This window comes from Ochotona curzoniae, unplaced genomic scaffold (assembly GCF_017591425.1).
Source record: "Ochotona curzoniae isolate NIBS_2020 unplaced genomic scaffold, NIBS_Ocur_1.0 contig_1302, whole genome shotgun sequence".
In the NCBI taxonomy this organism is placed as follows: domain Eukaryota; kingdom Metazoa; phylum Chordata; class Mammalia; order Lagomorpha; family Ochotonidae; genus Ochotona; species Ochotona curzoniae.
In genome coordinates, this window is record NW_024465035.1 from 5,598,320 (window position 1) to 5,711,941 (window position 113,622).

The 113,622-nt window shown below is 51.3% G+C and overlaps 3 protein-coding genes across 7 annotated transcripts; 1 reads left to right on the forward strand and 2 right to left on the reverse strand.

The window, feature by feature from the left end:
- Window positions 1–22,588: 22,588 nt before the first annotated feature.
- METTL6 (methyltransferase like 6) lies at window positions 22,589–35,460 on the reverse strand. Of its 2 annotated transcripts, XM_040963171.1 has the most exons (6): window positions 35,325–35,460; window positions 34,426–34,959; window positions 32,597–32,731; window positions 31,722–31,892; window positions 23,945–24,086; window positions 22,589–23,670 (listed from the first exon to the last, which is right to left on the reverse strand). In XM_040963171.1, the coding sequence occupies exons 2-6, from the start codon at window positions 34,648–34,650 to the stop codon at window positions 23,477–23,479; spliced, it is 867 nt and encodes a 288-aa protein (XP_040819105.1). In that variant the 5' UTR covers window positions 34,651–34,959; window positions 35,325–35,460; the 3' UTR covers window positions 22,589–23,476. The 2 variants fall into 2 exon arrangements, with proteins under 2 accessions (XP_040819105.1, XP_040819114.1); XM_040963180.1 differs by lacking the exons at window positions 22,589–23,670; window positions 23,945–24,086 and adding an exon at window positions 30,946–30,982.
- On the forward strand, window positions 35,443–45,870 carry EAF1 (ELL associated factor 1). Of its 3 annotated transcripts, none has more exons than XM_040963150.1 (7): window positions 35,603–35,794; window positions 36,943–37,037; window positions 39,044–39,180; window positions 40,155–40,204; window positions 40,286–40,372; window positions 41,976–42,206; window positions 43,581–45,870. In XM_040963150.1, the coding sequence occupies exons 1-7, from the start codon at window positions 35,692–35,694 to the stop codon at window positions 43,625–43,627; spliced, it is 750 nt and encodes a 249-aa protein (XP_040819084.1). In that variant the 5' UTR covers window positions 35,603–35,691; the 3' UTR covers window positions 43,628–45,870. The 3 variants fall into 3 exon arrangements, with proteins under 3 accessions (XP_040819076.1, XP_040819084.1, XP_040819093.1); XM_040963159.1 differs by having other exon boundaries at window positions 40,304–40,372; XM_040963142.1 differs by having other exon boundaries at window positions 35,443–35,794; window positions 40,155–40,372.
- A 6,071-nt stretch (window positions 45,871–51,941) lies between these two features.
- On the reverse strand, window positions 51,942–99,966 carry COLQ (collagen like tail subunit of asymmetric acetylcholinesterase). 2 transcript variants are annotated; one of them, XM_040963194.1, is made up of 17 exons: window positions 99,808–99,966; window positions 77,540–77,652; window positions 76,049–76,150; window positions 74,086–74,130; window positions 73,722–73,748; window positions 71,736–71,807; window positions 69,530–69,592; window positions 69,058–69,084; window positions 68,432–68,476; window positions 68,217–68,252; window positions 64,592–64,672; window positions 59,853–59,958; window positions 56,446–56,585; window positions 55,788–55,907; window positions 54,765–54,885; window positions 53,533–53,635; window positions 51,942–52,057 (listed from the first exon to the last, which is right to left on the reverse strand). In XM_040963194.1, the coding sequence occupies exons 1-17, from the start codon at window positions 99,911–99,913 to the stop codon at window positions 51,988–51,990; spliced, it is 1,377 nt and encodes a 458-aa protein (XP_040819128.1). In that variant the 5' UTR covers window positions 99,914–99,966; the 3' UTR covers window positions 51,942–51,987. The 2 variants fall into 2 exon arrangements, with proteins under 2 accessions (XP_040819128.1, XP_040819137.1); XM_040963203.1 differs by lacking the exon at window positions 76,049–76,150 and having other exon boundaries at window positions 51,955–52,057; window positions 99,808–99,913.
- Between the last annotated feature and the right edge of the window lie 13,656 nt (window positions 99,967–113,622).

Consider the following 113,622-nt stretch of genomic DNA (forward strand, 5'->3'; position numbering starts at 1 on the left):
ACTAGAAGGTTCCTGAGAACCGGGTTCTGAACGCGCACGGGGGGCTTTGAAAAAGGAGCGCGTGGCCGCACCACGTGGGGATCCATTGTCCTCAGATTCCGCTACCCAGTCTGAGGTCGTCCTGAACTGGCTGTGCGCTTCTACCTGGATAGGCAAGGAGCTAGAAGCCAGTCCGTTGGATGCCCCCCGGGGCTGGACCCACCCCGGCGTCGGGTTTGAGTGCCAGTGTGGTGGCCTACCCAACCATGACGATTGGGACCATCACAAAAGGCCCCTTTGGAAGGACCACTGTGATGTGGGGAGGGCAAGGTCAGATGCCCTTGGAGAGCTGGGGGGAGCACATTGCCAATGGCCGATGTCCAGATCTTCACCACAACTGCAGGTTGAATACACTTTGAACAGAGAAGTTGTTAAGGAGGTTGAGTGCAAACTTGCTTAAATAAACAGCGTCTTTCTGGCCGACTGTGGTCAAAGCCACCTGGACAACCTACTTGGGATGGTTGCATCCAAAGCAGAGCAAGGTAGCACATGCTAGCACAGTGGTGCGCTCTGCAAAGATGGGGGCTGGTCCCTGGAAGTGATGCAGGTGTGTTCCATGGTGTGCTTCTGAAAAGCTTACACCTGCTGGGTCCTCTGGAAGGGCCAGGTGAGTCGGAGGTTCTGGGAGATGTTTTGAAACACCGAAGGGCCGAATTGCTCTTGGCTTTCCAGTAATAGCAGAAGGTGGAGGCAAGATGGCCACAGTCACTCAGAGGCATGAGATACACCTGTCACAGAGGACATTCAGCCCACCTGTGAACAGCTGAGACAGGCGTGGAGAAAGACCCGGAGAGCTCCTGACTCCTGGCTTTGGATTGGCTCAGCTCTGGCCGGTGCAGCCATTTAGGGAGTGAGCCAGCAGATGGAAGAACTTTCTGTTTCTCCTCTCCATAACTCTGATCTGCTGTTCCAACAAAAGCAAATCTTAAAAATAAATTTTAAAACGAAATGAAATTAAAATGTTAGTGATGGTTACCATGGGCACGGGAGATAGGTGGAGTTTACTCAAGGACAGGCGCGTCATTTTGATGTCACCCTGGAATGTGGCACGCCCCGAGACAGCTGGACTGTGTCCAGGCCAATAGTGGACAAAGGCCAACACCCCTTGATGTATCAGAACCCAAGCAGGGCTGGTATCAGCACCCACGTCAGCAGGAGTATAAATCCTTGTTCTCATTATCTCGTTCACTCTTTCCTACCTGCAGCTTCTTCCTCTCCTGCCCGTTCCTCCCGCTGCCGAGGAACGGACTTCTCTTTGCATAATAAAGGCTGTTTGTACTCTGTCGGTGTGGTCCGCGGATCTAACAGTACAGACCATACAACATAGCACAAATGGGGTGAACTCAAACAACACATCTTCTAGTTCCCTGGGGTCTGTGTCATGGCTGAGGGCTCTGCTGGGGTCTCACAGACAGAGTCAGCACTGGCTGAAGAGCTGCTTGCACCCTCACAAGGGGTGCTGCTAGAATACAGTCCGTTGTGGTTGTAGGACTAAGGTCCCCACATCCTTGCTCTCAGCCGGGGCACCCTCAGCTCCCGGAAGCCACTTGCATCTTCAGAGCCAGCAACAGAGAATCCCGCGTGTGTTGGCTTCCTCTACATTTCAGTCTGCTGCTCTGCAAGAACCCAGACCCTCCTCAGGGTCCCCTGATCAGCTCAGGCCCACCTAACCTAGTTTCCCCTTAAAGTCAGCTGAGCCTTGGATGTAGCCCAGTCCCAGGAGTGACTATGTCATCGTGTTTACAGATGCTCAAAACAACACACGAGTCTGTACACAGGAGGCAGGAAATGGGTTACTTTGCTAATCCTGCCTTTCACACATACTAAAAAGTTGTCTTCGATAACAAAACGCTAGAGACAATATTGCTTATACACCAGAGATGCGTTTCACAGCCCTGGCAGCGGGGATGAGAGCAGGGTGCCCATGAGGCCAGCTGCTGCAGAGAACACCCAGTGTTCGCAGACGCCTACCCGGCTTCTCAGTTGTCCTCCTGCGATGGGAGATCTAGAGTTTCCTGGGAACTCTTTTAGAAGACCAGCAAGGTCATTCATGAGGGTTCCACCCTCCTGACCTGACCAAGATCCACCTCCTAGTACCATGACACAGAGAGTCAGGATTTCAGCACATAACCGAAGCAATCCCTGTGAGTGGCTCGCAAGGAAAATGAAGGCTTTACTAATGACCTCCTGGCGTGCTGCTCAGGCACAGCGGTGCTGACCGTAGGGGCTGGAGACCCTCAAAGTCTCTGCGATCTTAGTGCATGAGATCAAAGACGACTTTATGCAGACAGGATTGGCCTGATTCCTTTTTCCTCCACCCTCTTCCCCAGGAGATGACTGCATTCCGGGTGTTTTTAACAAAGGCTTCAGAGCCTCGCTGGCAGGATTCTGGCAGGATTCTGGCAGGATTCTGGGCTGGGTCTACTTTCAGTTCACAGCTAAGGTGAGGCTGGCTGAGGAAAAACAGCAACGGAAACCCTGTATGATCACTCCCCCCGCCCCTTTTCCCACACAAGTTTATATGGAACGGTACCAGGAGCTCCAAGATAACACTTCGTTCTAGCTATGGCTGGCGAAGGGTTGGTTGGGGCTTTGGGGGATCTACATGTTTCTGTAAGAGTGGAATTGAGTCAGAGTTGCTACAGGTACGAGGGACAGCCAACTTCCGGCCACATTTCCCGTTCCCCCTGTGCCTCCTCTGCAGCCTTGACCTTCAGCTCCCTGTGTTTCCCCTGCAGCTTTTGTTTTGGCTGGAAAGCCTCGTCCTCTGTGCCCATCACCCTGGGCTGCTTCGGGGCTGCTTCTTGCCACCTTCATGGCCAGGACGTGGTACCCACCGTATCCCATATGGGTGCAAGTTCAGGTCTTTGCTGCTCTAGCTCTGATCCAGCGCCCTGCTTGTGGCCTGGAAAAGCAGTGGAGGATGGATGGCTCAAGCATTTGAGCGCTTACATCCATGTGGGAGACCAGAGAAAGCTGCTGGCTCCTGGCTGTAGATTGGCTTAGCTCCAGCTGTTGCAGCCATTTGGGGAGTGAGCCAGCAGATGGAAGATACTTCTCTTTCTCTGTCTCTCCTTCTGTCTGCGTAACTTTACTTTTCAAACAAAAGGAAATAACTACATATATAATATGCATGTGGCATATATATTATTTATAATTATATATGGCACATATATATAAATATGGCATCCCTGTGGGGCCAGCATTATGGTGCAGCAGCTGCAGCCAGCGGCTCATATGGGCTCTGGTTCAAGTCCTAGCTGCTCCCCTTCCAGTCCAGCTCCCTGCTAATGGAGCAGAATCCCAAGAATCTCCTTGTGCAGACTCAAAGCTCCCTGCTCTTGGCTTTGCCCTCGTCCAGCCATTGTGACCATTTGGGGAGTAAATCAGTGAATGGAAGGCCTCTCTCCCTCTCCTCTCTCTCTCTAGCTCTACTTTTCAAACAGAAACAAATCTTAAAAGAATATTATCAGTGTTAAGCCCGGCACGGTGGCTCAGTGGCTAAAGTCCTCACCCTGAACATGCCAGGATCACACATGGGCACTGGTTCATGTCTCAGCAGCCCCACTTCCCATCCAGCTCCCTGCTTGTGGACTGGGAAACCCCTCCGCCCTCTGTCTCTACCTTTCAAATAAACTGAAAAGAAATCAATATATGGTTTAAACCTTAAGGACTGCCTTGCTCAGAGTGGGTACTCTCTAACGGGTTTATTTCCTCTGTGAAGTGTGTGTAGGCTGGGACCCTGGCACTGTCCTGCTCGCCTCTGAAAACAGCAGGTTGGCATCTGTAGAGCAGGAGGGCAAAGGTGTTGCCCTACCCAGGCCTCCACAATGAGCCGGCTGCCTCGCAGGATGAGGAACCCATCAACTCCATTTCCGGAGCCTGCCTCCTCACTGCTGGCCCAGCCTGGTCCTCCCAGAATCATTGCACAGCTGAGAGCCCTGCCCTTGTACAGCCCACCCCATTGGAGTCGTGGAAAGAAACGGGGACACTCCAGCCATGTTCAAGGCATGTCCCTCTTCTGTCCTCAGGGGAGCAGAGATGACCACCAGCTGAGTCTAAACACGCTCATTGGCCTTTTGGTGTATGTAAGTGAAAGGCTGAGAGGGGTGAGGAGTTAGGGTGATGGCAAGGATGACAGTGTTAATTATGGGGTGTGGCATCTTCAACTGGGCCAGATGGGAAGTGTGAGCAGGAGGGAGGCGGAGCACCTGTTAACACAGCTCGAGGGAGCTGTATAAACCCCAGAGTCCAGGGCTGGCGCGACAGGAATGAGTCCGAGTTTTGATGCTGGACGTGGGGGAAGAAGAGCCCGCGGTGAATCCAGACTTGGGGTGACGCAGAGACAGCATGCAGCTGCACCCCACGCAAGTGTGGGTGCATGGGGGCACATCCTGATTTTTAAGGAGGAAACTCTGAAATCTTAACCGGCCCCTGCATGTAAAATAAATTAAAATAAATAAACATAGTACAATTTTAACAAAGTTATTGGATTCTCCAGGTGTTCCTCTTACCCTTGATATTTAAGTCCTCACAGAAGTATCTTTTTGGTCTGTATCCTAACAGATTTTTCTCTTGTCTCATGCTGCCATGTCAATGGCTTTGCAAATGACTAAGTCAGTTCTTGAAAACCACATTCCTAATCTTCTTTGCAACCTTGCTTGTCGGCAAGACTGGCGGTGTTCCTTCGCCGTCAACCTCTGCATTGTGTGTATCGTACTGTGCTGCTGTAGCCTGGTAATCGCAGCGTGCGGGAGCTGGGTTTTAAAAGGAAGGCACGTGTGGTCAGTGTCTTAGTGACACATTTCGTGTCATGATGACTTCAGCTGCCTATGGGAACACAATCCGTTCACCAAATTCATTCCTCTTCGCTGCTGGTGGCTAACAGCCTTTCTGCTCCTTCCGTTAGGCGACGTGCGGCTTTGTGACTAAGTGGACAGCCTGCGCTGTCCCCTAGAATTTCCTTCCTGTTGCTCTTCCGGATCCTGTTGCGAACAAGGCCCCGGAGAAGGGCAAACCGTAGGATGGAGCGGCAGGGGTGGCAGGGGTCCTGGGGGGTGTCTAGACAACAGCACCCTGCCCACTTGAATAGCTGACTCCCACAAACAGTCCCACCGTGCTGAGTCATACGAGGTTTACTTTATTTTCCATGGGCACTTGGTTTATCCTAAATAGCATACTGCTCTAATGAACATTCCAGAATGGGATCATGGATACCCAGTAACAAGGATCTGCTTAGCTAGTATCCTGTGGCTTCCTGTTGACAAGACGGAACTGCTGGTTGACGGGACCAGCCAACCGAAGGCTCGGAGCCTTGCGCCAGCTCGCCCGTGCCGTCGCGCTCCATCCGCAGCTCTGTCCTGAGGACTTCGGTGAATGCAAAGCAGGTGTGCTTCTCAAGTGTGCAAAAGCCACGATGCTGGAAGTGGTACCCAGGACTGCACCATCAACGACCCACAGTGCTTGGACTTACATTATGCTGTTGTATCCTGGCAGCGATAAAGAGAATGGTGGACAAAGACAAGGACCCAATGTATCGGGGCAGAAGCTTAACTTTCAAAGCGCACCGATGGGGCTGATGCTGTGGTACAGTGCATTAAGCTGCCACTATAATCCCACATCCACTGGGATGTCACTTTATGTCTTGGCTGTTTCACTTTCAATCCAGGTCTGTGCTCATGTGCATGGGAAGGAGGCACAAGATGACCCGAGTGTATGGGTCCCTGAATCCATGTGGAAAATCCAGATGGAGTTCCAGGCTCCTCCTCAGGTTAACCCAGTCCCATTGTGGCCCTCTGGGGAGTGAAACAGCAAACGGAAAATTCTTCTCTTTCTTTCTCTCTTTCTCGCCGCCCCCACAACTTTGTAATTCCTTGAGGTAAACAAATAAAAGCTTTTTTTTTTTCAAAAAATAAATATATAAAAGAGAGTGCTGAGTGGACGACATGACCATGGCAACATTCACTGGGGCTAATTTGGTTTGAAATAAACAAAAATAGGATGGAGAAGACATGACTTATTGCAGCACATTTTTAAAAAGTGAGACATTTGGGTCTGGTGCAGTAGCCTAGTGGTCAAGTGCTAACCTTGCATGTGCCAGTATCCCATATAGATGCTGCTTTGTATCCCAGCTGCTCAACTTCCCATTAAGCTCCCTGCTTGTGGCCTGGGAAAGCAGTAGAGGACGGCTCAAAGCCTTGGGACCCTGCACCCATGTGGGAGACTCAGAGGAGGCTCCTGGTTCCTGGCTTCAATCTGGCTTAGCTCTGGCCATTGTGGCCACTTGGGGGAGTGAACCAGTGGACAGAAGATCTTTCTCTCTGTATATCTGTATTTCCAATAAAAATAAATAATTTTTAAAAAGCCATTTCAGGATGCCTTTCTACATGTATTGTGTCTAGAACGAAAGGGTGATAGCCTCACAGTTTTATTTATTTCAAATATTTATCTATTTTTATTGGAAAGGCAGATTCACACATGGAGGAAGAGGCAGAGAGATCTTCCATCAGCTTGTACTGATGATCCTTTTGCCAAGCTATGCTTTTGGGAGCTGGATGGGAAGCAGGGCTGCCGGGATTAGAACCGGTGCCCATATGGGATCCCAGCGCGTGCAAGGCGAGGACCCTAACCACCATGCTACTGCACCGGGCCCAGGAAGAGTCCTGAAAGGACCCAGCTTAGTGAGGAAGACATGAGACAGGTGGAAAATCAAGCCTCTTGCACCCGACAGCTTAAGTTTGCGAATGAGAAGGAGAAGTTCTCTAAGGAAATCAAGTGTTCCAATAAACACACAAATGTTGAGAAAGTAAGACAGTCCTATTGCTGCCACCGAGGAAGTCTGGACGGTGATGAGCCGAGCACCATGCTGGGCCCACTCCGCAGCGAGCCCTAACTCTGCAGTTCTACGATGACAGAGTCAGGAAGCTTCCCAAGGGGAACCTGAAGCTACTGAGCTTGAAGTGCGAGGTGTGAGGAGAGCAGCCTTCTCCACAACGTAGAAGCCCAAGGTGAGGCAGCAAGCGCTGAGCAAGAAGCCATAGCAAATCATGCAGACACGCCAAGGCAGGCGGTGCAGGCGACTACACCGAACAGCAGAACGGCAAGGCAGACACAGCAGCCCCAGACTGAAGATGTGAAGCAGGAACTGGTAGCTGGAAAGCAGTCTGTGCCACGCTTCACAAGGCAGGCTCCAGTCTCCTGCGAGGGCTTAGCGCTTCTGGTGACTTTAAGAAGCCAACACTCGATTGCCATTCTGCAAATCCTAGTGCTGGGCATCTGGCACAGTAGTTATGATGCTGCCTGGGAGCCTTTCATCCTGTATCAGTGTACCCGGGTTCAAATCCGAGCTCTGCCCTGATTCTACCATCCTACTAGTGCAGGCCTGGAAGGGCAGCAGTGACGGCCCCAGAGCTGGGGACCCTGCCACCACGGCTTAAGCTCTTGGATCACCCAGCTGTTGTGACGACTGTGATAAATATCAGCAGGTGAGAGATCTTGCTCAGGGTATCCATCTTCCTATCTGTCCCTCCACCTTTCAAATAAATAACTTATACAGATTTATTTTTCTTTGAAAGGCGGAGTTACACAGAGAGGAGATGGGGGTGAGGGGAAGGAGAGAGAGAAATCCTCCATCCACTGATTTGTTCCCCAAATGACTGCTGCAGCAGCTGGAGCTGAGCTGATCTGAAGCCAGGAGCCAGGAGCTTTCTCTGGGTCTCCCATGTGGATGCAGGGGCCCCAAACTTGAGCCATCCCTGCTGCTTCCTCGGGCCATATTTCAGAGCTGGATTGGAAGTGGAACAGCCAAGACTAGACCTGGCTCCGACATGGAATGCTGGCATTGGAGGCAGAAACTTAGACCACTACACCACAGCACTAGCACCTACATAATTTTTTTTTTTTAACATTTAGTCTAAATTCATCCTGATGGCACTCTATAAATGAAACAACACATGTGTTGCCAATATGGGTTTACTGAACATTTTCTGTCCAAAGTTGAGACCTATTCTACAAAACAACATTCCTTTCAAAGAGACAGAATGCTAGACTCCCGTGGAAACACTTTAATGGATGTGGACTTGCTTTTCAGGAGTTATGAGAGAAAGTACTTTCTCTCTCTCTCTCTCTCTCTCTCTCTCTCTCTCTCTCGCTCTCGGCAAAATTTGCAAGGCAGAGTTACAGAGAAAGAGGAACAGACAGACACAGATGGAAGTTCCATCCGTTAGTTCACTCCCCAGATGGCTACAACAACCAGCACTGAGTCAAGAGCTTCGTCCCTATCGCCACAGCAGCCATGGGTTGGCCATCCTAAGGCCAGGAGCCTAGAACTCCCACGGGTGGCAGGGACCAAGTACTTGGGCCACCTTCACTGCGTTCCCAGACGCATTAGCACGGAGCTGGACTGGGAAGTGAAGCTCTAGACCCTTTGCCAGGTGCCTAAACGGGATTCCGGCATTGCAGACCACGGCTTCACACGCTCTGCCAAGACTGGCCACAGAAAGTGGTTTCTTGAACTGGAACCTGAACCCAGTGAAGAGATTGTGAATGTTGGTGAAATGACAAGGCAGGCATGTTTGGAGTGTTATTGGAACATATCTGATAAAGTAATAGCAAGATTTTCCCAAGGAATGTTCCCAAGGACTGTTCCCAAGGAAGTTCTATCAAATAGCAATCCATGGGGCCTGGTGGCTGAAGTCCTTGCCTGGCATGCACCAGATCCCATATGGGCACTTGTTTGTGTCCCAGAGACTCCACTTCCCATTTAGCTCCTTGCTTGTGGCCTGGGAAAGCAGCCAAGGATGGTCCAGAGCCATGGGACCCTGCACCCACACGGGAGACCCAGAGGAGGCTACTGGCGCCTGACTTTGGATCAGCTCAGCTACAGCTGTTCTGGCTGCTTGGGGAGTGAATCAACAGACAGAAGATCTTTCTCTGTGCCTCTCCTCCTCTCTGTAAATCTGCCTTTCCAATAAAAACAAATAAATCTTTTAAAAAATATATTCCCAAGTCAATTTGTCTTTTAATTTCTTTTCTATGAACTTTCTGAAGTTGCCTCATACTTTCCTTTGAATTGTTGAAGTTACATCTGATGATTCAGGCCGACCATCGCTTCAGTACGATGTCCATGACAGATTAGGGAAGTTAGTAAGTGCTAATTTCTGCCTCATGCAAATTCACAAACAAAAGAGAGAAATGAAATGGCTGCTGGCTGAGAGCGAGGATGCTGGGGTCCAGAAGTTTCCTCTTTCTTCAAAAGAACAGTGCTCCCCACAGACCCTGTGCTAAGCCCTAAGCCCTCCCCCACCGAGGTCAGTTTCAGCTGGGGCAACGGAAAGAAACATTTGTCATAACTACATTGTATTTGCCCAATTTTTCCTCTTTCCAAAGATCTTCCCAGAATGCCTCTGTTTTAAACTGCAGTAATATACAGATTACCCAAAAAAATGCCATCTGAACAATATTTTTAAAAAGATTTATTTTTAAGTTACAGAGCAAGCAAGCATGCGAGCACCAGAGAGATCTTTCACCTGCTGGTTCACTCTTCAGATGGCCAAGGCTAGGCCAAACCAAAGTCAGGAACCAGGACCTTCATTTAAAGTCTCCCAGGTGGGTGATGGGGGCCCTAGGACTTTGGCCATCCTCTCCTGCTTCTTCTAAGCCATTTGCCGGGAGCTGGAATGGAAGTGGAGTAACCAGGATTCAAACTGGTACCCACATGGGGTGCTGATAACACAAGTGGTGGTTTTATCCACTGCACCACAGCACCAGCCCTGCCATCTGAGCATTTTAACTGTACAGTTTAATAATGCTGAGTATATTCACAGGGTTGTATAACCAATCACCAGGTCCATTTCCTTGTGCGCACCTGAATCCTACTCGTTAAACACCAACACCCCCAGACACCAACAACCACCCTCCACTTTATATCTTACAAAGTTGATTCTCTCAATTTCCAACAGTCATACAGGATGTGTTCTGTAACTGACATATTATTCCCAAATTTCATTGATGTTGTACTATATGTCAGAGTTTCCTCCTGTTTAAGACTGAATAATGCAACAATGCATTCTATACTATCCTACTTTCTTCATGGGGTAAAACCTTTAAAAAAAAAAAAAAAACAGGGAGCTCAGCAGCTCAATGTAGTCCATACGTTCCTTGTGACCCATAGGTTCAGAGTTCCAAGAAATTGAGGGTCACAAATTCCTACTAATAAACTACTCCATGCTCATGGCTACATTATGTTGTCATCAGTCCTGGTTATTCCAGAAAAACAAATTTTTAAAACTATAGCACCTTTAGTGGTACTCATACCTACAGCTGTTCTGTTTCCACCTAACTCCAAAGACAGCCATCATTTACAGTGTTGTTTGGAAGTGGCCAAGAAAACCACTCTGGGGTTAGTGTTGCGGCATAGCAGTGTGCCAATTTGAGTCTCCGCTGCTGTATCTCTGACTTAGCTTCCTGCTAATGTGCTGGGAAAGCAACAGAGGGTGGTTCAAGTGCTCGGGTCCCTGAATCTGATGTAGTCAGTCTGGTCTCACCAGGTGGAAGCTGCAAAGTCCACCACCCTATGTAACCCTAAGACCCCCATCCCCAGGAAGTACTTTCTCTTCTCACCTGTGACCTGGACACAGTATAGTGTAACCACTCCCCTTCTAGGCTCCTAAGAATCAGAAAGTGGGATGCTCACCTTGCCCTCGTCCTGGGATGCAGTGCATGGAAGGTAGATCTCTCTCTCTCTCTCTCTCTCTCTCTCCTTTCCCTTTCTGGCCCACCCTAACTCTTAACATGGCTCATGTTTACCTGTGACTTCCTCACTTTTTTTTTAAAGATTTATTTTTATTATTATTTTTTTTATTGGAAAGGCGGATATACAGAGAGGAGAGACAGAGAGGAAGATCTTCCGTCCGATGATTCACTCCCCAAGTGAGCGCAACGGGCCAATACTATGCCGATCCGAAGCCAGGAGCCTCTTCCGGGTCTCCCACGCGGGTGCAGGGTCCCAAAGCTTTGGGCCGTCCTTGACTGCCTTCCCGGGCCACAGGCAGGGAGCTGGAAGGGAAATGGGGCTGCCGGGATTAGAACCGACACCCATATGGGATCCTGGGCGTGCAAGGCGAGGACTTTTAACCACTGCGCCACCGCGCCGGGCCCTTCCTCACTTTTTAAAACAAGCATCACCACTTTGTAAGATGTATTAGTACCTGTGCTTAAAATGCTTTTAAAAGTAAGAGGCAAAAGAACCTAGGAAATAAATATTAGGCCCAAACCTAGCCCATAACACACGCATCTGGGAGAGCGAGGGGAAGCTCTGGGCTCCTGCTAGCCCAACTCCGGTCATTATAGCCGTTTGCAGAATGGACCCGCGGGTCAGATTCTCTCCTGTCCCTCTGTAACTCTGCCTATCAGGTGATGAACAGAAAAGGTCACTCTGGCAGCAGAAACCCCAACATGGATGGCCTGCGGGCATCCTCCACATGACTTCATTTACTGAAGGGACATAAGAAGTCCTAAACTGAAAGTCTGGGAGACATCACTGCTGGGGTGACAAATGATGGGGGAATGGCAAATGCACCAATGTCTCATAAAATTTTCTAGGCTTCTTTGGTTTAGAAAAGATAGAATTGGGCCTGGCGTGGTAACCTAGTGGCTAAAGTCCTCACCTGGCACATACTGGGATCCCATTATGGGTACCAGTTCTAATCCCAGTGGCTCCATTTCCTATCCAGCTCCCTGGTTGTGGCCTGGGAAAGTAGTTGAGGATGGCCTAAAACCTTGGGACCCTGCTCCTGCGTGGGAGACCTGGAAGAGACTCCTGGCTCCTGGCTTTGGATCAGCTCAGTTCCAGCCACTGTGGCCACTTGGGGAGTGAACCAGTAGATGGAAGATCTCTCTGTATCTCCTTCTTTTTGTAAATTTGCCTTTCTGATAAAAATAAATAAATCTTCAAATAGGTCAAAACTAGAGACGTCATGACAGCCTTGTGGTCTGTAAACGTCCCCTTCCACGCTGGTAAGCATGGTTGCCAAGAAGCACCTGCTGTTTGGCAGCCCACAACTTGCCCGTGACCCCAAGGAGATTCCTAATGGCTCATCAGGAAGTCAGATGGAGTGCGAAAGAAACCCTGTCTATGACTTCAAGAAGAAAAAGAAAGTGCGCAGCCAGAGACAGACAACTGGAGCTTTGCGAACACTTCCCCGCCGTGAGGCCTGCAAAGCCACAGACCAGCAGTTTCACTTCTGCTGGGTGTGCACACAGGCTCTTCCTTCCACGCTTTCTTACAGAAGCTCATGCAAGCAAACTTCTGAGATTTGCTGCCAAATACAAACGTGTGAGCCAAAGAATAGGTGAATTTTTGAAATTAGGACAAATTCATGCTGTGAAGGAGTATCAAGGATTGCTTTGTGTCAATATGCTTTTTGTTGATGAGAACTTTTAGTTTTACAGGGCACACATGCAAAACGAGACATTGCAGGTGAAGCTGCGGGCGCCCTGTCCCGTAAGAGTCCCCCTTCCTCCACTTCCAATCCATCTTCCCACTAACGCGCATCTGGGAAACAGGCTGAAGCCCTACAATGTAAACACGTGGCCAGGCCCAGCTCCTTTCCCTCAGCCCCGAGTGTCCGTGTCTGTCTTCCACAGCACAAAGTGCCCCGCCTGCCCTTTATCAGAAGGGATTCATGAAAGTCAAAGAAAGCCTTCCAGGTTCTAACCACACTGAGTCTCCTGTCTGTAGATAAGACCTTAATGGCCGTCCCTTGCTGGGAAATCCTGGAGGAAATGTAACTATTCAGGTAACCACTCAGAAACCTTGCACACACACACCTCCCAGCCCCAAGTTTCTGTCTATAAAAATGCTTCACCTGGGTCCTGCACAGTAGCCTAGCAGCTACAGTCCTTGCTGTGTATGCGATAGGATCCCATATGGGTGTTGGTTATAATCCTGGTGGCCCTGCTTCCCACCCAGCTCCCTGCTTGTGACCTGGGAAAGCAGTGGAGGACGGCCCAAAGCCTTGGGACCATGCACCTGCTTGGGAGACTCAGAGGAGGCTCCTAGCTTCTGGCTTTGGATTGGCACAGCTCTAGCTGTTGTGGCCACTTGGGGAGTGAATCATTGGATGGAAGATCTTCCTCTCTGCCTCTTTTCCTCTCTGTATACCTGCCTTTCCAATAAAAATAAAATAAATCTTTTTAAAAAATCTTCACTCATGACTACTTGGGGAGCCTGGGAATTCAGCAATATCTGCCTGGCTCTTTGCTCTGCACTTTGCAATAAATATCTACTTTCTTCCAGTACCCGGATGTCAGTGATTGGCTTTCTGTGTGTCAGGTGAGCTGATCCATTTTGGGGGTTCTACAACAATGCCTCTAACCAGTTTGGGGTGTTGTTTGGTAATAGTAGCAGGTAATGGCTCAAGAAACACTTATATAAAAAAAATTCTTTGACAGAAAATTTTGTCTTTAATTCTTATTTCTTTTCACTTTGTTTCAGAGGCAGAGAGACAAAAATCTCTCTCCTCAAATGCCTGCAGCAGCCTGGGTCGAGTCAGGCTGAAGCGAGGAGCCAGTAATTCCATCCGGATCTCCTACACGGGTGGCGAGAACCGGAAGTGCTTAAGCCAGCCCCTGCTGCCACCCAGGGAGCACATTAGCCGGAAGCTGGCTTGGAAGCAGAACTTTCTACTGCTTTTTCCAGTTCCGCTAGCAGTGAGCTGGCTCAGAAGTGGAGCAGCCAGGACACTCAAACGGGATCCTAGCAGAATGGCAGTTCCACAAGCTAAACCTTAAGGTTGGCTGTCAATGTCAGCCAGCATCTGAGACGGCTGGGGAGGAGCCGCCTGGCTAATCTGCAGGAGGTGGCTCTTTAAGAAACCACTTTAGAGGCAGAATGACAGAGCAAGGAGGAGAGATTAGAGAACAAGGGAGAGAGCTGTTGTTTCTATGGTTTACTCCCTAAACGCCCACAGCAGCCCTGGCTGGGGCAGGGCCAAGCACTCCATCTAGATCTTTCCTGTGGTAGCATGAATGCTGGCACCACATGAGCCATCACTGGCATCCCCCAGTGTCTGCACTAGCAGGAAGCTGGAGCCTGGAACCAGAGCCTGGAATCTGATTCAGACACTGATGTGGCACCCAAATGTCTTCAATGCTAGGCTGGGTACCCACCTCAAAACCTCTGAGTGCTGGGACCTGGAGGTAGAGTGTGCGATTGGGAAAGGCTCGTGTGTTGAGACAGACACTGCTGTTCTCTGGGAAGCTGAACTGAGGTTACAGAGACAGAATGAAGAAAGGGATGGGCCGCATTAATTTCTGGAACCAAGGGTGGAGTCCTAGGCGAAGGCTTCTGCCCACCCCCCTTCCTGACCATTATGTGGGAGCCAGCCATGGAACAGCACCCCCAGTAACCCCAGAGTGCCTCCTGATAACCCCTAAGGGCGGATGTATCTGTATGGGAGGAAGAGAGGTGGAAATGAATTGGAGATCAGCCCAGGACTCAGCCCAGCAAGGACATCCGCACTTCCAGGGCCGACTTAAACCCAGGGAAGGAGAGAGTAAAACAAAGGCCGATGAGCAAAGCGGATTTCCAAGACCAATCAACAGCAACCAAGACATCAATCATCCCCTTCCTTCCGGATGATTTTATGTTTTTTTTTTTAAAGATTTATTTACATTTATTGGAAAGGCAGATAAGATTTATCAAGGCAAGGAGAGTTAGAGAGAAAGATCTTCCATCTGTTGGAAGATCTGTTGGTTCACACTCCAAATGACAGCAACGGCTAAAGCTGAGCTGATCAGAAGCCAGGAACCAGGAGCCTCCTCCAAGTTTCCCACACTGGTGCTGTAAGGCATGACTCCAACAGCGACCCCATCCTGGACTCCGGGTCACCTTGAATGCCTTTGAATGCCTGCTTACTCAATACTATCTTAAATTTTCTACATCTCGGCCCCCTAAGGCCTGCTTGCCTAAGTAAACATAGAGACCTTCAGGTTTCAACAGCACTACTCCACTAATCCCCTGAGGCATTTATCCCTGCTGGCCCCCTACAGCTGCACCTGCCAATCCCTGACCTCAGGTTCCCCCACACTCCACCCCAGGCTGTAAAGGATGCCTCATCCCTTTGTTCTCTCTTTCTCTGCTCTCACTCTTTCCCTGCCCCACAGCTCTTCCCAATGAAATAAAGACCTCTCAAGGAGTGGCTCACCTGCTGTGTCTGGCATCTTAGGTTTGTGGCAATAAAAGCTAACAGGTGTAGAGTCCCAAGGCTTTCCCAGGTCACAAGCAGGGAGCTGAGTGGAAGTTGAGCAGCTGGGACATGGAAACTGATACCATATGGGATCCTGGTGCAAGGCGAGGATTTGGACACTGGAGAGCATGAAAACCACGACAGGGACAGGGGTGGCTAGACAGAAAGGCACTCGCCAGTGTGTGTGTGGACTGGATAGTAGGGTTGGTTGGGTTGAACTAGGCTTCAATACCTATTGACATGTACGAGAGCTAAATGGGATGTGGGAGAGACTGAACAAGTCTGTGGTACATACTGGCAAGCATGGGAACCAGGGTAGGGGGCAGGCCTGGAGGGGGTTATGGGGAGTCGCCCCATCTAGGCTGCAGCTCCCACTGGTTTGCCTGAGGGCCATGTACGAAGTGAGCAGGATCGGGCTGGACTACAACACCCATCTGTTCACGTGCAAGACAGGGCTAGAAGCAGAACTGACCCAGCAATTGAAACGACCAGCATGTGCATAAGCTGATTGTGGCGACCGATTGTGCCGGACCTTGTACTGGCAAGCACACACAAGAATCAGGTCTGGGGTCACCTCAGATGAAGTTTCTTTGGAGATCCCTCCAACTGAACTGCTGATCTCAGAACCCCAACCATAAAGGGACTATGTCAGCAAGTAGATTCTGAATAGATTTCATCGTGATTGGAACGGCGAGATTGGCGGCAATTCAGAACTATCGAACTATCAAGACTGCTTGAGCAGGACCCTCAGAGTGCGCCTCGCATCAGGGACCTGCGATGGGTGGGACGCTGGGTGGGGCTTTTCCCTTTGTTTCTCCCCTGACCCCAGGCACAGGGGGAAAAATGATGATATTAGTGTGGAAACAATGGTAACTTCCATGTGTCGTTTTCATCACCTAGTATAACGCTTTCAGGGCTCATCCTTACCAGTCTCAACTTTTTTTCGGCCTACTTTGAGAGGAAAACAAAAATGAAATGACTTCTGGGATGTTTGGGGAGATTCCTCACTGACTTGATCTGAGTCTCGGAAGTTTCCATGATGACTGAAAACCCCTAGTTTCATGTCACGCTGGATTTATTTATAAGGATACCAAGCGTCTCTGTTTTCTCATGGTTTTAAGAGAAACTGGGTGGTATTGAGAAAAGAGACACAGGGAAGCAGTTTGGGGCAACCTCCCAATCAGACAGGAATTAGAACAGGGACCATTTCTTTCCTCATTTTGCCTTCTGGCTTGTGTCTATAAACTTACCTAATGTAGACGTTGTTTTGCTCTTAGATACCAACATGCTGTTACGCCTTTCCTTTTCCTCGCCATCAGGTACTTTTTTTTAAATTTTATTTTTTGAAGAACTGAAGATTGAACATCAATAGTCAGGCCCAGCATGTTGGCTCTGCATGGTTGGATGGTTTCAGGACAGCCATCCCTGGGTAACCCCATAAACCTGACCTACAAGCCTCCCTCCATCTGCAGCACCTTTCCAAGCACTGGTTTCCTGGGTTTCCCACCTCTTCTCGTCATCCGAGCGCCTACCCGTCACTGCCCCACCTGAGGTCTGGAGTCTCAGCACGCCCTTTGAGGCAGTGTCACCTGAACCTGCTCAAGGCATCCTCCGTTCGGATCTCTTCTGGATGTTCATGGCTTCCTCCTTCACCCCGCAGGAAAGTGATGTTATCAAGAAACCACTGAGTACAGGAAGCCAGAGGGGACCACGAAGGAGGCTGGTGGAGCATTCTGAACGTCCCTGTAGTGCTTGGCTGCCCGCATTCTGATCACTGCCTCTGCCACACAGCAGGAAGCCAGGAGCCCACCTGGGAGTGCCACCAAACTGCCCTTTGCCCTCTGTTGCCTGTGGCCACTCCCACTGCAGACGTCAGGGTGCCTGTCCAGGCTGCTGCCCCGTCCTCCTGCCTTCTAACCAACCTCTCACAAGTGCTTGCCATTGGCTGCACTTTCTGGCAAGAAACGCAGCTGGCAGGGAAGCTTGGGAAGTGCGGCTTCCGGGTTCCCAGCTCCACAGGTAGAGGAGTGTGTGGAGAGGGGTGTGGCCTCCAACATCCTGATACAGTGACCTGGAGGAAGTGGCGCGGCAAGAACTGGCACCAGACATTCCCCAAGAGCAGCCAGAGGCCCTGGGGTTTGGGGCCATCAGCAGCCCTGCTCTCTGGCATTGCTGAGCAAGCCACCTAGTCCAGAGGGAGTCCTCTGCTGGCCTCGGGGACGCTGGAAGACCCTGGGCTCCCTGGAAAAGCCACCGACCTCCACCTCTCCCTCCCCAGGACAAAGGGCTCCATTAGTCGGCTCAGTGCCCGCCATCATCAACAAACGCTGCTCACCATGACCTTGAACAGACACGGTTCTCACCCGGCCCTGGAGGCTGGCAGTCCTGGAGCAGGGCAGCTCTTTCCCCAAGGTCTCCCTGCCTGTCCTCACACCCACTCAGAACCCTCACACAACCTCCCCCCACACGCCCCATCCGGATCTTTGTCTACACTTCACCCTGTGAACCGTTGGGGCCGGCCTCAGTCACAGGGCACTGAATCCCCCCAGGACCAGCATGGTGCCTGGGCGTCCTCAACACGTGTGCTATATGTGAGTGCAAGCACAGACTGTCCAGTGTAAGTTCCCACGAGGGGCAGAGGTGTGGGAGGGTTAGCCCTTTCCTGACCATGTGTCAGCTTCTTAGAGTTGCAAATATCCCCTTGGTGTTTGTTCTGAACAGAACTGTAGCTCCACCCACCCCCCATACCCAGATCTCTAAGCTGTAAGTGCTGGAGCCTTACACACGGTACTTACCACACTGCTGATAGCATGAGTTAAAGACTATCAAATGTTGGGGCCCGGCATGGTGAACCAACAGGCTAATTCTTCACCTTACAGTGCTGGCAGCCCATATGGCCACAGGTTCTAGTCCTGGCTGCTCCACTTCTGATCCGGTTCCCTGCTTATGGCCTGGGAAAGTAGCGAAGGGTGGCTCAAGCTGAATCAGAAGAAACTCCTCGATCCTGGCTTTGGATGAGCTCAGCTCTGGCACTACGTCCATTTGGGGAGTGAACCAGCAGATAGAAGATCTCTCTCCTCCTCTCTCTGTCTGTTTCTCCCTGTAAATCTGCCTTTCAAAGAAAAAAAAGGTAAATCTTAAAAAAATATATAGACTATCAAACCTTGAACTTGAAATGCTTTGAGGCGCTTGCCTACCATGGACCCAAATGTAAAGACTTTCTGAGCATGGGCCTCCAATGATTTGTACACATCATTTTCCCAAAACATTGTCCAGCACAAACTCAGAACTCCTGGGGTCTAAGAGTGACCATTAACAAGGCTGTGCAGGGAACAAATGACAGCAGATGTGCCGAGACGTCAGCTGAAGTGGACTATGAGGCAGGCCACTTGCTCTGAGAGGCAACTTTGTTGATATCTTCAAGGAACAGGAAACTACAAAAAGCAATGTAGGCTATTTGAAAAACAGCTAAATAGGGCCCAGTGCCAAGGCATAATAGATTACATTTCTCCCTGAGGTGCCAGCATCTTGTATAAGCCCCAGCTGCTCCATCTCCAATTCAACTCCCTGTTAATAAGCCTGGAAAAGCAGCAGCAAAGACCTCGGTGCCTGGGCCTCTACACCCCTGTGGGAGACTTGGAAGATGCTCTTGGCTCCTGGGTTTTGATTGGCTCAGCTCTGGCCATTGTAGCCAATGTGGGAGTGAACCAGCAGATAGAACATCTCTTTGTGTAAGTCTGCCTTCCAACTAAAGATAAATAAATCTTTAAAAAGAGAGAGCTCAATAGGAAAACACGATAACCCAAATATGTGTGCCTGCACACATACACACACCCACTTCAATGGAGAGATTTAACAGCAAATGAAAGCCAAGGAGGGAAGCGAGGAAGTGGAAGGCAGGACTGGAGACTGGATCTCAGGAGAGGAACACACAGGGCCAGGGAGAGGACATCAGACACTCAGAAGGAGGGGCAGCGGCGGCAGCAAAGGCGAACGGCTAAAAATGTGACGCGGACAGCGCTGACCACGGGCGAGAGGCCACTTGACAGGAACAGGAGTACCCACTGTTCTTGCCCTGCCGGTGGGCTTCCCCGACAACCCCGTCAGGAACCCGGGAGTCCACATCAAAGGGCAGACCTCCCTCCTCCAGTCCCATCCCTGGCTGTGATGTTTCCTTTACGGGTGTCTTTTTAAATTTTCATTTTCACTATTTTTAGAATATCCTTGTCCTGTTTGAGAAAATGAAAGATCCGGTGTTTATTTTGGACTTTACACGCGCATGCACACACACATGCAGTCACAATTTCTTAGACCAAAGTACAGAATTCCATGATATAGAACATGGTGTATTTGCTGCTGTCCAAAGTGTCAGCACCTGGGAACAATATGCCTGGAGCCCGGGTGGCTGGCTTGTCCCCTGTGGATGGGCAGGGCGTGCCCGGTGCCCAGGCCCCTGGAATCTAGCTCTGCTTGCCGTGCTGGTCGCCCTGACAAGGGCCCGTCTACCCGAAGGCTGCCTTCATCCAGAGGGGCTGCGGTAAGTGACAGGAAGGCCACAGCGGTGAACGGGGGCTTCAGGGGTGTTTGGGGCAGCGGTTAATTTGCTACGTGGGATGCCAGTATGCCGTGTTGGAGTGCACGTTTGAGTTCTGCCTACTCCACTTCCTGTCAAGTTTCCCACTAATGCGCACACACTTGGATGCAGCGAGCCTGTGAGAGCAGCTGATCCGTGCTTCCATGTCCAGGGCCAGGCCCCAGGCCACAGCACGTGACTCCTCTGCCGTGTAGGTGTGGACAGTCTTTCCACATGATTGGCAGCTGCCACACACAGGTCTTCAGCAGCCTAACTTCTTCCTCTTTCTTGCGGTAGTGTCCTGAGTGCTTGTGTTTTGGGGCTGGCTGCTGCCCTCCTGCCTAGGCCCCCACTGCCTTCCCCCAACCCTCTTCTCCAGCCACAGTGCCCCGGACCCGACTGGGACCTAGAGGACACCACAGAATGCCACACATTGGAGAAGCGCAGAAAGGATACAGGAAATGATATAGAATCTTAATAGGCCATTTGATTTCAGTGACAGAACCCTAACTTTATATGAAATATTTGCTCCCCAACAGAAAACAGGATCCCACAGAACACCTTCGTGGTTTCCCTGATGTGTTTCACAGGTTTCTCGTCCTTGGTTGACAGGCGTGCAGCAGGAACCAAACGCTATGGAAGACTCTAGGAACAACGTGTGAGGCCGACAGGGAGGGGAGCAGCAGCCCACATCTCCAACCAACAGTGCAAACAAGTCCATGCACCAGTTAGGAGTAAGGGTGGGGCGAGCGGGATGTTATCTACGCACAGGGAAGCGACTGGGAGTCCTCTGGCTGTTCTCGTGTTTGCGCCTGGCGCCTCCAGCCAGCTCTACAGTCCTCTGATGATGCGTTGCACACTGCGGTTGAAACCACACACGCGCCCCCTCAGCAGGCCAAGTGAGCTGAAGCCTTGGTAAAATCACACTGGGCTTCTTATTCAAGGAGGTGAAAATGGCTTCTATGAGTCAGGCTGACCTAGAATACACATTTGTACCAAGTACTGCCCTCCCTTCTCCATGACAGTAACATTGCGCAACTCCGGGAAATCCGAAGGCCAACAGGACTACTTGGCCTTTAGCTCCCTCTTGTGGTGGTAGATGGAAGCCCCAGGCCCTGGCGGGGTGAATGACGGCGTTCTCCAACAGGTGCTGGCTTGTGGCCGTTTCTACTCTGTACATCATGGAATCATGAGATGGTATTCTTGAGGGACACGACGTAGCGCCCGACTGACACAGTAAGCAAAGCTCTCCCACGTGTATGATCCTGTTTCACTTGGCAGCAACTTCAAGTCCCATGGGCTGGAATCCTTGTAGCTTAAATGCATGAAGGCAGGTTCAGAGTGGGCACTTGGGATTAACTTAAACCTAGACATTCACACTCCACTTTTTCATTAGTGTTTTTATACAGATCGTGTACAGGAACTCATATTACTATGCCATCTTTATAATACTGACATGTAACAAATACCTCCAAAGAAGTTTGCAATAATGGAGGCCGGGGAAACACAAATTATTATATAGCATATGTTATCCACTATATGCTTAAAAATATGAATAGGCAGGACCCAGTGCGGTAGCCTAGCAGCTAGTCTTTGCCTTGCATGCACTGGGATCCCATATGGGTACCAATTCTAATCCCATCACCCTGCTTCCCATCCAGGTCCCTGCTTGTGGCCTGGGAAAGCGGTCGCCAAAGCCTTGGGACCCTGCTTTCGTGTGGGAGACCTGGAAGAGCCTTAACGCTCCTGGCTTCAGATTGGCTCAGTTCAGGATGAGTCTCCTTGGGGGGTGAACCAGCAGATGGAAGATCTTTCTGTCTCTTTTCTGTGTAAACCTGACTTTATAATAAAAATAAAACTTTAAAAAATATGCACAGAGGGCCCAGCGCAGTGGCGCAAGTGGTTAAAGTCCTCGCCTTGCACGCCCGGGATCCCATATGGGCGCTGGTTCTATCCCGGCAGCCCCACTTCCCTTCCAGCTCCCTGCTTGTGGCCTGGGAAAGCAGTCGAGGACGGCCCAAAGCTCTGGGAACCTGCACCCGCGTGGGAGACCCGGAAGAGGCTCCTGGCTTCGGATCGGCATAGCATCGGCTGTTGCGCTCACTTGGGGAGTGACTCATCGGACGGAAGATCTTCCTCTCTGTCTCTCCTCTCTGTATATCCGCCTTTCCAATAAAAAATAATAAAAATAAATCTTTTAAAAAATATATGCACAGATAGAAATAGTGTATAACACCTAGACCTCTACTCCCTAGGACTTCCGTTGGGCTTCTTCCTGACTGCAGCCGAGAGTTCCACCCAAGTTATTAGTCATTAGAGTTTTGTTACTAAAGTGACCATGACCTTGCTTTTCAGGCTCCCAGACTCCAAGCATGAAAAAACATACCTTTGCTTTTCAAGAAAAAAAAAATTACTTTTAAATAAAATGTGAAGTGATGGAAGAGTGAGTGAGCCTGGCACAGCCGCCTTTCAGCCCCCAGAAAACCCGACTAACAGGCACTACAGACCTGCTCCCCCGGGACCCGAGGCCAGAGGGCAGACACGTCACCAAGTCCGCTCTGAGCGCCCCTGCCTGCCCCTCTTCTCCCAGGAGCCAGGGGGTTTAGCGTGACTGTGAAGACATGCTAGGGCTAGGAGCCAGCACACACCACTGAGCTGTCCGCTCTCCGGGCGCGGCTGGGGGTGAGGCCGCCAGCTTGCTGTGCATACAGTCCCATCACGTGCTCACCCACAAGCTTTCTGCAGGAAGGGACACCTAGAAGCGCTCAGGACCACCTCCTGTGAGCTGACGCAAAGAACCTAGCTTTCATTTCATATGAGTTTAGTACCTGAGAAACAAGTAAGCAAGCCGGCGCAGGGACCTGCCCAGGGTCCCTCACACAAGCTCGTGACCTTGAGCCTCATCACTTCTGCTTAGCCACTGCTGTCTCATTTCCCCACAGGCGCCGGGGCAGCCCATTCAAATGCCCCTCCCAAGTGAAAAAATCAACCAACCAGCCAACCAGCCTTCAGAACCAGACATCGGCTGTATTCGCAGAGAAAGCTGGTCTGCTGGGCGGAGTGGGGGTAGGGGACAGTGTGGTCAGCACCCAGCCCACAGAGGGTGGAACTGGGCAAGGAGCCTGTGTGGGTTCTGCCACAGAGAGACCCAGAGACAAACGGGCTGTGCGCAGCACTCCCGGGAGGGGCTCTCCCAGAGCTCCAGGGCAGACTCAGCTAAAGAGCCAGTCGCCTTTCAGGCTAAGCGTGCACAGCGGCCTGTTCTGATCTCGGCCTCACTTTCTGCAGGGTCTTGTGCCTCGAGGCATACTTACAGTCACATCATGACAAGAATTTCCTTAAGTGTTCCCGGGTTCTTGTGACTTCCTCTGTGGAGTGCTACAGTCAAACCTGCCATAATTTACCAAGGCTAAATTACCACACAACCATCTCTTCACTTTTCAGGCCCTGCAGTTCTGCTTGCACTTCCATCTCTCTCACACACACACACACACTCACGATTCTTTTGAATATAAAAATGATCTATGTTCATTTAATACAAAATAATACAAGCTCATTTAAAATTGAAATACATGAAAGTAGACACAGTAAAGAGTGGCAGGTGGTTGACCCGCTCCTATGGGGCGGCGCGGCCCTTGCGGCCCAGGCCTGCAGCAGCAGGGTCTGGGCTCTCCGGAGACTTGCGGAATTTGCTCTGAAGAAAGACTCTTGGCACACACAGGCCTTCTTTCTTATTCACCGTCTCTCGAAGCACATACTCGTTCAGCACTTCTTCGTAACCCGTGTCTGTGAAGAGCTGGGCTAGGAACTCTGTACGACAAAGCGGGGCAGGGGGTGAGGGGCTTGATGACCCCCGCGGGCCTGGCCTGGCAGCACCGAGGGGGTACACAGCTGCGACTCTTTTTGGTAATGAAAACAGATGCCAAGATATAATGACTTTATTTTGGAAACAGGTCCCTACAGGTATGTAAGATTACATCCGCATGGACACCAGCAACGGAAGCATCTCACCGGAAGAGTGTGACGACAATGCAGCGAGTCCCCAGGGCCCAGACACTTCATGGCTACACTACAGCCGTCTTACCTTTGGTAAAAAAGTACGATCTGGTTCCGTCTTGTCGGACATAGAAGTTTTCTCCGAGTTTGCTGCCAGCTTTAAACCTAAGCATGGCGTGATCGTACAGCCCATAGTCACGAAATAAGACACTTCTGCCTGGCTTTAAAACCTGGGGAACAAAAGTAGGTTGCACGTAACAATGGGGAATAGGGCCAAGTAAAACAACCTTAGGGGTTGTCAGGAGTGACAAAACTTGTGATTACGGATGAGACCAGACTGAAACACGCACACGGTGACGCAGAAAGGGCCTGACGGCTGAAAGGATGGAGACCCTTAACCCTGCAGACACAAGCTGAGAACCTCCAAGAACCGTGCAACGTGCAGGGTCACACGGAATGAAGACTCTGCAAGGCAGTTACCCCTGAGGAAGGCACATCCTCCCTTCATTAGCCATCACCTTGCACTCAACCTGTACCTAACCAGGTCTTTGGGAGCGTCCGTGCTCGCTTCGGCTGTCGCAGATTCAGGCTGGTTACGCTGTTCTAAATCTCAGCCGTAGTCCCGCTGCGACACGCCACAGTGCAGCTCCCCCCTAGACTAGCAGCGGCCTGCATGATCCCACCGAGTTCCCCCAATTCTGGGAGGGTGTGATTATCTTCACCTTGATCAGGAATCTCACTTACCAAGGGTAAGTGATCTACTCCAAGATCACTGAGCTCGCTAGGTCTCCTGCTGTGGCATCTGAGCCTTGTTGGTCATGGGGCGCAGGTGGGGCAGAGCGGAGGAGGGATGCCCCTCAGCAGTCTTACCCCACCGGGTGGGAATTCCTACTATGAAGTGGGACCCCTGAGCCAGGGGGCACTAATTTAGGGAATGGGGTCAAGTGTCAGGAGCAGGTTAGGGGTCCTCTGGGAAAACCTGAGACCAAGTGTCAGAGCTAGCAGCTGCCTCAAAGCTGGGAGGCAAGGCCAGCAGGGCATGGCCTAGCAAAGCAACAGCCCCATGCTTCTCCAAAGGAGAAGTGTTCCCCGCCGTGACACTTGCTTCTTACTTTTCATGGTACTTGGTGAGGAATTCATATATTCATTCTGAAGTACAAATCTCATTTCTCAATGGCTCCTTCTACCAGCAAGAACAAGACAACTGAAACACGGTAACTCTGGTCAGTTCTCGTCCACATCCTTGGCTACGTCTGCTCCTCAAGGTCAGAGGTTGTACACTGGCAGCATTCCCGAGGCTCTCCAAGTGGGAGACAGAGCTATGGTTTCTTTTCTTCTTCTTTTTTATTTTATTTTTATTGCAAAGTCAGATATAGAGAGAGGAGAGACAGACAGGAAGATCTTCCGTCCGATGATTCACTCCCCAAGTGACCGCAACGGCTGGTGCTACGCCAACCTGAAGCAAAGAGCCAGGAACTTCCTCTAGGTCTCCCATGCGGGTGCAGGGTCCCAAGGCTTTGGCCCATCCTCTGCTGCTTTCCCAGACCACAGGCAGGGAGCTGGATGGGAAGCGGGGCCGCTAGGATTAGAACCAGCACTCATATGGGATCCTGGCGTGTTCCAGGTGAGGACTTTACCTGCTAGGCCACCACAACGGACCCAGAGCTATGGTTTCTTTCTTCTGAATCAAACAGCTGTTTTCTGCTGAGGATCCAGAACAGCCATCAGACCACAGTGCTTTAGGCCTCTGCTTGGAACCAACCACCATAGTACAACTTCTGGTCTTCAGGTAGGGTCACTTTTTTAAAGACACTTGCTTTTTTGGAGAAAATCTTTTCTGATACGTGACACTCCCAGGGGGGAGGGAACTCCACAGGGGCCCCGAGTGGATCAGATCTTATCATTCTGCTCCAGCACAACAACTAAATGACCTGTAAGATGCTTATCTTAAATAGAACATAGGTAACCCGTCCTAACACACTTTTTGTCACCTTTAGAAAAAGCGTTTAATGCGCTCTCAATTTTTCTAAATATAATTTGATATACTTCGGCTTTCTAAATAGAACAGGAAGTACTGATGCCAGATTTCCCAGGGTCTTAGTAAATTTTTACAATACTAGCATGTACATTTTTTTTTCTTTTAAAGATTTATTTATTTCCATTGGAAAGGCAGATTTACAGGGAGAAGGAGAGACAGAGAGGAAGATCTTCAGTCCACTGATTCGCTCCCCAACTGGCCACAAGAGCCGGAGCTAAGCCAATCTGAAGCCAGGAGCCAGGAGCCTCTTCCTCTAGGTCTCCCATGCAGGTGCAGGGTCCCAAGGCTTTGGGCCGTCCTCTCCTGCTTTCCCAGACCACAAGCAGGGAGCTGGATGGGAAGGGGAGCAGCTGGGACACAAACCAACACCCATTTGGGATCCTGGTGTGTGCAAGGTGAGGATTTAACCACTGAGCCATTGCACCAGGCCCTATTCTTTGTTTTAATTAATTTATTTGAGAGCAGAGATATCCCACCTGCTGGTTTGCTCCCAAACTGGGGACTCAATCTAGGTCTCTTAGGGTGGCAATAACCCACTTCCCCGGGCCAGCGCTGTGACCGTTCACTAGCAGGAAGCTGGGGTCAGCAGCTGGAGCCAGAACTCAGGTTCAGGACCTCCAAGGCAAGGTGTGCTCGCTCCGCCTGCTGGGCTAAATGTCACTCCCAGCACGCACTACTGTCGTCAGTGAAACTCGAGTCTGACAAACATCCTTGCCTTGGTCAGAAATGTTAAAGGCTGAAATGAGAATAAGTAAGCAGGGACAACTGTGAAATACTGAGCTCACGAGAGACTGCGTCCTGGGAAGGACAGGCTTCAGGGACAATGGGAAGGACACTCACTCGGGAATTTGGAACTCCTGATTCAAGTCTTAGTTCTCCCGTGAATTCCCTGAAGGCCCTGAGCAGGTCACGCATCCCTCGGAACATGCTTTCTCACCTGTGTAATAACGAGCACACCAAAGCCTCTCTCGACCATGAACCTGCAAAGCTAAGAAGGCACGTCTCAATGCCGCGTTCTTCCATTCCCACACCAACTCTGAGAAATGGGTAGCTTAGGTACTGACAACGGCCCACCTGACAACGATAAGCGAGGCTCAGAGTAAGGCTGACCTCCTTGCCCGACGAGGTCTCAAGGCCAGTGAGAGGCAGAGGAAGACCAAAAGTCAGGTCTTGAGGTGGGACACCTAGTTTATTTTTACTTTACCATCTTATCCCCAAAATGAGGGAATTCAACTTTAAGGCTACCTTGCAATTCAAAATTCTGGCATTTGGAACTTATCTCTGGTGAGAACATTCTGGAGCAGTCAGGCCTATCTCACAGCCGTTTTCTCCTAAGCTTGTTCACAGCAGGCTTCAGGGCTACCTACTGTACCTACTGTACGGGCCTCTCCAGTCACTCCCTGCCGAGGCACCTGCGTCCCCATCAACGGATCAGTCACCACGAAGGAGAGCAGGCAACGGAGCCACTGCTGCAGACTTCTGCCGGAGAGGGAGAGGGGCAGCGGCGCTAAGACAACACTTGCCACTGAAGAAAGGTGGCTGAGGATAGCCCGAGTCAACTGCTTTTCTTTTTTAGCATAACATTTGATATTTATTAAAAATCTAATAACTTATTGCAAGCTTCCAGTGTGTAAAGTTCAGGAGCGCCTCTATGATGACACGGGCGAGAACAGTGGTTGCCTGGGGTGACTGGGTGCAAGCGAGCACTGGGAAACCTGTGGAAGATGCTAGAGGCATGTGAGGCTGGGCACATCTCACAGTGTGCAGACACGTGGGCGCCTGACTCAGGCCTGGGGCACTCACCCCACGTAAAGCAGACCTCAAGAAAGCACGAAAAGGCAGATAACACAGGTGAGCCGGGAGCCACAAGTCAAGCCTGCTGCTACACTGAGAACTAGGAGAGTATCAACCAGGTTCCCGCATCAGCTGGTGTGCACCAGGCCCCTGCCTGCCCCAACTCAGGAATCCCCGATCTAGAGGCCACAGACCTAGACAGTCGAAAGCGAGTGTGGGTGACACAGATGTAGGCAGAAAACAAAACTGCAGCTTCACTTTCGAAACTTCTAAAGGAAATGGCATTTCCTCAGCTACGCACAGAGGCAAACAAAAACCACACACCACCAGACAGCACAAATACTGCCATGTTGTGCTATATGGTTCTCGTAGGTGCCTTAATTTACATTTACTACTATTTTAGAAATTATAGCATTATGACAGATCTTACTGATGTTAATAAAAACGTACATTTATCATGACAAAATGGTTTATATCATATAGGATTGAAATCACAGTTCAAGGTGATTTTTCTTTATAATCCTTTTATTATTTCAAAGAACGTATTTGTAAAGCGCACACCAGTGACTTCCATCTGGTGGTTCAGGGCCCAGATGCCCGCTGCTGGGCACGGGCCAGGCTAAAGGCAGAAGCCAGAAACTCCACTTGAAGCTCCTAGCAGGTGGCAGGGATGCAAGTACACGAGCCAGTACCTGCTGTCTCCAGGGCCTGCCTCACTGGGAAGCTGCAGGGCAGACAAGGCCACACTCAGTTCCAAGTACTCGGTCTGATGCAGGACATTTAACCTGGCGCCAGGACACTCGCCCTGTCACCTATCGTATCTGAGGCAGTGACCATTCTGAGGGGTTGGCAGGTTTCACCACACCACGCACAGTGCTCATGGCACCAGGTGGCAGGCACGCCTGCCCGGGAGCCCCATCCGTCTGGATTTATGTTATCACTCCACTGCCTTTCCTTCCAGGAACTTGCTGCAAAGCTTGGCCAGGAGGGTAGTCAACCTGTTCTGCTTTCCATCCTGACAGGCACTGACATCCCTTGCTGGTCTGATGAGCCAGCTGTCATGCCCCGTGTGCATCTGGACAAGTCATTCACTGCACAGGCATCAGCAACCGAGGAGGCCCAGTCCCAGTGCATGCACTCCAGGTCAAACCACATACGCTGTTTTTGTCCTGTTCCCAGAGTTTGGGTCCAGCCGTCCAGAGGGAGGGTCCACCAAGAAACCCTGCATGGGATTACCTCAGACTTGACTCTTGTGTGCACTAGCCAGTACAGGGTCAGGTTTGGTTTATCACCTGCACCATCCATAGCTGCCTGGTTAGTTCCACCCTAACCCCATCTCTCCTGTGAACTGATGGGTGCTGAGGTTTAGCTCAGCCCAGCCCACCACAGGCCTGGTCTTCATGTATACCAGAGGATGCTCCACCCTGGTCGGGGTGACCCCCAGTAACCCCACCAAGCCTGCTCCCAGCCCTGTTTTTTTGAGTGCTGGCATATGCTGTGGCCCATCAGCTTAACACAAACCCACTGTATTGGGCTATCACTGGCTCAAATAACAGGGGCAGACATAGCCAAAAAAAAGGAGAAAAAAGTCTTTAAGTCTTTCTCAATCTCTCCTTTTCTCTCTCTAACAATCTGCCTTTACAATGAATATAAATAAATCTTTAAACAAACAAAATGAACACTGCTAGGCAGAAGACTAGAACCAGTGTGACAGGGTCTACATCTGCCGGGGCCCAGGACACCGCGTGGCGAGGCTGGCCAGGTTTCTGCAGCAGGTGCCTTTGCTCGGGCCCTGGGGAGCTGCAGGCCTACTTCAGCCACTGGCCTCTGCTCCCGGGTTTGCTTATTGCAGTTGTGCCTAAAACAATTACATAGATGAATGTGAACAGGCAGCACTTGAATTTGCCCTCACATTACTTTCCAATTGTTTTTAGGTTTAATCAAGTTTCTATTACATGTAGAGTTTATATAAGAAACCTGATCAATGACCCCACATTCAAACAAAAGGCCTTGAGGGAAGGACACAGTACGCTGTGCCACCATTTGGGACACACATCCTGTATCCGAGTGCTTATTCAACCCACTCACTCTGCTTCCAATTGTGCTAACGTGCCTGGGAAGGCAGATGACAGCTGCCACCCACGTGGGAGACCCGCAGGGAGTTCTGGGTTCCCAGGAGCCTGGCTGCGGCCTCGCAGCTGCGATCATTTGCCAGTGGGACAGCAAATGGAAGCTCTCTTGTTTCTTGCCTCTTTTTCTGTAACTCTGCCTTTGGAGTAAGTAAGTAAATAAGTGAATAAATGGAGAGGCCTGGGTCTTCCATCAAAAGAATGATGAGAAATGACTATTTTAGATAATAGAATATTAAAAGTTCTCATATCATTTGTATGAGAACAACTGATTGGACAGAATTTGAATGAAGACACTTGATTGGATATACAAAGCAAAAAGAGATCGTTTCAGACAAGGGTTCCGTACCCAGGTTTATGGGAACTAAGTAAGCTCCTCACTTCGTGCCTCTCAGTCTGTAAAAGCCTGATGCCACTAATAAACTCGAGCTATGGACCGTCAGTAAGTAGTCCCCGTGTGGTGTTATCGGCTCCATGCACCAAGTCCATCCCTGCTGGACAAGTGGTGCCCACAAACAGGGACTTGAAAGAAGATACAAAGCGTGACAGAGACCCCCACAGAAAGGAGTAAGGGAGGGGATAATGGAGGAGAGACCCCCTGGAGGAGAGCCTGCCATAAATCACCTAACAAGGAGATGTCACACAGTGCAGATGAGCGACAAAGAACAGAACTCATGGGAGGTTCCCTTAATGCAAGACGCCACCATGGTGCGGCTGAAAAAAATTAAAATGAAGAAAAAGGAATACAGCTTTCAGTGTTAGAGCACAGGATTTTCCTAGTGGGGAAGATGAGACAGAAGAGCAGTTAAGTCCCAGCCTATACCGCCTCACCCTTCAATCTGATCAGACGGTCCCAAATGTTTGACATTCCCTGGAGACCTCATGAATTCTGACTGCTTTTTGCAATTATGCTTAGTCAAGAAAATAATCAGGGCCCAGCGGCATGGCCTAGCAGCTAAAGTCCTCACCTTGAACATGCCAGGATCCCATCTGGACGCCGGTTCTAATTCCTGCAGCTCCACTTCCCATCCAGCTACCCGCTTGTGGCCTGGGAAAGCAGTCGAGGACGGCCCAAAGCCTTGGGACCCTGCACCCACGTGGGAGACCTGGAAGAGGCTTCAGGCTCCTGGCTTCAGACTGGCTCAATTCAGGCTGTTGAGGCTGCCTGGGGAGTGAATTAGCGAACGAAAGATCTTCCTCTCTGTACGTCTGATTTTACGATAAAAATAAATAAATCTTAAACAAAAGAGAGAGAGAAATATCTGTAATGATAACAGTTTCATGTACCTGGACCTTTAAGGCAGGAGAAAAAACTGCACATCTTTCACTTCTGCCGTCTTATATGCCCAGCTTCTCTAATAACAAAAGAGTTGGGGGATTTGGTAGCACTAGTACATAAGTAAATTGAACAACTCTTACATCTGAAGGAAAACGACCCACGCACAAATTGATCATGAATGGCAAAAAGCTTTCTGGGTTATTCGACAGCAATCCTGGCTGGCTTTCAAAGACTACCTACCACGTCCCAGGCAATGGGTGAAGCACCTCCAAGGTCCCTCTAATTTCCCCAAAATCCTCTGATCTAGGAACTATCACCTCACCTTTGTATAGGAAGAGGAACCTGATGAAGTGGGGCAGCCAGGCTGTGGATCCGACACTGACCAAGACCGCGCTCCTGCCCCCTGACGCACACTTCCTCCCACCTGATGGCAAGACTGCACAGACCCGGGCAGCTGCAGTCACCCTGCACTGAGCCACTCCAGCTCTGGGGGGACTTCTTCATGCCAGAAAACCCCGTTCCACACACCGACTGGGACACCTCGCTAGTGAGAACGAGGTGACTCACACGCCCTAAGTCTCCGAGGAGGGCAAGCATGGGCTTGGGACATGCAGCCGCCACCAACCTTGTGAAGGTTTCGTAAAACAAGGTGCATCTTCCCCGGGTGCACAGCTGAGAGCACAAAGACGAGCAGGACAGCGTCCACAGAGGCTGGGGGCACGTGGGCCAGCAGGTCATCTGCAGTCAGGTCACACTGGAACACTCGGCACCTTGCTGGGTCGTACAAAGGGTGTTGCTAGTGAGAGACAAACAGAAGCGCTGTCATGCAACCACCATGTTGACACATAAACACAGCCCGGAAGGAGGGCCGCCCCACCTGTGTACTGCTGCAAAGAGGTGAATGACCATTCTTGTGACTAACCGTTAGGAAATAAATTGCAGTGCTAGTGGACCCAGCACAATGGCTCAATGGTTAAATCCTCACCTTGCACACACCAGGGTCCTATGGGAGTGCTGGTTCATATCCCGGCAGCTCCACTTCCCACCCAGCTCCCACTTGTAACCTGGGAAAGCAGCTGAGGATGGCCTAAAGCCTTGGGACCCTGCACGTGCATGGGAGACCCGGAAGAAGTTCCTGGGTCCTGGCTTTGGACTGGCTCAGCTCCGGATGTTGCGGCCGCTGGGGAGTGAGCCAGCAGATGGAAGATCTTTGTCTCTGTATCTCCTTCTGCCTATAAATTTGCCTTTCCAATAAAATAAATAAATCTTAAAAAAAAAAAAAGAGGCAGAATTTCATTGTGTATTTATGCTAGATTTACTTTATTTGAAAGGAAGACTTGGGAGATATCTTGGATCTGCTGGCTCCAGGAGACGGAAGATCTTTCTCTCTGCCTTCTTCTTTCTATAAATATGACTTTCCAATAAAAACAAATAAATCTTTTTTTAAAAAAATAGCATGACTTAAAAAAATGTGGCAGAATGCAAAGGCAACACACCTACCTTAACATATTCAACTGCTCTTGGAGAAAAATCGCAGGCATAGGCGAAGATATTCAGGTCTTCTTCCAAGAGAGGGAATAAACAGTTTCCGACACCACAGCCAGCCTCAAGGATGGTCAATGTTTGATCTTCAAACTGGGGAAAGAGAGCCCAAAGTTGCAGTCCATTATAGTGGCACGATGAAGAAGCAAACCAAACCAAAAGTCCAGGACACAGGATAACCAGGTTTCTGATGCCTCGGGAAGTGAGCAGGCAAATGCATTCAGAAGGCCAAGTTCACACTGCTGCCTCACTTACTATCCCACACCACACAGTTTAGCAGGAAGACAAACAAAATTAGCAGAATGGTTACCTGGAACTAAACTGCCCGCACTAAAGCTTAAATCCTCTCTTGCCCCTGCACTCCGCATTCTTGGGCAAATCACTTAGCTGTGTGCCTCAACTTAACCCGCAAATGAAAATATTAACACTCACTCTTTAAAAAGTTACTGAAGACATGACAGAAGAATGTAGGTAAAGTTCTTAGAGAAGGGGCACGGGGTTCACTGCAATGGTTCAATTAACCTCCAAGAGCTGGAATCCCATCTGGGTGCCTGCCAATGTCCCATCTCCCCCACCTCCCATCCAGCTCCCTGCTTGTGGCCTTGGAAGCAGTCAAGGATGGCACAAGGCTTTGGAACCCTGCACCCACATGGGAGACCCGGGAGAAGCTCCTGGCTTTGGATCAGCTCACCTCCAGTCATGGCAGCCACTTGGGGAATGAATCAGCATATGATTTTTTTTCTCTCTGTATCTCCTTCTGTCTATAAATATGCCTTTCCAATAAAAATAAATCAATCTTAAAAAAAAAAAAAACACAAGTGCTAGACCTCACAGATTCCATGGCAACACACGTGCTATAACGATCCCGGCCTTCTGTGAAACTGATCCCACGCCCTGTGAACAACATCATGGTGGCTGGCTGAATACTTTTTTGTTGAAAGTCTTTTTCATTTTAAGAACTGGTGGACAAGACTTTGAGAAGCTCAAACAGAAAAATCTGTTTACCTATTTGATGTTTTTCATTTTTTTTCCAAGATGTTTATTTATTTCCAAATTAATTTTGAAATGAGAGGTATGGTAAATAGTTCACTGACATCAGTAGTGGCAGCAGCAGGCATTGGCTCAGTGAGCTAATCTTCCACCTGCAAAAGCCAACATCCCACATGGTCGCAGGGTTGTACCCCAGCTCTCTGCTTACGGCCTGGGAAAGCAGCAGAGGATGCCTCAAGTCCTTAGGCCTGTACACCCACGTCCCAGTCCCCAGGGACGAGGAACCGCCACCTATCAACCCAGGGTCTCAATGTGCACATGTTCCGAGGGTTCTGTCCAAGTGGCCTGGACAGTGCCGAGATGCTGCCGACCCCACAGCCCCGAGGATGTCACCCTCCCAACGTCCATTGGCTCCATTCACTGAGATCTTCCGCTGCCATCGCCCACCCGGGGCAGCCGTCCAGCTCTCTCCCCTGTGCACCACAGCACCAAATGTGCTGCCAGACTCTCCCTCCCCAACAGGGCCTGCGCCCACAGCTCCACCCCCTCACCGAGCAGGACATGTGAAATCACATTTACTATTTAACGGTTTACCAAAGTTTCCAGATTAGTTTTAAAAAAGATAATAAAGTAATTGAAGTTGTTTCTCCTTTAACACTGAAGCAACTTCTAAGACCACTTGACATCCACACCGTGTAATTGTGGTAACTTCCCCCACTTCGCACTTTCCATAGACGCAAGTCACCCTCCTCCTCGCCCTGAACCGCAGCCCCGCACACAGGACTAACCCGCCTTACCTCCCTGCATGCCTTGAGCTCCCCGAATTCCCTGCTGGTCCAATGTCTGTCTTTGAAGAAGTGAGTACTATTTCTTTTGTAAAAAAGGTCCCAGTTCTTCCGCGCCTCCTTCTCCAGCTGCTGCTGCTTGAAGTCGGACACCAGCACCCGCTCGCTGCTCAGCTTCTGCTCCTCCTCGGAGCTGAGCTGCCTGGGCTGCAGGCTTGGGCTTGGCACAGCAGCCATCTGCAGCCAGCTCCCAGGGGCACTGCAGGGGCGCTCTCCCTGCGGCCGCTTCCCTAGGACGCACGGGGGTCCGCCTCCCCAAGCCCGGGTGAGCGGCTGACCGTGCACAGCACCCTACCCGCTGGTCTGCAGCGAGGTCACAAAGGAGTCCCAGACACAGGGCCTGGCAGCAGCGGAGGACACTCAGACGCCGGGGCGGGCACCCGTGCCCTGGACGGACTGTCACTCCAGCCAGAAAGGACTCCAGGACGACGACAAACCGGCGTGATTTACAAGGAGACGGCCAGTCTCAAGAATAGACTAGGAAACCTGGGTGAAGAAAACGATCCGTCAGCTCTCGGGGCCCGCCTTACACGGCGACTTGAAGGACGACCACGACAGCCGGCTTGAAAGCCGGGCTGCCCACGGCCAGTCAGACGGGGGACCACAGCCTCTCCGGAGTCGGGGTTCAGCCTGAGGGCTCCCCCAGTCTCCGACCACTCACTGACCACCTCCACGGGGCGCTGGGGCACGAACCCGAGCGACATCAAACCCGCGACTCCCCGAGGCCACAGTCCCGAAGGCCCAACGTTCCTGGGAGCCGCTGGACACACGACGTCGTCCCCCGCCCGAGGGTCACCCCGCCACCCTCGGTCTCTCCCATTCACCCCCAGGGCTAGGCCAGGCGCGCTCACCTATTAGCCAAGCCCGGACCCCTGAAGGCAGGATCCGGGAACCGCCGTGCCGAGGGGAAAAAAAAAAAAAAAAAAAACAGAGCCGGGACAAGCCAAACCAGAATTTTGATTTTCCAGGCAGAACTCTAGGACCATGGCGTTGTCCCCGCCCCTTCCGCGAACAGCCCGGAAGTCTCTCTCCGACGCCGGAAGTACCGCCGCGACCCGGCCGCCTCAGTGTCTATCCCGACCCCGACGCCCAGGGGAGCACTTGCTTCCGGTCCCCGGTGGGCCCCGGGGTTTCCGTGCGTGCGCTCCGGAACGGTGTCTCGGGAGCGCCGGAAGCTCGGGGAGAGCGCCGGGACGGGCGCGCGGCCCGTCCGGGGCCATGAACGGGACGGCGAACCCGCTGCTGGACCGCGAGGAGCACTGCCTGCGCCTGGGCGAGAGCTTCGAGAAGCGCCCGCGGGCCTCCTTCCACACCATCCGCTGTGAGTACGCCTCGCGCGGCTGCCTTCCCGGCTTTCCCCCCGGGATCTCCGGGTGCCTCTCTCGCCCGGCCGCTGGCTGCTTCCCGGGGTCTCCTCCGTTCATCCCCCCCATCTCCCCGCCATCTGCTGTCAGCCGCTGCCCTTCCTTCCCGGAATGTTCTCTCTCCCTGCCCTCCCCGCTCCACCCGTGCGCTTGGCTCCCTCCAGCCGTCAGGGTGGGCTTCCTCCTTCCCTGCCTCCCTGCCTGTGTCCCTGGACGACGTTCTTCTTGGGTGAAGCGGGGAGAAAAACGCAGGGATCTGGGAGCCGGGGACCCCGCACGGCTCGATAGGAAAGCAGGATCACGCCGTGTCGGGGCCCCGGGCTGGATGGCGGGGTGTCCCCTGGTGAGTCAGGAGCTCCTGGCTTCCTGGGGCAGCCGTCAGGACTTGTTTTTGACACGGGAGCTGGCGATGTGACTCAACACCTCGTTAGAGGTTGGGATGCTGACGATCCACCGGGTCCATCGCTTGCCACGCCGGCCCGAGGCTGCTCAGTCCAGCTCGGAGCGTCCTCTCCCTGTGTGCAGGGGCCTGGCTGATCGCTTTGGACCCGAGCTGCCTCAGGGAAGCACCCAGGCAGGCGCCAGCCATGCTGTTTGCAACCCCCACAGCGCGTTCTGTCAGCTTTGGAACGCCAGTGTGGCAGATCGGAGGTCCGCCGGTGTCTGCGCACAAGGAAACTGGCTTTTATGATGCTGTGGGCTTTTATCCCAGTTTGACAGCCACGAGCTGTGTTAGATGCTGTTCCTTGCAAGTGTCAGGGCCCTAAGAAAGCGCCGCTTTGGGGATGATGCGGCGTTAACTTTGATGGGCCCTTTGCTTAATAACAAAATGGGATGTAAGTTCTGGCTCCTCCTGTCCCCCAGTAACCCAGTGGGAAGTCAGGGAAATATATGGCAAGTATAAATGAAGTAAGGTTCTCCCTGAGTTGGTAATTATTGAAGCTGAACGATGCCGGCCCATGGGGTTTATGAAATTGTGTAAGTATTCAGAATCGTCGTCTTTTCCCTGTATCTGAGTAGTAAAATGTTTAATTTATAAGCGGCAGTCCCAGGGAGCCCCTGTTAAGTGAGCCAATGAGTCGTGTCTCTTTTTCCTTTCCCTTAGATGATTTTAAGCCGGCATCCATAGACACGTCCTGCGAAGGGGAGCTGCAGGTGGGCAAAGGAGACGAGGTCACAATCACGCTGCCGCACATCCCTGTAAGTGCACGCCCCATTGTCGTCTCCTTCAGGTAGAGCGTGGCACATCCTTGCTCAAGGCTGTTGCGATTTTAGCTTCCTTCCTGCTCATGAAGTTCTCCATTTCTGAAGCGTTAACATATAGAAACAAAGGAATTTGGGTTGTGGGGTGGATTTCTGTTGCCCAGGAGCCTGGTCAGAAATGATTGCCAGGCACTGGGAGTTTGACACAACAGTGAACTCCCTGCCTGGGAACCCCACGACCCCACCGGCGTGCCTGGCATGCGCCCTGACCGCTGTGCTTCTGGGTCTGCTGACTGCCTTTGCCCGCCGTGGAAGCAGGAGGCGAGGGGTCCCTGGAGCCTGGGGTTTCTGGCCAGGCAGCAGCTGGTGCCAACACATGGACGATCTCTCTCTGCCTCAAGTTAAATAAAAAATAAAATCTCAGTAATAAAATGCTTTTTTCAGTTTAATTTTTAGCAGATTCAGTATAGGTTGAATTGGCTACAATTCTAAGAAATAATGACATTCCCTTCTTCCCTCCCAGAAAAGTTATTTAAAGACAAAAAAAGAATGGTATTTTTCCCACACACTTCCCCCAATCCACCCCCATTTGCTGCAGCATAGGTAGAGTTCCTTTCTACACAATTAACCCCTCTTTCAGACTTGAATAATGTTTCCGAGGCATTCCAAAGAGAGATCCTGGGTGCCATGCCAGTCCATAGCCACAGCAGTTCAGGAGCGGAGGGCAGCCTGGCCAGAAGCTGGGGCAGAAGGGAGATTGGTGTCTTCCAGCTGCCAAGGAGACAGGCGATTTCAGCTAATTGAGGGGTGAAGAACTCAGTTAAGAACTGGGTTGAGAACCCCTGCAGAAAGACATTTTTGTAAATTCCCTTTCCCTCAAGGCTGTGATGACAGAGACATGCAAGGTGTTGCTAAGGCCCTTGTCCTGGAGCAGGGAGAGCTGAGCTTAGCTGCTCAAGGAAACCCAGGGTTCCGGCCAGGGAGACTGAGCTCCATGCTGACAGCTGTTGTCTGCCTTCTCCAACTCATCTCATTAACTTCTTGCCTTTGTCAGGTTGCATCATCTCCCTTTGGGCCTTAGTTTCCCCAGTGTAAAATGAAGGAGCTAGATAAATGAGCCCTGAGCCTGCTTATCCCTCGGCAGCTTTCCTGTGCGAGCTTGCAGGCAAGGCATGGCATTCTATATTTCACACATATTAACTGAGTGCCAAATTCATGCTGGTCTCTTGCTTGGTACTAAGAATAAAGTGTTGAACAAAACAAGTACCTCTTGTGAGCTTATGGTCCAGAATTTAAGTCAGTGTGAGAAAATACAGCACGTTGATACTAAGATGTCGGGGAAAGCATCCTTCTGGAAGAAAGCTTGGAGTGGAGCTGAGGTTGGGAATTTATAGGAGGGTCAGCCAGGGTGTGGCCAGCAGTTGAAGCGGTGCTGCTCTTCCTCTGCCAGCTGACGGGCTGAGGCTGGAAGGGCCAGTGAAGGAGAGGGGCTGCCTTGCAGGTGTCAGCCTGTGGCCTGAGACCACAGGGAGCAGTCAGTGGCAAGGTGGGTGAGTGGCACACTGTCCTTACTGCCCAGCCTGGTGACCTCCCTGCCTCGAGGAATGCTCTGTTGGTTACTTGGCAGGAGTGAGAAGAGCTGCGTGCTCCTATGATAGAGAAATACAGAGATGAAGCATGTGGTGACGTGGTGGGTGCACTTAGAGTACAAGTTTCTCTCTTCGTACTTTACCGTCGTCTTTGACATTGCTCCAGGCCCTTAACATTTTTGTACACCTCTTCTCTATTACTTAGGCCCAGTCAGAGATCGTGGGTGTATTACTACTTCTCCCTTATTTTTACCTGCAACACTAGGAGTTGAAGTAAGAATCGGTTCATTGAGATTTTGTGTAATAGATATGCTGAAGGAGTTAATGAGGTAGTCCTTAGATTTCTGTCTGCAAATTTGCTGTTCCTAGCTGGTGCCTGTAATTAGACCTTATTCGTGTCTTCGTGGCCTCTAGGGCTCCACACCGCCCATGACTGTGTTCAAGGGGAACAAACGGCCTTATCAGAAAGACTGCGTGCTGATCATCAACCATGACACGGGCGAGTACGTGCTGGAGAAGCTCAGCAGCAGCATTCAGGTCAAGAAGACGAGGTATGGGAGTTACCAGTGCAGGCTGCTGCTCCGCTGCTCTGTGCGTGTCACCTGTTTGCTTCTTGCTTTGTTTATATGGATATGTATTTACTTATTTTTACTTGAAAGTCAAACGTAAAGGGGGTAGGAGAGACAGAGCAAGATCTTCCGTGGTCTACTTCCTAAGTGGCCACAGGGGCTAGAGCTGGGCTGGTTTGAAGCCACGAGCCTGGAGCTTCTTTCAGATCTCCTGCATGGCTGCAGGGGCCCAAGGACTCATCTTCCTGTTTTGCCAGAGTGTAAGAGGGAGCTGGATAGGAAGTGGAATAGCCAGGACTCGAACCAGTACCCACATGGGATGCCAGCACTACAGACAAATCAATAAAAAGAAACACACATAGGAGTGACTGGGGAAATAGGTATACTTATTATTATTAAGATGATTTTGTTAATCTCATGATTATTGAGACCTAATTAATAATACTGAAAGGACAATGAAAACATGACTTTTTAATAAAATACATTTGAGATCAACATAATACCAGAAGAAAATAGTGCCAGTTTTTAAAAGTAGTGAATTTCAATACTTTCTTCAACAGGCATTGTATGTCTAATATGAAATCAGAATTATTTTAGGAACCAATGTGGTACCATGGGTTAAGCCTTTGTTTGCGAAGCCAGCATCACATGTCAGGATGCCAGTTCAAGTCCTGGCTGCTCTGCTCCCAGTCCAGCTCCCTGCTAATGTGTCAGGAAAGGCAGCATGAAATAGCCCAAGTATTTGGGCCTTTGCTGCCCAAGTGGGCGACTCAGATTGCATTCAGTACTGGAATGTAGTGGGCGCTCACATTGAACGAGAAGTTGTCATGGGTATTACAGATGGCAAAATTTTGTGGCAGTCCAGAAAGAGCATGGAGTGCTGCAGGAGCACCAGTGAGCTGAACAATTCTGAACCACCTTTTCATCCCTCTGGTTGAATGTTTCTCTTGTTGCAGAGCCGAGGGGAGCAGTAAAATCCAGGCCCGAATGGAGCAGCAGCCCAACCGTCCCCCGCAGCCATCGCAGCCTCCACCACCGCCACCACCACCACCACCACCTCCACCTCCACCACCTATGCCCTTCAGAGCTCCGACCAAGCCTGCAGCTGGACCAAAAACGTCTCCTTTGAAAGATAACCCCTCCCCTGAGCCGCAGCTGGATGACATCAAAAGAGGTAGAGACTTTCTGTAGCTGCACCAGCTGCTTGGCGTAGGCAGTGATGTTCTTGTGGAAATAAGGCTGCTGTGTTAGTGTGGGCATTCCTGTCACCAGAACCTTCCCTGCAGAGTTACGGTTAGGATGGGAGCGTCGGCATGGGTCGAGTTTGACCAGGGCAAGCCCAGGAGTAGAGACCTGAGCCATGGCCCTGGCAGCCTTCTGCCTAGACCATTGTTGCGGTCTGAGCAAGTGTGCCTGCCATCTTCAGCTTCAGACAGCCCCTTAAAAGCTTTAGGAAGAAAAGAGTCCAGGTTGCGGGGGGTGGATGCCAACAGTGGCAGTGCCCCTGGGCTCTGCATTAACTTAGGACCCCATTCAGAGGGACACTTCCATTACCATACCCAATGCAGACACAACATGTGCATGTGAAAGATGCCATGAAACCATCAGAGCCTATGAAACGTTGTTATAAAATTAAATGCAATTAAAAAAAAAAGATGCCATTAAACCAGCAAAAGTGGTTGCTGACCCAAAGTGTTAGCACTCTGGCTGGGTGCTCGCCGTGGCAATCCTGAGCCTTTTTCCCCAGCACGCTGGGTGGTTTTAGTCTGCCAGACCCTTACAAGTTGTGAGGCTGTGTTTTGTATTTCTAGAAGAGTTTTATGAAACAAAACCAAATGCATATCAGAACACAGGGAAAGGTGGAGAGCCGTGCTGGGCACGTCGGCCCCTCTACACCGTGGAGGCACTGCCTGTGAGCACACAGGATTGGCCGCCCTGTGTGGGCGCTGCCTGTGGGCACCAGGGTCGCCCTGTGGATGCTGTGGGGACGCTGCCTGTGGGCATGTGGGGACGCCCTGTGGGGAGGCTGCCTGTGGGCAGGGTCTCCCCCTCTTCATTATTCCCTCCCTCCTGAATGTTGGCATGCTGTTACAGAAGTGCTCACTTGAGTTGAATCAGAATTAGACCCTGAGTGCTGAATTGCTGCCAGTTACGCTTAAAGGACCCGTAGCCACTCCTGACCATGTAGTTACCTGTAGGTTTGGACAGGAAGACTGGACATGTTCCCTGCTGTCAGTCCTGTTGTGTGTTGCTGTTGTGGTCAGTGGCATTGCTGGTTAGGTAAGGCGTGCTGTTCCTTCTCTGCTTTGCACCTGTATTAAAAAAAAAAAAAACAACAGTGAAGGTGGATAAATGAACTGGACCGATGCCCACCTGCTGGTTGGAGGCAGATTCAGAACAGGCACTCAAACATTCCCAGGGAACAGTATTTTTCAGCCTTAAGTCTAGTAGTTCTCTTACTCAGAGTTTTATCCCATAACATACAGGATATTTGTTTGTTTATAGATGAAGGCAAAATGGGCTTAGTTCATTTTTTTACACAGAGCAGTCATTATCCTCAAACAGTTTGCTCTTTTTTATTTCAGGTGACTTTGGTGTTTCCATTGGCTGGAAATGAGTTAAATATTTTTCTTCTGTTTTACTAGTTTGGTTAACGTTTTTGTACAGTTGCAGTTTGGTTGAGCAGTTCCTGTTGCTGTTGATTTCCCCACCTCACTGCTTACGGAAGGGGCGGCTTCTGCCCTGCACGTGGCCCACGTCCTGTCGTTCCCTTTCAGAGCTGAGGGCCGAGGTGGACATCATTGAGCAGATGAGCAGCAGCAGCGAGAGCGGCTCCTCCGACTCCGAGAGCAACTCGGGCAGTGACGACAGCTCCAGCAGCGGAGGCGAGGACAGCGGGCCGGCCTCCCCGGCCCAGCCTTCACACCAGCAGCCCTACAACCACAGAGCCTCCGTCGCCAACGGAACCAGCCGGCCCCAGGGAAGTAGCCAGCTCATGAACACCCTCAGTAAGTGTGCGGCCCCTGGCTCCGGGGGTGGGGGTGTGCCTGGGTGTACCTCCTGCCTGTGCGCCTGAAAACTGAAAGCTCAAGGAAGGATCTTGGCCAAGATGGTCTGGAGCATGCAGGAATGAGTTGCAGAGCAGTTACAAAAAATACAAAAAAGCACAGAACTTTTTCTTTCCTCTTACCTTAATGCTAATTGGGTTTTGCAAATTGTGTAAAATAGGGAAACACACCAGGTTTTGGGGAGCTGCCTGCTACCATCCAGCCATTTGCCTCCAGATGTAGTCCACAAATGTCCCTGGGCAGTATTTGGAGACCTACTCGCCCCTGCAGGAGAGAAAGGAAGAAATGCTTAGTGTCTGGCTTTTAACACAGTTTATGGTAACATAAAGCAGGAGAGGGCCCAGCATGATGGTTCAGTGGCTAAATTCCCACTTTCCAAGTGCCAGGATCCCATGTGGGCACCAGTTCATGTCCTGACTGCTCCACTTCCCATCCAGCTCCCTGCTTGTGGCCTGGAAAGCAGTGGAGGACGTCCCAAAGCTTTGGGACCCTGCAGACGTGGGAGACCTGGAAGAAGCTCCAGGCTCCTGGCTTCAGATCCGCTCACTTCTGGCGGTGCAGTCACTTGGAGAGTGAACCAGCAGATAGATCTTTCTGTCTTTCCTGCTGTCCGTAAATATGATCTGCCTTTCTGATTGAAAAAAAAAAAGAGCAGGAGAAGAACACAGCGCTGTGGATGGTGGGGGCGGGAGAGGTGTTTGTTTGGGAGGCTGTCTTGTGCTGGTGGGTGGTGGGAGTACCCTCACCTGGCTCCTGTGTGACAGGACTAGTCCCCCTGTCCACCGTGTTGATCAGAAATGTCTTAAGACATTGCCAGACGCGCCCTGTACCCATGTAGGCTGAGACAGGAAAGATGATGTCACAGCGAGCAATTTAGAAAGGAGGAGTGTTATGACCAGACTCCCCCGAAAAGGGGCTCAGGGTACCCAGAGTCCTTAAAATAAATGAAAAGAATCAGCCTAGCATTGAACATCTTAGAAATACTCACTTAATAAAATTTATACTCCCCAAGTGGCTGCAATGGCCAGGGCTGGCCCAGGCCAAAGCCAGAAGCCTTGGAACTCCCTTCTGATGTCCCCGTGAGTAGCAGGGACCACGCACTCGGGCTGTTATCTGCTGCTTTCCTAGCGGGGAGCTGGACCGGAAATGCAGCAGTGGGGCTTGGACCGGCTCTCCAGTGTGAGATGCCATCGGCTTAGCCTGCTGTGTCACAAGGTGGCTCTCACTTCTGATTTCTTTACTCCAAGCAGTGTCAGCTGGGACTCTGCTGTAGGTATTCAGTACTTTTGGCTTGATTCTGCTTTCTTTTTGTAGGAAATGACCTGCAGCTCAGTGAGTCTGGCAGTGACAGTGATGACTAACCCCGGATGTTTCGAAATCTCCTTTTTGGTGCGCAGAAACGCCACAAGATCAGGCTGCTTGAGCGTGGATTCCGTTGCCAAGAGGAAGATGATGGGGCTCAGTGACTGGCAGGAGTGGGGGGCTTGTGCTGTTCGGACATTCAAGTCCTTCCCGTAGTGGTGATGGGTGATTTTCCTTATGTGATTTGTGAACAGTCTCATGTTTCGAAGTTTAAGTAGATCCAGAGAATAACAGTTACATTTCTATTCAGTTAGCTCTGTGTGTGGGAAGTGGAGAGATGTGTCCTGGTCCGCAGTGCGCACAGGCCACACCCTCACCAGAGCGGTGATACCGTCTCAACCTCAGCAGCCATCAGTCTGGCCGAGGGGTCTGCACCAGTGAAATGAAAATCTCTGAGAACCAGGAGAGAGGGGGAAGCCTCCAACTGCATCATAGAAATATGTTAAAAACCACTTGAAATTGCTGACACAAAGTGGTAAGGAAGTTTTGTCCGGCTCCACCCGGCTAACCTGTGTAGAAGTGGGTTTCAGGCTGGAGTCCCAGATGTCAGCTGGGTGCAGCTCAGGAGAGCCGTTGGCTCCAGCTGGGGGCCAGAAGCCCGGCGTCTGCCCGCACTGCAGGCTGCTCGGCTTTCGCTTCCCTGAACTTCATTTGCTGAAATCCAAGTTTTTCACACAGTCTCTTTCAGGTATGCATTGGAGCTTTCCATAGACTCTGAAAGTTCACATGTTGGACACTTATAACTAGAATTTAGACCCAGACAGTCCCTAAATGCATGCGGCCAGGCCAGCAGATGAAACCAGCAGCCACTGTGCTGGTCACATGATTAGTTAAAAGGGCGCTTTAATTCCATGTTTGGTCCAGGCTGCGTCAGTCTGTGGATGTTACTGGGAGAGTGGACACAGAAGAGGGTGTGATGACACAGCCTCTGAACAGAAACACCAGAGCCAAGATAGGAGCTCTGTCGCATAGAGCCAACAGTCTTCACGGTCTTTCGAATCATGCCCTTGTGCTGGAGTTGGTGCCTGACTCCCAGACGATAATGTGTGTTTTTGTGTCCAACCAAAAGAAAGTCACAAGGTTGCCTTTTTTTGTGAAGTTTCCAAAATGATCTGTCTTCTTCACAGGAAGCTGGTCACTAGTAAATGTTCCATATTGAGTGATGTGTGACAGTTGTCCTGTAGTTCGCACATGCTTGTCTGCTTCTGTGGTTAGAATGAATGTGTTCTGAGAAATGTCCATCTACTTTAATACAGAGAGCATCATGACCTTGGTACTCCTCTCCTTGGGCCCCTCCATGCAGATGGCCTGTCGGTCTCCAGTCAGCGTGGGGAAGGAAGGGAGATGGTCCAGAAACTCAAACCACCTTGCAGCGTTGGCTGCTGGATCTATAGAGTGCCCAGGGAGCTGGAGATGGGTCGGGTGGCCGTTACCCACGCCACTTCACGCACGTGTAGGAGAAGGTGGTCTGGTCATCCCGAGGGTCCAGTGGATTCAGCGCCAGCTCAGGACATGTCTGTGGGGGATTACTACTTGCTTTATGAGTCCTTGGTAATGACAGCTCAGGGTAGGTGCAGTCATGACTAGGAAACTTGAATTGTAACTGTGGGAGTTGTTTCATTTCTCTTAACTTGCTCCTACTTGGGGCAAATTCCAGGAACTTGAACTAAAAATACCTATTTAAGCCTCTGCCTGTCTCTCTCCTCCTCTCCTTTCTCCAGAAGTCTTGACTTACATAAATATAGACAGACCTGTGGTTTGTAGCACAGTGGGTCGAGAGGTTTGTTTGCACGTGGCACTGGGCTTGGTGAGTCAAGCTTTCTGGGCCCCTCCCCTGTCCTGTGTCCTAACTGGCATGTCCTAGTTCTCTGCCAAGGCTCCATTTTTGCTCTGCACAGAGCCTCCAGTGGGTCAGTGCCCCAACTCCCCGGTTTATCTAAAGAGCCGAAGTGGCTCACCTACAACTTCTCATGAGGATGCTTGCACCACCAAAATAGGAGTCAGCCCTCCTGCCACGTGCCTGCCTGGCCGGCCCCTCCCCACTCCTGATGCTGTCCCACGTGCCATCTGCACGGACCTTCCTGCTGGCGTCAGCCTGCGGGGAGTGCCCTCTGCGAACACACACTGCGTTCTCTTGCTCTATCACTGCTTGGTGCAGCTCCTGCTCCAAGGAGGACAGGCGCTCTGTTCTCATTCCCAGGGGGCCGCAGGAGTAGCCATCCAGGGGCTCTGCCTGGTCGGGCAGAAGACGGAAAACTGACCAGAGGCCAGACAGAAAATGGAAAGACCCTTGTTAATTCCCTTGATTCTGAAGTCACAGAGTGATGATCTCTGCGGTGTCTGCTATCCTGGGGGGTCCTCGGGCGGGGAGGGGGTGAAGGGAGTGAGGAGCCAAAATGAGCCATACTGGGAACTCCGTCTAGGGAGATGGAGTACAAATAAATTAGAGGTTTGTCATGATGCCACTTGTGAGCTGTTGTTGGTGCATTGTAGCAGAATCCCTCCTGTGTGTGAAGTCTGCTTCAGTGGTGGGAGAACTTGAAAAATTCCAGAATCCTTACTTCCCCAGTTGAAAGGCTGGTTCAGCAGGGTGCATGCGTGTATGTGTGAGAGGAGGATGTATTTATTACATTATTTTAAAAGAATTAACCTGTTATGTGGAGATATATATGTATATGACATATATGTGTGTGTGTGTGAGGTACAGCCAAATCGGATGTTTTCCATTTGGCAAGGAAGATAGGAGCTCTGACACTCAGGCCTTACGCAGAAAGTGGGCAGAGAAGACAAGTGAAGCCCTAGGAACTGTGGCGGTTGTTGCTTCTGTTATTTCTGGCTTAGGTTCATCGTCTCATTCGTTAATGATTTTTCAAATCTTGCACCTGAAAGTTTATTTTGCTTAATTATGAAGTAGACGTGCGTGTTTACATTTATGTAAAGTATTTGCTGTGTAAAATTTTTTTTGTTTTTTTGATTTATTCTCTTGAAAGATCACTATATTTAAATTAAAAATAAAGGTCAGCAATACATTTAATGTCTTATTCTTACAAGTGTTGAGCAACCTAGGGTTCTTTTTAAAACTTTATGCTTAAACCTGATTTACTAAATTTGTTCCTTTTTAATTTGGTACTTCTGATCATTGGTGTGTTCATCTTGGTTTTTTAAAAAGTGTCAAGTTCAGAACTGTAAGATGACTTTAGTAAACCCCGTGGTGTCTGACGCCATTGTGATGAACAGAGGCTGAGCTCTGGGTCGGAAACCATGCAGGGGTTAAACTGAATTCCTGGGCACCTTGCAGTCATCTTAGTTCACCTAGTTCTTTCCATGCAAGCTGCATACACACACACCCACTAGTGGACATTGCCCCGAGACTGTCCTGACCTGCTTGCGTCCCCCTGCTGCCCATCTCTGAGTGTGATCTTTGGTCCCCTGCTGGACTGTGAGCCCTGGGCAGCAGCGATCCATGGTGCCTCTTGGCCATTTCCTAAGGTTCAAGGAGGCATGGACCAGCTCACTGGGGACATGGAAGGTTATCCATCCCCTTAGGGAATTTCATCTTTAGGGAACCATTGCCATGCCAATGCTGTGTAATAAAGCATCTTGGAATACAATGGCTTAATACAGCATTTTTTTTTTTTGCTCACAGGTGGATTGGTGATTTAGATTTGGCCTTGCTGGACAGTCCTGTTCTTCAACAGATCTAGGGTGATACTGGCCATCATAGCTGGAGTATCTCAGCTGTGTTCCATGTGTCTCATTCTTTACAACCTATCCTGGGTTTGTGGCAAAGACAGAGATGGGAGAGAAAGAAAATCTGAAGTACCTCTGTCACACTTGGTAACGTGTCACTGACCAGACAGAGCAAGTCACAGGGCCGATTTTTTAAAAGTCACGTGGTAGAGAAATGCACTCTGCAAACAGGGTGTGGCTACAGGGAGATGGTAAGAATTGAGCTGTTAATCTAGTCATCTTCAAAACCCATCTCCAACAGCCCAACACCGCATGTCCCTGCCATGGCTGAGACACAGACACGCCTTTTGCAAGGCCCCTTAGAGCTGGCATGTTTTTCCTTGCCTGATTGAAGTCCCAGGAGGAGCCAAGACAGCTTTGTATTCATGCTTCCTGCAGAGGGCACCAGATGCAAGCCAGTGGCTCCTCTTGGTCTGACTAGTTCACTGTCTTCCCTACCCTTCCTTACTGGACACTATTCCAGTTTTTTTTTTTATTGCTAAGTAACAGACTGCTCTAAAACGTAATGTCTTAAAACTACCACCATTTTATCTCACAGAATTGTTAGTTAGAAAGTGGAAAGAGCTTGGTGCACAGTTTGCTTGTAGCATCAGCTGAGCTCACCGTGCTACTCAGCTGCCCCATGGGCTGGAACGGAAAGGTCTGAGCTGGCTTCACCGACATGTCGGGGACACTCAACCAGGAACCTGTCCCGGCCCTTCAACGTGACATCTCATCAGGGTGCTCAGCCTTCTTCCATGATAGCCAGTTCTAGGAGGGGAGTTCCAAACCATCTAGCCTTCTATGATCTGGCCTGGGGAGCCACATAGCATCACAAACACACTATTTGGTCCCAGCAGTTAAAAGCTGGGGATTCGAGAGGAGGGGACATAGACCCCACTACTTTAATATAGGAGTAGCAAGGTGCTGTTCACCGAGTTCCCAGCTTCTAGTATGATCCACAGGCAAGTCATGTCACCGAAGCAGTGACTGAAGAACTCTGCCCGCATCAGTAGTTTCTGATACCTTATTAGGAATGCAGATTCTTGGGGCTGGTACAATGGCTCAACTGGCTAATTCTCCACCTGCAAGCGCCAGGATCCCACATGGACACTGGTTTGTATCCTGGCTACTCCACTTCCCATCCAGCTCCCTGCCTGTGGCCTGGGAAAGCAGTCGAGGACGGCCCAAAGCCTTGGGACCCTGCACCCACGTGGGACATCCAGAGGAGGCTCCCAGCTCCTGGCTTTGGATCAGCTCAGCTCTGGCTGTTGTGATCACTTGGAGAGTGAACCAGAGGATGGAAGATCTTTATCCTTCTCTCAGTGAATCTGCCTTTTCAAGAAAAATAAATCTTTCGAAAGATGAAATAAATTCAGATTTTTCAGGCTGAATGCCAGATCTCCTGAATCAGAGAACCTAGTTGGGGACCACCAATTGGTCTGACAAGATGCAGCCCTTCCAGATGTTTCTGACAAACCCTGCAGTTTGAGAACAGCTGCCCAGGACCAAACAATGAGCCTGACTCATGACACTGCCTTCAACTTATCCCAGGTCACAGATGGGAACTTTAAAGACCAAAATCTAGAAGAGCTGGGTAGAGGGGCCAGCTATGCCTCCTTGTCCTCAAAGGCGTTCTAGGGACCAAAATGACCTCTGAAACTTCATGATCTACCAATGCCTTGAGAAGCAAACTTTAGGTGTTGTAGATGACCCCTTTTCATTTCTACAAATTATAGAGGGTGGGGCCAGGGCAGAAGACAGTTCATCTCTTCCTTTAGTGAAGCTGTTTCTTGGGACCCAGCATGATAGCCTAGTGGCTAAAGTCCTCACCTTGCATGCACCAGGATCCCATATGGGCACTGGTTCGTGTCACAGCTGCTCCACTTCCCATCCAGCTCCCTAGTGTGGCCTGGGAAAGCAGCAGAGGATGGCCAAAGCCATGGGGCCCAGCTTGGGAGCCTCCACTCTGTTGCAGTGCTTTGCCATAAAGCCTGTGGTTCCGACTGCTGCTGCTCCAGTGAGCTCACAGAGCTGGCCTCTTATGGGAAGGAAAAGACTCCCCAGGTCTCCACAGAGGCCTCTGAGTCACAAAGGATGCTGTGATCAGGCCCAGCACTCATGCAGAGCACTAGGTGTTGGACCAAGTGGCTCGGGAAACATCTGCCTGGCACAGGGGAACCCTTGGATACCTGTTCTGTTATTGTTTGGTTCACTTCTGGGGTCCAGGGGGTGTGCTCCTGGGAAACCTACTCCCTACATCACAAAGTTAGTGCTTCCAGGGAGCCTAGGGGACTTGGGGGCCGCACCAATCTCCCCTTTGCCATTTCACAATGGCCACAGGGCAGAATTCATGTGATTCTCCATTGGCTGAAAATGTTGACCTTGAACCCCTTCATGTCCTTAGCCCTTCAGGATCCTCCCTTGAAATACAGTGGGGAACAGGCCCACCCTGGTACTGTGGGGCTCAGACAAGCATTGTCACATATTAGATGTCTAAATAGCTGTGCTATAATCAGACCAACAGATCACTGATTCAACACCTTCTACCAGTCTACCTTGACGGAACCTCTTCCACGGGGACCCGAGGCCAGGTTCACGTGCAGTGGGTAGATTGCACAAAGGCCTGCAGGGGGAGGGCAGGACCACACCCACAGCCTAAGCCCCTTTGCCACCTCCTCACCGAGAGGAGCCTTGTGTACTGTGGAATCCCCAGCCTGCCTAACCAGCACCACTTGCAGTCCCTACAACGGCTTCTCCCTGGCCACCCTCAGGCTCAGCGGCAAGTGCAGGCCACATCCTGGAGGACAGACAGGAAGAGGCCTGCACAGGTCCCGGGCACAGGCTTAGGACCGCTGCGGTAAGGGACTGTGGCTTCCTGGGTGCTGGAGCCCGTTCTGGAAAAGAGGTGTGGCGACCTCTACAGTTGTGTTGCCTTAGCCCATGGACTCCTGGTGGCAGGATTCTATGGAGAGGACCGCCGGAGTAGTAGTCCGCAAGGCAGGGCACCCAGGACACGGCCCCTCTTGGTCAGCTTCAAGGGTGCTCTTGAATCTCCAGCCTGTCCTAAGCGTGGGCCTAGCACGAAGGCTCCGGGGGCAGGGCTGGGCTAGAAACTCCAGGCTTTGTGACTGGGCAAATCCCACTGCATCTCTGGCCTGTCTCCTCTCATCCCTGAGGAAGCTGGAATACTGCCACATTCTAGCACCTTCTATAGTACTCGAGAAGCAGAACAAATCCAGAGCCCTTACTGTACCCAGCAGTGCAGCTGTGCCCATAAGGAAGAGAGCCACAGTGGGTAGATGAAGGGCCTTTATTTCTTGATTTCCCTTCCAGAAGCCCCAGCATGATGGCTGCAGCAGCACGGAGGCCAACCTCCCAGGACATGCCGCGCAGGCAGAGGGACCGGGCTGCCTGGCAAGCCCCACTCTGCAGACTGCCTGGGCCGGTGTCACAGCAGCATGATCTTGAGACCCCTCCCTCTCCCCCAGGAGATGGCCATTCCTGTGCAGAGTCCTCAGCACGCAGGACCACTGAATAGCTTCATGCCCACGTCCACGGCTGTTTCTGGGTCTAGTGGCTAAAGGTCTGCTGTGCTGGCGGTTCAGCTCATGTACACATGCAACTTGGCCATCTTCCAGCACAGCGGGGGCTCTGCTGCACACGTGGGAGGCCAGCTACGTGGAACGCAGGCGCAGCGGTGCCAAGGGGGCACGTCCCAAGAGTCTGCAGAGACGAGGGCACCTGCACAGGAACATTCTCTGTCTGGGTTGGGGGTAGACTAGGGAGCCCTCAATGGAAACACAAGCACCTGCCTACTGAGTCCCTTGAACGGAAGTAGACACGATGGGCATTTACACATCAGGAATCAAGGTGCAGTGGGAGCCGTGAGGTCCAGATGCTGCCAGGGGTTTGCAAACCACAACCTTTGGGAACCATCGAACAGAGAAAGGCCACTGTATGGTCATTTTCACGTGACCAGTGGCCTAGCGTGCCTCCACCCTCTGGTTGGGTGGCCGCCTCAGTACTGTTCACAGTTGGGTCTCTTCCTGCAGGCCCCGTGGGCTGGGCTGGGCTGTGCACAGTGGAGGAGTCCTTGACAGGTGTGCAGTGTGAACCACACCCAGAGAACTGCCCAGCCTCCCTGCCTTGTGGCTCATGCGCCTTGAGAGACTTGCAGCCAGCTGCCCTTTTGGGAATGCCCACAGGTACAGAGGTCCAAGGGGTGGGGAGGCCAGACACCCCCAGAATAGGTCAGGACCAACCACAGCAGCCCCATAGGTCTGTAAGAGTGTCTAACAGTGCGAAGCCAATGCACGGCCTGAGCCATGGCATTCCAGATGAGTAGGGGCATCTGGGAGCCCGGCCATTCAGCCATATGGTGGCAGTGGGAACAGTCTCCAGGGTGGGCATGCGGAGGGTGTTCTGGAAGTTTAGGTTAAGACAGGATGCAGTGGTCCTAAAGTCTTCCAGTCAGACTTACAAGCACATCTTAGCAGCAAGAATTTGTTCTTGTTTCTGTCACACAAAGGTTGGTGGAAGCTGGACCAGGACAGCGGAAGGCCAGCTGCAGGAGGGGAGAGGAGCTGCAGCTGGTGCCGTGGGGGGCGGCCCACCCGTCCTTCTGCCCTCACGTGAAGTAGCGGCAGGGCGTGGAGTCGATGTAGCAGTACTGCGTGCAGCGCAGGTCTCCATACGATCTGTGGGAGGCAAGGAAACAGGTCAGGGTGCATGTGGGCGGCAGGCAGAGGCGCCCCTGCTGAGTTCTAGGGGATCACTTTAGGGGACTTGCAGGCAGACCACCACGACTGCGGCCACCAAGGGCCACCACAGGCCAAGCACACAGCTGTGGGGAGGAATTAAGTCAGGGGGCTGATGGGCCAGGGCCTGGCAGTGGGCAGCCCTGCCCGGACTGCACAGCTGTGACGGCAGCACCTTCTGCCAAGGCCCGCACAGGAGAAGCACGGGAGAATCGTCAGAAGTCAGCATCTCCACAGGCTAAGACAGCAGCCACTCGCCAGATGGGGCCGCCAGGGGCTTGAAGTACATGAATTCTAACTCATTTAGTGTGACTGGGGCTGCCACACAGCAGCGTAGATCACACCTCCACACAGCCCAACCATAACCTCGACACGCATGTTCACAGTGAGCCTGTGGGTAAGTCGTGGCTGGGTTCCACCCTAGACTCCGCACATACCCAGCTGTCTACACTTAACGGCCTGCACGAAGACTTCAAGCAGCTCAAACCTGCCCTCTTGGCAAGTGCCTTTAACAAGCTGTCCGTGCAGACAGGGGGCAGTGCACACAGGGAAGTGTGAAAAGTGGGCACCTGCTCCGCCTGAGTGGGCTTCAAGTCTGAATGCTGTACTACTCTGATCTGTGACAAGTCGGTCCCATTCCACACCAGGAGAGGAGCCCAGAAGGCTCCACTCTGGACACAGAAGCAGCACCCATGGGCCAGCGGGGGCCAGGATCCTGGGCAACGCACCCAGGAGCAGTCCTGCAGGGGAAGGTTTTCTTGGGGAGACCACAGCCAGCCGATGAGATGTGAGGGCTCGTACCACCTCGTGCCCACCGGCCTGCTGGAAAGGTGGGTGGGGCATTCAGAGTGTGGGCTATAGCCAAGGGTCCTCTGCCAGGTCAGGATCTGTGTACCCTTCAACAGGCTACTGCCCAGGAGGCACCTGCAGCCACAGTAATCCCTGGGCACAGACTCTCCCCTTGGGGCTCTGTCTGCCTAGTTCAGAAGGCATCAGGTGGCTGCTCCCGTATGCCCACAGATGAGCAGAAAGCCCCAGATGAGCAGGAGCCATGCGCTGTCTTCACCCCCATCCCTCGGTGTCCTCAAAGTACCAGTAACAGGAGAGACACTCAAAAATATGCGTGCAGGGTAGGCAGCGTTGTGGTGCTGGGGGTTAAACTACTGCCTGTGGTGCTGTCAGCATCCCCTGTGGATGCTGGTTCAAACCCTGGCCATTCCATCATCCATCCAGTTTCCCTACTGGTGTGCCGCAAGGCAGCAGCAGATGACCCAGGTCCCTGGGCCGTCATGCGGGAGACCTGAACAAGTTCTTGTCTTCAGCCCAGCCCAGTCCTGATCACCGTGGCCATTCAGGCAATGAAAGCACACGGGAGGGGCTGGGGAAGGCTCTTGATGGCTCGTGGGGCTGCCTACCCGGGGAGATAGGTCTCGCACGTCAGCTGGCCAAAGTCTGAGCCGTCGCAGGCCTCCACGCCCTCGTGCCGGTGCCCGTCTCCACAGTAGGCCCGGTGACAGTCTGCAAGTAAGTACAGTGTGAGAAGGGGCAGGCCTGGGACAGGCTTATCCAGCCTGCAAGGACTTCCGGCCCGAGACACCCGCCCAGAACACTGTACCAGTTTAAAGACCCAGCCTCCACAGAGCTTCCGTGCCCTCCCCAGGATGTCTTGTCCTCTTGCCCCATATCCCAGACTGAGCACTGTGAGACAGGGCCCAGGAGACCGGGCCTGGCCCATGCTCGCTGCTCGCTAGCTGAGGGCTGGCACACTGCCATGTCCTTGTGCGTGAAACTGGAATACTGGATGTCACCTCCCCTGACATAACCAGCCTTGGGGAGGTAGGGGCGGAGTGATGCTCCATGTGGGCAGGCGGTGGGGGGTGTGGTGCTTCTTCTCAGGTGGGCCGAGCCTTGCGTCTCCAGGGCCCTGTGCTGTTACAGAGGGAAGGGCTTGTAGCGTGCAAGCCAGGCTATGTGCCTACATGGGTGAAGGGATTGCCCACAGGGGCAGAAGGGATTGCAGGCAAGGCCATTCTCCCGGAGTTGCCAGCTCCAGATAGAGCACCCACAGCACTGAGCCACATGCCCACCCCTTGGCAGTGACACCATCCCCTTGAGCTCTTGAGGGCACAGCACTGGCCCTCCACCCACACATACCAGAAAGGAGTGCATACTAACCGCCCAGGTCAACTCACTGCACCTCTGCAGATCTGAGCAACTGACAGCATAGCGCCCATTTCACAGGCCAGTACAGCAAGGCTGTGAGCTGTAGCTGGCGCTCCATCCCCCATTCCCTGAGCCTGGTTGTCTTGGAGCCTGGCAGTGAGCTGGTTGGTGGCGCCAGAGCCTGCCTTCCCACTGCCTCCCTGGCTCCAAAGCTGCTGCTGTGGCAGGGCCCAGAGGCCGGGCTGTGGCCTGAGGCAGCCTCTGCTCCCACAGCACTGCCTGGGGGATATGAGAGGCCGGGCACTGCCACCTTTAGCAACTGCAAGGTAGGTTTTCCAAGAAATGGGACTGAGGGCAAAGGCAGACTCTGGGACAGGAAGACCTCTCTGGGGGTAGGTCCTGCCGGCCACTCCCTGACATGCACAGGTGTCGCGCCCACCCCACCTGCTGCCTGTTCAGGTCCTTGTGGCCGGGACCTACTCACAGATGCAATCGTCGCCCACATCGGCGTTACCGTCGTCACACTCCTCCCCGGCCTGCAGAACCCCATCCCCACAGGTGCCACGATGTTCTGCGGTGTAATCCACAGGGTAGAATGGCGTCAGCTGGCCAAAGAAAGGCAGGGTTAGCCGGAGGCTAGTACAGCCAGGCAGCGGCGAGGGAGGGAGTTCCCTGGTGCTGGGAACCAATGCTTAGGCTGTGCTTGGCTGCCTGCTGGGCTTTAAAGATGGCAGCCTGGGACTAGTGTTGCGGCTCAGTGCATCAAGCCACTTCTTGCAATGCTGGCATCCCATATTGGAGGGCTAAGGACAGAGTCCTGGCTCCTGTGCTTTCCACTCAGCTCTCTGCTAACACACGGAGAAAAGCAGCACAAGATGGCCCCATGCTTGGACCCCTGAACCCACATAAGAGACCCAGATGGAGTTCCAGGCTCTTGGCTTTGGCCCTGGGCTGGCTCTGGCTGCTATGGGCACTCAAGCAGTGAAGGACTGGATGTAAGATTGCTCTTATCTCTGTATCTATCTGTCTCGTATGCTCTTTCAAAGAAATAAATCTTAAAACCAATAAAAGATGTGGGCTGGTACAGTGGTATAGCAATTCTCTGTTGCATCAGCATCCCATCTGGGTATCCATTTGAGTCCCGGCTGCTCTATTTCCCATCCAGCTCCCTGCAGGCACCAGTTCAACTCCTGACTGCTCCACTCCCCATCCAGCTCCCTTCTTATGGTCTAGGATTGGAGCAAAGGATGGCTCAAGTTCTTGGGACCCTGAACTCACATGGGTGACCCAGAAGAAGCTCCTGGACCACTTTGAATAGGCTCAGCTCTGGCTGCTGCATGCATTTGGGGAGTGAACCCAATGTGTGTGTGTGTGTGTGTGTGTGTGTGTAAAATCTGCCTTCCAAATAAAAATAAAATAAACTAACATAATCAGGCTAGTGGCAGGGGTTGGAGCACTTGCCCAGTCATTTGACTCTCCCTCCCGCCTCCTGGGGGTGCAGGGCTACCTGGATAGGCAGCCAGCCAAGGCTGTCCTTGAAGTACAGCGACCTCTGGTCTCGGCGGAAGGCGATGGCATTGTGGGTGCTCAACCTCTCCAGCTCTTCCTGGTTGTTGACCACAAAAATCTGCCGGGGAAGGCACTTGGTGAACATTCCAGAAAACACATGTGGGAGATGCAGGGGCATGCGTCCCCTTCTCCCGGGGCTGCCTGCCAGCGGCAGAGGGCCTCACAGTACATGTCCGTGTAATTTCCCACTGCCTTGGCCAGGCCCTGGAATCCGAGTCTGAAGGCAAAACACTGTACTTTACCATTTTCAATCCCTGGAAGTGTTCCTAGGACTTGAATTAAGAGGTGATGTCACACAGTCAAGTAATTTAAGGTCTGGAAATGGCCTCAAGAACAGGCACACTCGAAGAAGTCCCCGAGCGAGTGGCTCAGGTGAGTGGCAAGGTGCCCTAGGAACTGCCAGGGCACCAGGGGAAGGGACCCTGGAGTGGCTGCAGGATGCCCATGGGACTGCATACCCATCCCGTTTCCTCATGATTTCCCTACACTGCAGGGTGTACCCAGAGGAGGTGCAAACTCCACCTAAGGACTTAGATAGCCCTGAGAGGCATGGGGCCTTGTGCAGCACCGGCCTGGACTGCCCAGAGTAGCCTTACCACAGGAACTCGGGGGGAGCTGGACCCGTACACGGAGTCCCCAGAAGAAGGGTTGTTCACACTCAGTGGGGGGCCACAAAGGCATCTTCCCGGAGGCCCAGGAAAGCCTCTTTCCCCCTTGGGTCCCATGACGAGCTGTCCTAGGAAACAACAGAAGTTGTGTTACTAGAGTTGGAGATAAGAGCCAACAGCCCAGCAAGCCGAGAGCAACCCTCTCAACAGAGGTCCAGGACCATAGCACTTTAACGTAGACCTGAAGGCAAGATTCTAAAAGATGATTTTTTTTTTTTTTTACCCCAAATATGGAGGAGATGAGGGAAAAAACACATCTGTTAGGAGATATAGTGTCCCACTTCTGTCTTGAAATCAGACAAGATGCCTGGTGCTGCAGCAGCCCTTTTGTGACCATGAAGGGAGAAGCATGCATCATAAGGCACACATGAAGGCTACGTTAACACACAGATCTTTGACAGGCAGGAAATGAAATCATAGCAGATGGCAGAGTGGAACGCCAAGGCAGCAGCTACGGTTGCAGAAGAGCTCCCCGAGGACAAATCCAGACCCTAGGAACCTTCCTCAGCTGACTGGCAGACATGCCCAGAGCCCAAAGGGGAGAGGAGGTTTGCCCGCTCTGCATGTCCGACTGGGACTGTTTGTCCCAACAATGGACAGGGACACAACTTTGTGAGTTTCAGAAAATCCCAAGCAGCTCCAAAATGTTCCAGGTAACCAAGCATCCAGGAAAACTGAAGTGAGAGATGCTCCGTAGTCACGGGCATGAAGCAGGAGCTTGGAACAGCCTTCTGGAAAGTTCTGTGACCCCAGTGTCTCCTCCAGAAGCCTGATTGGAGCGTCAGGAGTCCGTCCTATTACCCGGCTAATTAGTGGTGAGGCCAAGAGTTAGTTCATGTTTGACTTAATTAACACCACGCCGCCCTAAGGTCCAATGTCCAGGAATACTGATGGCCCAGGAAGCTGGCAATCCCCGGGTGCCACACTGATTCACTTATACCCTGTCTGGGTGCAGGAAGGACTCAGCCAAATGTGTAATGTAATTACTGCAAATTACATCTTAAAGGCGTCTTGTCTTTATTCGCTCCCTGCCCGCCCTCAGCCCCTCTCTCCCTGGGACTGGGGAAGGAAGCAGTTCTCACCTCCCCAGCTCTGCCTGTACCACCTGGTCCCGCTCTGGGCACCGGAACCTGACAGGATGTGGCAGGCAGCCTGCTGCCACCACAGCAGTTTGTCGCTTCCTCCCAGCTGTCAGAGGGGCATCTATTACCCTGACCATTTCCGGCTAGGCCACCCAGGAGGGCACAGCAGCCTGAACTTCCTCACCTTGACCTCACAGCTCTGCCCCTTGCCTGGGGGGAGGGAATTCCCACTTGTTCTGGCAGTGACAGGAGTGGGTCAGAAGAGGGACCTGAGGAAGGCAGGGGAGCTAGCACCCCGTCACCCAGGGCGGCTTTGGGGCGGTGGGAGTTGCAGGCAGGCCCTGTGCCGGGGTGAGCCCCCGGCAGCGCTGTGGCCTGTGGAAGTTACTTCTGTCTGAGCTTCAAGGTTCTCCTCTCTTAAGAAAGGACAGACAGGTCTGTGGGCTCTAGAGCCCTCCGACGTTATGTGATGGACTGCGGACAGGGGTTCCAGCAGCCTGGCAAAACATGAGCACCGTGTGGGGCTAGGACCCCCGTGTGCCCACCTGAAAATGGAGAAGTGCCCCTGGGCCTGGTCTGGCTCTGATCACATCCCACCAGGCCCAGCCCACAGGCATCTCTTCAACATTCCTCCCTGTCTCCTCACATTGCCCAGAACTACCCCAGACAGGATCACTGTCCCATTCTGCCTGTTCCCTCCCCGTTCCCCTGGCTCTGGGCGTTGTCTCAGAAAGTAAGTGGTATAAAGGCAGGCATAGGGAGGGGCATCCATCCAGAGAGAGGACACGCAATGCCACCCCCCATCCCTACCCGGCGCCGTGGGGTGTGGTACTGACTCAGTCTCACACCCCTCCCAGGCAGAAAGGCAGAACCTGCCCTGTGTCACAGGCAGGGGAGACGCATCATCGGGCACCCTGACCGAGAGGCCACGCACGGTCCCCTCAGTCCCGAGGGCTTTGAAAAGGCTGCAGACTGTGCTGGGTGGGGAGGGCGGGTAGCAGTGTCAACTCTAGTCACACAGGGCCACAGAGCAAAGGAAAATGTTCCAGCTTAGCAGAGAGCATGGTGTTCGTTGGGGGCAGAGGGCAGCAAAGTGGGGGCTCTGGCAGAGAGTGGCAGGTGGTGGCAGGGAGGAAGAGGGCAGGCTGGGCTGGAAGGCCAGGCAGCCGGGTCTGCACCAGAGATGCAGTTGTCACACTCCAAAGCTGGGAGCAGCACCAGCAACCGCAGCCCTGCCCTTCTCCAACCCCACGCCCCAGGAGGGAACCACAATGCGAGTCCGACGGGGCTGGGCTTGGCAAGTGGACAGGCGCAGGAGACCTTTAAGACTCCGTCTGCTAGGGACCACACTCGGCGTCCTCGTGTTCCTGGATTAGTTCCTGGTTTTGTGAGCTCCCAAGCACTCCAAGGCTACGAGGGTCCCTCCCAAAGATGAAGGTCAGGCTGCAGGCCACACCGCCCGGTCGCTGGAGTTGGCAGCTAACGCTCATGGGGCGGGGGGGCGACTGCACACCAGAAGTATGCAGGATGAGTCATTAAAACAGATATGTACATCTCAGACCTAGTTCCCTTAACGACCTGGGAGGGTCCCCTGAGGCTGTGAAAGGGGCTGGGAGAGAACCCCAAAAGGCCTGCTGTTGAAGTCCCTGAGTTAGCTTTAGTTGGGTGGAAAGGTTCTAACACACAATGCCATTCCTTACCATTCCCCGGTGGGGTACACTGGCCAGAAACAATTGTGTAATTCTAAAATGTTCTCATTTTTTTAGAACAAAGTTGTGATAAAATTGCTCTGTTTTTTTATATATATATATATAATTAAAGACAAAGAAAAGAGAAATTGTGCTGCTCAGCAAACAGCCTCCCTGGACCTGGTGAGGCTGCACCTCTCCCGAGGACGGACCCTGACAGGCCTCGCATGGCGCTGACTAGGGGACACACGCCAGGGCCGAGGCCAGCAAGTTTAACAAGGACCGCAAAGGGCCGCTCTAGCTTCACTTTCTTCAGTACTAGACTTCCGGGTTCTTTCCAGACATTTCTTTCCAGTCATTTTTTTGCTATAGTGAATGAAAATACATTCAGGACATTCTCCTAACACTGTCCCAGAATGGCAGTCATCTCTCTTGCGTAAAGGGTGATGAGCCCCACCGTGGAGAACTTCGATAAAGACATCAGAGAGCCTCCGACCCCTTCCTGCTGGACCCTTGGGCCTTGTCAGGGAGGCTGGGCAGGCGCAGTGTGCAGCGCAGCTCTTACCTGCAGAGGGGGTGCCTGGCGGCCCACGAGGCCCCGGGCTGCCAGGCTGACCAGGAGGTCCAGGCTTGCCGGATGGGCCCATAAGTCCATTGTCTCCTTTTTGTCCCTGTCAGAGAGAAAGACAAAGTCTGATTTGACAGCATGCCATGTGAAACTTCCTTCCTCACTTCTCTCTGTTAACCAGGCAGTGCTCAGGCACAAGAGCCCAAGACAAGATACAGCCCGAAGTCTTGACTGCCAGCTCCTACAACACTCAGGACTGGTGGTGTCTGTGACAATGTCAGATGCATGTTTGCATGCCTAACAGCAGCTGGCCTAGCAGCATGGCATAGGACAGCCGAATGGAGCCGATCCCAGCTACTGTCCTAATGGAGCAGAGGGTAAGTGGGGGCTCAGAAAGGGCCAGGTTTCAGGGCACGATGTGGCATCCAGGTGGCAGAGCTGGGCCAGGCCTCAAGCCTTCTGCCTGCTTGGCTGGACCGCGTCACTTCATCCCACTCGATGCATTCCTGTTGCTCCCAGGCTGCAGACCAGTCAGTTCTTAATTTGGCTTGTGGTGCTCTGCCAGGTCAGAATTGCCCATCTTATGCCAGCCTTGCCAAGTGTTTGGCCTTCCAGCACTGCACCTCTAGTCCCCTTCCCAAAGGCCTTCCCTCTACCCTCCTCTCTGCCTCCAGCACTCAACCCAATTGTCTTTATTGCAAGGCTTCCCTGGCCTTTTCACTGGATGTCACTCCCTCCTTCGGAGGTCCACATGACTCATCCCTCCTCTCTCACACTGCCCGCCCTTGATCATGGCAGATAGCCTATGTATGCCATTTCTGTAACATCTTCTCTGTGGCCTGAATCTGTTTTGTTTGCCTCCCTTGCCCAGGTCAGATGAGGGAGGAGAAAGAAGCTGAACACACAAGATGAAGGTAAAACAAGTGCAAGTTAGAAGATTTAACCTTGATGGTGAGACCCTGGCACCTTGGGTTTTGTAATCTGTAAATGGGGGAATAACAAACCTACATCCACAAGGATGCATTGTGGAGCTAACAGGTGTCTCAGGGGTCCAAACGGGGCCTGCCTTGATGGAAGAGCTGTGTTAAACAAGCTGTTTCTCAAAGCATCTGGCCTGGTTTCCTCCTTCTGAAAGAACCTGATTTTTAAACAAAGCCCTGCCTGCAGCTAGAACCATTCCACATAAGTTTCAAAAGGAAACAGTTTTTGTCCCCTCTCAGGGCCCCCTTAACATTGACCCCAAGAACCAGGGCAGTTTGCTACTTGCTGACACTCTCATCCCAGGCTTAAGCAGACAGTGACTGATGTCTGGCATCTTTGGCCTGGCACACCTCATCACATGTGGGTAGGCTGGCCCATCCGATGAAATGGAATCTTCCCCAGGCCTGGGAAGCTGGCATGCATAGGACTCCTTCCCAAACCCAGCTGTGACTTTTAGCCTGCTCTCTTGTCAACATGGCTCTGGGGACTGTCTTGGCCATGTGCAGGGATTTCCTGAACTCTGTATGTGGGAGCCACGAGGTCGGAGTGTGTTTCTAGCTACCTTCTTCTGGGTGACTTCTCCAGCCCCAGCCCGAGCTGCAGCATATCAAGATGGGTTCCAGAACAGCCAAGGAAGTCACACTGTCAGCTCAGGCATGTTTTTCTAAGAGCCATGTCAGCTGTCTCTGAGCACAGAACGTGCCAAAGACTGAAGGAGCTGAAAATGCTCCTTGACTCTGACACCAGTGGTAACGGAATACTCCATTACGGGGTCACAAGGTCGGAACCGGCCGCGCCACCACCAGCAATGCTCTCCAGGAAAAACTTTATACTTCCCTCCCTTGCCATAAAGTCGAGTCATCTCGGCCAAGAAAGGTGATTACTGCCTCCTTAACTGATGTTTAAAGACAAGTTTATTTACTTAATTTTATGTATTTGCAAGACAGAGTGATAGAGATGAAGAGATGAAGAGCTCTTTCTTCTGCTGGTTCACTCCCCAAACAACTGAAACAGCCAGAGCTGGGCTAGGTTGAAGCTAAGAGCCAGGAACTCCCACCTGGGTCTTCCTTGCAGGTGACAGGAGCCAAGTTCTCGAGCCACCACTGCTGCCCCACAAGGTGCACACTACTAACAGGAAGCTGGCTCGGAAGCTGAGGTGGGACTGTATCACAGATACTTCTGTATGGGATGTCGATGTCCCAGGCAGTGACCTATGACAATGGCAGGTTTTTCTAATAGTCAATAGATGCTTCTCCAAGCTGCCCAAGGGCAAGCTCTGAAATGTGTGTTGATGAACCGAAGATGTGTCCTTAGAAGACAGTCTCGGCTCTCAGAGTTCTGACCCTAGGTGGAATGGTTGAGGGGTCTTGGGTAAGAACTCCACTTACCTGACTCTCAAGTTTCCCCATGGATAAATGGAGGTGATTATGTTAAACAGCTCTAAACTCCTAGCTTACAATTTCTACCCTGGATTTCTGACTCCTGCTTTTGGATTGATCTACAGTAACCCCTAGAAGCCACTGGCCCAGCACACCTGACGCTCTCCTACGAGGTCGCACAGTTGGAAGTTGCATGGTGCTGAAAAGAAAGCATTGTGCAGGTCCCCAAGACCAAAAACCCAGACACCTGCAATACCTTCGGAGTCTGGAACTAACAGGTCATTCCAATATCTGACAGCAAAGAGGAGCTCATTCTCCCAACTTCTTTGTGCTCCCAAAGCAGGATCAGGTGCAGCTTTCAATGGAGATAAAAAATGGCTTCTGGGAACTGTGTTTGGTCTAGCAGTCAAGACAACAACTGAGATGTCTGCTTCCCATATCACAGTGCCAAGGTTAAATCTCAGCTTCCTCCGGATGTGCACCCTGGCAGGTAGCAGGTGCTGACTTAGGTACCTGGGTCCCTACCACCCATTGAGAGACCAGGATTGCGTTTCTTGGCTTTGGCTTGGCACAGCCTTGACTGTTACCAAGCATTTGCAAGCTTCCAGCAGATAGAAACTCTCTCTCTCCAAGCATTTGCAAACTTCCAGCAGATGGAAACCCTGTGTGTCTTTCTCTGACTTGAAAATAATTTTTAACTAAAAAAGAAATGGCCACTCGTAGCTATAGCTCTCACCAGGAAAAGATAAGCACTGTCCAAAAAGGAGTTAAAGTACACAGCCCAGAGCTAAAACCCTCTGCGTTGAAACTATCAGTGATAGAAAATGATAAGAGTCCTGATTCTTCTTCATTTTTCCTTTTTCAGGGTTTAGTGTTTTGGTACTTGTTATCTGCGGTGTCACTGTGAAACCATGACTGTACCACACACTGGACAATTCTGAAATCTGACCAAAATGTTGTGGCTTGGAAAGTCATTGCACATTTCTACCATCCAGATTGGAGCCTTGGGACATTTATCTTTTTAGTCGGAGAAGACCAGAGTTAGAATGAGTGTTTCTGTGATTCTGAAGCCTGCCTGCACATTAGAGTCACAGGGACAGCTTCTAAAAACCAGAAATTCTCGCTGAAGGCCCAGGACCGGGAGAGTCAGCCCTCTGGAACTCAGGCCTGGGCATTGGGGATGAACCACCAGAGGCAAAGTTGGAGTAGTGGCCACTGGGCCTGATGCAGGAATTCTGCATTTTAATCAGCCCCCTGCAGTTCTAGAGATAAGCTCAAGTTTCAGAACCAAGGATCTAGATCAAGGAAATAACTGAATGATGGAAAAACCTTTGTCTCCAGTATCACACATAATCCGGGCAGGGGTGGGGTTGGCTCTGGGTACAGAGCCAATAGGGGAATGCTCAGTGTGAGGTCTTCAGATGGTTTCCTCTCTCTGTTTTTCTGAATTTCCCAAGTTTCCTGTGACATTGGATATTACACCTATAAATAGGAACAGAGGCAAAAGCCAACAAACTGAATGGAGTTTAAATATTCTCATCACAAAGAAATGATCAACGCTGATGGTGACGGCTATGTTCATTGGCCTGTTTTTATCATTCCATCATGTACCCCATACATATACACAGTAAGGATTTATCTATTAACAATAAAACTTTAAAAGTGAAAGCAAGCATAAATTACAATGTACTTATTAATTTTTTAAATTAAAATTAAAAAGTAAAGGGGCACATCTTGTCTCAGAAATAGTTACCCATTAGTGAAAATACCAGAAGTTTCTCTGAGGCACTCAACACAGCTCTAGTGCTAACCATGGCTCTCTTTCCTAAGAACCACTCTCTTATGTGGCTCGAAAGAAGAGCCTGCTGGCCAGGGACTGGAAGAATGAGCAAGATCCCTGAACGCATCATCAGACCAATGCAGAAGGTCACTTGCAGACTGTGGGCCTGAGTAGGGGAGAAAACCACCCTAGACTTGAGACCTACAAGACCCTTCACCAGCACAGAAATATTCGGACTGTTCTCTGAAAAACTCCATTGATGGCTGTGACACTGCAATGACAAGCAGACTGCCTGGGTAAATGACTACCTCTGTCTGCCACTCCCCATTTGCTTTGACTAAGATAGACTTGTGCTCATGAACCAAGACCCACCCTTGCTTCTGGTCTCAGACACAAGTTGAGCAGGGCCTCCTACTCTATCCACCTCTGATGATAGGTAGCCTGGATGAGCCAAGAGGCTCCTGGATGTGGTATTGCTCCGGTCCACCAGCTCAGAGAAGTGTGGAGTTTGGGGCGATGGAATAGCCAGGATGGATCTCACTTGCCTGTTCTCCATGAACCCTCTGCCCAGGAGGCTCCGATCTCAGGATCCTTACCTGCTTGCCTCGTTTCCCAGGTCTCCCAGTGGGTCCTCGGTGTCCTGCTATTCCAGGTTCCCCCTTTGGGCCCATCTCACCCTGGGAAGAAGAAAGAGGAGGAAAGGATTGGAGCAAGCCATGTGCACACATGTGTTGATGCAACCAGCGGCTCTGAGAACACTCCCCTTAGACGCTTGCAACGCTTCCTGGAGGGCTGCTTGGGAGACTGATGAAATCATGTGAAAGGGCAGACCCATCTTCCAGCGCAGAGGCAGACAGGAGAGCGCGAGCACTGGGTGAGTTCTCTGTTGAGGAACAGGGACAGCCACGAGGTAGCACATGTGTTGGTGACCAAATGGGAGAGAGACACCACCATGCAGTGCACTGGAGTGGAAAGCTTATGCAAATTCCATCACACAGGGGCCTGTGACACAAGAAGCTATCCAGCAAAAACACTTTCCCTTTTAGATTTTCATATTGTGCTATGTTGTGGGTTATTTTAAACACAAATTTAAATCCAAGGATGCCTGAAAGATCGGACAGTTCTGCTCATTCAAGTATCTTCAATAAGGATCACATCTTGCCACTCCTCAGAAAACACCACTTTGAGTTTGGGCTCATATCCACTTGTAGGGCATTTTCTAAAAATTTGGAGAGATGTTCAAAATACATATTGAAGTGGTCTATATGGTTACTACAAAAAATGTAAAAAACAATGTCAATAATATTTTTAGCTAAAAAGCCCTGTGTTGAACCATCAGAACCAAATGCAAGTATTGTAGAATTTCACAGTTCCAGGGCAATCTTTGCAAAAAAAAAAAAAATTGTATTTTCATCTTAGTTCCTCTCCTCCCTCATATCCTTTTAGATTTCTAATCCCACCTACTGTTTCTTTGGAGCATGAATCCACAGACTGCATCATTTTTATCCACGGTAACACCCAAAGGCAGCAGCACCCATGAGTTCCTGTTGGTCAGCATCCGGCCCCCACGAAGAGCTACTACAGCCAATCAAAGGAGAGTAAGTGGCCAGGAACCTTCTATGTGTACCTTTCTATGCGACAGTGGAAATCTCAGAGAACACCAGTACACAGCAAGAATCAAACAGAAAGTTCTGGAATGATCTGCCAACTCAGCCAGCATTACAATGTACTCAAGTCAAACCACCAACGTCTTGCCTCTCCAAGAATCATTCTTCAATCTGTGAATTGTCTGCAGCCACTGTAGGCAATGAGGGCATGAGAGGAGATCTCGATCTGTGTGACCATGAGGTGTGTGCGCTGGTTTCCTTTGGCTGTCTAGTGGGCCAGGGCTGTCATGTTTGCCTGAGAGAAAGCAGCAGCAACAGCATAGCTGGTTCAGAGACTATGGGAACGTGGCCCTTCTCTTCAGAAACTGGAGGCAGCCAGTAAGTTCTTGATTTAATTTCTCTCTTAAGACCTGATTATGGTTATCATATCAGTTCTGTCTTAAAGGCAGCCTGCCATGAAAGGGGAAGAGAACTCTTCGGCAGGTGAGTCTGCTGCCCGGTGGCCAGAGCAGAGGTCTTAGTTTTACAGAAATTCATTCTTCTTTGGCAATCATCATTGCACTGAATGAACACCTTGCTGAAATGTGTTTAGATTGACTTTTTTCTCTTTCACGTTTCCTTTGATTTGTTTATGTAAATACCCAACACTCCATCGAGGATAGTAGAAATGGTTTCTGATACCTTGAAGTGGTAAAAAATTGTAATCAATGAGTGGATGGTGACTGGAAAATATTTAATCACACTGACTGATTGGATATGGGCAGACAGAATTTATTTACCTAAGTTAGGAAAATGAAACTTTAAAGTTAACTTAAAAAATTAAAAACACTAAGAAGGCAGCCCATTTTTCAAAGTTTCAAGAACATTACCATCTGAGATCTATATGTAAAAAGAATGATTGCCATGGGCAATTCCTGAGGTGAGAGCAACTTGTAGCACAGGAGCAGTGCAGGAGCTGTTCTAATTGACCATCTTTACATTTCTATCAATTCTGATGCCTCCTCTCACTCCACACCCATCCCTCCCCTGCCCAGATTTTAACCACAAACAAATCTTTCCAAAAAACCTGTCAATTACTTGCTACCTTCAAAGTTTTTATCTTATCTGCACACCTCTCCATTTGCAATTAACAGATATTTTTGAGTTATCTGAAACTGTCACCTTTAATTTTTAAAAAACATTTATTTATTTCTTATTGGGAAGGCAGATTTCCAAAGAAAAGGAGTAACAGAGAGAAAGATCTTCCATCTGCTGGTTGGTTCACTCTCTAAGTGGCCGCAATGGCCTGAGCTGAGCCAATCTGAAATCAGGAGCCAGGAGCTTCCTCCGGGTTTCCCATGTGGGTGCAGGCTTTCAGCCATTCTCCACTGCTTTCCCAGGTCGCAAGCAGGGAGCTGGAAGGGAAGTGGAGCGGCCAGGATATGAACTGGCACCTATATGGGATCCTGGCACCTACAGACGAGGACTTTAGCCATTAGACTATCGTGCCAGATCCAATTATTGTTGTTGTTGTTATTGTAACTTGGAAGGTGAGAGAGGGATTGTCCTTCTATTTCTCTCCCAAATACTCGAAACAGGCAGGCCTGGGCCAGCCTGAACTCAAGGGCCTAGAACTCCATTCAGGTCTTCCACAAGGGCGGAAGGGACCCAAGCCTCCCAGAGTACACATTCGCAGGAAGCCAGATCATAAACAGAGCCAGAACGCAAACTGGGGAGACAGGGTGCAAGTTATCCCAAATAGTGACTTAGCCACTCTGCTAGATGGGTGCTCCAGGTCCTTTTTTTCCCCATTAAGTCTTGTCCTAAGCAAGATATCCACCAAATATTAAACTACTTGTGTATTTAACTATAAACATGTTTCCTGCTACTTAGTTAAAACAACACTATGCCCCATTCTTAAAGAAGGACTGGGTTAAGAACTCAGGCGGGGGTGGGCATTTGGCATAGCAGTGAAGTCACTGCTCAGGATGTCTACATCCCACACCAGGGTACCAGGTTCAAGTCCCGGCTCCTGCACCTGGCATCCCTCCCCTGCTAACACACATCCTGAGAGGCAGGAGACGATGACTCAAGTGCATGTGTCACTGCTGTCCAGGTGGGAGACGTGGATGAAGCCCCAGGCTCCTGCCTTTCACCTGGCCCAGTCCTGGCTGCTGTGGGCATACCGGGGGAAAAACAACAGCGCATGAAAGATCTCTTTGAGTCTTTCTCTTGGTCACTTCAGCTTTCAAATAAAATGAAAATAAAATGTTTAGGAAATTGAAGCAACAGTTACATTGTACCAAGGAAGCCTACATTTTGCACTGGGATCTTGTGGCCTGGGTGTGGCCTTGCCCACCGTAGCTCAGTTCTGAGTCTTTTGTCTAATAGTTTCTTACTTTTTAACATTACTGTGGCCTTTAAAGAGCTGAGCAAAGAAAGGCCTCTGTCACCCTCCCACTAAATTAGAGGCGAACTTTGATGGTCCCGCCAGTGTTTAGGGCAATGTGCTCCCCACCGCAAACCTAGGGAAACCCACCTGTCCTACCCAATGAATCAATAAGGCAAACTCTGGTTGTGCGTGGGAGACCTGACTGTATACTGAGGTCTGCTTTCGCTACTTCTAGACACTCACCTTCTGTCCCAACATTCCTGGAAATCCTGGGAAGCCCTGTGAAAAGAGAAAGCAGTGCTGTGATGGGCTCTGAGGACCCCCTGCGCAAGCACTGCCCGGGGATGGGCCTGCTTTGCCACCTCCAGGAGTGAGGCTGCCAGGAGGTCAGGCGCCCACAGCAGGGCACGGGGCCGCCATTTCCACTGGAGCTGGTCATTTTAATGGAAATGCCATACCTTTTCTCCTTTGGGACCCAGGTCGCCTCTTTCGCCTCTGGATCCCTAGAAGGAAACATGAGAGCTCAATGAGTTGATTCCATAGAGGAAGTCAGGGCTTTCAAACTGAAAAGCTCCCTAAACCTACACCTTGTCGCATAGGCACAGAGAGAGGTGCTGAGATGTCATTAGCTTGCCAGGAAAGGAGCACTGTGTGAACTAGCTCCTCTTTGGAACTCAAAGACCTCGTGGATGAAGCAAAGACAATTCACAGAATTCTAGGTCCCAGCTCCTCTCTCATCCTGTAGGAAGTTCGTCACTAGGTTCCTACTCTGTGTGTGTGTGTGTGTGTAGCGATATGATTAGAAGTCTGATTATCTTTTTCCAGCCTGCCTAGGAGAACATTTGCGAGCTGCTCATCCCATGTGCAGGTCCTCCACTGCACTGGGAACTCCTCCCTGCCTCACTTGCCCTGTCTCGGGAGGCCCTCACTTAGCCCTCAGCTCATGGACAATGATAGGGGCATGTCAGAGCATCCCCCGAAGCTGCTGACTAACAGAGACCCGTACCCACCCTCTGCCCAGCATTGACTCTGGAGTCAGCAGCCCAGACTAGGTTGGGGAACAAAACCAGAGACACACACTAACCTTCTCCCCTCTTGATCCAGGGTAGCCCTAAAAGAAAGCAGAAGATGTGATTATAGTCTGTCCCATAGGGTCTCCGGATTCAGTGCAAGACTGGAAGACTTTCTGGAGGTGGTGGTGGGTGAGGTGTGCCTCTACACTGCACTGTAAGTCTCGGGGGGAACTACAGCATTCAACACAAAGTCCCCTAGAGGGTTGGCTTGTACTGGATCCCAAAAGACTATTGCTCTTCTCTTCCCCACGAGGACGCGGATAAACGATTCCATCTGCTCTGTTGCCAGAGGCTCCACCTTTGCTGTTCAGGAGAGCAGCTGAAATGGTACCCCCTGGCACGATGTCCCGCAAGGGCTGGCAAAGGGAAACATGCTGGCATTGAGCTCTGGGAGTCGGTGACATTCCCCAGCCCAGGAGAGCAGCCCCTGTTCCAGAGCCTCGGGGAGAGACCTGGCCATCCCTCTCAGTGGCTCCCACTCACCTTGGAGCCCATGGGGCCTCTGGACCCTGGCAAGCCCATCATCCCCAGGTCACCTTTTTCACCCTGTGAGATTCAAAGGAAGGAAAAGAAAGGTCTAAGTGACACTGCTTCGAGAAACCAAACCATGGGAATCATGCAGATTTGAATGGAACTGGACGTCAGAGCTGGCGTGTGAATCTGAGGTCCCCAGGTGCCCTCCTCCTGAGGACCCCCAACTCCACACTCCACATGACATTCTAAGATTTGATATTTAAATGTAAACTGAGGGCCTGGTGCCATGGCCTAGCGGCTGAAGTTCTCGCCTTGAAAGCACCGGGATCCCATATAGGCGCCGGTTCTAGTCCCGGCAGCTCCGTTTCCCCTCTGGCTCCCTGCTTGTGGCCTGGGAAAGCAGCTGACGATGACCCAGAGCATCGGGATCCTGCGCCGCATGGGAGACCCAGAAAGAGGCTCCTGGTTCCTGGCTTTGGATCGGCGCAGTACCGGCCGTTGCGGCCATTTGGGGAGTGAACCATCGGATGGAAGATCTTCTTGTCTGTCTCTCCTGCTTTTCCAATAAAAATAAATAAATCTTAAAAAAAATGTAAACTGAACATTCCTAAAGTGGAGCAGAGTTTTTAAGTTAAACACTTACATGTAAATGGTGACACTTGATCTTTTCTGGGAAAATGCAGGAGGGTGCGGTAGACTCAGAATTCAAGATGGCTACCCCAAAAGTCTTGCCTGCTGCTGCGTGCACGGTAGGGGCTTTCACATGCCCCGGGTACTCTCTCCCTAGTTCAGTGACCAAGACAGTGAATATCATGCTCAGGGTGTGAACTGGGGACTAAGTCAAGGGCAAGTTCTGTTTTCCCTCAGACGGCTTGCAGCTGGCATTTCAAGCACCCGATGTACTGAAAAAACTATACACCAGAGCTAACAAGCATGCCAGGTGAGCACCATGCTTAATTCAAAACTTCCCATGTAAAAAGTAGAAGTAAGCAGGTGAAGTAAATATTAATGATAAATTCCATTTATTTATTGAAACTTGTATTCAACGTAACAATGATTGAGACATTTTATATTCTGCTTTTCATATTAAATTCTTGAAATAGTAAGCATATGTATATTTACTATTTTAAGCACATCTGAATTCAGTCAATTTTCATCCAAAATACTTAGTCTGTATTTCAATTACATAAAATTTATCACTGAAAAAAATAGGTTCATGTGTGCAGTTTCCTCCATAAACATAATGGAACTGAGTAAAAGTGACTTACTAATTCATTTACTTGAGAGGCAGAGGCACAGACAGACACAGAGAGAACCCCGTCATTGTTTTACTTCCCCAATGGCTGTAATGGGTAAGCCTGGGCCAGGCCGAAGCCAGGGTCTCCTCATGAGAGCAAGAACCCAACTGCTTGAGCCATCTCCTTCTGTATCCCGGGCTCTGCACTAGCAGGAACGTGAAGGCGGGGGCTGGAGTTGGGCACTGAACCCAAGCAAGCTGGTACGGGTACAGGTGCATTACCCTGTATTATAGTAACAAAGGTCTGCTATAAAATAAGACATCTCAATTGTGAAAACAAACACTTGCTCTTGGACAGATTTCTTCTTGAAGAAGAAATCTTCTTGGAGTTTTCCCCAAGAGGGTCAGAAATACCATTTCTATCATTATACATGCAATGGTGCCGCAAACCCCCTGACCCGCCCCAGTCTGCGCAGGTGGAGTATCAGGCCGCGAGCTCTGCTCTCGGCAGCATGTGGCTATTGGGAAAAAGAAGGTAGGCAGAGGAGGCACGTGGATGTGCTTCCTTTCATATCCTGTCTCAGGAAGGGAGTGTGGCAGCCTCCGGTAACCTCCCTCTGGAAGCAGAACGCCATCCTTCCAGCCAACCGACACTTGCCGACCCCGGAGGAGCATGGCAAGCAGGACCTTCCCAGACTCAATTCCCCTTCGTGTCATTTCAGGAACATCAGCGAACAGGGTGCTAATTTCTCATGGCAAAGGAGATTCAAGGGAAGTGGACTCAGTTTCTCCTTCCACAGGACTAATGCCACTACTCTGGTGAAGCCCTTGTAGTCCAAGCACAGGAGCACATGTTTGAGGACTTATGAGCAGCCCTTCCCTCTTGAGGAAGCGATTCCCTGACTATGGGCCAGGGACCAGGGGAGCTCCCATTACCCCCTGTTGTTCTGACACCACAGAGCCCAAGAACATACTTACCCTGGGTCCTTCTGGGCCTGGCCCGCCAATGGGCCCAGGCATGCCAGGAGCACCTGGAGGGCCAGGTCTACCCTTCAAAAACCAAGAATACAAGTCAGGACAGCCGGGCACGTTTCCCCCCTTCCAAGGATGGGATCTGTCTCTGGGCCTCCAGGGATGGCTCCCCAGGACCTGCCTCCCAACTTTCCAAGGACTGATGGCCTGAAAAGTGGCTTCCTTAGCTCTAAGAGAAAGCCCTGGGTATCACATGGTACCACCACACAAGGTCTGGTTCTACATTCAAGAAATGAAAAGGGATAGGAGAGGGATTCTAAACTTCCTCGTTCTTCGACCTTTGAACAGTCCCTTGTACTCCAGTGGATGCTCCCCCAAGGCTGTGCTGTGGAGAGACAACATTATTTTAGGCGAGAACAGTAGATGCTCCCTCAAGATCTTTCACCCGCTCAGAATGTCCATCCCAGGTAACCATCCAGCTTGCTGCTAGCAATTCATTCCTGCAAGCTACAAATATGCAGTTCACCCTTGGGCAGCTGCAGCTGTCCAGTAATTGATGTCAAGGCAGGATGGACTGTGGGTCCTCGCACACCCACACTCCCCTAGGGATCAAGCTGCTGAGGCTGGAATGAACCTGATACCAGAGCCTTGTTTAGTTTTGCTCACTGTTTTCTGAGTTCACCAACTTCATTTATTATATATATATATATATATATATATATATATATATATATATATATATATATTTCTGTCTCTGCTTTTCAACCACAGCCAGGAGCCATGATAAATAGAGTAAGAATAGGGGCTAAGATCCTTGCATACCCACTGGCTAGTTCCTTTCTTTTTAAACAAGTTGATGTATTCATCTGAAAGGCAGAGCAACAGAAAGTGGACGGAAGAGACAGGGAGAGATCTTCCATACCCTGGTTCACTCTCCCAGTGACTTGCAAGAGCCAGGTCTGGGCTAGGCCAGTCAGGAGCTAGGAGCTCCAACTTGGGCCATTTTCTGCTACCTTCCCTGCAGCATCAACAGGAAGACGCACAGGAAGTAGAAGAGCAGAACACTCAGATATGGGATACCTGCACCACCCCGTGGGTCCCTGACTGGCCAGTTTGTTGGATGGAAATGTGGAGGACTCAGCCTCTAGCCAAGAAGCACCGGCGCTGCCACGGGCACCGGTTTCTGCTCTTGCCTTTCACATCTGGGGCAGACATCATGGATGAATCACGGTCCTCGTTAGGTCTGAGCAAGAATTCCTTCCAGCTCAGCTCCTCAAGCAGCAGCTGAGATAGGGCCGGGTTTCCACCAGTCCCCAGCAGAGCTGTAACCCTGCCAAGAAAATGCCTACTCAGGGCCCTTGTTGACAGTGAAACCATTTCAATAAAACATGTAGCTAGCAATGTAGTAACTGTATTTGGAGTCATGCATATCCTTCTCTTCCCAAGTTTTGCACCTCTTTCAATTACAAGACCTGGAATATCAGGACCGGAATCCTTTGACCACAGTGAGTGGAAAGGGCTGCTTCCTCCCTCTTGATGAGAGTCTTGATGACATGTGTTTGGTTCAAAGCTGCTTTGACCTCAAGTAACTCCCATTTATTTTTGTTGAGCCCCAAAGCTGAAGCCATTTGTTTCTGTCTGCTGTGTACTTTATTTCAGTGTAATCAAAGAGACAATGACAGTCATTTTATGCCACTGGAGGTTTGTTCTAATGGGTGGCAGGATGAGACAGTCTAAGGCTGGGGCCAATCTGGCCAGGCCTGGCACCCTCTAGAAGTCAGAACATTTGACAGTAGCAAGCTCCAGCTAAAGGGACTGGCAGAAAGGACAAGGTCACACTACCATCCCCAGGGCCGCAGCACCATCACTGGGTGCTGGAGTTTGCGGGCCACAGAAGCGCACTGCTGGTTCACACTCCGGGAGCATACAAAATCATTCACACGCCTGGGGCACCGGTGCCCTGTGGCACCAACAGAGCAGTATGAATCATACCTTCCTTCCTGGTCGGCCAAGCTCCCCCTGTAGAAGGAGAAGACAGGTGAGCCAAAGCTGCTTTGGAAGAGAAGCGAAAAAACAAAGGCTCTGGTAGGGCTGGCGACGGGATGTAACCCACAGCCGTGTCTCTTGTCCACTCACAGAACCCCAGCCATCTCAGCGGCCAAGTTCAAACACACCATGGCACCCTCACCCACAGAGCAGTGCAGTCATCATGGCACTGTTTTCATGCGTGAAGGCAGTATCTGCACATGTTTTGAAATTTCAACCAGAAAATCCTCTGTGCCACACCTCTCCCTCCCCTAGGAAATAGCCTGGAATCATCCAAGAGAGGAAGACTAAAGAACAGAATGGCCCATACCTTTTCTCCCTTTGGTCCTGTCTTGCCAGGAATCCCAGGTGGACCCTATGCAATCAAGACAGGAAGCAAAGAAACACATCAGATCAAGGCAGGATTGGTGGGGAGAGAAGCACTTGCTGCCTGAGGCTCCCACGGGAGAGCCTCCCGCCGCACCCCTCCCAGGGAGCTCTCTGAGCAGTGTCAGTGCTCCCACGGCTGCAGCGCTCTGCCACCTGCCTGCTCCTGACCTTCCCCGGGAGGCCTCGGCTAACCGACACATCCTGAGTGCTTGGTGAGAGCAATTCAAGAGTCCTGAAGAAATCCTGCTTGCTCAAAGCGAGACGTGAGTCGCTTCTCCGTCCCCAGGGCCTGACGAGGGACAGTCAAGCTCTGCTCCCTGCAACAGCCCAACTCAGAAACTCCCAGAGATTAAATAATCCTCTCCTTCCCACTTTCAGCATCATTTTTTTTTTTTTAAGACAGAGGGAATGTTGGCAAGTAAATAATGCACGCTCGTCCTCTTTCTATCCTCAGGAGTGGGCTGCCCCCAGCTCAGGGGTTCCAGAACTCACTGTACCAAGTCTCTGCACACCATCAGTCTGCTCACGTGTCTGTGAAATGCTCGGCCGGCACCTGTTTCCCAAAATCCCCAGAAGAGCAGAGAGGAAACCCCTCAACGTCCCTCAGGGTTCGTCTGCAGAATGTAGAGCCTGACACGAGTGCATGAAACATGGTTCCTGGGACTTGTCCAAATGACTTACAGCCGCACCCCAGCCAGAGGTCCCCGCACTTGCCAGCACCATACAACTCTCCTGGGGACCCCTGAAAAATCCCAAAGTCCAGGCCATTCTTTCTGACCAAGTGAAAAGCCACATTAGAACAAGGCAGAGTGGGGTGAGGAGGAACAGACTGCCTATTAAAGTTAGAGGGGCTTACACGGGCCTGGGTGATTTACCCACCTTCTGCTTTGGGAAGGGAGCGGGAGAGCATTCACTCACTCTATTTTTTTTTTTAATCTTAATTTTTTTTTTTTTTTATTTCGTGAGCATTTAACAAGAACGTTGTATTCCAACCCAGCGCTTCTCAAAGTTTAGCCTGTAAGGGATTCACTCTATTCATCATGACGGGAAGGTGACTGGCTGTTAGGCGGGAGGGACATTCTACATTTCTCATCAGCAACTATGCTGTAGCAGTGTAGCTGGTCCACAGGTCTCACTTTGAAAGAGGTAAGTCCACGCCATTTTAAAGGAACAGGTAGCAGTGGAAACCTCAAGCTGCGCAGTGCAGTTTCCATGAGTCTCAATGGGGCTGCACAAGGTTTGAGTATGCAGATGTGACTCAAGAGAGGTGTTCTGGGGTCAGCGAGGTATCTGCCTTCTTTGCCACACTCTGTGGGTGCCAGGTGCCTGGAGCTGGCACAGAAGATGGCTGCAGGTGGGAAGGCGGGAATTCAGCCAAGAGGTTTCCCTCTTGCCTCCCGCAGACTTTCTAGCCCCATAAACAGTAAGTGGCATCTGGCCAACTCAGGATTCAAGTTCTCATTTTCTTTATTGTATCCTACAAATATGTATGGGGAATAGATTTTTGCACCAAAATCAATTTGTTTTGATTTCATTTCCTTAAGTGTTTTGAACTATCCATGCATAAAGGGTATTGTCATCAAGTAACTGATGACAACTGCAATAATAGCCGCACCCCTCGGGGGGGACATCGCGTTTTGTCTCCCATCCCCCACACGGCCAGTGTGGCAGGGACAGTCAGCTACTGTGTCCATTGTTAGATGAGGAAATCAAGGCTGGGAGGTCAGAAGTCACTCAGAGAACCAGTATTCTAACCATGTGACTCAAGCTTAACTAGAGGGATGTTACAGAAGACAAAATAGTCCTGAATCACTCTAAAAGGAACAGAGACTAAGAGGCCATGCCCGGGGGTTTCCCTGCTCTGCACTGAAGCCAGTGAACAGAGGTCAAGAAAGCGCACCAACCTGCAGGCCAGGCGGTCCAGGGGAGCCAGGTGGGCCTTGCACGCAGGGGGGCTGCGAAGTCTCGAGTTCCAGGAGGAGATTCTTCACGTCTGGGGAGAGAAGCTTCAGCACAAAACAACACAGGGTTGTAGGTCAGCCTTGGGGCCACAGAGGCAGGGTCACCGTCCTGGACATAGATCTGCTTCAAGATCAGGTTCCCCAGACTGGCACTCCCACGACAGCCCAACGAACACTGCAAGACGTGACGCCAGCTTCTCTCATCTGCTCTGGTTTAAATGGATCCGAGAGCTAGGATGCCCACTTCGGATGGAGCGAACATCTCGTTTCCAGAACTCTTTCTCCCATGTTCACACAGCAATGGCCAATAAAAACACAATGTGAGCAACTGATGAGCACCCCATTGTAGTTTTAAATTTTCTGCTAGCCACATTCTTACCCTAAAAAGAAAATAAGTTAACTTTATTTTTTAAAATTATTTTTGAATGTGTTTTTGGAGGCTATATTCAAAAATTCAATATAAAAATTTAAAAAAATTTCTACCACCCATTGCTTTAGGTTTGATGCTTAATATCTGACTGAAAAATCCATTCTTTTCTTTTTTTTTTTTCAAAAATATCCTGACTACTTACCACACACTGTTCTCAATGCTAAGCCCAGACAGACCGCGAAGGCTGTGTGTCTGCTTTAGGAATGCTTTCAGCAGCAAGTAATAGAATAGGCAATGATTGTGGCAAATAAGCTTAATCTTAACAATGTACGTTACTCAAATATACCTCAAATACCAGATTATAAAAATCATAAGACATTAAAATATAGAAACTAACACAAACATGTAACATGTAAAATATGGAGTATAAAAATTATCAAGTCTTTTACGTCCCCTTTTTCATACTAAGTCTTCAAAATCTGATGTATTTACAGTACATGAAAGTATTTTTTAAAAAAGGACAAATGCTCCACAGACCCAGGCGCGCCTTGCCCGTGCTCCCGGACAGCACAGGTCTAAGAATCCACACAGCGCTCAGGCCCGGGGGCTGCCCAGCCCGTGGCGTCCCCGCCAGCAGCCCAGACTCGGTTCTTTCCCTCTCCTCCCAAATTCCCTCTCACACCTCAAGGTAGCCCGGGGAGGATGATTTTCTGTTGCCCTCACGGGAGTGGTCCACGTCAGCCACCAATTGTGGAAAGCAAATTCATAAATACTTGAGGAGAAGGAAAATGAAGGGGGGCATCCGGTTTCTACGCAGCCCATGGGAACCCAAAATGTCACAAATTCACCTCAGAATTTTCGAGTAGGTGGCGCCCTGTGCCCAATCCAGTCCCCACTAGGGAAGAATTTCCCTCCATCGTTTGCTTAGAACATTAGGAGACCGGCAGTAGCCTCTGCGCGACAGCGAAGGCTCAGATCTCTGAGGGAACGTTCTGGAAGCCGCCCCGCCCCGCCCCGCCCCCGGGAGCACGCGCAGCTCTCTCCCACCAGGCCCGGGCACTCACCGAGCTTCGGCCCCCTCGGAAGAAGGGCGGCGGGAAGAGCGGCGGCGGAGGCGGCGTCAGCAGGCAGCATGCCCTGTGGCTGCCTCGCTTCTTCTGATCCAGGCCGGGAAGGGCTGTTCCAGAGAAAACCGCCGTTTAGCGTGGCGAGCCGGCCGGCAGTGCCCGAGGGGAGCCCCGTGCTGCCAGCGCAGCCTCTGCTCTGACCTCCAACGTGCGAGTGGACCTCCCCTCTGCTGCTTGCCTGCCCTGGATTCAGGTGGTTGTTAGACAAGCTGACGGTGGCCATTTTGTCCCTCTAGAGAGGCTCGCTTGTCACTATTGTAGACAGGGTAAGGAATGCCAAGTTCACGGAGACACGTGGGGCGCCCCCAGGAGGGCTAGCCTCTTTTTCTTTCCCTCTTGCCTCCACTTTCTACCTGGCTCACCTGGTGGAAGCCCGCCTCTGTTCCACCCTCCACCCTATTCAGTAGGTCTGTGGGATCTTGCATCTCCAAAACTGTGAGCTGAGTAAAAACAAATGTTTTGTCCTGTTAAAGTTAATTGCTTCAGGCATTTTGTGTAGTAACCCAACGTTGAGTAGCCCTAGTTAATTTGGGGCCTTTCCTCAGAAGGAAACTGTTTAGATGGGGAGGCAGCGGGGGATGGGGAGCAGCATCCATTGATTCCTGGAGACACACATTTGAGCCTTCCGTCTCATAGTTTGGTGCCTTAGTACACGGATGGCCAGTTCCAAAATATGAGAAGGGAAGGCCCCGAACGCTTTCACCTAGAGACTCACCTGTGCTCCATGGTTGCTGTTGAACAATGCCCTACCCCAAAATACATGTAGATGTTACAGACCCAGATACCGAGCCACCATCTGTTGACTTTCCAGGCACATTAGCAGAAGGAAGTTGGACCAGAGCAGGCTAGCCAGGCCTCCAGATGGCACGGCAGGCAGGCAGCTCTGTCAGCAGCCTTTTTTTTTTTTAAGTATCTTTTTGTTCCTTGAAATTAACTTATGCTATAGTGAGAGAGATCTTCCATTTCTTGGTTCACTCTCTTGATGGTTACATTAGCCAGGCCTGAGCTAGGCCAAAGCCAGAAGCTAGAAGCTTCATCTGGGTCTCTCATATGGGTACAGGGACCTAAGCCTTGGGTCATTCTTGTGCTGTTTGTCACAGGCCATTAGCAGGGAGCTGGATTGGAAGTAGAGCAGCTGGGACATAAACCAGTACCCAGATGGGATACTGACATCACAGATGGTGGCTTGACCTACTCCGTCACAGCAGCAGGCATGAATGGACAGCTGTAGGGGCAGAAAGAAATGGACTGACCCCAGCATTAGAGGGGAGGGAGAAGTGGGGCCAGTGTGTTGAGAAAGGCTAGAGGAAGAAGAGTCAGGGGTGATTTTGAAGGTGCAGGGGCCCCGGGCAATAGTCCCTGGAGAGTGATAGGAAAGCCAGAGGAGCACTAGTTTGTGGGGAAAACAGCCGTTTTGGCGTTGGATACTTGTTTGGGCACACACTCTGCCAGGCCCTGATTTGGGCCTTGTAAGAGGCAGAAGATGCCTCTGACTATAGAAGGTGAGGCCCGCTCAGCTCAGGGGCCTCCCACAGGCGGCACTGCCCTGGGTACTCCTCCCAGGTATGGGAGAATGTTTGCTGCCTCCACCAGGAAGGATTCCGTGACTTCCCAGACCAAAGTGGAGTAGCTCAGCCTTGTACTTCCCTAAGTTTCCCCAGTGTCAGCTCTTCCCAGTTGGGTCAAATGCTTTCCTGGTGTGTCCCTGTGGGAGCCAGGCTTAAGCCAAAGGCTAGCATGGTACCAGGCTGAGTGGTTGATACCAACATCCAACTCTTTGACTGCATGCATGGTGCTCCTTGAGCAGTTCCCACATGGACTCACCCAGTCCTCACGGCAGCTGCTACAACTAGGTACCTTAATTGTCATCACCATCCCCATTTCACAGGTCTGCTAACCGAGGCAGAGGGGCCAAGTGCCCTGCCCACAATCATGTAGCTGGCCAGTGACAGAGGCAGCATTTGAATCCAGATGGGCAGTGTCTATGGGTAAAAATGAAAGTTGGGAGGTAAGACCAAGGCGAGAGGCTCCATGACAAGTAGTTGAGATGATGCTGTGTCTCTGGAGACCGCTGGGACATGTGTGGGGACAGAGTTGGGTGTGGTGGCTGTGCAGGAGAGGGAAGGAAGGCTTGGGGAGGGACCTGGGGCAGCTCAGGAGGAGGCTGCTAAAGGGTGCATCCTCGCTCGGGTCGGCCTTTTGCCCAGTGGTTTGCAGAGGGGCTCGCTAAGGCTGCCTGGACTCTGGGCTGGATGCTGTCAGGAGACCAGGCTGTCCTCTGCCTAGAAGAAGAACTGAGCCACGCTGCTGCCGGGGCTGGTGAAGCGACAGCCATTGCGCACATGCGCTTGGGTAGGGAAACGCATTGTCATCTGATAGGTGGCTTGGGGCAAGTCTCATTTCATCTGCATGCAGTGATGGCTACCCTAGGGTGCTCTCACCTTTGGCCCTGTCACAATCACCAAGAGATCCTGTCTCGTGCTGGTTTCTGGAACGTTGTTTATAAGCATCTAGAGTGCACCCTGCCAAGTGGGTGCCCTTGTGTTGTCACAGTCCACTCCCAGAGGGTTCAGGAGCTGGTGCTGGGCAGCTCAAGGTTCACCCTGCCTAGGTGTGTGGGTGGAGAGGGCTGGCAGGTTTGCCCTCCAGGGCCCTGCTCTACACTGTTCCCTTGCCTCTCTTCTGCCACGGCAGCTGAGCCTCCCCTAGCCAGGTCCACACATACAATTAGCACTCAGAGTCCCAGTGGGGCCTGTGTGACTCATCGGCATCCCTCCTCACCCCCTTCCCCAGGCTTTGTTTGGCTTCCCTTCACCCAGCACCCTGTGCGGCTTCCACTGATGTAAAGCCAGTGCCGTTCAAAGCACTCATTTCTCTTATTCCTTCTTGGAAACCAGAGACCTCGTCAGTGGACATAAATAATCAGTTGCTGGGCTAGCGTGATGGTATAGTGGGTTAAGCAACTGCCTGTGACACCAGCATCCCATCTGAGCCATGGTTCAAGTCCTGGTTACCCTGCTTTTGAGCTAGCTCCCTGTCAATGGCCCAGAAAAGCAAAAGAGGATAGTTCCTGCCACTCATGCGGGAGGCCTGGATGGAGTTCTGTGCTCCTGGCTTTGGACTTGGTCCAGTCCTGGCAGTTGGGGCCATTTGGCAAGTGAGCCAGCGGATGAAAGATATCTCTCTTCATCTCTCGCTCTCTCTCTCTGTAACTCTGCCTTTCACATAAATCTTTTTAGCAAATGATCAGCTGCTTTTCCGGCTGAGGCATTGGCATTGTTCCTTCCCCACTCCCCCGTCACCCACCTGGCCTTCCTTCCACCCCAGCTGCCTGTCGTGGACCTGCTGCATTTCAGCAAGTGGAGGCTGGCTATTTCTGCCCTCCCCCAGTGCCCGGAGCTGTTTGTTTTTAGCTCGGTCTGGTTTATTTACAGCCCATTCCATCTCAGAATATTTCCACCAGGTGGACGTGTTTGGGAGCAGTTCTCTGCACTCCTCCCTCCCGGTCAGCTAAGCCAGGACTTCGCATGTCTATTTTGGTGTCACTGAGTGGCCTCCGGCTCCCTCTCAGGACCACATTGTCTCCATGCAATCGTGTCTGGGCTCAGGGTCCAGTCTGGAAAGCTCTGACAGACTCTGCAGTAATGGAAACAGTTGTGTGTGCGCAGAGCCTGCAGGAACCTGCACGCACTCCAGGGCTCAGCCCCGGGCAGCCATGTGGCAGTGCCTGCTCTCACAGCTGTCAAGATGCTGTCCTGACGATCATGCCCCAAAGCCAGCTTACCTTCTTGTGCATGGACACTGCGTCCCATATCATGGATACGTGCCTAACACAGGCTTTGGGCAAGTATTGTCGTTTTTTTTTTCCCCTTTCCAGTTTTGCCCTTTGGACTCTATAGCCCCTCTTGGACAGGGGGGCTTTCTCTTGCTGCATTTCAGGAAACTGAGGCACAGTCTTAGAAAATGCTCTGCTCCTTGTCATTCTTGGAAAGAGACAGATTTGGGCCAAAGAACCCGAGACCAGGCCTAAGTGGCCATGTGGCCTAATACAACCGACTTCTTCAAACTGTCACTCGGTGTCCTTATTTCTATCACAGAGGATTTGGCCCGAGCCTTCTCCAAAGTCCTTCTTTTCCTGTAGTTAGGACCTCACCTTCAGCCCATCACTCGTAAGACCTGCCCATCCCTGGGCTGCTCAAGGTAGCTTTTTCCACTTCTGCCTTCTGTGCTTGCATCAAGCAGCATCTGTCACATCCACCAGAGGTGTGCCGAGAAGCCAACAGGACAGGGAAGTGACAGTATCCCCAGCGAGATAGCTCAGTGGCTAAATCCTCGCCTTGCAAGAGCCAGGATCCCATATGGGCACTGGTTAGCGTCCTGGCTGCTCTACCTCCCATCCAGCTCCCTGCTTGTGGCCTGGGAAAGCAGTAGAGGACGGCCCAAAGCCTTGGGATCCCTGTGGGAGACCCAGAGGAGGCTCCTGGTTTCAGATCAGCTCAGCTCTGGCAATTGCAGCCACTTGGGGAGTGACCCAGCAGATGGAAGATCTTTCTGTCTCTCCTCTCTGTTAATCTGCATTCCAAAAAAAGGAAAAAAAAAAAAAGTGCCTCCTGCTTCAGCGGGCGGAGGGGCGGGGATGAGTAGGGCTGTGCCACAGGGAAATGGCTCTTTTTTTTCTCTCTCTCTGTTCTTCCTGCTGTGGGACCTTTCTTTATTGTTGGAACTGGCTCAAGAAGGCACCCCTAGGTGGGGAAGAGCAGAAGGGCACCGTCAAGGGCACCCCCGAGTCGCTGACTGTGAGCTGAGCACGGAGCAGGAAGTCCTCAACCCCACTGCAGTTGGCCCTGGTCTCCCCTGACTCACATATTCCAGAGAAGGATTCTGCCTCCCACCTTCCTCCTGGCAACTCAGTGATTTGCCCCTGGGTAGGCAGGGGATGGTGAGGACATGGGGCGGAAAGAAAGTCATCTGGTGTTGGGTGGCCATGGTCTCCAAGCCATGTTTTCCAAACTTGTCCTTTTAGGGGCTAGTGGACACCTCGATTGCTTTCCCAGGCCACAAGCAGGGAGCTGGTCGGGAAGCAGGGCCATCGGGGTTAGAACCAGAGCCCATATGGGATCCCGGCATGTGCGAGACAAGGACTTTAATATCTAGGCTACTGCACCAGGCCTGAGTAACTCTTTTTAAGTGATGTTTTATTTAATTGAAAGAGGGAGAAAGTGAGAGAGAATACACAAAAGAGTACTGGCCTTCACTGGCTTACTCCCCAAGTGCTGGGCCAGGCTGAAACCAAGAGCCCAAGTTCCCAGCTGGATCTCCTGTGTAGTGGTGGAGACCCAAGTACTTTGAGTCATCACTTGTCGCCTCCCAGGATAGCATTAGCAAAAAACTGAATAGGTACCAAAGCTGGGGCTTGAACCAGGCACTCTGACAAGGGATACTGGCCTCAGTATGTGGCTTAGCCACTGTATCACAGTATCCACTTCTTGGATAACTGCAAGACAGAAAAACCTAGCGGCTAGCAAAGGCTTGAATGTATGGGAGGATTTCTAGGAAGAAGAGATGAATACCTGTTGAAGGGGAGAAACCAGAGAAGACTTTCTGAAAGAGGCTCCATTCCAGCCAAGCCTTGACTGCAGAGACTTGCTGGGACCAGGGTGGGAGGAGCGGAGGGGCAAGGGTTAGGCTCCATTCCTTCCCTAACGAATTTCCCTCAGTATTTCTCAGGAATGGGGTGGAAGACATCAGAACAAACAGGCACGGAGTCTCAGGCCGTTGCCCCGGGGCCACCTGCAGCACATTTTCCCAGATGCCTCCATCACACACACTCCCAGTCCATCAGGTCCTCTGTACTCAGACTTCACAATACATGGAGATGCAAGTTTGGCCCCTTTTACATCCAAGGGGTCTTTGGTTTGGCCACGTGGTAGCAGACTTCTCCTGAGGTCTGACTGTGTCAGTCACACAGCTGCACTTGGTTTTGTGATTGTGAAAATGAAGGCACCAGGACAGACCATCATGTGCCTGATGGGATCTCTAACTAATTAGACAACCTAACCAACATATCATGCTCTCGCTCGCTCGCTCCGCAGCTGATCCCTTTTCTCTGTGTTTCACAGCATCTCTGTCTTCCCAAGCAGTGATTGCTGCATTTCCTTAAGTCAAATGCCACCTGTATCCTTCATTGTCTGAGACACCCTTCAGCCAGGTGCCAGCCGGGGAGGCAGGAACCTGCCCTCTGGCCCTGGTGATACCTCGCTGGGCGACCTTCATCTTGACTTGTCCAGATGTAAAAAGGGGAGCATTGGACCAGATGGCCTTAATCACGCTGCAGCATTGGCTCTTACGGGGCACTGTGATTGCCAAGACCTGAACGATCCCTCATCAGGACCCTGCCCAGGGTAAAGAGACCTTGCTCTCCTCTGCCCTCAAGTTCCCTCCAGTGCCCTGGCCCAGGCACCAGCTCAGCACAGCAGAGCTGCCTGCCAAATCAAATTTGTAATCAAAGTTTCCGGCGCCTTCATGCAGCTGTCTGCAGGTGTCAGCTTCACAGTATTTTGTCTTAATTGCAGATCTGGGATTGATCAGCCTGGCCAGAAGACCCCTTCTGGAAGACTGCCAGTCTTGCACAATGTTCCAGACGCTCCTGACCCCACCACTGCCACCCTCAGGCCAGTTGCCACCGCGGGGCTCAAGAGGCTGCTTCTTTGTGTCTCCCACTATGTAGAGAGGTGGGTTCCGGTCACTCTGGCACCCTTGCCCAGGACTCATCACCCTCATGGGCCACAGAAGCAGCTGCATGTCTGAGGACAGAGCCAGGGTGCCCCAGCCCTGGGGATGAATCTACTATCTCACCAAGACCTCAGTGGCAGAGAGGTGGATCAGAGGGCCTAGGGTCTGTGTTTCCACTGCCCGAGACTCTGAGCAAGCTTTCCTCAGGTTCCTTGGCCCATCAAAGCCTTGCATGTGGGCTCTGGGTCCATCCTTGCTGAATCCAGTCACAGCAAGGTTTCAGAGACCTCACTTTAGAGAAAATTCTCAACTTCTGGAATCTGACCGGAATCCCTCATTCCCCAACCATGATTCCTGATCGTTCCAGTCTGCCTTCCCATTGAGGAGGTTGATCAGATTCCCCCAACCTTGGGGTCTCCTCTTAGTAATTTTGCATCCACTGGTCCCAACTCCCCAACCTACTTCTCAGCTACAAATCCACACTTGTAGGGTGGGCACTTGGCACAGCAGGTAAGTCACCAATGGGGATGCCCTCATCCCACATTGAATTGCTGGGTTTGAATCCCAGCTCCACTTCGGACTCCAGCTTCCTGCCAGTGTGCACACCAGAGGTGGCTCAGGCAGCTGAGCTCCTACCCCCACCTGGGAGACCCGGACAAAGTGCTCAGCTCCTGACTTTAGCCTGGCCCAGCCTTGGCTGTTGGAGGCGTTCAGGGGACGAACAAGCAGATGGAAGCTTGCTGTCTCTTCCTAAATTTCTATATTTTTGCCTTTAAATACACGCTTTTAAAAAGAGAAGAAAGAATGGGTAACTTTTGTTTGCTTGTTTTAAATACCCACTTGCCCTTGTGGAGATGCTGAGCTCTGGGTGCTATTGTGTTGGTCTTGACACCCAAGACACAGCCTGAAATGAAGTCTCCATTACCATTTTTTAAATGATGTTCTTAATGTATTTGAAAGGCAATGCGGGGGAGGGGGAAGAGGGGAGAAAGAGAGAGAATGCTTCTATCTGTTGGTTCACTCCCCAAATGCGCACAGTGGGCAGAGCCGATCAAGAGCTTCTTCTGGGTCTTGAACCAGCGCCTATTTGGGATGCTGGCATCACAGGTAGCAGCTTTTTTTGCTATACCACAATGCTGCCCCTCCCTTGCCACTTTAACAAGCATCAGAATCCGTTCTCCTTTGATACCATACCCAAATCCAATGTCTGTGTCTCCTTGGCTGAGCCCTGGAAGAACCTCCTCCCCCCACAAGCGTGTGTTGAGTGCTCACTGTGTGCCATACCACCAGCATACAGAGATGAAGAAGTACATGATCTAGGGGCCCAGCACAGTAGCCTAGTGGCTACAATCCTTGCCTTGGATACACCAGGATCTCATATGGGTGCCGGTTCATGTCCCGGCAGTCTCACTTCTCAACCAGCTCCCTGCTTGTAACCTGGGGAAGCAGTCCAGGACAGCCCAAAACGTTAAAACCCTGCACCCGTGTGAGAGACCTGAAGAAGCTCCTGGCTCCTGACTTTGGATCAGCTCAGCTCCAGCCGTTGCGGCCACTTGGAGAGTGAATCAGCAGATAGAAGATCTTTTTCTCTGTTTGTCCTCCTCTCTGTTTATCTGCCTTTCCAATAAAAATACATAGGCTATTAAAAAAAAAAGGAAGAAGTGCATGATCTAGCTTTTGGGGGACTAAGAATTTTCCTCTCTTCTGCTGAGTTCCCTGGTCAGGCGCATTTCCGGGAATACTGATTGATGGGCAGAGACAGAAGAAAAAAGGCATTGCAAAAAGGTGGTGTCATTGCTGGGATGACAGTGCGTGTCTTCCCCACGCACTTGCTGATCCTTGTGCAGTGGAAATGCCAGGCAAGAGGTGGCAGCAACTCGGCTCTGCGTTTCCCACGGATTCTTGCCTTTCCTCGTGGTGGATTCTCCCTAAGCCTTCCCAGTCCCCGGGGGACAGCTGGCTGTCTCTTACCACTCACCCCTTCCCTGCCAGCCTCAGGACAGCTGAGGAGCAGGGAAGCTAGCCAGGTCCTGCCTAACCCTCAGACTTGGCCTTGGAAATCCCAGGACCTCCTGAAAGTGGGGTCTGGCCAGAGAAGGCTAGCCTTCCAGAATGTTCTCCACATTTGTTTCCTCTCCCCTGCTCACGAGCCAGAGCTACACCTGAGAAGGCCTGTACCTCTCAGTCCTCTGCAGGGAGGACATGGGGGTGGTGACTGTGCCTGCAATGGGTCTGCCTGGTGCAAAGCACTCCGCTCCGGGGAAGGCGGAGAGGACCTGCATCCCTGCATGGCGGCAGAGAGGAGAGCAGTCTGTGACCGGGGATGCCAGACTGCTGGCTACGTGGGCAAAAACCAAACACCAGGGTCTTTGTGGTGGTGCAGTAAGCTAAGCCACTTCGTGCAATGCCCAGCACCCCATGAGTGCTCAACACTGGCTGCTCTGCTTCTGGACCAGCTCCCTGCCCATGCGGAAGGGATGAAGAATGACCCAAGTGCCTGGGACCCTGCACCGACATGGGAGACTTGGGTAGAGTTCCAGGCTTCTGGCTCATCTCCTGGCCAGCCCTGGCTGGCTGTTGCAACCAGCATGGGAAATTCTCTCTCTCTCTCTGTCTGACTTTTCCCTTCAAGTAAATAAACAAGCAAATCTTAGGGGAAAAAAAGCCACGTTGGCCAGCTTGAGCCCTCCAGTGCTGCCCAGGCCAGCAGACAGCAGTGGCCTAAGCCCGGCGGCAGAGGACAGTGATGAGGGACGTTTCGTGATGACGTCACCCTGTTGTCCTTTGAGTCTCACCACACACGGTGCCAGGAGGGTGTCAGCGTCTAAGCACCCTTGTTTTCAGACCAGGTTGGGGAGGCCAGGGGAGGCACCTAGGGTCGCCCGCAGCTGGTCTGTTGGAAGCCAGACCTGTAGACAGATGTCTGCCTCTGAAGATGCACCTGTGGCAGAAAGGGACCCTCTCCTGTCTGGCCCCACCACACCAACAGTGACCAGTAAGTTATGGGAAACAGCAGCTGAGACGGCCAGAGGGGTCGTCCCAGCCAGCCAGGGTGGGGGAGCTCTCCAAGCCCCCAAGATCGTATCCTTCTGGCCACACCTGAAGATCTGGCCTCTGGGTCCCAGTTTCCTGACCTCTAAGTTCCATGGGAACCTCAGTGCCCCCTCCCCAGCCCTGCGTGCCTACCAGCTATCCGGGTCACAAAGAGGGTTCTGTCTGACCTGACTTTCCCTGCTCTCCTTGGCGTCTCGGTGTGACCAACAGAGCTGCACCAAGCCTACTTTGTCACTCATCAGGGGGCCGGTGCTTGGCACAGTATTACATTGCCACTTCAGACCCTCCTATCCATTTTAGAATGCCTGGTTCAAACCTGGGCTTCTAGGCTTCTGTTCTAGCTGCCTGCAGGTGACAACCTGGGAGGCAGTGGATGATGGCTGTCCCCTCTCACCTGTGCAGGACACCTGGCTAGAGATCGGGGTCTCTGGCCTCAGCCAGCCTGGCTCAGTGCCAACTCTTATTGTATTTGGAGAGTGAACCAATGGATGAATGATCTCTGCCTTTCAAATCCAAGGCAAAAAAAAAAAATTGAATAAAAAATGTCTCAAAGATAAACCCTTCAAGAAATAAGATGGATGGATGAGCAGATACATGATGTCATCATTGAAGCTAAATGACACCCACTCCAGGGATCTGTGTGTGTGCGGCTGGGAGCGGGGGTCTGGCGGGGGAACGGTCTGCTAGGGCCACAGACTGGCCGCCTGACCTAGCCACCATCACTGACTCCTGGCTCAGCCGTCGTCTCGAGTTTGTCATTATTTTGAGTAAGTCGTGGGTCAGTGGCGCTTCCTATGCACGCATAGACTCAAGAAAACAAGCTCCTCCCCTTCTCCTCCTGCAAGGAATGGTTTTGGACCTTATCTGAAGGAAGCCATCTGCTTTTTGAGTTCAAGTTCTAATTTGACCAAATGGTATGCGGTAAGTAGAGAGGAAAGAGGAGACAATGTTATTAGCCGAGGGAACATAAAGAAACCTCCCCACGCTGGCTGTGCTGGGCGCTGAATTCGATTACACTGGCCAGCATAAATCAACGAGTGCTATTAAATCTCTTCAGCCTTGACAGGGAAGGCCAAGTTCCTATGATTGCTCAGGAGCTCTGGCCTTGGGGCAAAGACAAAAGCCTCCACCTGCAGCGGCCCAGAGTGGCTTATTTCCAGCAGCCGCTGACACCTGGCAGGGCAGAAGGGCCCTGTGTGTCCCACCCCGTCCTCCAACAGTCTTTTTCCCAAAGGGACATTTCAGCTCTGTGGGTCCTTGTCATTCAGAACCACATGGCTCATTCAACCCCTTGCCCTCGCCCCTTCACGGCCAGGTGGGCGGGAGGAGGCTGCTCCTGGGAAGTCCCTTCCTGCCCACTGAGTCACTCACCCCTCTTGCATTCAGAAACCGGCCAGCCTCAAGCCGACCCGTGTGGACTGCATGGAGTAGGAGATCTGCTCAGCTGACCAAGTTGGCAAGGCGAACCCTGAGCTGCAGGCAGCCACTCCGGAAATTCTCTGTGCTCTCAATTCCCTTCCTGCGTGGGGTCTGTCGGACTTTGGAAAGATGGAAAAACCCCATGTTGCGTTCCAGAAGAGAGACAATACTGAGTAGATGCAACGTTTGGTTGAATCCATTGGAATAGGTCAGGTACACATGCCTGTTTTTCAAAATTCAAAATCCCAGTGCTTGTGTTTCTCTCACGGTACGTGAGGCTGAGGTTATTCCTAACTATGTTAGAGCCGTTAAATCCTGGTCATGTCCCCACTAGGTTGTTTGTCCTTTTCCTTACAATATTTTTCCTTATAAATAATGTAGCACTTTATGATAAGACTTGCAATTCTTTTTCCTTGGTTTGCTTAGGGTTTTTTTTTTGTTTGTTTGTTTTTGCCACACATAGCTTTTATTTATTTATTTATTTATAAAAAAGTAAGATATGTGCTTGGCACAGTAGCCTAGTGGCTAAAATCCTTGCCTTGCACACGCCGGGATCCCATGTTGGCATTAGTTCACGTCCTGGCAAGTCTACTTGCTTTCCAACTCCTTGTTTGTGGCCCGGGAAAGCAGTCGAGGATGACCCAAAGTCTTGGGACCCTGCACCCCTGTGTGAGACCCGGAAAGAAGCTCCTAGCTCCTGGCTTCAGATCAGCTCGGCACCAGCTGTTACAGCCATTTGGGGAATGAATCAGTGGATGGAAGATCTTTTCTTCTCTATCTCCTTCTCTCTGTAAATTTGCTTTTCCAATAAAAATAAAACAGAATCAATCTTTAATCTTTTTTTTAAGCAAAACTTAAATTGTCAGCAGATGGGTACGGAATTGGAACACTGAGTCCCAGTATGGAATCACTCATCATGTGTGGTGTTTCATTTGAAAACTTGCTATTTTGTAATCGTCCTTTATGGACCAGGAGCACCTGTGCTGGGCCGGCCTGGGGACTGGGCAGCCCCATACATGTCATTGCACATAGGATAGATGCCACCGGCTCCCAACACAGACCAATTGCACACAGCAGTGGCATGTCCTCCCTGGGATCTGCACTTGGATGCACAGCTTCCACAGGGTGATACAGCTTTACTCCACTCAGCCCCGCCCTGTGGGGGTGGGGCTCGGGGATCAGCCCACTTCAGGGAGTGGGAGGCTTTGCCCCTGCACATGGACTTGCTGCCAACAGGCCAAGCAGTCGGGGGGTGTTGAGCGGCAGCCTCAGGTGTCAGCCATGCCTCCATATCGTCACGTTCCAGCACTGCTCCCACTCTCCCCAAGATGCAACAGCCCCGCAAGTTGCTGCTCTGCCCTGGGCCCCCGGGGGAGGCACGCCCCACGTCTCCCGTTTGAGCCTCACCACTACCATGTGAATTCGACTTTGTGGATTATATTATGCCTTCCTTCTCCGGGTGAGGGGAATTGAGGCTATAACAGCCACCGCTTAGCACTGCTGGGGTCCTGGAGTCATACCTCCAGCTCTGCAGCAGAGGCAGTGCTGGGCTCCTGCCCCCAGCCTCAGGTGGTACCTGCAGGAGACACTCAGCAGCTGCAGGTGGGCTGGGATGGACAAAGCAGGTGGCCTGGCTCCCATTCTCTCCACAATCCAGAGCTGATTGCCAGCTACAGCTACAGCTCGGTACACATTAGTTTGTTTTGTCATCACCAACGACTCCCTGGGGTCATAGTAGCCTCATTTTCAGATGTGGAAACTGGATGTGAAGAAATTAAAGTTCGGCACAGCTGGTAAGCTGGGATACTCACATCCCACAGGGGGTATGCATGGGTTTAAGGCCTGGCTACACTACGAGTTGAGTTTCTGTTGCCCATGTGGGACACGGATGGAGTTCCTGGCTCCCAGCTTAGCCTGCCCCAGCCATGGCTTAGGTGGCTATTTGGTGAGTGCATCCAGTGAACAAAAGATACCTGTCTCTCTGCCTTCTGAGTAACAATGAAAACAAACATTTAAAACAAATTAACAAGCTGGCATTGTAGCACAGTAGTTCAAGCCTCTACTTGCAACACTGGCATTTTGTAGCAGAATATCAGTTCAAGCTTCATCCACTCTGCTTCCCATGCAGCTCCCTGCTGATACACCTGGGAGAGTAATGCACGATGACCCAGGTGGAGCTCAGGCTCCTGATTTCGGCTTGGCATCAGGCCCCTCAGTTACATCATGGAAATGTCACTCAAGTCCAAAGCCGTCCTAGCTGGACATTGTACACCTGGACTCTCAGAGTCAGAGCCCAGCAGAGACACACACACACCCAGGTCCTGCCTCTAGGTACATGCTACTTCTGTAAGGTAGCCAACAGCTTGTGAACCACAACACCAGAGAACAGCTAAGGCCAACAGGATCCTTGCAACCTGGTCCATGTCTCTATTTAGGATGAGGATGCTGGCTCTTGGAAGACAGCAAGTGGCTTATCCCACACTGTTCACACTGTTCACTGGGTTTTGCTCCTGGGCCCTGGCACCATAGTGCAATACTCTCTAAGGACATTAGCCAGCAGGCAAGCTACCAGGTCCCTTCTGCAAGCCCCTTCCACAAGCTCTTTCCATTGGCCGTGCACAGAAGCCCGGGCTGGCAGACACACTCTCACCCTTGGGGCGTCCAGCAGAGAGAGGGCAGGAGCAGTGGACTCAGAATATGGTTGAGAATAAAAAGGCGAGGAATGACTTGCCAGAGAAACACTGGAGAAAGATTTTTCAGGTCTTGGAGTGTGTCTCAAGCTGCATCTGTCTACCAAAGGTGCAGGTACACCCAGCAGGCATGGTGATGCCTAGATCAGCCAGCCTTCGCAGGGCCTTGCTATTCTCCAGGTCCAGAGCCATGCATCTATTCTTCCCTGCACACACCTGCATGACATGCCCATTGCAGCTCTTGGGAAGACCAGCAGAGGGTGAAGCTTGTTTTCTTTGCTTGGAGCCTCCCTCTATCCTGAATACGATTCTTGGACATTGGAAATTTTAGTTTCCGAGACAGAGAATTTGAAGTCATTGGAGGGGCCATCCACATTGGGCTCACCCCAAAAAGCATGGTCTCCAAAACCAGGTTAGTCTTGAAGAGACGCAAAGGGGAAGTCTCCTTGCCTAATGACCCATCCCACAGGCTCTCATAGTGGGGACAAGTTCAAATACAGGGAGCAAGGACAGAGAAGCCCACAGCTAAGACAGCAGCCTGCCTGGTCCAAGAGGCCTGAAGAGAGTCCTATGGAAGTTCTGGGGCTTTCCCTACACTTCCCTGAGAGATCCCAAGATGACAGGTGGCAGGAGGAGACGGGGCTAGAAGATGAGGAGCCTGTGTGGGGGTGGGGAAGAGCCTGCACAGCTCACAGGAATTACTTCCTTCTCTTTTCCCTCTCTTTCTGTCTTCAGGCCCCAGCTGGTGGCCAGGGCAAGTGGGCAGCAGCCTGGAGGCCTCCACTCCAGCTGTCACTGGCTCATGTTTATGTTGGTTGCCATGAGAGGTAAGTGCGGTGTGAGCGGTGTGAATGGAGCTGTAGGCTCCAGGGCAGGACATGGAGCAGAGCCAGGTGTATTTTTAAAGCAGCCAGGGAAAGCTGGTTGGTCACCAGCATGGAACCACCTCCCCCTCCTAACACCCATGGTTTACAAGCACAGAGGGAATGGAAGTCGTGTCTTCTCTTACTGCCTGACTCACTGCGCATTTCAGCTCAAAGCTGCTTTGGTTGTGTTTGGAATCTTTGGCACTATTGGAAGTACTTGATGTTAAAAATTAGCCACATTGGTCCTCATGATTTCTCTGGGAGTTAAATCCTACTTTGGGCCCCATTTCATGGATGAAGAAACTGGCATATAGTTTGGGAAATTTGCCCAAGGTCACAGTGTGAAGAGAAACGGAGTGGCCTCTGGAAGTCCTCCTCCTAACCACCACGTAGTTCTGCCTCTACCATGATGGGGCTTTGTTTGGGGGGGATGGGAGTGGGGAGGGAAGAGGGGAAAATGTCCCTCTTCCAGCCATGGGAAGTTGTTTGGGGACAAACAGGATGATGAAAAGTTAGTGTCCCAAGAGTCAGGTGAAGAAGCATCCCCATTCGCCATCTTTCTGAAAGCCTCATAGAATGAGCTCCAGTTGTCTTAGCTGTCCACCTGCTCCTCTGAGCATGCCCACTGGTGACCGTCTCACTCCTCCACTGCTTTACTGGGATTACCATGCATGGAACTACTTGCATCCAAATCCTGTCAGGGTCCACTTCTGGGAAGGCACTCAAACAATGACAGTGCAGGTGCCTGCTCCTGAGATGTTCCTGGCACTGATGGTATTCGTGGGCCACTGTACCCAATGGAAAAGATATGGGGAGGGGAGATAAGAGAGACTGAGAGAAAACAGAACCTAGAATTATTACCTTACTTGAACAAAAGGCAGGTAATTAAATTAAGGTATTATTGCAAGGCAACTAAATTAAGAAGTGCAATCCAAGGTGCTTAATCTGAGCTGGCCCCAAATGCCTCCACCCATGACATCCTAATCAGAGACACACTCAAGAGAGCAGTGTGACCCTTGAAGCAAGGTGCTGTGGTGCTGGCTTTGAAGACGGAGGAAGAGGCTGGGAGCCACAGATGACCAGAAAAGCAACCTAGATCCCAAACAAGGCAGGAAACTGAATTCTTCCCTGGGGCTTTGCCCACCCCTTGGTCTGTGCCTGGTAAGACAAACTTTAGACTTCTGACCTTGAGAGAGCGTGGGTGTGTGCACTTGTGATTTGTCCTAATGTAGTGACTCCGGGCAATGCTGGAACAAAGGCTCTCAGAGTGTGGCCAGTGACCTCACTGGATCAGCAGCACCTGGAGTGTGTTGGAAATGTAGGTTCCAGAGCCATGTTCCTGATTTACTGCTTCAGAAGCTCCTAGGAGTAGGAATTGATCCCAGCGATCTGCATTTTACCGGGCCCTGCAGGGGGCGCCTGATACCATCTTGGTTAGAATCCCATGGGTAGCTGTAAGCAGCACCCACAGCTGGGCGCACACCTGGGGAGATTCGGGGTTTTGTGAAGCGGCCCCCAAATGATTCTGGCTGCTGGGAAAGCCAACAACAGAGGCCAAACCAATACAAAGGGTCCTGCCCAAGAGAGCCACGCAGGTGGTGTCCTAAGGAAGGCCAGAAGAGGGCACAGCTGGCTGGGGCTGAGTCAGCGGCAACTCCTCCGATCCGCTGGGTCCTGCTTTGCAAGAAACTTGCATCAGCAGGGGCTGGTGTTGTGGCGTGGCTGGTAAGGCTACTGCCTGCAGTGCCAGCATCCCATATCGGTGCCAGGTAGTGTCATGGCTACTCTACTTCCAGTCTAGCTCCTTGCTAGGTTGGAAGGCAGCAGAGATTGGCCCAACTGCTTGGGTCCCTGCCATGCGAGTGGGAGACCTGGAAGAAGCTCGTGGTTCTCACATGGCCCCGGCCACTGCAGCCGTCTGGTTTAGTGAACCAGCGGGTAGATCAATCTCTGTGCCTCTTGCTCTCTGTAACTCTGGCTTCCAAATAAATAGAATTTTGAAAGCAAGAGATCAGCAATGCTTTTCTTCTTTTAAAATGTCAGATCACTCAAGCTTCAAATGCTAACTATTAAAGCAGTTTTAAAACTCTTCCCCACAAAAGGCTAAACATGTAGCCAGGATCTGGTCATTGGGCAGCTAGTTCAGGAGCTCCTTCTCTGCGCCCCATTTCTGATTCACTCGGACCGGCAGGCCAGTCGGGGTAGCTCCAGCCTTGGGAGTTTTGTCTTCCTGCTCTCAGCTGCATCTCATTTGCAGCCAGAGGAGGGCGCTCCTTGCTCCCCAGGACAGTCCTGAGCGACCAAGCGAGCCAGTCACACCCATTGCACAGAGGAACTGACTGGCTCTTTCACAACTGGCAGGATTCAAGTTAGGATTCAAGGCCAGGGCCACTTGCAGGAGTTGCTGCTGAGAGGAGCAGCGCAGATGAAGCGATGGTCTGCTAGGTCATGGGTACCAATCACGCAGTGCTGACGACTATGCGTGGCATTTAAAGAAGACAGGCCCAGTCTATCAGGTGTCGGATCTGAGACAGAGGAGCTGTGTCCATGTGGAGCTGCACGTTGTTTTGGGGGTGTGGACCTGAAAACAGGTTTGAGTGTGGTGAATAGTAAGGTGTATTTGGTCCTAGGTGTTTAAAGGGAGAGCCCCCCGTTCCTCCCATCTGCCTTCTCTCTGTGTCTGGGCTGCAGAAGAGCCTGCTGATTTATGCCAAGGCTTGGGATGAAGTGAGGCGGGAAGCCTGGGATCCCTGGAGAATCCTCTAATTTAAGAGCCTTCTCTAATGTTATTAGCAGGAGGAAATACAAGGAACTAAATTGGAGGAGACGGCTGGCAAGTGCATTACAGTGCAGTAAACAATAGCTGAGCAGCCTCAGACACCATCAAGGCATCTCCTACGACCCAGTGCCGAGGGCATGGATGGTTCCAAGTGGACATCTGGCTGCTTCCATGCTGGGGAGCACAAGGCTGGACCGTGGGCTCCACAGACCCCAAAGCACCTTCCCTGGGTCAGGTCCTGGCTATGGCAGAAGGTTCTGGGGCCTGACAGCAATCACACAACATCCTGCCCCCAGGACTGGATTTGTGGGTGTTGCTCACCAGCTTAGAGTTCCTGCCCGCCGGGGAAATCCTGCATTGAAAGTTGGTTGGTCTGCAGTGCCTGAAAAGCGTGTCTATGAAGTGGGATTCCCCCTGGCTCCAGGAAGGGGCCCACTCCTCCCAAATCAACTGGCTGCAACTCATCTGACTCTTCGATCATCCAAGGAGAGACAAGGCAATATCCTTTATCTTAGTATTAAGTAACTAATATTCAATAATCTTCTGCTAGGGCTTTAGGCATTGATGTCTGAAGGAGAAAGCAGGAGAGAATGGAGACTAAAGAATCCAGAGTTTTCAGAAAACAGAAGCCCAGAACTCCATGTGGGTCTCCCATGGGGGTGGCGGGAACCCAACCACTGGAGCTTCCCAACCACGTCTACTTTCCAAGGTGCGTGTTAGCAGGAATCTGGATTGGAAGCAGAGGTGGGTATCAAACCAACACTCTCCAATAGGAGATACACACAACTCAAGGAGTAACTTAACTACAGCACCAAAACCTTCCCCATTGGCAGGATTCCAAAAACCCAATCTATCTGTCCAAAGACACTGCAGGTTTGGTCTCTACCAGCAAAAGCCCTAAACGTAGAGGCAGGAGACAAGATCGCAGCCTTCAGCTCTGCCTCATAGCAGCTATGTGGCTTTGGGAAGGTCCCTGGCCCTCACTGCAAAGGGGAAGGGAGGCCACATCCATTTCAGGGTGCTGTGAAAATTACCTAAATTGGGCTTGTACTCCTCTCTCAATACTATCGTCCTTGGGTCTGCGCTTCTACCTTCTGGAAACTGTGCAACCTGCATCTGTTTGGATAAATGTTGAGCTGAGTAAGTCTACAGACCGTAAGTGAGGCCAGCCAAGCCCAAGCTGGATCAGCTGACCCTTGATCAGTCCACAACTGTGCAAATCAGTAACAAATGACATTCAAACCACCAAGTGTTAGGGTGGTTTCTTAGCTATAGAGATTGAGCTTGAAGCCCAGATTTAGAACTCCTGACATTCTTACCAATTGCCTTCTTTGACAGAAACCACCCTGAGCTGAGTGTCACAGTCAGCTCTCCTCAGCGAACCCTTCAGTGGATCTTGCGTGCTGCGCGTGCTAGAGCCCAGTCGAGTATTATAAGCCGGCGACACCCTTGGGGGTTAGCTACACGACAAGCGTTCCACATCATTCCTTCTGAAACCTCAGACCTCATCCCCTGTTCATCATCACCTGCCTTATGATCTGTCTTCCCTTGCTGTTGTCACTGTGCCTAGAGCTGCACTGTCTCCCTCATCTACAGGAACTCACCGCACGTCAGCAAGGGGCCAAAGTCAGAGGCAGTGGGCTATGAGTAAGGCCCAGACGCATTTTTTTTGTATTTGTGTTTCAACTGCTTGTGCACTCACACTGGGATTCTTGTCTACAATGGCCTCTGATGCTTTTGGCTCCCTCCCTGGTTCTCCTCTGCCATCCAGCAGCGGTGGCTGCAGGCAGTGAGCTTTTACCCAAAGAGCTGGTACCTTGTTGGAAGGGCTGGCTGAACCTGCAGAGTCAGCACCTGCCGGCAGGCCTGTAGAGTCAGCACCTGCCGGCAGGCCTGCAGAGCCCCGCCTCCATCATGGCTGCCTCTGAGGCACTCAGCCCAAGGTTGCTCAAGTCCCAGATGAAGTATCCCCAGAAGGCCCCTGGAGTAGAAACCACATCCTCCTAGTCTCTGGGTCCCCGGTGGACTCATCACAGTGCCAGGGATTCAGCAGGACTCACGAAGGGACAGGGTTAGAAGAAAAGAGTTTCCTGAAGGCTGTCACGTCTATGCCCAATAGATCGCCCCCTGGCTTCAGCTGGGTTTGACCAGTGGGTGGCTGTGGCAGCAGGTGTAGAATGGGAGGAGAGACGGGTGAGTCTTTATTCTCCACTCTCCTGCTGGGGTAGGGGGGCCTCTCCTACAAGACTCCACACTTCCCTGGGATCACTTCCCGTTTTATCCTCTTTCCCTTTCAAGCACAAAAGCACAGATTCTGGCAGGTGCTGATCTCTAGGGGCCCAGTCCCAGTTCCAGCTCTGAAAGTGATGCCCTCTCTTAGATGTTTGCTTTTCTCCCTGGCATTGCCCTGACTGGCACAATGTGCCAAAACCCATGCCCTGAGATGTGTCTAAGCCATGCCAGGGCATTCTATAGAGCGAGGGGTTTGAAGATAGTCACAGGATTGTATCCTTCCAGCTTTCAGAACTCCTCAGTCACTTTGGTTTTACCTAAATACAGTAATGAGGGGTTGGGTATTTCTTATTTGAAAGGCAGATTTACAGAGAGAAAAGAGAGAGAAAAAGAGATCTTCCATCTGCTGGTTCACTCCCCAAGTGGCCACAATGACTGAAGCTGAGCTGAGCTGAAGCCAAGAGCCAGGAGCCTCTTTCTTTATTTGTCTCCCACACAAGTAAGTGCAGGGTCCCAAGGCTTTGGGCCATCTTCCACGCCACAAGCAGGGAGCTGGATCAGAAGTGAAACACCTAGGACATGAACCGGCATCCTTGTGGAACACCAGCAAGAGGTTGGGCATTTCATACAAGTGTTAAGGCACTGCTTGGGATGGCTAATTCTGTACTGGAGTGCTGGGAAGAGTCCCAGGTCAGCTTCCGCTTCCAGCTTCCTGCCAACGTGCACCCTGGGCAGCAGCAGATGGTGTTCAGCTACTTGAATTCCTACCACCCAGCGGGAGGCCAGGATTGGGTTCCAGGTCCTGGATTCCTGGCTTTGGCCTAGCCCAGCCTTTGTCTGTCTTTTTCTCCCTTTCAAATAAAAATTTAAGAAATGTAAGAAAGTAATACAACATGATGGTGTCAGCTTAGCAATGAGCAAAGTTTCTATTAATGAATCCATCAATTATTGTGCCAGGCATTTGCCTTCACCCCCCACCCCAATTATTAATATATTTTTAAAGCCCTGTTGATATGCAAAGACAGAGAAATTCCATTCACTGGTTCAAATGCCTGCAACTGCCAGGGACTAGGTCAGGCCAAGCCAGGAGCCAGGAACTCAATCTGGGCCAGCGATGTAGGCAGCAGGGGCCCGATGGTCACGGTCCTTGCCCACAGGATGCTTCTAATCCAATGCTAGCTGCCTCCTCCAAGTCTGAGAGCCCGCCCAAGGCAGGATGGACAATGGGAATCCAATATTCCTTAACCCCTGAACCTTCAGCCACTTCTTTAAGAAATCTATGAGCCAAACAAGTTTGTGAACAACCGCATGACACCAAACTCACAACCTTAATGGAAAATAGTGATTTTACCCTCTGACCGGAGTCTGGTGGGAGGCAACTTGCTGTTCTCGGTTGGAATCCATTGAGGGGGATCCACTTGGCACACCCCCAGATGGCACAGCCGTTCACCTTGCCAGCCTCCCTTCCCCCACATTTTTCCCTGTTCAGCCCTTCACGCTTTTATAATTAGCTGCACACCAGCGGTCAGATCACTTCCCTTGGGCATGTAACTCGGCTAGGGGGAGGAGCTGGGTTTTTTATGAATGGACTGGGGTGTGGACTGGATCGGGAGATAAACCTCCACAGCCAGAATGGCTGCAAATGACAGCGAGACTTCTGCCTCTACAGCCAGGCCCCGTGGGAGGGAGGGAGGAGGGCTCGACTCCCAGGCCCCTGGGGGTGCGCCCTCCCCAAGGGTGGTGTGAAGGGTGGGCAGTGAAACCCAGGATCTGCAGGCCTCTCCAAAGCTCCCCTCATCAATCCCCAGGAAAGTCCCAACAAGTTACACCAGCGACTCAGTGTGTCCCCTGCCAGGGTCAGGCAGGACAAGGACAACAGCCTGGAGCCCACAGCGGGGCCGGCCAGGCTGGCCCCCTGCCCACAGCTCCACTCACACGTGGACGTTGTCTGCAGCCCCCGGTTTGGGTCTGTCTGCACCTGCAGCTGCCTTGTCTGAGGCCAACTGCAGGCTCACCCTAGCAAGGCTTGCAGGCTCAAGAATCCATTCCTGCAGCCACAGGGGGACCCCGGCCTCCCTGTGTGGGCAGGGACCCAGCCCCCTTGGAATGGATCAGCTTGGAACTCCCCCAAGGAGTTCACATCTCTCTCCTTGGCACAGGTCTCTTTTGAGCTATCTCTGGAGGTCCTGACCGAAAGGCGACCACAAGACAAACGGGAAGAGAAGGAGAGAGGTAGCAACAAATGCTAGAGAATCCGGGCAGGGGTCAGTGGCACAGAGAACAGGAGCGGCTTTCAAGGCCAGCTCGGGTGACAGGAAGCAACAGAGGAGGCTGGCGGTGCCCTCCCAGTCTCTACCCGCACAATTATATGGACCCCTCACGCAGAGCCCCGAGAGAGAGGGAGAGGAGAAGGTCCTGGGCAGTATCGTTTACCTGCCGAGATGGGGAGGACGCTGCTAATGAATGCTGGTTGAGACACGATGGAGCGCAGGAAAAGCTGAAGATAAATTCCCAGGGTCATTGGATTCAGGACCACCATGCTGGCCGGGGGCTGCAGGACGGCAGGGGAGCCAGGCAAGGCTGCCACCGAGCCCTGCTCACTCCTGCCTGGCTTCTTCGCTGCTGCCTCTCTCTCTCTGTCTCTCTCTCTTTCTCCCTCCCTCTCCCCCTCTCACCCTCCCTCACTCTCCTCTCCCCCTTCCACCCCCCCCACCAGAAAGAATGCCAACCATTTCCCATTAAACCTTCTCCATACTACACAGGGTTATATTTATCTCAAGCATTGGATCAAATGCCCACATTAAAATGAAGCTGTCAGAATTTTCTTTTTTGGAGGCTGAGGTCAGTGCCGTTGGAGAGAGTGGATGAAGAGGCAGCCGTGGCTCTGCCTCTGCCAAGGGCAGGGGTGTCTCCTGGTGGATTACACCCCACATCCACCTGCTGTGAACTCAGCGTTCCTACAGCTCCAGGGCCACTGGGGCCCATGCTCTCTCAACCCCAGTGTCCCTGTGTCCCAGAGGCGAGACCCCTGCCACCAGCCCCAAGATGGTGCTACTGCTCCAGCTGATCAGCCTGAAGGTGTGTTTGTTTTCATTGCCCTACAAGAGGGGATTGCTGTTTCTGAAACTGCATCCCTATTGCTCCAAAAACGCCACCTTTTCGTCCCACACAAAGTCCCATGCAGGACAGCAGTAAGTGACTAGGAAAGGAAATGATTGCACTGCAAGCTAAGCCAGGAATCACCAACAAGTTTATGAAAACTATGCATAAAAAATAAACCTGCCTGGATTTTGCATTTCTTGCACCCAAACTTCTCTCTTTTAAAAAGATTCATTTATTATTTTTATTGGAAAGACAGATTTGCAGAGAGAAGCAGAGGCAGGAAGATCTTCCAACTGTCAGTTCACTCCCCAAATGGCCACAACAGCCAGAGCTGAACTGATCCAAAGCTAGGAGCCAGGAACTTCTTCCAAGTCTCCCACATGGATGCAGGGTCCCAAGGCTTTGGACCAACTTCCTGTGCTTTCCCAGGCCACAAGCAGGATGAGAAGTGGAGCAGCCAGGACATGAACCAGTGTCTGTAAGGGATCCTGGTGCTTGCAAGGGGAGGATTAACCAGTTGAGCCATTGTGCAGAACCCCACCCTCCCTCCAAAAAACTTATCTTTTAATTCCATTTTCACAGACTTTCTGAGGTTCCATCATATGTGTGGCAATCACACCATGGATGTGGCCTTGGGCTAGATGAACTTCTTCACAAAGAAATGGTTACCTCCTCTAATCAAATACCTTTCATGGGTTCACACAGCCTGCCATAGAGATTCCTAAAATAATTAAGAACAGTAGTCCACAGCATTGTTCATTTAGCCTCAATATACACAGCCTGTTCTCAGGGTGTCAGTGGAGTTGATTCAGAATTGGTTTGGGGTTGGTGGGCACAGGGTGGGCCGAGCGCTGACCCTCACCCTTGGAGCCGCCGCGGAGCAGGTGCGGCGGCTCACGTGATCACCACAGCTTTTTCACCAGGCTTGAGCTTGGCCCCGGCTCAGAACGGTGGTGGACAAATTGATCTCTCTGAGAAACCAATTCATCAGTGTTGCCTTTCTAGGTTCAGTAGGAAGGCTCACCACAGGATGAATCACACGTGAATTAGACATTGTTTGTGGAGACAGCGGGCCTGAAACCCAAGAAGCTCTGGTGGCAGCTCGCAAGCACCGCGCTCCTCCCAAGCACCGCGCTCCTCCCCTCCGCAGCAGGCAACCGCTGTCCCGTCCACCAGGTGGCTCTGCTTCCCATCGCGCCAACCTGGGCTGGTTTTGTGGCTTATCTTGACCTTGGCATGGTCTCTGTGTACCATTTCCGCACCTACATCTTCTGAGGCCCGGTAGCCATGGCTTTATCTCGTAAGTCATGCAGCCCAGCTTGGATTATTACAGAGCTGAGCTCATCTGAAGCCAGGGACCAGGAGCTTCTTTCAGGTCTCCCATGTGGATGTAGGATCTTAAGGCTTTGGCCCTTCCTACTCTGCTTTCCCAGGCCACAGGGAGGGAGCTGGATGGGAAGTGGAGCAGCTGGGACATGAACTGGCATCCATATGGGATCCCAGCACTTGCAAAGTGGGATTGCTTTTTGCCAGGCCCAAAAGCACAAATCTTCTACATGAAAGTGGCACATTGGATTTCATTTTTTTTTTTTAAGTTTAAACTTTATTTTTAAAGTAAATCCCTAATTTGGAAAGTTAACTCAAAAACTAGGAGAAAATACTTGCTAAACACATGTGTGATGGAAGATTTGTATCTCAAGTGCATCAAGAATGTTTGTTACAATTCAATAATAATATGGACAACTCAACTAAGAGAACTGGGCAAAAGATACGAATAAATATTTCATCAAAGAAGATGCGTAAACAGCAAAGAAGCACTCAAAAAGATACAACTTAACTTGTTTGGTCATTGGGGATTATAAATTAAAACCACAGTTGGTTACAATTGCGTAGATATCAGAGTGGCTCAAATGAAGACTGACACTTCCATGTGACTGGTGGAGTACAGCCACCAGGACCTCGACACACTGCTAGGAGCCACGAACAACTGACATTCGACAACAAACGGTTTGCCCATTTCTTCTAGTTTAATCTACATTTACAATGCAGTTCAACAAATACCTGCAACATTTATCCGAGAGAAATAAAACACATCCACAGAAAGCGAGGTGTTCATAGCCATTCTATCGTTATTGTTCAAACCAGAAACAGCTCAGGGCCATCAACTGATGAATGGATACACAAATCACAAGGGCACAAACGATACAAAGCCCGTTGGCCACAAGACGGAGCACAGTGAATAGCATGAAATGATTTCAGGCACATTCCGCTGCGAGAAAGATGCCAGCGAAATGGCCGTCTGTTCTGTATTCCACCTGCAGAACATTCAAGAAAACACGAAACGCATGCATGGAAACCAGGCCAGTGATTATCAGAGGGGACAGCAGAGTGGCCTGGGGAGTGTTTTCATGGAGATGGAATTGGTGATTTTATGCTTTGTCAAAACCTAATCAGTCTGTCCTCTTAAACAGGTGAGGTTTAGGGGCTGGCACCATGGCTCATCAGGCTAATCCTACACCTTCAGGCACTGGCATCCCTTATGGGTGGCAGTTCTTGTCCCAGCTGCTCCACTTTCCATCCAGCTCCCTGCTTATGGCCTGAGAAAGCAGAGGCAGATGTCCCAAGTTCTTAGGCCCCTGTTTGCCTGTGGGAGACCAGGAAGAAGCTGCTGGTTCCCAGCTTGCAATCAGCTCAGCTCCAGCCATTCCAGCCATCTGGGGAGTGAATCAGCAGGAGAACCTTCTCTATCTCCCCTTCTCTCTCTCTGTAAAATCTGTTTTTCAAACAAATCTTTAAAAAATGTGAGATTTATTACATGTGTTAACTTTCCAATAGACTTGGCTCATAAACAACCAGGAAACAGTTGTTCACGATTGTGCATTGATATGCAAGACTGTTGGAGTAATTTTGTGGTTTTTTTTTTTTTTAAGATTTATTTGTTTGAAGGGAAATGACACAGGTGGAAGGAGAAAGACAAAGAGAAAGATGTTTCACACGCTAGTTCACAGCCACAATGACCACAGTGGTGGGGCCCAAGCGCTTGGGTCATCTTCCACGTCTTTCTCGGGCGCATCAGCAGGGAGCTGGATCGGAAGTGGGGCAGCTAGGACCTGGCACCACACTGATGTCTCAAGCCTGCTAGCCTGCAAAACCACAGCTTCCGCTTCTTGGAATCTTGATGAGTAAAGCAGTGGGGATTCTGTGCATCTGACCAAACATGTGAACAAACAGGCAGATCCGCACATCTGCGGAGAAGTTCCGCACAATGTGTGGGGGAGGGGCCAAGACAGAGGAAGGCTCTTTTTTATCCTTACATAAAGTTGCATTGTTTTTCATTGTTGCAATGAGAACTGCTTAACTGGCCGTTTAAAAATAAGAGCATTTTTATTTTACAAAATCAAATTCTGGAAAGGAGAGGAGAGGACAACAGCCTCCCTCTGTGCCCGAGGACTAGCAAGTCCTTTGTGGCTGCCCCGCTGGGAGCAGACAGAATTATCAATCGCTGCTGGCCTGAGGCCATGCTCCGTGGCTCAGAACTGACAACCATTCAGGGACTCCGAGCTCTCCGCCACTTCTCGCCCAGTCGGCAGGTGGCACACAGAGACTGGGCTCAGGAGAAGCCGCTGCACATGGCCCCGTGGTCCTCCCTGCAGCCCAAGAGTAAATCAAAGGCAGACCCTATGGACTGTCTGCTGTGAGAAAGGCAACAGTCAGCAGATAGAGTTAAGTGACACACACACACACACACACACACACACACACACCACTCATCCAGGCACTTAGCCTGCAGTTCAGGGAAGGGATGTGCACTGAGTTGGCCTTGAGCTGTCTGCAGTGGGTAGGCAACCTAGACAATCACCTGGCCCCGCACAGGGTTCCCAGGCTGTGCAGGGGGCAGATAATCTGTTTTCAGAGGAGTTCATACACGCAGGGAAACACTGCCTGTTTTATAGGCTTCTTGGCATGTGACAGCGCTAGTGAAGGTTGGCATGTCTGCGCTGCTGAGAGGGGCGGGCCTCTGGCACAGTAGTGAGTGCACCTGTTGAGGGGCCGAGTTGAGTCACATCAGGTTAAGCCTCCGCTTGCAACACCAGTACAAGTTCACCAGCTGCTCCACTGTGATCCAGCTCCCTGATAATGTGCCTGGGAAAGCCACAGACTGGTCTGTATGGGACAACATTGTCACTCATACCCCACTGCCTCCCCCAGCTCTACCACCTGCTATACCCAGTGCCACACCCTAAGCCATCATCACCAGCACCATGCCTGCTGGAGAGAGGTTCTTCTTGTGTTGCAATAGTTGGGGCAGACTGGGTAGGGGAGCCCACCTGAGCCATTCCATCTGGCCCAAGGATATTTTTCAAAGCTTGTGTAATTGAAGGTAGAAATCAAGAGCATGGGGCTATGCTTGCCCAGGTCTTTGGAACAGCCCTGTTTTCACACACGGATGGGCTAATCCTTTTCAAGGCCATGAAGAAAGGGTGAGAAAGGCTTTGCCTTTCGCCACACACAGTTACACAACAGAGGGATAGGCCATGGGTCTGGGTGTTTAAGACATTCACATCCTGGGCCCGGCGCAAATAGTCTAGCGGCTAAAATCCTCACCTTGAGCAATCTGGGATCCCATATGGACATTGGTTCTAATTCCCACAGCCCTGCTTCCCATCCAGGTCACCTAGGAATGCAGTTGAGGATGGCCCAAAGCCTTGGGACCCTGTACCCGTGTGGGAGATCTGGAAGAAGCTCCAGGCTCCTGGCTTCAGACTGGTGCAGTTCCTGCCATTATAGCCATTTGAGGAGTGAACAATTGGACGGAAGATCTTCCTGTCTGTCTCTCCTCCTCTCCGTATATCTGCCCTTCAAGACATCCACATCCTGTATCCAAGTGCTTGGATTCAGTCGCCAACTCCTCACTCCAGCTTCCTGCTAACGCAGACCTCAGGAGGCTAGTGCTGGATCAAATCATTAGGTTACAGCCACCTGTCTGGGGGCTCTGAATTATTTCCTGGGTCCAGCCATGGGCAGTGCCAGCATGGGCATTTGGGGAGGGACCCAGGGGATCTGGAGTACTCTCTAGGTTTCTTTTTTTTTTTTTTTTTCTCCTTTTGTCTCTGTACCTCTCAAATAAATATACTTTTGATTTTTTTTAATTGTAGGAAGAGAGATCTTGCCCAATATCATTTAGGGGACAGTCACATGGGAGCTGAAAGAAAACCTACCTAGGCCCGCAGCCGCTGTTGCTTTTACCCTGCAATCCAGAGCATGCTACAGGCCCACCCCCCCCCCACCCCCGTCCCCCAGGCTGTGACGGAACACTGTGCAAAACCGAGGCCTTAGGCCTGTTTTAGAATTCCTGCTCACCCCCAAGCTGGAAAGCCTCCCCGCCTGCTATCCTGCATGACCTGTCCTCCCAGGTCTGCAGGAGGGATCTGTGTATCCCCCCCCAGATCCCTGCACCTCCTCCTGGGACACTTAACGGTGTGCTTGGCAGCCAGAGCACCACAGTGGGGAGCAGAGGGTGGGCCGTGGCTCTGCTCCTCACAGGCTGAAGACAAAGACACATCAGAGAAACTGCCCCCTCTGGGGGCTGTGATGAGTGCTGGAGGCCACACCGGGGTTGCCCAGATCTTGGGACTGAGTCCCTCGTGAGCCCCAACAGATAAGGGACGATGCCTTGCTGACCATGCCAACAATCAGATTCTGGCCAAAGCTGGTGAGGGCAGGGGGTTTGTGAAAGCATCATCTACTTTTTCCCCTAGAGTACCTGGGACATTAGACCCTCTTCAGGGTCCCATCCGCCTCCCTCCCCATGCAGGAATAAAGGTGAGAGAGGGATACAGAATTTGTACCTGGGTAAGCAGCCATTAGGAAACCTCCTGAGCAGTGTGCAGTGGCTGGAAGGTGGCCCAGGTCACAGCACTGGCCCCCATAGCAAGGGCCCCATCTCTGAGCGTCCTGGGTTCTACCCCCTCAGACTGGGATGAGGGTGGCCCTGGGGGAAGCTTGGGGGGCTTGGGGGAGGATCAGCTCAGTAGAGTGGATTAACTATTCTACATCTGAATGGCTTTGCCATGCGACAGGGGTGATGCAGACTCTCCCGAAAGCCTCTGTGCTTCTGTTTGGATTCCTTTGTTAACACCAAGGTCGTACTTTCAACCCTGCAGGACACTGTCTTTGTCTGGACTGCCAGGACACAGAACCACAGAGCAGGTGACTCATGACGGTAGGAATGAACTCACCGATTCAGGGGCTGAGCAGGCCAAGGTCACAGCATGGGAAGATTTGGCAATGGGCCAAGACCCAATTCCTGGTTCACAGATGGTCTCTTCCTGTATCCTCACCTTGGCAGAGGAGAGAAAGAGCTTTTTGGGGTCTCTTTCAGAAGAGCACTACCCCTCAATCCTCCTCACCTGACCACCCCGCCCCCAGGAGACCGTTACTCTGGGAATTAGCTTTCAACATAGTGTGCAAAGGGCACATTCAGTCTCTAAACAGCTACTACAGTGTGGGCTTTAGTCTAGGTAGATTGTTAACTCCTGGCCACAAGTCCTTGCTGCTTCATCTCCTTGTTTTTCTAAAGGTAAAATCAGATACACAGCAGGCTTGCTGGTTGAATTACGAGTTGATTCGCACAGTACGTGAAAACTATGCCAAGTACACTGCACCTACTCAGGATCTTAGAAGTGACCCAGCCTGGGTCAAGTTCACCTCTGTAAAGTCTCAGAACAGACACGCCTCTTGCCCAGCAAATGGTACAGCTGCAGAGGCTTTTGATTCGATTAAATGACATGCACTGGGCACCTTGCACAAAGCCTCGCACCGATGTGCAACGTCTCAGCGCGGGCCCTTGGGAGTGAGACGACAGTGAGATGAGCACCTTCGTGCTGAGATGTGCTGCAGCACACAGAGGAACAGCTGTTGGGACTGGGCCAGGAGACTGCCAGTAAGAAAAACCAGAGTAGTACCTCCCGGCAAGATCTCTTTACAACAGAGACCCTCCCACATCTGCAACCTTTTCTAACGAGGCAGGGGGTGGTATCCAAATCGGATATATAAATGGGGGGAGGTCTTCGCATGTCCCTTAGTCCAGGACGAGATGCAGACACAGGCATCTGCTGGTCTCGTCTTTGCCAGCCCCTCCTCCCCACGGCTGCGTCTGCAAGGGGCACAAGCTGGGCCTTCCTTCGAGTCCAGCACAGTCGTCCAGCTGGCATGATGCATTGTCACCCAGGGCAGACCCGCACTGCACGTCTGCTTCATGCTCCTCCTGATGTGCGGTGTTTCTGCAGGAGACCAGAGAGCCAGGGGTCTCTTGCACACCTCAAACTAACAAACAGCACATGGGCCTGTGGACAAGCACGAAAGGTTTCATTGTGCACAGCCAATCACCTAGGGGGTTGTTCGCACAGGGTTTTCTGAGCTTCTGACCAAGAAAGTACTGGGAGGTAAGTGGAGATTTCCACTCTTGGTGTTCCCAGGTGCTGCCGCAGCTGCGACTGCCCTGTGGGCTGCACTGAGAGTTGCTGCTCTATGGACAAATGGAACAAAGTGAAACGTGCAGTGATTGAAATAGGGCAGGGGCCAACACCATAGAATAGTGGATTAAACTACCATCTCTAGTATATAGTATAGTAGTAGCATCATATGGGTGCTAGTTCAAGCCCCAGCTACTCCACTTCTCATTCAGCTTCTTGCTAATGTGCCTGGGAGAGCAACAGCAAATGACCCAAGTCCTTAGGTCCCTGCCACCCATGGGGGAAATACACATGGAATTCCAGGCTCCTAACTTCAGCCTGACTGAGCCCCCACCATTGCAGCCCTTTGGGGAATGAAACAGCAGATAAAATGTTCTCTCCCTCGCTCTTTCTCGGATTCTCCCTCTCCTTCTGTAGCTCCACCATTTCAAATAAATGGTAAAATAAATAAATCCAGGAAGTGAAATGACTGCCTGGTTGCCCTTCTCTGCAGCACCTCACAGATCCAAGGAGTGGGTAGTTGGGATTGCTGCTCTAATACGTGTCCAAGAATGGCCGAAAGTGAGAGCCAGGACAGGAAGTGCACCCTCAGGGGTGACTCAGGGACAGCCATTTTTGGGACATGGGAAAGAAGGTATCATGTTTTCCTCTGGGATTCCAAAAACAGCAGCCCCAGGAGCCTGCAGGCCAGGACACCGGCTTCCCCAGCCACGTTCCCCTCCCGCCCCACCCTTTTCACAGGTGTGGCGGGACCCTGCAGGTGCAAGGAGCACATAGTGACAGGGGAACTGACCGAGCTTGTGACGGCTCGGCACACTTTGCCACTCCTCCAGGCTTTGGGTAGGGAGTTTGTAGTCTTCTTTGCCTGTGCATTGCCTGCTGGCTTGCAAGTGGTACCTGGCCAGTTGGAAAGAAACTTCCTTCCCTCCTGTCCACTGGAGCACCATGGAAACAAGGGGAAGCAGGGAGCAGAAATTACACTGCCTTGCCTCAAGCGATATGAAGTAACTTCAAAATGTGTATGGAAAAAGTGGCACTAAGATATAATGGGACTGGTGTTGTGGAACAGTGGGTTAAGCCACTGGCTGTGACCTAGGGTGTCCCTGCAAGAGCTGGTTTGAGTCCCAGGCACTTTACTTTGGACCCAGCTTCCTTCTCGGTACCTGAGGAAGCAGTGGAAAACAGCCCAAGTACTTGGGTCCCGGCACTCATCAGGGAGATCTGGAAGGGGTTCCTGGTCCCTGACTTTGAACTAGCCCTTCCCTATCCATCACAGCCATTTGGAGAGTGAACCAAAGAATGCCAAATCCATCTCTCTCTCCCCATCACTCTGTCTTTCAAATAAATAAAACAAATCTTTAAAAAGATAAGTTTACTTTGATGCAAAAAAGTGAAATCCATGAACATGTGCTCATTCCTGTTGTGCTAAATAAATTCTGTTGCTGTTTATGCAAGATGCCCACTCTTTGTAAGAGGCACGAATCTGGGCTAAAACATCAACATACTCATCGCCCACAGCAGCGGGGCTGGGGCCAAGAACCCTGGCAGCCGTGCTCCACCTGCCTCACGGAGGAGCGCAGAGAGGCCCTGCGCGGGCACCTGGTGCGCTCTAACTCCACTAATTGGCGACAGCCAGTTTTCCCTGATGTGCCAACTAGCGGCATGGATAATCGTAAGGAACCAATCATTTGCAGATAATTTCTGTTGGGGCCGGGAAAGCAGCACGTGACTTCCTGGCTGCAGACTTGCCTGCCTAATTCAGTTTGGACCAAATGAATGTGCCTTCGCCTGAGGCTGCCCAGCTCCTAGCCCCGCGCCGAGGTGTGGGAGGAGGTGGCCAAATTAAATGCCAACCAAGGTCAACTCCCTGACGGGCAGTGAGCAGGCTTTCAAGGGCATATGGCGACGGTAATGGATATGGGAGACTTTGCTTGTTAGAAGGAACCACAACGTGGCTGAGTTAACTTGCTCCTGTGTGAGGGTTGTAGCCAGAGGTGGAAAGGGAGATGGACTAACAATCGTAAAGGAGTTGTGTGAAGCCGGCTTGGTGTAAGAGGCATGCGGCAGAGACAACTCTGAAAGGACGGCGTTCTGTCCAACACTTACACAGGTGGGCAAACTGGAGCTTGCGGTTCAGCTGCCCAAGCAGAGCCGGGCTGGGTCACGCCTGAGATACTGCCTCCAATGACAACAGCGTCACTGCGCCCAAGCCCGGCTGCAGGCTGTCCAGAGGGCCGCCCAATAGGAGATGGAGGATGCCCCTGATGGACAACTGTGCCCAGCTCACCTGCCTTCCCTCCACCACCGCTTCTCACTCAACCTTGCACTCGGCGGCGGTGTTCTCCGAGTTTGTCCAGCTCCTTCTCCATTGTCTCTCACCTGGAGTCCTCGCTGTTCACTCTCACTCTGGCCTCTCCCAAAGCGGTATCCCTCCCTGCTGGGACCCCTGCATCCAGGGAGAGGGTGAGGAGGAGTCTGCTGACTTTCTCCAAGAGTCGCGAGCTTGAAGGAGATGACGGTGGGAGAGACTTGCCTTCATCAAGAGGGAGCCAGGTTAGATGATGCCGGATGACCAGCACCTACCACAAGCCTCTCTCTTCCTTTAAGTAGGCTGCTTCCCTCCCAGGAAGGCCACAACCATCAAGGCTAGGGCAGGCCAATGCCAGGAGTTACATCCATGTCTCCCACATAGGTGTGTCACCTTTCATTGCTTTTCCTGGGTCATTAACAGGGAGCTGGGAGGACAGGAAGTGGGATGCTGGCATCACAGGTGTTGGCTTTGCCCACAGCATCACAGTGCCATCCCCTAGGTCGCCACCTTGCAGGTGCACCAAGCCCATGCTGGCAGCGGTAGGTGTTCTTCCCGCACGTTGGCATGCACCTTGAGGGTGGCCAGGCAGCACCACAGCACCTCTCAGGTTTGCCCATCAGCCTTTATTCCCCTACAGGAAGGAAGTCGGTCCCAGCTGTGTGGAGTCTGGAATTGCCCAGAAACCCCAGTGAGCTTCATTCTGAAAGCACCAGCTAGAGCCAAAAGAGAAAGGAAAGAGGGGGGGTTTTTGCTGTTGTTTAAGATTTATTTATTTTTATTGGAAAGACAGATATACAGAGAGGAGGAGAGACAGAGAAGAAGATCACTACCCAAGTGGCTGCAATGGCTGGAACTGAGCCCACCCACAGCCAGGAGCCAGGAGCTTCTTCTAGGTCTCCCATGTGGGTGTAGGGTCGCAATGCTTTGAGCCATCCTCTACTGCTTTCTCAGGCCATAAGGAAGGAGATTGATGGGAAGTAGGGCTGCCTGGATATGAACCGGTGCCCTTGCAGGATCATGGTGCATGTAAGGCAAGAATTTAGCCACCGAACCATCGCACCGGGCCCAGGAAAGAGAGATTTTAAGAGAATTTATTACCTATGAAATTAATACAATCACTGCAAACAACAGCTTAGTATGAAACATAGTTGAGAAGTTATTTCCAATAACAGCAAAAACACATCCTTGCAGAGCACTCTAGCTGTCTAAGAAAATGAAAATGCATTGCCCGTTTCCAGGGAAAGTCTAAAGTACTTGGAAAAGCAAGGCCCACTTGGCCAGAGAAGGCAGACTCACTTTTCCCTTCAAGGTTGGACACAAATTCCAGTGTTCTCCTCCGCTCCAGAGTCAGCTGAAAATGCAGCCAAGTCCACTGGATTCTTCTATGTGCCAGCGGCAGGAAGATCTTTCTCTGTATCCTCTTCTCTCGTATATCTGTCTTTCTAATAAAAAAAATTTTTTTTAAACAAATAAACAGTCAATGCATTGGGGAAGACAGAACAAATCGATCAGCTACCCCAGCAAAGAGTTGGCAGTGAATACCTAGGCAAACAGAGACTCTAAGGTGGACTATGTCAGCCAGTGGAGTCTGGAGGGATTTCTTCATGATTGGGGTGGCATTGCGCCCTGCGATGGCTGGGAGGTTGGGTGTGGCTTCTCCCCTTGTCTCTCCCCTCCCCCCAGATGGAGGTGGGAAAGAGAATGTCAGAACGGTGTTTCCACCCATTTTCTTCTAGCCCTTGACCCTTTGCGCCTTGATTGGGTATGTAAAAATTATATATATATATATATATATATATATATATATACAACTAAAAAAAAAAAACCACTGCTGTGGAATGATCCGTTCTTTACGTGTTTAGCCTGCCCTCTGCTGGCACTCTAATGACCTGCAACATCTTTCCCTTCAAGGCAAAGTAGTTAGGAAATGGGCGTTTTCCCCAAGTTTCAGTTAGTATTTATGAACAGATTTATACAATTCAATGCACAAACATTTAGCAATAGTCCACATCACCCTTCATCCAGCTCTCGTATTGCACTTGGCCGCCAGAGGCCGTGCGTAAGAACACCGAGGAGCTGGTGGGCACTGTCTGGACGCTGGCTTCCATCTCCGCTGGCCAGGTTCCTTCACAGTGCATGCCAAGCAGGCCTGCTGCCAGGGCCAGAGCCAAAGCATGGCTCCCTCCAGCTCTCTCCCAGCTAAAGCCAGAGTCCACACCCTGAGATGGTCACGGGCTCCAAGCTAGCCCGTGGACTTGAGTGTGTGAGCCATGCTATACATGGATGCATTTTACTAGGAAGCCCCAGGCTTCCATTCACAGGCACAGAAAGGTTGTGGCGAAAATATTATGAAAGGGTTATGTGTGGATTTCCAAGTATTTTGTACCACAAACTTGCCTTTCATTTGATTTTCTAAGAACTTTTTTGAAGTGTCCCTGTGTACACATGAATGGGCCCTGAAAATGGTATTTTCCATTTTTAACATTTTAAAATGTTTGAGATATATATATATATATATACCTTCTGCTTTTTAAAAAACATTGAAAAACCTGCTTTTAAAAAAAAACATGCTTTTAAAAAATCCCATCATAAAAATGTGATTTTGGTTTATCTTGTACCCATCCTTTTTTTCTGTAGTTACATGTTTGTACCTGGTGTCATTTCCTTATTTGGCTCTATGTCATTCTATAGCTTGCCCTCTTCAAATAGTTTTTCCATTCAAAAAATAAAGCTAATTTAATTCATGTAACCAATATCCCATTAAATATTAGGATTCTTCCTAAGTAAAACGAGGCTGAATGGCCTTTCATACAAACATCCTACAGACAACATCATTTTTCCAGGACAAACTCCTCAGCCTTGCTGCTTCCAAAGTTACAAGGTACGAGGTTTTTTTTTTTTGGTTTTTTTTTTTTAGATTTCTTTATTTTTATTGGAAAAGCAGATTTACAGAGAAGAGACAGAAAGATCTTCATGCCCTGCTTCACTCTCCAAATGGCCGCCATGGCCTGAGCTGAGCTGACCCGAAGGCAGAAGCCAGGAGCTCCTTCCAGGTCTCCCACGCCGTGTAATGTCAGAAGGCTTTGGGCCGTCCTCGACTGCTTTCCCCGGCCACAGGCAGGGAGCTGGAAGGGAAGTGGAGCAGCCTGGACATGAACCAGCATAGGATCCCGAGATGTGTAAGGTGAGGATTTCGGCCACTGAGCCATCGTGCCAGGCCCAGGCTATGAATATTCGTAAGATTCCCAACACAGGCACTGGCAGAACAACTCTATTGAAATGCACCCGTTTCGGTCCTGACTGGAGCACAGGAGTCCACCTGTCATGTCCCATGCCCTGAGAGTCATTTTCAAAGTACTT

Excerpts from the sequence above, each read along its gene's own strand:
- METTL6 (XM_040963171.1), bottom strand. The coding sequence starts at position 34,650 with ATGGCTGCTGTGCCAAGCCCAAGCCTGCAGCCCAGGCAGCTCAGCTCC. Across the intron at positions 32,732-34,425 it reads AGCTCAAGGCATGCAGGGAG|TTTGAAGATCAAACATTGAC; the intron begins GTAAGGCGGGTT and ends CTCTTTCCCCAG. Across the intron at positions 24,087-31,721 it reads TTTTACGAAACCTTCACAAG|GTTTTAAAGCCAGGCAGAAG; the intron begins GTTGGTGGCGGC and ends TTTGTTCCCCAG.
- EAF1 (XM_040963142.1), top strand. The coding sequence starts at position 35,458 with ATGGCGTTGTCCCCGCCCCTTCCGCGAACAGCCCGGAAGTCTCTCTCC. Across the intron at positions 37,038-39,043 it reads TCACGCTGCCGCACATCCCT|GGCTCCACACCGCCCATGAC; the intron begins GTAAGTGCACGC and ends CGTGGCCTCTAG. Across the intron at positions 40,373-41,975 it reads GCTGGATGACATCAAAAGAG|AGCTGAGGGCCGAGGTGGAC; the intron begins GTAGAGACTTTC and ends GTTCCCTTTCAG.
- COLQ (XM_040963194.1), bottom strand. The coding sequence starts at position 99,913 with ATGGTGGTCCTGAATCCAATGACCCTGGGAATTTATCTTCAGCTTTTC. Across the intron at positions 68,253-68,431 it reads TGGGTCCCAAAGGAGAAAAG|GGCTTCCCAGGATTTCCAGG; the intron begins GTATGGCATTTC and ends CTCTTTTCACAG. Across the intron at positions 53,636-54,764 it reads TGTGGGCGACGATTGCATCT|ACTGTCACCGGGCCTACTGT; the intron begins GTGAGTAGGTCC and ends ACTTACTTGCAG.